The following is a 144,179-nucleotide window of genomic DNA, read 5'->3' as shown; positions in this document are numbered from 1 at the left end:
ATGATTAATAATTGTGATGGTATGCATAATGTACAAACTTGGGTTACTCCATCATGTAATTATACACGAAATTATGGTTAGTTTAGGGTTAGGATTAGGGTTAGAGTTATGGTTAGGATTAGCTTACACGAAATAATTACATGAAGGATCGACCCAAACTTGACATAAAGTATGGAATATTTTTTCGCAAATTTCCACAACTGGTCTGGACGGAGTCTGCATAAATCGCACGGGCGAAATATTAATTGCGGTGTGTCGGGAGATGGTGTAAAATAATTGTTTGTGCTTTCCAAAAGTTTACATTATGGTGCTTATGTTGCCTAAAATGGCGCATTTAGGGAGGCTGAATTTGAGCTTTGTGGGACAACATTGTTCTGTTATTACCAAATTTATGGGGGTCTAAGGTGATATTTCCTAAGCTTCGTCAGGAATTGGCATTCATCACAGCTGAAATACACTTGCAATCCCAGCAAACACAAAAACGTTTTAAAAACGTTTTATATAGGTTATATTTTGGCTTTTGGTTTAGGTAAAATGTTTTAATAACATTAAAATGACAGATTATATAAAGGTCATGAAAACGTTTTAAAACGTTTTGTATGAAAACACACTACAACAATATTTTCAAATTTTTTAAAATGCCATTGTAAACTATTTTTGCAAACATATTTTGCCTAATATTTTGTCAACACTTAAATAACATAATGTTAAAATATTTGCACCCAGCAAACACAGAAATGTCGGGTTATATAAAGGTCATGGAAACATTTTTAAAACGTTGTTGCAAATATTTTGGTAAAACATTTTTCGCAAAACATTTTTTCAACCCCAAATAACATTCTGTTTAGAATGTTTTGTATCAAGTTTTCAAAAATGTTTTTGGAATGTTATCAAAACGTTTTTATACCCTTTATATAACCCGACATTTAAACGTTTTCTGTAAAACATTTTGTGTTTGATGGGCAGTAGATTATCATAAAATGTTTTTAATGTTATGAAAACGTTTCATACCCTTAATATACCCTTTATATAACCCGACATTTAAACATTTTCTGACAACCTTTTATAACCTTTTGCGAATGATGTCGAAAACGTTTTGTGTTTGCTGGGATGTACCAATTTTTTGTGATATGGGAGGAGCTTAAAACATGGCTCTTAAAAGTGGTACGTACTCACAAGGTTTGAATGGCCCCTGATGTTATACTTACGGTACAGACACAACTGAGCAGATAACTGGTTGTCCCATGAACTCACGCTGTTTCTTGTTTACAGTAAGTTAATAACATTCGTGTTTCTTATATTTGCAGACGCCGTTTGTTTAAATTTGTATTATTATAAAGTAAATTTATGAAGAAAGTATAGGAGTAGATATTCAATAAGCAAGAAAGCGTTGAAAAAAATTACCCTTAACTTGCCGACGACGTTAATACATCATTCCATCAGGAACAACATGTGAAGCCAGTATCGAAGCAAGCTATTGAAGCGTACAGTGGACGATAAGTGTGTGTTTAAGGGAATAAGTAAGTCAAGTTTACAAGAGGACATTAATATCCTTGTGAATTTGACTTTACCTAATCCTTTGGCACAACATATCAGCTCATCAAGATGAATCAACACACCATGCTGCAGAAACACTGAAAAACTCCGGGACATCGATATGCAGATTCTTTTTTTGTTAAATGTTAAAGGTTCTTAGCCATTGCGTCAAAGTTCACTTAAGCCAATGAGGACTATTGATGATAATATAATTATTATCTCAACTTAAAGGGCAGTGGGTGTTGCGAGGTTGCTAATGGATATGCAAAAGTAACTACACTCATAGAAATTGTTCGTTGGCATTACTCAGTAAGTTGATGTAAGTCGTTGCGTCAACTTTCCGAGTAATGCCAACGCGTACAATTTTGAGTAACGCTGACTCGATATCATTATGTTGGTCGCACTCATTTGCACTTACTTTATTGAGTTGTTACAACTCAGAAAATAAAACTAGGTTAGCATAATTTTCTAGAGGTGTGCTATAGTATACAAAATTTTGCACTGATTACAAAAATAAATATTTGAATACTGCTAATTGTGCAGAAAATTATCCAATTGCGTGAATTAAGTAACAAAGTACTAAATTGGAATAACTCAAAACAGTAAGTACCAGTAACTTAATATGAACGAGTTACATCAACTTACATGTTGAGTAACAATAACTCAACTTATTGGTTCTTTGAACCTTGTTTATTTTTCTAAGTTCCCTGAACTTGAATTCAGAAGTTGGCATTACTTACAAAGTTGACGCAACGACTTACATCAACTTTTTAAGTAATGCCAACAAAGTTCATTAGCTGACGGAACTTTTTGAGCTTTTCAGCATTTTTTAAGTTCGGATAACTAAAATGAATTTTGTTTTGGCAACTTTTACACTATTTTTGAGTTGTCCAAACTTACTCCTTTTGAATTGCGCCAACAAGGCGAACAAGTCATTTCTATGAGTGTACATGTATATAGTATATATTATATATATAAACAAGCAGGAAAGCACTGGACAAATCCCGGGGACAAATTCACCTTACCGACGTCGTTAATACTTCATTTCCATCAGGAACAACATGTGAACACAGTGTCGTCACACACATGGACCTTATATGTTTCCTTTACCATGAAAATGTTTTCTTGAAACCAGCTATTTTAGCGTATAGTGGACGATAAGTGTTTGTTTAAGGGAATAAGTAAGTCAAGTTTACAAGACGACATATCCTTGTGAATTTGTCTTTACTTAATCCTTTGGCACAACAAAACATCTCATCAAGATGAATCAACAAACCATGCTGCAAAAACACTGAAAAACTGCACAACATCGATCTGCAGATTCTTTTTTGTTTAATGTTAATAAAGATTTTTAGCCATTGCGTTAAAGTTCACTACAGTCAATAAGAACTTTTAAGTCAATAAGCACTTTTAAAGGGCAGAGGGTGTGTGGGTGTTGTGAGGTCTTGGTAATGGATATGCTACAATATCTGCGAATGATGTACATCTACATTAGTCGTTTTGAAGCATGGCATACACAATAGGAGGGCAGTATTCAATATGGGTAAAGCCCTCCAAATTCAAAAGCCTTTACCCATTTCGTGCAGCGCCATCATATTGCGTCCGCCATACCTCTATAAAAGGCTATTAAACAGTAGACTTCGGTTGTATATATAATTGCGCATTTATAAATGCGCACGTGACCTGATGGCCAGCGCCATATTTGCATTACATCACTGTCAATCACTGAAATGGCACTGAAGGCGTGGCTACAGTTGTGACCTTGTTTCGTGGCTAGCACTGGCAAGGAACATTGGCTGGAGGTTCGATGCTATAAATTTGCAAGGATAAATCATGGATATCGAAGGATCATGATTATTGCACAGCACCCCCCCCCCCCATGTACAAACATAACTAATGTTTATTTACTTTTTACAGATTTTTGTGATTTTTTGGGTTATTTAAAAAAATTGAAAAAAATACCAACCGACCGACCGACCCTACTTGAAAGGTCCGTCCGCCCGTACAACAAGGTTTCTTTTTTTCTCGCCTTACTTATAATTTTATAAATATTATTTCCCCCCCCCCTTTCCCCCAAACCCCCCCCCTTTTACTCTCATAAATTAATTGTTTTTTGCTAACTTTCCCCTTCCGTGTAAAGTAAAACTTTATAAACCGGTTGAATCAAACTGAACAAAATTGACGTACACAATTACAATATAATACCATGACAATAATGTGTATGACGAGATCTAACTTACTAGCTGAATAAACCTCAAACCATGCATCACATACGTGATTGTACGTCAAATTGTCATATAACGTATGAGCGTGATGTATAGTATGTACGAGTCTTCCTCAACATCTTCCAGTCATCTACGTGTTTATACTCTAAATTGTATGTCAACATGATCAAAGGGTGTACAGATCACCGATTTAGCATGGGGGACACAAAAAGGTGCTTAAAAACACATTTTGAATTAGTTTTTTGTCAATTTTTGATGTGAGCATCTGTGATGTGAGCGAGCGAATGAGTAAATTAGGGTTGAGGAGGTCGTGCGGGGACATCTAGCCTATTAGTTCGAGAGGGTCATTATTCCGAAAAGGGCAAAAGTTTAGTTTCGTTAATTGACGTTAAAATTTGAGTTAAAATTAGGATCAGGGTTATTGTTCAGTGGCGGCACTACGGGGGGATTTATCGTGACTCCCAAATAAATAAATCCATGACCCATTCCTTCCGAAAGTTCCCTATCATCAGGTGCAAAAATTATCAAATAGCATCATCGGCAGCTACTCAGTTCTGACCTCAATGCCAGTAAGAATCACATTTCGTCATCAATATGGCCAATTGCCACGCCCATTTAGCACGGAAATAATGAAATATAAGTTTTTAAATCAGCTATATCTATCTTTTCCGTCATTAATTTTTTTTTTTCCGTGATGGAAAATCCAAATAAAGAGTTTATGTTTCGGGTCAAATTATTTTCCACTTTGCAATCAATGCCACTGTTTTGCAAAAACAATTTTCCTTGTAACATGTCATTTTCGTCTATACTTTTGCGTGTGGAATTTGTGCACATCCGGGAACCTTACATCGTTGAACACGGTATGGCGACTTGTAGATGTCACGTGCGCATTTATAAAAGCGCATTTATATGGTCGAATCCAACCAAAAGTGTCCACGGGCCAAAAATAAAAGTCCGAAATAAAAATGTCTCCACAATTTTTTCCTTTTGCCCATTGATTGATGACATATTGGCCTTATAGGAACCAAAAGTGCCATTACTAATCTTGAAAAATAAATCCAGGACGTGTGATAGTAAATGTGATATCAAAACCCAATGTTACCTACGAATACCACTAGGATGCTTTCACTATCGCAATACTAATCAACCTAAAACAAATGGAATATTCCCATTAACGCTTTTTTCGTGTAATGTAGACCACAGGGTGTCAGGAAAATGCTAGCTCAACCAGAAAATATTTGTTTTATTTTTATAACGCGATCAATATGATCTTAGTCAATTTATGCTAGTTTATTTTTGAAAATGAAGTTTAGGTCAGTTTCTGTATTTTATTTATCAAATGAGTATGAATCAATTTACACATTGTATAAGAACGAGTAGGATATATGTTTTCAAGAATATTAGGAATTATAAGCATACACCTAACGCTTTATACAATGAAAAGGTGAACAAACCCGGGTATTCGTAGGTAACATGAGCGATTTAACAATATCTATATTGAGTTTAGAGGTTTAAAGTTTGCTATTATGGAAATGAATTAATAAAATGGTAGTTTTTAGATCTCTTTCAGATGGTACGTCCAAATGAATAAATGCTATTACCTTAGATCAAAAATTGTTTGATGCTTTTAGCAAGATTTTGACCACTTCATTTTGATATACAAGTAGTTAATCAGCAATTTTACATAATAAATAATTGTTGAATGAATCCGTATATGGGTAATAATAGTGTCCTGGGGTACCGCTTAAAGTTTTTGACAATTAATTTCCATTGGTAGCGACACTTCATTACACATGTCATGTATTATGCTGTATTCGTAAGTAACATTTCAGTATTTGTAGGTAAGAATTAGACTTTTGGTGGATATCTCAATCAAAACTTCATTTTATAAAGCACTTTGAATGTATCATTTTCTTTATGTGCATTTATTGATACTTTAGACCCTATCATGTATTAATAATGTCGGTTCACAGCGGTTGAAAGAGTATTGAAGTAAGAAACAAAGGCACTAAAGTGACTTTAATTTGCTTAATTGCACACAACTCGCTTAAAACCGTTATTGCAGACTTGTGAAGTCCATCTTGGAGTCAATTACGTCTTGTGGCCTTTCGTTTGAGGGCAACTACAATTAGCTTTATACCAGGGTCCATCATTATGTTGTCTAGATCATGAGACAATGAGAACAGTCGTTTTTCCATGGTATTCGTAGGTAACCTTGGCGAAAACGTCAAAAGTTACCTTCGAATAAATCAATTTGGACACAAATTACTCAGACACCAGAAGGTCGGTAAACATTTAAAATGAAGCACATATGACAGTTGACAAATCCAAGTATTTATCCCCTTCTAATCTTCTTTGAATCTGATTTTTCTTTCAAATGAGCAGACCGTCGTCTATTTCAGTACATATTTTTCAACAATTAAGCCGTATTCAGTTTTGCATGGTGGGCATGTATGTGAATTCGCAACTTTCATTGACATATGATTTGATAGCAAACATACAGGCCTTCGTTATGTACCAATATGGGCATTGGCATGAATGGCGGTGTTTCACAATACTGTCATGATGTCAAATTGTATTCGTAGGTAACATTCGGTTACCGAAATTTACCTACGAATACTTGCTTTTATTGTTGACATCTCAGAAATATTTAAACGCAGGCTATTGAAACTTGGTAGAAATAAAGAGTGTAATACCCTGCACCTATTGCTTAACTATTGTTTACTATTCTCTCACTTTGTGGAAATGACACAGCTTTTAACATGTATTCGGAGGTAATGCATATTTTTTACCAAACCTACCTTTATGCCATTTAGAATTTCTGGCAGCCAAACACAATAATAAAGATGCCCGAATGCAATGCATTTCAGTATTGGACATATCAAAGCTTGTATCAATTGCGCATTTATTAGTGATTTCCATTTTTAAAGATATATCTAGTGCTATGAAAAATTGTATTCGTAGGTAATGTAAAAAATACCACTCAAAAAATGATCACAAAAAATTCATAATTATGTACAAATATGTGAAAAATTGAACAGGCAATCTTTGAATACACGCCTTTCAGGAAATCAATTTAGATTCAATCCAATGACTTCTTTTCATAACTGATTTAGACGTTTTTAAAAATACTTTAAGAAATATTTTGAAAAAATGGGTAAAAATAGCATGTTTTGGGGTCTCTGTGTCTAAGTTTTTTTTTTTTTTTTTTCTTATTATATATGGCGCGAAGCGTATGATCAAGGCGAATAAACACAATACAAAAATGAATGCCAATTGATTAATACTTTTAAGTTATGGCCCTGAACATGCCGTGTACACTTTTCGTTGGATTCGACCATATATATACCCGAAGTCCACTGTTAAATGGTACTGCTTTCGAAAATCGATGGATAATCCCTTTCCAACAAGGGCGATTTCTCGAACCACAAAGCAAAGCAGCGCCTTTGGTACTTGAACCGTTTGTTATGCTCAAATTTGTGAATATCATAAAGTGAATACATGAAGCTTCTTTAACTCCAAACAAACAGAAGCAGGAAACCGCTGGACCAGTGTTCTTAGTCGGTTAATTAACCTCAATCTTACCCGTTAATTAACCTGTTAATTAACCTCAGCATATTTAACCGGTGGTAAAATAGGTTAATTATTATTGTGACACTTTTTAAATAATTTTAAGTTTTAACATTTGAATATCACTTCAATATCGTGCCATGTTAGAAGTATAGGTATTTGCCTAGTTAACGTCAATGTGTGAAAAATAACCGGCCAATATTAAAAGTACTCTCAAAAAATTCCCGTGTTAATTGAATGGAGATTTGACCGAAAATTTTTGGTAAACGGACCCCCGGGAACGGACCGCTCACTTCTGAAGACGAAAAACGGTACAAGCTACATTTAAGTACTCTCTGTTCGATCATCATGATTGGGATAATTGGGTACTGTAGGTGATTGACAAAGGGTCGTACTTCGCTGATGAGTAAATGACAGTGAACATGAAAGTCAGCGCCCATAACCCAAGTTAGTAGCTAGTTAGTGGAGGCCGTCGCGGGACTGATTATTGATTATTGAAGTGCTTTATTTGGTCATGAGAGCGCGATTTAGGGCAAGAAAAAAACCGGGACACTTTTGGAGACATCATCATCATCATCATCATCATCATCATCATCATCACTTTCTACATTTTTTCTAAACAATATATTGTTTTAATAAGAATTTTTTCTTAAAATGCATGTAACAACTATAATAATTATTGTTTAGAGCGTGATGAAATAAAACATCACGATTTTCATCACGAAACAAAGTAATACATTAAGAAATCGTTTGTTTTAGAGCGTGATGAAATAAAACATCATGATTTTCATCACAAAACAAAGTAATAGGCCTACAAAAGAAATAAATTTGTCGAGAGTGATTTAATAAAACATCACGATTTTCATCACGGAACAAAGTAATACATAATACATCGTTTGTTTGATTGCAATCAACCGCGACAGTTCGTCTCACACACATAACAATGCACTGCGATCAAATAGGTTGATGACAACATTTGATTGAATGGACTGCACTGCGCCATGATTACGGTGAAGGACACCGGTTCAAATCCTTTGTTTGGAGTATGGAGCCAATCAATAATTTCACGCACAGCCTCTATGCAAATTAGAGTTTACACACGCTGCAGCTGGGGTGATCGATCGAAGCTGGTTGCCGTTAGGCTGAGTTCACATAGAAGTATACGGTATACGGTATTCGCTATACGAAATACGCTCATTCGATCAGGCTGAGTTCATATAGGAGTATACTATGTGAACTCAGCCTGGTCGAATGAGCGTATTTCGTATAGCGAATAGCGAGTATACATTTGTAGGTCAGTTTACCAATTTTATTCGTCTAATCAAATACTTGTAACTTTACTTCTTGAGGTCACATTGCATTCAGTGAGGTGTCATAATGTGCAGAATTAGACAGTGCATCTATTACCAGGATATAATACCAAAAAATTAATTTACCCACATATGGTTAAGTTAAAAAATTAGGACGGTATACGCTGCACTAAAATCGAGCACGCACGATTCCCACTATACTATACTATACGCAGGTATACGGCCTTTTCGAATAGTGCCTTATGTGACCCGGTACTATGAAATTACTTTGCTCGATTTAAGCTATACGCGTGCACCTGCAAAACGTGTACCGTATACCCGAATAGTATACTTCTATGTGATCGTAGCCTTAAGTGACCCGGTACTATGGAATTGCCTTGCTCGATTTAAACTATACGCGTGCACCTGCAAAACGTGCACCGTATACCCGAATAGTATACTTCTATGTGATCGAAGCCTTAGTGATCGAATGCATGAGCTTATTTGCTTTACTGAATCGATTTACTGGATTAATTTCCTGTTAAGGGGGTACTACACCCCTCGATACATTTTTGTCTATTTTTGCATTTTTCTCAAAAACTAATAACACAGTGGTAACAAAAATTATGTATATTATTGGGGCAAGGAATCCAATTACTAAACTGCAATTTCAGTGACCCAAGACAAGCGGTTCGTTATTTATGATAAAAAATAAGGTACCGCTAGGGTGTACCTCATTTCCTATCATATATACTGAACCGCTTGTCTTGAGTCACTGAAATTTCAGTGTAGTAATTGGATTTCTTGCCCCAATAATATACATAACTTTTGTTACCAGTGTTTTATTATTTTTGAGAAAATGCAAAAATAGTCACAAATTGACCACAGGGGTGTAATACCCCCTTAACTGGGTTTAATGCCACAAAGGTCGAATCGGGTTTGCCGTGGACCATAAGTGCATCATGAACCGTGGTACATCCGTGACATCCCCGTATACCTTCAAAAAGGCAGACCCCCCTACAAGTACCCAAAAAGCCACAGCACAGCAGAGTGAGCAGATTGTACCATTTTTGCTCAGAATTGTTTCAACCAATTTTAGACTATTAATAGAAAGCTTATCAATTGAAAATGTATGGAGATACGTAACAGCTTTTAGGTCATTGTGCATCTGTGTCAATGAGTATACATTTTTAAAACAGAGTGAATTGACATTATAGTTTATATATGAAAAGAATTTTTTTGAATTTTTTGCTCAATGTTAAATACTTGCACAATGTTCTTCAGTATGATGGCATATTGAATTTCGATGCCACGATTGTCCCCTTTTAATTTCGAGCCAAACAAATGAAGTAAAACGAAGAAAATTGCGATTTTATACTAGCGTCTACAATGCGTGTATAGACGAATCCAAATCCAAGCATTCCTACACCTGACTAGCAGCCTTTAGTTGGGTAGCCGTCGGTTACAATGCACTCAAAATGTGAAATGATTCGGCCTTGGCGGAAATTTTAAACTGCATTCCATCACCCATTTTACACCTTCCGCGAAAACACAGGTAGACAAAAGAATAACACAATACAGTTCCCTTCGACAAAACACACAGCATGGTCTATTCGTTGTTGAAGTGACATAATAATCGGATTAACTACACGCGGTATCTATGCATTAATGTACTTGCGAACAAAAGGACTATGTATGAATAGATGCGACGGGAGTACCTGCGGAATTATCTCCATTATATATTATTAGCTATTATTCTATTAATCCTCCTCGTCCTTGCATCTTCTCTAGGTTTTAGGCAGTGGCGTAACCAGTGGGGTGGCCGGGGGCAAGCTGCCCCCCCGGACACAAAAAAACTGGGAAGAAGAGCAAAAAATTGGGAAGGGAAAAGGGGGAAGGAGAGAAAAAGAGGGAAGAAAAAAAGGGAAGGAGAAGAGAAAAAGGGGAAAAGAGGGAAGAGAGAAAGGGAAAGAAAAAAGAAAAAGAGGGAAAAAGGGAAGGAGAAGAGAAAAGGAAGGAGAAGAGAAAGGGAAAGAAAGAGGGAATTTGAAATTTGTACTCTGAAACACTGATTTTTTAGCTTTTAATATGCCAAAAACCAGGAGCTTCAGGGGGCTCCGCCCCCTTGACCCCCGCCGGGGCTTTGCACCTGGACCCCACCAGGGCCCCTAAGGCGGGCCCCTGGACCCCACCCGTTTAACGCTTCGCGGCAAGCCGCTCGCGACTTTTGGTCAAGAATTGGGAAATTTTTCAATCTTGCCCCCCCGGATGGTCAGGTCTGGTTACGCCCCTGGTTTTAGGCGGCTTTTATTTGCACAATTGGACGCTAAAACACCAAGTTGGTGCTAGCGGCTACCCAAAGATGTCCGACCAAATCCTGACCATGACTTGGCTCCTTGGATTCGTCTATTAGCCCGACGATCGTATTGTATGTATTACTGCACGGAGCATCTCCATCAAAGGCGCATCCTATGAAGTTTTGAGACGCTTTTCCATTAAAAAGACACGTCTTTACGCAAGACATCTCCAATCAAAGGCGCGTCCTGTGAATTTCTGAGACGCTTTCCCATTACAAAGACACGTCTTTACACAAGACATCTCCAACAAAGACGCGTCCTGTGAATTTTTGAGACACTTTCTCATTAAAAAGACACGTCTTTACGCAAGACATCTCGAACAAAGACGCGTCCTGTGAATTTTTGAGACACTTTCTCATTAAAGAGACACATCTTTACACAAGACATCTCCAATCAAAGGCGCGTCCTGTGAATTTCTGAGACGCTTTCCCATTACAACGAGACACGTCTTTACGCAAGAAATCTCCAACAAAGACGCGTCCTGTGAATTTTTGAGACACTTTCTCATTAAAGAGACACATCCTTACACAAGACATCTCCAATCAAAGGCGCGTCCTGTGAATTTCTGAGACGCTTTCCCATTACAACGAGACACGTCTTTACACAAGACATCTCCAACAAAGACGCGTCCTGTGAATTTTTGAGACACTTTCTCATTAAAAAGACACGTCTTTACGCAAGACATCTCGAACAAAGACGCGTCCTGTGAATTTTGAGACACTTTCTCATTAAAGAGACACGTCTTTACGCAAGACATCTCCAATCAAAGGCGCGTCCTGTGAATTTCTGAGACGCTTTCCCATTACAACGAGACACGTCTTTACGCAAGAAATCTCCAACAAAGACGCGTCCTGTGAATTTTGAGACACTTTCTCATTAAAGAGACACATCCTTACACAAGACATCTCCAATCAAAGGCGCGTCCTGTGAATTTCTGAGACGCTTTCCCATTACAACGAGACACGTCTTTACACAAGACATCTCCAACAAAGACGCGTCCTGTGAATTTTTGAGACACTTTCTCATTAAAAAGACACGTCTTTACACAAGACATCTCCAACAAAGACGCGTCCTGTGAATTTTTTAGACACTTTCTCATTAAAAAGACACGTCTTTACGCAAGAAATCTCCAACAAAGACGCGTCCTGTGAATTTCTGAGACGCTTTCCCATTACAACGAGACACGTCTTTACGCAAGACATCTCCAATCAACGACGCGTCCTGTGAATTTTTGAGACACTTTCTCATTAAAAAGACACGTCTTTACGCAAGACATCCCCAACAAAGACGCGTCCTGTGAATTTTTGAGACACTTTCTCATTAAAAAGACACGTCTTTACGCAAGACATCTCCAGTGTCAAAATGCGCAGGACAATCCCGCGCATGCGATTATTTAGCAAACGTACAAAATTAGTTGCTAGATTTTAATAGTGGGTAAATTTCCTAACCATAAAGAAACTTTTCATGTAATAATGGACATGAACCTGCTCTTGTTATCATATCACTTCAATAAAATAGAAAGGACGTCTAAGAGAACCGAGACGTTTTGCAGGCGTGCAGTTTTCATTTTTTGTTAAGAACAAATAACAGTTTTGAAGTTATGATTCATTCTCAGGGGGCATGGGAATTTGGATTTTTTGGCCGACAAAAGCGGGACTTTTTCAATTTTAATGTATACCTTTATACAGATACAGAGTTGGGTGGGTTTTTTTCTTTTCACTCATCAGTGAGGCGATTTTTTTTGTCTCACAAGTAGACGACCTTTTTTTCTTCAAAAACCCCCACCCGAAAATCAAATGGTACGTCCCTAACCGACCCGCAAATATTATATTTGCAAGTTCGAAAAGTATCCTTCAAGATGCATCACGACGAAACAAAATTATATTGATGAGAGGCAGGATTTGAGTCATGTAGACGAATGCCATGTTGGTCCTGAATGGTTTTCTTTCATTCACTCATTTGTTAGGCAGGCTCATAGCCAGTGGTGCAGGGCCGAGAGACGTATCATCTCCGCATTGACAAAAGAGTCTAGTTAAATGATTTAGAGAAAGAAAGAAGAATGTAACCAAGAAAATCCTAATTAGTTATAAACCATTATTTTGTTCTTCCCACGTGTCGGTATGGATCAGACCAGACCCGTTCGCAGGGGGGTACAGGAGGGCCTTGTTACCAACTGCTGACAGCAGTATAGGCCTATATAACATTGCCTTGCAAAGTCATTCTAATTTCTACAAATTACTTTTCCCTTATTTTTCTTTCTCATTTACTTGGTTTCTACGTTTGTTTTTCTTTGATTATTTCACTTTTTGTCTCTCTTTTATGAATCTGGCAGACAACTGATAATGCTTCTTTGGTTCACTTTTTTACATCTATTTTATTGTGTCACCTTAAAGCCATAATGTATGATTTCGGTCAAATTTTGATTTTCTTATTGCCAAAAATTATGCAATAATATTAGTAACAAAATTCTGTCAAGAAGGTTTTCTGCTCATTTTTAGCCGAAATGAGGTAAAATTGCAGAAAGAGCACTGTACTTACAAATATCGTTGCTGAAAATTATTATACTTAGTTCTCTGGGTTAATAGGATAACAAACTGTAATATTTTAACAGGGTAACCAGTGCACACAAACGTTGAAAAAAAAACAAGAAAAACAAAACACGTGGAAAAAATCCAGAACCTAAAACCCATGGATTTATATCTTCCGCTCTTCTCCAACGTGTCTCTTTAGCTCAGTTGGTTAGAGCGTCGTGCTAGTATTACGAATGTCGCCGGTCGGGTGCACTGTTTTGTTTTCAGTGTTTTTCAACGTTTATGTGCAGCGGCTACTCTATGGGGAAAGATCTTTGTTCAAATATCTTTGCTGCTTAAGGTCTCCAAAAGACCCCCTTTTACCGGTACGCCGTTAGCTCCCAAAGACCACCACAAACATACCCACCAAAAAGTTTTGATGTGCCCCCCCCCCCAACTACTGTTCGTCCCATTTTCAGAATAGCGCCACTTGTGATTTTACCTAGAAAGTGACGGCTTGAGAAATACATTAAAAAATCTGAAGCAAAACACAGAATCTTTCTCAATCTTGACTAGATGCTTAGATTCAAGCCTACATTTTTTTAATAGTTTTTTTATAGTTTTTTTATTCCCTGTTCTTGGAACTGGTGGAGGGAGAAAAAACATACACAATGGGCCACCAGTTCCCAACGGTCATGAATTAAAACATAATATTATAGTCAAAATTTTTAAGAACAGGTACAAAGGACAATTACGAAAGAGACAAAGACGATGGACAAAGAGAACGTTCACTCTTACAAACAAAACACAAGCACCAGTCTTGTGTCAAACAAGTGCACATATTACTTGGTTACACCCATCTTGATCCTGCCATAAACAGTTTGAAAATAATTGAAGAAAAGGACAACAATCTAAGATGCTTCAAGATCAATGGTCCATTTTTTGAAATGGAGCTTTTATACTCAATTTTCTGCTTCAATTTGACCATATTCAGAAAAGCTAAGGTTAGTCTGTTTAAATCTGCACAGAAAAAGGAAATTAATACACAGGTCATGTTCTGAGGTATCCCTGATACCAAACATTTTATCAAATTTGGAAAATGTAAAAGAATCCCCAGTGACACTGTTGATATAAAAACATAGTTCATCCCACATGGGAGACACATTCTTGCATTCACAAAATAAATGCAAAATTGTTTCGGGCAATTCATTACAAAAGTAACAATTGGGTGAATCCACCCTACCAATTCTGTGAAGAAAATTATTTGTACAAATTGCCCTATGAAAAACTTTAAAATAAAAAGATCGTAACTGGGTTTCAATAGTACATTTAAAATTGCTACTATGCACACAGTTCCATTCAATTTCATCAAACACATCGAGACAATCAACCCATTTTTCAGCTTCAACAGTGGCTTGGTTCCTAAGAGTTGAGTAGGCATGTTTTGAAACCTTCTCTGCATCTAAAAGCGAAGCAGAAATAGTATCAAAAATGTTTTCTTGAATGTTCTTAGGGTTCTGGAACCAATCCAAATAAATCCCATTCATTAAATAATTGTATTTTCTCCTGTCTTTAATGGAAATATCAAATTCTAAAACCAAATCTTCAAAGGTTTTAACTAAATTGTGACCCATATAAAGATCTGAAATGCAATGGATCCCTTTTTCATCCCAAGTAGGGTAAAAGAAAAACTTTTTTGTTTTTAACCGAAGATCTTTATTCCACCAAATTGGGTCCTGGAGATGGAAATCAGACCAGTTTAATTTTTCCTTCATCTTGCATTTGTATATATACCATAATTTGATAGTCTCAATTAGCTGACAATTTGACAGGGTATTAAAAACACAATCTGGGGCATCTGTCTTCAACAAGACAGTATAATCTGGATAAAAAGAAGATAAAACAGAAAGTTCAAGGGATTTCCAAAAACTAGAATAATTAGGATCAAGCAGCTGCTTAACCCACACAAATTTTTGAGCCTGTGAGAACACAAGAAAGTCAATCATCCGAAGACCACCATTATCATAATCATTACACATGACATCCCTCTTAACTCTGTCATTCCCTCCATTCCAAATGAATTTATAAAACATACTATTCAGTTTCTTGAAAAAACTTTTTGGAATGTTTATACAAAGAACAGAAAAGAGATACAAGAGCTGGGGTAACAACAGGTATTTTACAACTGAAACTTTGCCCAAGAGAGATAAATATCTACTCCTCCAGCAATTGAGTGTTTGCTCAATTTGATTCAAGCCTACATTTAATACCTGGAACAAATTATTCACAAAATCTGCCCAATTTCTTTGATTTTTAATATTGATTTTTCCGAAATGTAAAAACACTGCAGATCGAGGACGGAAGGCCTTTAGAGACATTATTTGGTGATGAAATCTTAAGGGCTCGTTTGCACAGTACTTTTTATGGGAAATGAGAGCACACTAGACATATCAAATTGCTAATAATAAGAGACGTACAAATCCTTTATTAATTAAAGTGAACTTTGATACAATTGTTACAATAATCTTTATTAACATTAATGCGATCAAGCAAAATGAGTCTGATGTCGATCTTAATCAAAATTAAGTTTTCAATCCCATTAGATGGGTCATTTTTAGAGTTATATTTTGCTGAAAACCCCATCATAATTAAACTAAGTCTTATGTTTCCAGAGATCTAGTCATTTTAGTGCTGCTCAGAATAAAAAGATATAAAGGAAATTGAATACTATTATTGGTTATATCTCAAAATCAATATTCCTAACATTCAATTCATTTTGCTTGATCGCATCACAATTGTTTTTATTTAGAAAATGAATCTGCCTATCGATGTCGTGTACGTAGCTTTTCAGTGTTTCTGCAGCATGGTTTGTTGATTCATCTTGATGAGCTGGTATGTTGTGCCAAAGGATTAAGTATAGACAAATTTACAAGGATATTGATGTCATCTTGTAAACTTGACTTACTTATTCCCTTAAACACACATTTTTCTTCCACTGTACGCTTCAATAGCTTGCTTCGATACTGGCTTCACATGTTGTTCCTAATGGAATGATGTATTAACGACGTCGGCAAGTTATTTACGGGTAATTTTTTTTCATTAATATCTTACAAATTTAAACAAACGTCATCTACAAATATGAGAATCTCGAATGTGATGCATCCGCGACTAGCATGCACATGCGAAGCGACGGACGGTTCATCGTGTTTGATGAACCCAGAGGTCCAGTCTATAATGACGACTGTTTAGTGCCAGAAGTGGTGGTATAAAGTGCAAATAGCTGTACTGTGGACATTTGGCAATTCACACATCTAATACGTAATAGCTACACATGGCAGCTATTTCACTTACCCACTTTTGGCACTAAGCAGTCGATGAGCGAATGCCACTTATTTACTCCCCACATCAGAAAAATATGGCACTAATTTTATTTTTTTAGATTAAAAAATAACAACTTCTGCCCAATGAAACGCAGCTCAATCCCAATTATTCCTTTAGTATCTAAACTGGTAATATTAAGTTAAATTTTACTATTTGGTCAAATTTATGAATTTCTTAACTCTAGGCTTTTAAGAATCGCCAAAGCCAGTTCAAGACCAGGGCCCTGCTTTGCTTTGTGGTTCGAGGAACCGCTCTTGTTGAAAAGTGGTTGTCCTTCGATTTTCGAAAGCGGTACATCATTCGCACGCAGCAGAGGAAGTTCAACCCATATCCATTGCCAACACCCACACATCCGCTGCTGCGCGCTGCCCCGGCGCGCTGCTTGCATGTGCTCCTTAAGTTGAGATAATTATATATGATATAACACTTCTTATCAAATTAAGTGAACTTTGACACAATAGTTAACTATTCTTAAAAGAATCTTTGTTAATATTTGTTAGTACATGTATTAAAAAAGTAAAGTATCTGCATATCGATGTCCTGGAGTTTTCAGTGCTTCTGCAGCATGATTTTTCATGTTTGTTGATTCATCTTGAAGAGCTGTTTTGTTGTGCCAAAGGATCAAGTAAAGTCAAATTCACAAGGATTTTTAATGTCATCTTGTAAACTTGACTTACTTATCCATTAAACACACACCTATCGTCCATACAGAGATTCAATAGCTGGAAGGAAAACATATCAAGGCCCATTTGTATGATTATCCCAGTAAAACACAAAACATCATTCGCAAAAGTTTATAAAAGGTTGTCAAAAAACGTTTAAATGTCGGGTAAAAAAGGGTATAAAACGTTTTCATAATATTCAAAAACAGTTTTTGAAAACGTACTGCAAATATTACATAATTTTATTTCAATGTTGACAAAATATATGGCAAAAAATGTTTGCAAAAAAAGTTAACAATAACATTTTGAAAATATTGTTGTAGTGTGTTTTCATACCAAACGTTTTAAAACGTTTTCATGACCTTTATATAACCCGACATTTAATGTTATTCAAATGTTTTTACCTAATCCAAAATACTGGGATACTGGTTTCACATGTTGCTCCTGATTGGAAATTATGTATTAACCGGGGTATTAACGATGTCGGCAAGTTTAGATTTGCCTAGCGATTTCATTCTTGTTTGAAAGCAAAGAAGCTTCATAAATTCACTTTATAATAGTTCACAAATTTGAGCATAACAAAGGGTTCAATTCCCATTACCCTGCTTTGCTTTGTGGTTCGACAAACCACCCTTGTTTAAGTTGTTGAGAAGTGGTTGTCCGTCGATTTTCGAAAGCAGTCCATCGTTCGCAGATATTTTTGCATACCATACCAACGCCTCGAAACGCCCACCGCTGCGTGCTCACATGCCCTTTAAGTTGAGATAATTTATGATGTAAAAGTCCTTTGACACAATGGCTAAGAATCTTTGTTAACATTTTGTCAACATTGAAAAAGTAAAGTATCTGCATATCGATGTCCTGGAGTTTCTCAGTGTTTCTGCCCGGGGGGGGGGCACTTCCATGACAGATATGCATCATGTGCCTCGGGATAGACCCCCATTTTCAAACCGGCTTGTACCCAATGACCCCCTTTTTTTGTGTTATATGGTCCTACCTATTACCCAATGACCCATTTTTTCTATTTCCTGCTATACCCAATGACCCCCCTTTTAATTACCAAATTTAGGTGGTATTTGTGTTCTCCTCCAGAAATAATGAGATTTTCACATTTCCAAGGTGGCCAAGTTGTTTTTACGCAGTTTGGCACTTATTTATGTGTACTTAATGATACTCTTTTGGCAATCCTGTACTCAATGACTCCCATTTTACTTTTTGTTACCCCAATGACCATCCTTTTTTCAAAGTTTCATACCGAATGACCCCATATTTTTGTAATTGTACATTTGACCTGAATGCCCCTTACTTTTAACATGGCCGAGGCACATCCCTGCCAATTCAGATAGGGAGTGCCTCCCCGGGTGTTTCTGCAGCATGGTTTGTTGATTCATCTTGATGAGCTGTTATATTGTGCCAAAGGATTAAGTATAGACAAATTTACAAGGATAGTGATGTCCGCTTGTAAACTTGACTTACTTATTCCCTTAAACACACACATCTCGTCCACTTTACAGGCGTGTACGCTTCAAGAGCTTGTTTCGTGAAAACATGTTCATAGTGAAGGAGTACATATCAAGGTCCATGTGTATGATACTGGCTTCACATGTTACACCCTGATGGAAATGATGTAATACGTCGGCAAGGGCAAATTGTCCATTGTTTTCTTGCTTGTACAAAAAATTACGTCTGCAAAATGTAACAACCTCCAAAGTGATAATTTTTTTTGGGATCATCCTTGATTAGCTTGCACAGGTGAGGCAACAGGCGACACATCTTTTTGCTGGACCCCACAAGAACAAATGTCACTTACTTAGTTCCTTTTCCCTAGTTACTGACTCAACATTTGGTCTTAAGGGACCGTTCACAAACACTTGTAAGGGGGGGACCTGATGCAAAAAAATTTTATCGCGAAAATTTTTCGCCCCCCCTTTACAGACCTCTAAAATTTCAGGCCCCCCCCCTTTTTGACATGAAAATAATGGGTCAACCCCATAGAAAAGCATATAAACTCGATATTTCCAGGAAAATTTGTGATTTTTTTCAGCCCCCCCCTTAGGAAGGTCAAACATTTTCAGGCCCCCCTTTTTGCGTCAGGCCCCCCTTACAAGTGTTTGTGAACGGTCCCTAATATGCATAAAGCCTACTTCACCGTACAGGGGTATTAAAAAATAATAATTATCTTTATTTGTTTTTTGTTTTTTAATATTAAAGGGTCATTCCACGTTGTGGTCTTAAAGAGACACTTCAAGCCCCAGAGTTGGGGTTTGAAGAACCGCCCTTGTCAAGTGATTGTGCATCGATTGTCGAAAGCGGTACATCGTTCGCACGCAGATATTTTTTTTATACATCCATTACCCACACATCACAGCACCCACATACCTACTCGCATACCCGTTATCTTATCTTCCGTGAACTTTGACACAATGGTTAAGAACATTTATTTTAAACTATTTAAGAAAAAAAACATGCATGTCGATGTCTGGCAGGTTTTCATGGTTTCTGCAACATTGTGATTTGCTGATTCGTCTTGAAGAGTTGTGATGTTGTGCCAAAGGATTAAGTAAAGTCAAATTCACAAGGATATTAATGCTCTCTTGTAAACTTGACTTACTTATTCCCTTAAACACACACTTTTCGTCCACTCTATGCTTCAATAACTAGAAACATTGGGAAAACATCAAACGTTCCTTGCTTTTTATGAGACTGGTTACCCATGGTGTTTCTGGTGAAGATGATGTGTTAAGACCCTAAGTGAGGTAGGTTCCAGTTGGCCCAGAGTCCAGCTTTCTTGTTGGGTTGTGATGTGTGTTCCTCGAGGTGTGTTCCAGCCTCCAATGTATACTACAGTGGCATACTCCGAGCCTGAACATTTCTGGACCTAGTCGTCCCGGTTTAAGTTAAGAAATAGTTTTGTGGTTAGTTTTGAATCGGACTGTCGGGAAAAAACATATATCTATACCTACTACTCATAAAGTTCACCCCCCGGAGTTTACCAATCCTCCATTTTAAGGTATCAGTAAGCGATTTTTCCAGCAAGTGTTAAGTTATTACGAATTGATTACTGATGATGTAAGGGCAATGCTAATTAAAGTATTTTTCTTGATTGATATTTCGTTTAACTGATTGATATTTCATTTTTCATTAAGAGGGCATCGGCAGTTATCAGTTTCCGTAATCATGCTGAGGCCTAGTAATGAACCTGCGTCATTTAATTATTTAACAAACACATACTATAGACGAATCCAACGAGCCAAGTCATGGTCGGGATTTGGTCGGCCATATTTGGGTACCCGCATGCACCAAACAGGTGTTGTGAGTACCCAATTGGGTGGATAACAAATTCGATGTTAGATTCTTTTGTGTTGTAAACTGTCATCATTCTTTTTTCTAATACACGGGTGATAGAATGCAGTTTATAATACATTTCAAGGCCGCATCGTCCCACATTTTAGGGGGATAGTTGGGTACCCGTCGCGGCTAATGGCTGCCATTGAGGAGCAGGAATGCGTGAAATTGGATTTGTCTATAAAAGTTAAGTGTTTTATGTTGATTCGAGCCACTAAAATAAGAAACACCGATGCAAAACACGAAGAATGTCCCATTATACCCTTGCTTATATTTTTAGCGATCATACCAAAATGTACATTGCAAACATAAAGTTAAAAATTAAGAATAAGTTGATATTATAATTATTATTTATTGTCAAGATTTTGACAACGTGACAAGTCATTAGTGTTGTACACCAACATAGCAGGGTTGCATAAATCATCATTGTTCTCGAACTTTTGCTTCGTTTAATCTGGAGGAACAAATTAGCATGATTAGTTCAATTATGACATTAAACTTGCAATGACTGATATCACCTTTGCCAAACCTAGACGATGTTACGTAATAGTTTTATTACACTACCGGATACCTATTGCAGCCGCTTAATAGAGGTACACTACTGCCCAGCTACGTCATTGGTTGTCTAGAGTCGGCACTTGAATCACACGTACAGTACACACACTGGTACTGGATTGGTACTGCACTGGTACTCTATAGTAGCCACAAGGTAGCTGCATGGTCATGATGGGCAGCAGTGTACATCTAGGGTAGGCAGCAATGGGAATCTGTGAGAGTACTATTGAGTACGAAAGAAAGCGTCAAGTGTTTCTGAAAACAGACGTGGCTTGTGGACGAAAACAGTTCAAATCATCACGCTTTGGAGGTGACAACACTGAGTGCACAAAAATTACTAACTCAAACTGGCGATGTGTCACCATACTAAAATTATTTCCTGTACACTTTTGACGAGAGCGTATTTTAAGCGCACATCGCGTATTTACTGGGTTGAAACGCACTTGTCTCTGATTGGCTGCTGAGACAATCTGCTGTTGCCGAGTGTAAATTTTTGAATAAACTTTGCGCCTTCCGCGTTGTTAGCTCCGACTTTGCACCATCACGGTAGTACGCTCTCGTCAAAGATTTACATCAAAATATACTATACTACTACTATTACTACACTTTACTTAGAAATTGTGATTATAAAAAATAATTGGATTCAGATTGTACACAATTGGCAATGTGTTATTAATGTGTGTGGTGAGGAGCATCGTTACTAATATTTGCAAAAATCTCTGGGGATACAGAGCGGTTTCGAAAATAAAGTAGTCTATAGTGTGTCTCGTCTCAAGTTCAGAGTAACGGCACGTTGGATATCGCAGTGGCAGGTTCGAATCAGTGCGTTTGTGCTGTTGCGTCGCCAACGTACGGACAAATCGCACTTCTACGCGTGTGTACGCGCCCCGCGGAATTAGGTTAGCGAGTGCGATTCGAATCTGCCACTGCGAAATCCAACAACATGACGTTACTTTCAACCTGAGACGAGACAAACTATAGTAAATCCAGTCGCAATCTTGCACGAAGCGCATGCAATATCTCATCTGTCAATCAATTATTACGAGCATTCAATCCGCGCAGGCGTATTACGCTACTTATGGTCGGGCCAATTTCTGAGAATAGGTTTCGGCAAACTTAAACTGGTTGTGTAGTTTAGGCTATACAAGGTGACTTTTTAACATTAAAAACTGATACTAATTTATACCTTTACTCCCAATAGCAAATACATTATAATTATGTATACCATCATCATAATTATTAATCATTAATAACTAAACAACTTAGTAATTATTAAGTAAAACTTTTAAGTAATATTATGCTATTTGTATTTTGCATACACTCTATAAAATTACTCCGCATGGGATTGAGTAAAAAGGTAGCAGCTGAACAAATTAAGTCCATTTTAAATCAACGTTGAACAAATTGTACTCCCAAAAGCAATTAGTATATACATTATAAAATATATATATATATATATATACATTATAACGTAGAATCAAAATACTGTCCGGTTTAAAGTGCTCAACATTATACATATACAGAACTTGGTCATCATAATTATCAATCATTAATAATTAAACAAGTCTTGGTAATAATTATTAAGTAAAACTTTTAAGTAATATTATGCTATTTGTATTTTGCATACTCTATAAAAACTACTCAACAATGACATGAATGAGTTGATTATAAGGTAACAGCTCAACAAATTGAGTCAATTTTAATCAACGTTGATATATATATATATATATATCATTATAATTATTAATCATTAATAATCAAACGATTCATGGTAATAATTATTAAGTAAAACTTTTAAGTAATAGTATGCTATATGTATTTTGCATACACTCTATAAAAATTACTCAACAATGAGTTCCGTAAAAAGGTAACAGCTCAACAAAATTCAACTTTATTGAAAATTCGGCAATATTAAGTAAAATGTTCACTCAATATTGAGTGAAATGTTTACTCAATATGTGTGCTGTTATTTTTTTTTACTCAAATGATTGAGTATTCTTTGTAAGAATGTACAGCTGTAGAAAAATAGAATTATATACTTTAATAGTATGTACAGGTTATGCCATTTATACTTATACATGTCTTATAGGTTACAATCAGCAGAAAAAGAGGTTATATTTGCGTTTAAAACAAAATCGACAAATTATTTGATACAGAACGTACGTTTTCTCCTTTTTTATTATGAGATACTGATAGTAAAAATACCTCTGATGCATCATACATTGTATTAAAGGCCCGCGTAAAAAGGCGGGCCTTTTTAATGACAGCCAGAGCATGTTTTACATTTCATAGTGGTAAGACAGAGTGTGTTTCGCACTTATGTAAAATCAAATCCAAAACACAAAAATCTTTATTTTGATGGAGAAAAGCGGGAATGAGGTCGAAGTCGAAAGGTATTGAAAACATGGCATCAGTTGATTAATTCAAAATTATTATTTCAAAATTAGTTTTTAATTTTTTTAATTTGTAACATTATTATTTCTTTTGGTTATAAGTTTGGTATCAAAATAATTGTTCGATTTTGTATCTGAAAGCTGAAAAATTAGAATTATACAAATGCTATGAATATATGTTCCACATATTAAAGGGACATTTCGTGATTCTAACATCCTCTGTTTAGGCGATGGGTTAATAGATATCTACGAATAAATCTTATTTCAAAAATATAAGTTGATTCAGATATTGAATTTGTGACTTAGGCATAGTTTCATGTATTATAAGACATGTGTTGAAATTCTGAATTGGTCGATATTGTGTTCAAATCTGCATATAAACAAACGTATGTTTGGTATAAAGATCTGAACTTTTTTGTTGTATTAAAGTGCGGGTGAGGATGTTGATCACTTAGTGCCCCTTTATGGTAACTATCCTTTCGGGAACTTTCATCTAAATACTGTTAGTTTTACCACCACCATGGCCACATATTGTTATAATATGTTGGGCTTTTCTTTCTATTATAATTATGTTAAGAATATAAATTTGATTCCACACTTTTCAAATTGAAAAGCGATCAAAATTTAGATTAGATTTTGTATATATTTTACTTTTTCGTCTCAAATCGTCTGCGCTGTGTGCCCAATCTGAAGAAGAGAAACAACAAATGATGAACAACAAAGAAACAGCAAGAAATATTAAACCAAAATCGATTATATTTTAACAAAAAGACAAAAAACAAGAACTTGTTTTACAAGGTCTAAAGGAAATAGGATTTTTAGTACTTTGAATAACATGTGTATATTGACCCCGTTATACTGATCCAATATATAAATTTGAATCGAGAATTTTCAGACCTACAAGTACATCGCAAGTAGGTCCATTATTGTACTTTTGCAGAATCCTTAGGATGAGAGGCATACTTTGACATAGTTTGTCACCAAAAGTGTTACCTTTTTGATTCGTGTCAAATTTGAGGAGTTTTGGCAACTTTTATGAAAGTACAGATAAAGGGTTTGGAATTAGCACCCACCCCTTTGACCCTGAACCAGGATCCCAAACCTTTTGAGCTCTTTTGTTAGCGGCATATTTGCAACTAATTTGAATGGAGCATATTCATACCTGCACAGTGGCGGCGCCACGGGGGGTGGGTCCCCCAGTCAGAACTTTTGCCACCCCCTGCTTCCCCAGTAAAAACCAAAAATTACGAAAATGTCCATTTGTTGCGCAAAATTTAATTTGCCCCCCCCCCATTCACTTTGCCCCCAATCACACCCCCCCCCCCTTGCAGGCGCAAAGGAGGGACACAAACATATGAAAATATTAATAGAATGCATTTACTACCTTTTTGTCGATGACACTGCATCTTTTGTATCTATCTATAGTAGTTTTGTCCCTGTAAAATAAACGATAAAATATAACGTATGTGTGTCAGTGGTATTAACTATATCTATGCACACTACAGAGAAACATTATTAGTACATGTTTATTAACTCAAACAAAGTGTTACTCTTCATTTTGCTGTGACCATGTTTTTGAGATTTTTGCCTGAGGAAACGAAACGTATTAGATTGGATATATCCGCAACTGCACTACCGATCCCTCTTGCTCTTAGGCACCACATCGAATTTGATCCTATAGCGCTTTCGGTGCCCGGTTAGATACCGATGACTCTTTCGATCATACTCTGCTGATCTAGGCCTTAATTATATCAAGCATAATAATTAACATTTGCAAAGTATTATTGTTTTTCATTTAAATAATCAAAAACGAAAGCACTTTATAAATGTTCAGGGTGCGATAGGAAGGGTCATCGGTATATAGGTCCAAACCAAACGTTGTGCCTTAGCCACTTCAAATAATCAGTCCAAGAGAACGCCAAATATGGATCAGGAGTATTACATAATAATACCCTGCTATGACAATAGCTGCACTAGGTTAATGGTATAATCTCCTTATGTGGTTAGCATGACTGGGCCAGGAAATCCACAAGGTCAGCCAATGTATGTACATGTATTCGGTACATGTACCATATCTTTACAATGGGTGATAAATTTCTGGTTTGTTTTATTTCAAAACGCAACATTCGATATTCTAAAGCTTGGTCCAAATCCAAGAGAAGAACCAACTCTAGTAATTTATGTGGTTTCAAATTATATCAGACGTTGCCTTTTTGATAGAAATGGTGTTTGTTGATGTGCACAGTTTCCCATTAGATCATAACATGCTGTTGTACATCCAAGGTCAAAGGTCTTTTAATCCATATTTGGCGTTGTTCTGGGACTGATAATTATTGTCAGTGTCATCCAAGTACACTTTGAGCTTCCGTCTTTGCAATTAAATGATTGTTTGTACCAAAATGTTGTTGTCTGAGCTTGCATTTTGGCATTTAAATGTTTCTTTGAAGGGGTTATTGTGTGATGAATGTAAAGGGCACAGGTGGGTCATTTCGACATATTTGTCTTTTTTTAGGATAATACATGCAGGGGTAAACATAACTGGCACTTTAATTCTTTTGCCGTCTGTATTAAAAAAATCATCTTACCTGAACAGTGCGACCATCTTCTACGCGATACGGTGTGTAGTACGGTGGTGGTTGGCCACGAGGTGGACCTAATTGACCAGTACCAAACTGGCGCAGACTCGGGCGCGGAACTGGACGAGAAGCGGTTACACGTGATTGTAAAGGCGTTGCCCGAGATTGGTTCCAACGAGAAAATGCAACACATCCAATCAAACCCAAGACACCGATCAGCAAAAGCAAGCCTACGCCGCCTCCAATTCCTACGATGACGGAGCGGGACACTGTTGTACCTAGAAAATGAAAACAAATATCTCTTTTTTTCTGTTTTTGAAAGTGGAAAGAATATATGCAAGGAAAACATATTTACCGGGATATTATAGACATGATAGATCTATGCAGATTTACAATGCAACGAATGTAGCAAAACACACAGCACGTTACTTAAAGATACACAAAGGCGCACTTCCTGGCCTTGTACTATGCGTGTTTGAGTATTAACGGGCGTTCATTACATGCTGTTTACCTATGCACTGGCACGGTCCTGGAACCTAGGATTGATTACAGATATCACAACAGGGGATATCCTATTCTGCTCTGACATTTAATGTACAAAGGGATCACTCTTGTACACGGGACCAACAGCTTAATAATTGACTTTCGAGCCACGAGACGTCTCACATTCACCACCTATCATTAGCGCCAATCCGGCTTGAAATGGTGTGGGGTGAGGGTAACAATCGGCCTGAATTGGCTGAAAACAAAACGGTTCATTTTGCCCAAAGGTGGGACACCCCCCGGATTGACGCCCATGTTACCTATACCTGCACGTGCTGTGGGGTTTTGAAGAAATTCTCAAATTGCATTCTGCAGGATTACCAACCTTTTAATATAGGAATATTTTGGGAGAGGCAGAGACACCTAGAGGCAGAGACACCTAACACAAGCCCAAAGCTCGAACTAACGCAGATCGTATTCTATCGGCCGACGGCGCAACGCCTTAACTGGTCGGCCATCTCACCCTCACTTATACAAGCATATAATCAGATGCTATAGCAATGTTTTGCCTAATCTATTTTGTATAAAAATGTTAAAATGTAGCTTTAAACAAATGAAGAGCTTATTTCCAAACCGTGTTAAGTCCACTATCCCATGTTTCTGATTTCCCTGTGCGATATTGCAATGTGTTGTGATGCTAGGTATTATAATTTCAGTTGGATGCACCATTACCAAGCAAACAGTGGATGGACGCACAGTAACAATACTGGGTGAGGCCTTTGTTTCCCAAATGACAACAATAGTCTGCATATTGTTATGCAGCATTATTATGGAAAATAATAGCTTGTTGATGGTAGGGGCCTACAACTCATTGTTGCTAATGTCAAAGTAATTGTGATTGTATCTCACAAGTAAATGAGACCATGGAAATAGTAGATCTTATGTACTATTTCCATGATGAGACACATGGGGTTGTGGACTTAACATGGTTTGGAATTAAGCTCTTCAAATACATTAATTAGATGCCCTCGCAATGCCTTACCTCCTCCGCCATCTCCACCATCATCAGCTGGCTCGTCATCTATCGGTTCTCCATCATCATCATTAATACACACCGTTATCACATTTGGATATAAAAGAAAGTTGTTGGCACTAGGATTTACGGCACTCAATGTGACTTCAAATGCTTCCTGCCTTTCTCCAATCTCATCATCAATTATTTGAAACTCAACATCCGCTCTTGTCTGACCTACTCTAAACATCACTTCCGTGTCAATGTCTCCGTAATCACCTCCATTGCCGTCCGCAGGGTTAGCTGCACCGGCTGCCCCAGGGTTAATCTCCCGGCTTCGGACTCCTGTAAAATGACAAGAATTCTTATTAATGTTAACCTGGCAATGAGCAATATAAAAAAGTATACTTATGATACAGGGGAAAGAAGAATTACGCATCGCACAGTAGCACAATTAAACATGAAATTACAAATGGAAATAAACGTGACATGCATAGCAGAGTAAAAACTCCCGACATACCTGCCTGTGCGGGGACTTGAACCCCAGACCTCTCGCTTACGGGGAGAGTGCACTGAGCTACGTACACAGACTGTCCCTGATAAACATGACTCAAGTCTGGTACTATGGATATGAGCAGTCAGGGTAAACAGTACAAACAGTACCTCCCACAATCCCACAATCAAGAGGTCTGGGGTTCAAGTCCCCGCACATGCAGGTATATCCGGAATTTATATCTGCATATAAATCTGTCCTGGTTCCATTAGTAATTTCATATTTATTTGTGCTGGTGTGCGATGTGGAATTTCTTCTTTCCCCTGTATATTGATATACTAGTATTAAGAATAACGATTAAAGGTGGGTAACCTGATTGACAGGCTCATCCCCAACTTTACCCCATCAAAATATAGATTTTAGTATCAGGTGAAAGCTCATATTTTTCTCATTAACATAATTGAAATTAGGCTTTCCAAATCGGTCCGAAGAAATCATAAAACTATTGAATTAGTCTCGACTGTGGTACACCACGTTTAAGACTAATCATGCTAATGAGACAGTTTTTTGATGATATCTTCGGAAATATCTTGGAAATCCTGATTTCAATATGTTAACAATGGTTAATGAGAAAAATAGGATCTCTCATTTGATACATAGATGATATCAATTTATTACATAAATGTCATTAATATAAACACTGTAGACTATAATTATCATGATTATCACGCTGTATAAATGTCAGTAATTCCATAAGGAATTAGTCCCATTTACAGGAAACATTTATATGTTATTTTTGCATTAATGCTTGGAAGGGACGACACTTTTGCATGAGGTTATACATCAATTTCAAAGAATTCCATTTTCCAATTATATCAGGCCACCTTCCTTTAAGCATCATTAATTTGATCCCGTGCGCTAGATTGTAATGTTTCTATTTTCCAGTGTATGATGCGTAAGCCTCTTCCCTTGTTTGTATACTTATGATGTTATCTACCATAATTCAAATGGAATTGCCAACAAGAAATGATAAAATGACGGCTGCATAAACAAAAAGAACAGAATAACAGACATATCTGGCCGGCCATATGTGCTTGTCCTTTGCCATGACTAACCTGTATCTCCCCTTTGTTCCGCAAAACAACATACTTCATAACTATAATTGAAGATCTGAGAGCATGAAGACCGTAAGGCCATATTTAGCATTTTGAGATATGATCGTTTAAACTTGTTAAAATAAGATAATTTGGAAACCAAAAAAGCCATAATATTGATACTTCTCAGGAATATGAGTATAGGCAAGAAGAATCATTTTGCATATCAACCAAGTAAATAACTGCAATATTGATCGATTTATCATTTTTGGACTATAACGGTTTTCTTGCGCTCGGATTGAAACAAAAGCTTATAACTCCAAAATGAATGCAGATGTTGGAAATATTTAACCATGTTGGTAATCTATGTGCAAAGACGAGCAATTTGACACATTGTTTGTTGAATTTGAAGGTTGTTTTACAATTTGACTTCAATTGACCTTTAACCGGAAGTGAGCCCCTTACTTATTAACCGAGCTCTAAATGTATGATAATTTATATATTTTTGTAATCGTTGTGATGAGACGAGTAATTTGACATGTCTCTTGACGACGGATATTTTTTTATTTTTTTACCCCTCTTGACCCCTCACGTGACCCCTATTGGGAGGGGGCCAAATGTCAGTCTTCATCCAATAACTTCAAAACCACCTGTAACTCAATTTCGTCAAAAGTGGACTTACAGTCTTCTTGCGCTCAGGTCTTCAATTACAAACGGGACGCTGTTATTTGTCAGATGTAATAATATAATACTTAATAAATGGAACAGGTAGTTAACTTACTGACTGTTGTTGTTCCAGATGGAACATTAAATCCATAAGCTTCCCTTTGGATTGTCAATCGTCCCGTTCCTACTGATTCGGACACTATTATTTTATTTTCGGTGCTCTGTTGGTCTGTCCCAGGTGTTGACACAAATTTCACAGTATCTAAAAAGTATTAAAGGTATATACAATTCAATACAGCACGGTTTAAAATATGTAAACCTAAGTGGTATTCCACATGTTGATAATGGACATGTTGATAAACGTACTTAAAGCACCACCTTCCAGGTTTTACGTCTATTTGAAGAGCTTCTAGACATGAGTTTGTCTATGAAAACATGAGGAGCTTGGGCTTGTTTTCACGGAAACCTTATTTTTCATTCTGAAGCAGATCACAAAATGCTTCTGCAATAAATTCTAGACGATGCAATCTATACATTTCAACAATCCGAAGGGCGTTTGAGGATAACTTTAAACCTTCAATTGAATACATGAATTCAAAACCCACCCAAGTCCATGGGAATTGATTTTGAGAAAAAAGCCTGTGTATCATTTTAATTCCTTCAGTTAGATTTACCTGGTCAATATGGAAAGTTTTACTTGCAAATGAGTGGGTTTAACTGTATTAGGTATGACGATAAGCATATCAGGGACTTCGTGGGGTTCATTTTAAATGCTGGAATTGGGTGGTTTTTTAATCATATACAAAGACAATGTTGTAATGAGATTACCACTAGTAAGATAATACAAAATAAAGCACACAAGTATGTATAATGTTGATAAGCATTCTGCCATGTAATATAAACCTTTCACTTTCCTTTATTAAACCTTTTTTTTTCAAAAGTCACTCTCCAGCAATGAATATGTTACAAGTGGACTTTTATACATACTGGATTTCAATCAATGTGTTACAAGACTCAAATCATGGACTTGGGTGGTTATTTCATACATGCTATTTTTCACATGCTCAATAGACACAGATAGGATGAATTTGAGTTATTCTTTCATATATATGACAGGCCTATGTACATTGTATAGCAACAATTTCTCATGCTTAACTCAATTTGGCCAAAGTATGGACTTGGGTGGGTTTTGTATTCATATATTCAATTGCATTACTATTAAGCAGTTATTAGCTGCTGCTTTAATGTACAGAAGGAAATGTAACACATGCAATCTAATCATTTATCAAAGGAAGTATATTTGAAACAAATAAACTCCCCCTGTGGAAGATTTTGGAAATATATATCTTCCATTGGGAGAGTATGTTTTTCAAATGTAATTGTCAGGGGTAATCATTTTGAAACCCATACTCCCCCTGTATTATGGCTTTACCTATATCTCCCACAACTGGAGTGAGTATTACAAATGAAAGTCCACCATTGTCTATTCTATTCAAAATTGATACCCCCTCTGTGGCAGACTTTAGCTTAATCTTCCACAGGGGTAGTGTGGATTTTAAATGGAATAGCCCAAAAGAATTCTGTATGAATATCTTACTGTCGTCGTCAATAATTGTCAACGATGTAGCCACCTGGCCAGAATCTGTTCCTCTATTATCAGCTGCCAGGAATACAAAGAAATCCTCCGATCCTTCCAACTCTTGGTCGTCATAGATTTTGATGGTGAAAGGCACGGAATTAACATTTGGTCCAAACAAAAGAGATTTGCCCGCGAGTGGCTCATAGTCTGACAAGGAGGCTGCGCCACCATTGCTGGTTGAAATATCTGTTAAAGATAAATAAAGACTTAAGGTTAGCAACTAGTTTTGGTAGTTCACAGCATCTTGCGAATGGTAGTGTGCTTTGGCAAAAATTGCATTGCTCAATTTATAGCGAGCGTGTAGAAGAAGGTCCTGTGATTCTTGAGTTATGTTGTGAAAAGGGGGCTGAAGCAACATAACTTTTGTAAAACTTACATAACTCCTTAACAACAATAAATCAAGCAAGTTTTCAAAGTATATGATTTGTAGAATGATCTTTTGCAAAACATCAAAGTGTTATTTTTCAATAATATATTGATTTAGATAATGAAAATCGATGTTTTGGGTTGCTTCGACCAGCGATAGGCCTATCTCGTATACCCTTGCCATACAACTAATCTATCGCCTTTTCTTTATTATGGTCAGTAATGTATCCAATGGCATCTAATGACGTATGATTGACATCAGTAAATACATATCAGCCTGCTACGCTAATTTCACTCTGCCTTTGATAAAGATCCTGCTATCGAAAGCTCAGGCCATTAATCCAATTTGAATTCAACATTTTAAAATGTTTGTGTAGTGTTTTTTCATAAAAAGCGTTTTAAAAATGTTTTAATGGCCTTTATAACCCTAGATTTAAATATTATTGTAACGTTTGATCCAAACCAAAACGAGTTTTTAACGTTTAAAAACATTCGACTTACATGCGGTCTGAGACTGCATTGTAGATCCTGATCGTTCTACTGTACACGTCACAGTTCCGATAGATTCGGCAAAACGTTTGTCGGGGCAGCTCAGCTGGAATGCACCTAGACATAATCAAGCATTACGTAAGTAGTGGCATCTGCGAGGGGGGGGGGGGGGTGTGGCGGTTGTACATGGGAGCCAAAATGCCTAACATTTTTCAATACATCACATATTGCATTATAATAATTTTGCTCAAAGAAGTTAAACTTTCTGTCTGACGGTAACTTGGGGGGGGGGGTGTAAATCTTAAGTTTAGATGCACCCGGCGCCCCCAATGCATGTAATGCATGATTGATAGATAATATTGATTAATCAGTTATACATCATATTGATTACACAGTTATATTCCGTGCATACAAGTGCTTTTTTGACAAAAGAGACGATAGGCAGACACTCTCCACAAGACATTACGGATTGGTCGTTCGGATTCGATTGATACATGTTTGTGCAGCCCCTTGTATCAGTAATAATAGTTGCTCAAACTCCAAATAATGATTTATAATATTCGCATCGATTAAATGAGGATCACGCTACGATTAACAGCACCTGTTCCAGGGACTTTGGTGACTTCGTGGAAGATGTACTAATTATGATTCTGGAGCAAAGGCCTTAAACTATCAATTAACATTATATTCGACCAACAATATTACATTCGACCAACGCGATTACAAGAACGATTTCCGTCAAATTTTTATGTTGTTTATCTTTACCCAAAATGGTGAAATAATATCGTGAAGTAGGCCTAATGGACGAAAGCTCACATGCTATCTTCATATGATCTTGGCCGTTTAACTTGGAGCTCTATGAGGCATTTGCTCTGGTGTACATGCTGTATGGCGTAGTACAAAAACAAATTTGCCTGAATCCAATTAGGTGTTTAATTGGGACATTTGTAGGCTAAACATTACAAATATGCCAAAAAAATCAGGTCTGAAAATAATAACAATTTCATTTTAAAAGATCGTATACATTCTGGCTTTAAGTTAGTGGCATTTTTTTAGCTTGTGGCATCGCTTACCATCATCGTCTCGGATGTATACAATGGTTTCCCGGTTTTCATTATCGATTGTTGCTAGCAGACCTGACGGGGTTTGACCAGTACGACTTATGCTTACGGAAAAGCTCTGTAAGCCTTCTTCAATCGTGTCATTGTAAATAGGTACACATGCTGTTTTTTCCACTTCGTTTTGCGCAAAAGTTACGAAAAAGTCAGAGGCATCAAAGTCACTGTTTGGCGTTGCTGCTGTAGACGTGCCTGGATCTGCTCTTGGTGTTATGCTCAAATCTAAATGTAACAGAAATATAAACAGTATCAGTAAAAAAAACCAATTTGGAATTTTACCATTTTTTCTGTCCAAGAAGGACGGCACTTGTTCACATTTTGAAAGCGTGCACAGCGTAAACACGGAAGTGGTGTTCTGATTGGCTGATTCAATCGTCTGACAATCATAAAGACGGCTAATCTGATTGTCTGATTACTCGTCAAAATGTTGGTCGACGCAAGCAAAGTAGTCCGCGTATTGCAAGCCATTGAGGTCATAACGTGCATGTAGATACGCGCAGCTTATGTAAAGCTACGTGCAGCCGTTTAAGCAATCATAATCCCGGGTCATAATCGTTAATTTAATCACGTGGTTGGGTCGTTAAGGAGGCCAATCACAGCATATGCCAAGAGAATATGTTGCTATTGCCTGACCAAAATGATACACAAAGCATATCTATTATCATGAGTCAGGAGTGTTAACATCGTGTTTAATTGCATACTATGTACACGTGGCTGTATAAAGCAGTGCAGGGGATCTGAAGGTCGAACAACCTACTACTGATGCAAATAAATGTCTAAAGACATTGCAGGGAAAGTGAAGGTCACACTGCCACTGTAGCCCGTAGCTTAATTTATACGCTGGCGAAGTTACGTAATTAATCGGATTAATTACCATAGCAATAGGTGAAAACAATTTTGAACATACCGCGCTGCACTACAAGCAGGATACACTCATCACCTGTGTATGTCTGCAAACATAGATTGAATACAATACTGGTCTTTTCAAAGATACTAATCTTACAGGTGCAAGTAATCAGCATGATATGGTTCAATGAAGAGGTACCGCGTGAACGTATCAGTGCAGCGCGGTATATTCAAAAATTGTTTTCACCTATTGCTATGGTAGTTAATCAGATTATTACGTAACTTCGCCAGCGTATAGTATAGTATTATAATAGCATAGCATGGTAACTGCAGATACATTCATTATCATACAAGGATTATCATATTATGAGTCTCTCACGTTCACTCTCTCTCTCACCCCCCCCCCTCTCTCTCTTCCCTCTCTCTCGTTCTCTTTCCCTCTCTCTATTTATACTAGTATTTCATATAAATGCTGTACATTACTTACACACGTCATCAGTTCTTTCAAGAGCCCCACTTCGCAATAACACAGGGCAAGCATATACCACATCTTCGTTTACAGTAATTTCAGCATCACGCATGCGTATCACCGTTCCTAAAACATAACGCATAATTTGAATATGTTGAACAAAAATCAATTTCAACTGACTACTATATAAATTATAAAATCTTTGTGTCATTGTCATTTTAAAAATAACACACGTACAAACCCACCCCGCGATTCGCACACCCACCCAACACACCCACAAATAAATCAAATCCATGGCTCTACGAGAATGCAGAAGAATGGAAACAATAAAGTAATACAGCAGTTACAAATACGTCTATACAGTTTGTCCACTCTGAAGTACAAAGTGACAACGCGCGCGTATACAGCGCGTTAACAGTGCGTAGATTTCCGTCTCTGCTGCAGGTATGCGTGCCCTCAAAGTCGGCATGTGTGCGTCCGCGTCAGCACTTTGTACTTCAGAGTAGACTGACTTGTAGTTTCAGACCTATTAATTGTATTCACAATATTTTAACATAAAAAAGAAGGCGGTTTATATGTGCTCGCATTTTAATACCCCATTTTGCCCAATTTTGCTCTGTATATTAACAACACAGCAGTATTTTCAAAGAAAATACCCAGGTGTGGTAAATAATGATTTGAATTCAGCGCAAAGATAATGGCGTGTTTTACATGTCACAGTGCGTGCATTTATACAATTTATCGCTGTATATTAAAGTGCAACTTTAAAATTCAGGGGTTTTTCTTTTAAAATAATGCTGTGTTATTAAAATTGACTGTTTGGCGAATGGGGTCTCAATATCCGCTTACATCCACCTTTCGGCTACGGTGTCATGCACAGATTTGCTTGAAATTAATACAAGATGTGTAGATGGGAGCCGGGTGAGAAAAACTCACCTGGCAAGTTTTAATTTTTTTCCAAAAGAGTGTTTTTGACTTGCGTAATTTTTTGAGATTGGAAAACTCCATAGACTTTGCACATGGAGTGTTTTTGGCATGTTGCCAAGTTCATCAAATTAGCTCAAGTTAATTTATGAAAACAGATCATTTGTTTAAATGTCATTTTTTCTCTTTTATACCCAATGTATGTATAAATCAGGTTTTTGATTTATGTTATTGCAAAATTGCTACTTATAAATAAGGACAGTGGTTTCCCCAAGATGTTAATCAAAACAAAGTAGATATTTAATGATAATGTGTTTTTTTTTTCAATTTTCGTAACTTTTATCTATAAACACTAAATTACTTAAATTCTAGAATTGTTTTGGAGCTAACTATAGGTCCAGTTTCATCAAGGTGTCTTATGAAAGGTTATCAAATTTAGTTAAACTTATACACCATCCCTGAAACTTTGGAAACTAGCACACTCCATGTATAGGTTCAAAAAATTTAAAATGTGTAAATATTTAGGTATGTAATTTCAAAAAATAAAGAAATACATAAATGTTAGAATTTGTATGAAACTCTAAAATAGATGGAGTGAAGACGTATCTTTTAGTATGTTTTAAGTTTTAAATTAATACGCAATTCTAATTTGCTGTTGTAGCTATTTTGCTGCAAACCTGATTAGGCGTTCATAACTCGTGAATAAGATTAAGGTTATCATGGTTATACGATATATGTGACCCGTTACAGCAAAGGTACCTTAAGTCGGGAGCTACATATGCCTTATTTTGCTAGTAACAAATGCATTCTAAACCAATCATTAATCCTATTGTTGTAGAGGATAATAAGCTTGCACCTGTCTATAGAACTGTTTGTTATACAGCTCTAGTCTTTATTTGCTAAGGCTAATCCCTGTTCAAGTGGCATGAGTGGTGGGTTACAAAAGCATTGCATTGTATTTGTATAGGTATGTATTAGCCACCCACTAACAATGAGAGAACATTCCTATACCTCGTTGACTTGTAGATGATTTGAAATGACCGCCACTTCAGATTGTCATTATTGTTTGATATTTTCTGCCAACATTGGGGAAAAAGAGACACTTGTAGCAGCCGACATAAGGTACCTTTCGCTGTAACGGGTCACATATTGTTGGTCGAAGCAGCAGAAAAAAAGTAGGACACAGCATCTTGCGAATGGTAGTGAGCTTTAGCAAAAATTGCATTGCTCAATTCATAGCGAGCGAGAAGAATTCAAATATTACAGATAGGCCTACTAGTAATACTTTTATAGGTCCTGTGGTTCTTGAGTTATGTTGTAAAGAGGGCTGAAACAACAACATTTTTGTAAAACGTACATTACTCATGAAGAACAATAAATTAAGCAAGTTTTCAAAGTATATAATTTGTAGAATGAACTTTTGCAAAACACTAAGGTGTTATTTTTCAATAATATATTGATTCGGATAATGAAAATCGATTTTTTTTTGGCTACTTCGACCAACAATACCTCGTATATTCTTAGTGCTGAAGCTATAAGCGTATTTGAGACGGCCGAGTTACTTTTTGTGGAGTCTAGTTTTTACTGAGGAAAATAGAAATGAAAAAAAAATGCACAGTCCTCACCATCATCGTCTTGAATACAAATAAATAGATCAGAACCACGATCAATACTGCAGTCGCCTGACAAAGATAATGAGACTTGGAAACATTCCTCTAATTCGGGGATTTTATCATCATTGATTGGTATGATCACGGTCCGAGTGGGCTGGAGTGGCTCAAATGAAATCTGTCTCACTGGTATATAATCGTCATAAGCAGTAGCGGCTCGAGAGACACCACCATTTACATCAGATGTCAGCAAGTCTGCAACAGAATTCATTTAAAAATTGAAATTCACCATGCAATCAATCTGCCAATTAAATAATCAATCGATCGACAGGTTTTCCCTAATATATTCGATCACACAGTCAATCAATTAACAGTATCAATTAAAATCAATCGAGTGCGGTAATGCATGATCGTTACAGCCGCAGAATAAAGCTGCCATAGGAAAAAAAAAAAGGTAAAGGTGAGTGAGGGTCGAAGCCATGTGAACCGGCGCGGTATTCGACATTTGTGTACGGTGGGGTGTAAGCTTAGCCCTCTAAATTTCCCTAATATATATACCTTGTTTCAAATTAATGTCTTTAAGGCAATAAAAACTTTCAAAGCTTTGTATATTTTTTCAAAGTCCAGAATCAAGGCAAGTACATCTTTTATAAATCACTCTTCGTTTTATTTGTAAACTACAACCCCCTAAAGAATTTTATGACCAGAGCCTGTAATGCAACTATTCTATTGCATAAGTCATTATCCTGAAATGCAGGCACAATTATACAGCAACAACTTGGGGGGTAATTGGCAACTTGCGAAAAGGTACTTTTTAATTTCCGCCCAATATTGATAGCGCTCAGGTTTTGATTAACTTCGTCATGCATAAAAGGACAATCTGGCAACAGGCCGCCCGTTAGCGAGTGTTTTTAAGTGTCAATTCGAATACATACTGCCCTTTCAGCAGAAAATGGATTTACTATAATAATTGTAAATGGCTGTTTTAGTTTGCATTTGCGTGTAACATCATTTATTGAGTCAGTCCATACCAAAACAGACTGAGTGTACACCCACCCTCTTGGATTTTGCTCTCATTTAGCTCAAAGGTACCTTTTATGGATCCCTAGGTGAGGTCACAAGAAAAAAATTAAAATTCCATTTCGTTTGCGAATGACAGGCTGTCAAAGTTTGGCGACCTTGACCAAAATTGGGAATTTCAGGGGTACAAATGACAAAGTGCTCTCTTTGAGGGACATTTTCTTCTTAATTGAATCAGTTGTGACCCTCTTGGTGAACGTTGTCACTCACTGGTTGTGTCTGAAATGCCTAATGCCAAAAGATAGATTTCTGAATTTCGTTAGGATTTCAGGGGGTCAAAATCAGCACTTTGTACTGTTCAATCAAATTATTTTTGATTTTGAAGGACCCATGATAATGTCACAGTGCACTTATAGGTACTAATTATGTTCAGAATGGATTAACCATGTGTCAATGTCTATGAGCAATACAAAAGAAGATAAATTTCTTGACCCCCTACAAAATTTTAGGCCCCCCTAAAGTGGTTCAGCCACAAATGACGCTTAAAATCAGCAAGTTTTGACCCCTAATAACTTAAGGTGTACACCAGATATGAATTTCTAGTCTTTTGCATCTGAAAGAATGCAGTCTAATGTTACTAGGAACATACGATTTGTTTTGTATTTTTTGAGTTTTGATACTAAGTTGACGCTTTCAAAAATGCCAATGTTTGACTAACGTACAGGTTATGGGGACAAAATGCCAATTTTAATATGCCCTTTTTCTATTTTTGATCACTAATTATATTCAGAATGGATTAACCATGTGCCAATGTCTATGAGCAATACAAAAGAAGTGAAATTTCTAGACCCCCTACAGAATTTTAGGCCCCCCTAAAGTGGTTCAGCCACAAATGGCGCTTAAAATCGGCAAATTTTGACCCCTAATAACTTTAGGTGTACACCAGATATGAATTTCTAGTCTTTTGCATCTGAAAGAATGCAGTCTAACGTTACTAGGAACATAAGATTTGTTTTGTATTTTTTGTGTTTTGACATTAAGTTAATGCTTTCAAAAATAGTTATTTTTGCCTAACGTACAGGATACGGGTACAAAATTCCAATTTTACTGTGACTTTTTAAAATATTTTTGATCATTATATAGCAAATTGTCTTTATCCTGATATTTCAAGTTGCTCTTGAGTCAAATAATAAGAAATATCTACTTTTAATCCTCTGTATGGATTTTTAAGGGGGTCAAAAAGGCACCTCTTGGAAACGATGCACATGCAAGGTACAGAGTACCCATATCCATGATATCAGTGTGCTCTTTTTTCTCTGTTTTACAGTTTTATTGCAATTTTCTTATTTATTCTGACAAGCTGCTCTTGAGTCAAATAATGAGAAAAAACTAATTTGGAATCATGTGTATGGATTTTCAATGATCACGATGATGTACATTAACTTTGCTAAATTACTGGTAATAATGACACTTCATACCCATCTCAGGATGCCTTTTTTCTGTGTTTGGTAAGTGTTTCTATTTAATTTGACATTCCATGTTACTGTCAAGTTAAAATATAACAATAATCAAGCTATAGCACCGCGGTATGGCTTTTCAAGGGGGTCAAAATGACACATCCAGCAACAATGATTTTGCATGCAAACCATGGATCATACAGGCCATTTTGACCCCTTGGAAAACAATGCACAGGGTTGCAATCTTCATTTCTCTTGTTAATTAATTTAAGGGTAACTTGGAAAGTCAGCAGTGGTGTAGCCAGGATTTTGGAACCGGACATGCCGGAGGGGCACAACTTGTAAATGTACCGACGGAAATATTTTTTGCCGACGGAAGTTGTGATTTGTTGTGATTTGTTGACCAAAATTTTTTTTGCATGGTTTGAAAAAGTGAAGAAAAAAAAAAAAAAAGGGGGGGCCTTGCATGAACCGACGGCCATGACGAGGTGGGGGGGGGCACCGGCCCCGGTCCCCACTGCAATAAAACTAAAACCTAGAAACAATAGCAATAGCACAGTGAAATGGGTACTGTGTAATGTACCATTACCTGTAATTTGCAAGTGCATCGTTGCCAGGAAGCACCATTTTAACCCCCTTGAAAATCCATTTAGAGAATTAGACATTAGTTTTTTCTTATTATTTGACTCAAGAGTAACTTGAAATAACATTGCAAATAAAACAATTTGCTATAGAATGATCAAAATGGGGAAAAAGGCATTTAAAAATTGGCATTTTTGAAAGCGTCAACTTAGTATCAAAACACAAAAAATACAAAACAAATCTTATGTTCTTTGTAACATTAGACTACATTATTTCAGATGCAAAAGACTACAAATTCATATCTGGTGTACACCTAAAGTTACTAGCGGTCAAAATTTGCCGATTTTAAGCACCATTTGTGGCTGAACCACTTTAGGGGGGCCTAAAATTCTGTAGGGGGTCTAGAAATTTCTCTTTTTTTGTACTGATCATAGACATTGGCACATGGTTAATCCATTCTGAATATAATTAGTCATCAAAAATAGAAAAAATGACATATTAAAATTGGCATTTTGTCCCCGTAACCTGTATGTTAGTAAAAAAAAATGGCATTTTGAAAGCGTCAACTTAGTATCAAAACACAAAAAATACAAAACAAATCTTATGTTCCCAGTAACGTTAGACTGCATTCTTTCAGATGCAAAAGACTAGAAATTCATATCTGGTGTACACCTTAAGTTATTAAGGGTCAAAATTGTCCGATTTTAAGCACCATTTGTGGCTGAACCACTCTAGGGGCCTACAACTCTGTAGGGGGTCTAGAAATTTCTCTTTTTTTGAATTTCTCATAGACATTGGCACATGATTAATCCATTCTGAACATAATTAGGACCTATAAGTGCACTGTGACATTATCATGGGTCCTTCAAAATCAAATATAATTTGATTGAACAGCATGAAGTGCCGTTTTTGACCCCCTGAAATCCCAACGAAATTCAAAAATCAATCTTTTCTGGCATTAGGCATTTCAGACACAGCCAGTGAGTGACCACATTCAACAAGAAGAAGAAAATGCCCATCAAAGAGAGCACTTTGTCATTTAGACCACTTAAATTCCCAATTTTGGTCAAAATCGCCAAACTTTGACGGCCTGCCATTCGCAAACGAAATGGAATATGGATTTTTTTCTTGTGACCTCACCTAGGGATCCATGAAAGGTACCTTTGAGCTAAATGAGAGCAAAATCCAAGAGGGTGGGTGTACACTCAGTCTCTTTTGGCATGGACTGACCCTATTGACGTTTAAACACACAATGACTGTATGACAAATGTTCCAGTGTTGTATTAGTGTTGCGCGGCCAGGATTTTGACTTTTTCCCATGATGCACGTTTTTGACCTCTCCCCTACTTGCACTTGGCGGCGCATTGTATTGTGAAAATCGAAATATGTTTATTTCTGTTCGCTATTATAGGCCAGCACGGAACGACCGATTCAACGATATGTCAACAAACCAAGAGTTTAAAAAAAATAAAAATAAAAAACACACATTTAACAACTTACCAACTTTAACAGCTCTGTCAAAATTTTCTGTTCTGGTGACAGTTATTTCTACCTCTCCATCTCCTTCCGATACAGATATTAGACTGTTACCACCAGGAACAGATAGGTCAAATTTACCTGTTAAATCAAGTGAACATTAAGATCAAAATGTCATCTTTAATCATGGTGTTAGTCTTTACAGTCAAGCATCTTCAATTATTTTGACTTTGTAATATCAAAATTATTTTACATAGAGTGTAATCTATAAAATAATAATATTCCTGTATTAGCCTTTTCAAATATAGTTTAAACTTCCTACCAAGTACTTACTAGTATCAATTGTGATTCGAAATTAAAAGGCCAGAGTAAGGGGAGAGAACATGGTCCTTTTCGAGCATCATTATTTCTGAATTGTATGTCCAAAGTTTATACAAAATATACATTTTTGGAAAGATAATGAGTCAAGGAATCCCATGATGATGTCAGATTTTTTTTGAACAAATCACAAAAATTCACTTTTTTACCCCATTTTGTTGGTGACAAGATATAAAAGAATCGGTTGTGAGTAAAAAAATAAATAGTTAGCTTTTCATGAAGAAGAGACATGAACTTAGGGAAGGTTTTTTTTTTTTATTATTATTATTTTTAATTTGTCTCTTTTTTCGAAATATTGAAGAAAATATGTGAAAAAAAAGCAATTTTGTCACTCTATTAAGTTAAAAATTGCACATAATGGTGCATGTTTTTGTTTAAAACAAAAAAAAATAAAAAAAACCTTCCCTAGACTTTGATGTGCTCTAAACGATAGGGCAAAAAGTTTACCTTTTGTGTGCATATTTCCCGAGCTATCTTGTCACAAAAAATGGGGTAAAAAGTGAATTTTTGTGAATTGTTCAAAAACTCGAGATTTTTGAAACAAATCCGTCGTTATCTTGAAATTCTTTATTCTTTGTCCAGCTAACTCAGTTTTCCCGCAAGGAAATGCTAGGCATCGCCAGGGTTCGAACCCGCAACCTCTCGCATCAGAGTCGAACGCCTTAACGACTGAGCTAACCTGACTGCTCAAATGAACACTTTCATTTAATTAAAAGATAACTTACAGTCGTCGTCAATTATTGTGACTCTGCAAAAATCCAGCGTAGAATCGACATTTGTCTGCGTGTTGTGTCTTTCAATTTGGACAATGAATTCTTCATCACTTTCAGGAAATATGTCATCATTGATCGTTATGTTTACAAAAATTGTACTCTGCATAGCGGTGAATGTTTCTTCTGTATTGATATGAACGTAGTCACCACTTCCCGTACCAAGATCTGGCTGTGCTGTATCTGGTTTTGTTAAGATTCCTACATGTAGAAAAATAAATGTAATGAGCTAGTGTATGGGCTATTCCAGAAAATAAATGTACATCTATAGAAGAGTAACTTTTTAAGATAGGCCTATATATATATTCAAATTTTGTGTCTTTTTATATTTTTTATGTTTTCAATGAGATAAAATGATGATATGTTTATGTAGGCCCAATGTGTATCTGGATTTCCATGTTTGCTTTTTAAAAACGACTGGAATGCCACTTGCCAATGGTGTTAACAACGAATGCAATTAAATGAATGCAAAATCACGGAATTGTCAAAATGAGTTATTTTGTGCTGGAATTTTTCGCCTTTGGATAATATAAATTTTTGAATTTCCAACAAATCAAGACTGGACAAAAAGCCCGGAAATCCGACCTCCTCTATAGGGGGTGTGTATCTATTTTCTGGAATAGCCCAAATCTTTGACAATAACAACGCCAGTATGACTACCCCTAGCAAAGCCTCATTTTACAACTGGGTGGGTAGGACAATCGAGATCAAGTGTCTTGCCTAATAGCACAGCACATTGGCTCTGATGGGATTCGAACCCATAAGTGCGAGTCAAACGCCCCAAGTGTTAGGCTATCGTACTCCCGGGATCGTACTCCTATACGATTTTACGGGAAACAAATGCACGTATTTCAAAGGTAGCACCGATGTGGAAGGAATATAAGACCCAACATTTTTGCGCGATATTTTGCTGGTGCGATCAAATATCTGAATATATAAGAATGGCCGAAGTCCATTTGGAAATTTGTCTTCGTCGTCTGAAATGAAAATGAGGATGACATGTTTTTTAAAGTAAATTTCTAGTATATCGTAATCAGATATTTGGTTATGATAAAATAGTAGTTTACTTTAAAAAATATTATCATAATTATTTGGTTTCGTTTAAAATGATAAAGACAAAATTCCAAAGTGGACTTGGGCCATTATTCCATTTAAGTATTCAATTAATTATATATCTTTTGATCGCTTCCGTTCAACTAGACCCTCCTGTAGGTCCGTAGATAAAGACAGCCTTTTAAAAAAGGTGATGTTTCAAATTTCTTAGGGAACCAGCTTATTTGATGCGATTTGATCTCCTGAGCAATTTGACACATTTTTCATCCAAATCGGCCAAAAAAATGAGAAGGTGCCAAAACAAGTATTCGGACAGGGGGGTCTGTTGGGGGGGTTGAAAATCAATATTTTCATCAGTAATCATTATTTTATGCCTAATTCTGTTAAAGTTGGTGTTGGTTTACAGGTAATTGATTACTAGAATTCCATTTTTGAAAGTTGCATAAAAATTGGAGTTGTCGTTTTCTTAAAATGGCTGTTTTACGTCCAAATGAGGATGTGAGGGTGCTTTGCATAAAACATGCACACGTTCTTTTCACATGAAATTTTAATGATATCAGTATGAAGATAATCACATGTAGCACATCCTCAAGAAATTTGGGCATTATATTTCTTTTCGTTTGAACGTGGCATCATTTTTTGTATTCTCAGGAAGCCTTCCATTGAAACGTACACATTTTAAAGTGCATTGACCCCTGTACAGTTGAATGGCAGCGTTCTATGAAATATTCAAATGGCTGCCAAAATCAAACCGTACAATGTAAATCACTCAAATTTCACTCAAAACTCCAATTTTTATGCAACATTCAAAAATGGAATTCTAAACATCAATTACATACAAATCAATACCAACTTTAACAGAATCAGGCATATAATAATGATTGTTGATGAAAATATTGATTTTCAGAGCGCCCAACAGACCCCCCTGTCCAAATACTTGTTTTGGCCGGCACCTTCTCATTTTTGGCCGATTTGGATGAAAAAAGGTGTCAAAATGCTCAGGAGAAGCATCATCATTCTTTAACCCACCACTAGTTAAAGTAGACTATACCATTATCAATACTAAATTTTCGCGTTCAATAAAACGAGTATAAAAAATTAAACGAGTCATCATCAACACACATTTCTCCAGTTATGTTGAGAAGAAGCTGGTTTTAGCTCTGAGAAGTTAGAAGTGGGGTTTGGAGATAAACTGAGGGGTCGCAGGTCTGCGATATGCCTATGTAGTACTCCGTTACCCAACGATGGAATCGAGGCTGTGGACAGACTAGCTTTCCCTGGGGGGGGGGGGGCACATGAAAAATTTTTGGTTGGTATGCTCCCCCGGACTTTTGAGGTGGTGGGTCTTTGGGAGCTGCGAACCGGGCTGTGAACAAGTAAAATGGGGTCTTTTGGAGCTGCGAAAAGTCAAAATCAAGGGTCTTTCTTGGCTTTTTGGTTGAAAATCGCCTGAAAAAACAAGAAATATGAGGAATGGGCAATTTTGGATTCTTTTAGAGCTGAAATTATCAAAATCAAGGGTCTTTCGGAGCTGTATTTTGGTCAAATATAGGGGGTCTTTCGGAGCTGCGAAACCCAAAAAGGGGGGTCTTTCCGGGGGAGCATATCCGTATGGTCATTTGTGTTGAGTGCCCCTCGGGTAGCTTTCATCAAGTCACAGTTGATATTTAGAACATTCTGAAAGAATCAATCAGTCACCGTCTTTCAATATATATAGACACAAAAATAATGTTTATACTCATAGAGATCAAGTTGATAGCATATGATAATTTTAAAGATATGAATGATTTTCAAAGGCCTTTTGTTATATAATTTAACATTGTCATCTGATATGGTTGTTAACGATGAAGCCTTTCCGTGACGTTTGTTTTACTTACTAACAGAATCCGAACTGGTGAGGTCCCCGGTTCGTTCCAACGTCACTGTAATATGTTTACCATTCTCGCGTATTATGCCATTCTCACCACAGGATTTGATTTGTACGGTAACTGCAACATTTAAAGCAAAGTTTAAATATAAAGAGATTTTCAATCAAAATGTGTGCTTTTATATACACCTGTAATGTGTAATTTAGCTTACACACTGCAAAAACAAAGTGTTTATATTTAAACACCATATTGTGTTTATCAGAGCAACACTTAATAAACACATAATTCATGTTAATGGTCTAACACTAATGTTAATGGTTCTAACACTAATGTTTGTAATATAACACCAAGTGTTAATTTATGAACATTAGTGTTAGACCATTAACATGAATTATGTGTTTATTAAGTGTTGCTCTGATAAACACAATATGGTGTTTAAATATAAACACTTGTTTTTGCAGTGCAGCTACAATATTTGTAGACTGCCCTGCCATGGTGGAAAACCAATCAAGCAGGTTGAAAGGTTCAAATACCTTGGCTCAATGGTAGGGTGTGATGGAGACTCTACACCGGAGATCAATGCTTGACTAGCAATTGCCAGAGATGCCACCAGCCAATTAATAGGATTATGGAAGGCTAAAGCGATCAGCCTGAAGCTGAAGAAACAGCTGGTGAGATCCCTTGTCTGGAGTATAGCCCTGTATGGTGCACAAAGTTGGACCCTAAAACAAAGCGATATCAAGAAGATGGAGTCGTTTGAGCTGTGGGTATGGCGCAGAATGCTTCAGGTCAGCTGGAAAGATAGGAAAACCAATGCATGGATCCGTCAGAAAGTGGACATGACAGAGAAACAAGGTCTGCTCAGTCAGCTGAAGAAAAGAAAGATATCCCGGTATGGTCATTGGAAGCGGCGTCCAGATAGCATTGTTCAGATAACGATAGAAGGAGAAGTAGAAGGAAAAGCCAGGCCAGGTCGAAGGAAAACAGGATGGGTTGATAACATCAGAATGTGGACTAATGGTGGATTGGTCGTGGCAAGAGAGAAAGCACGCAAGAGAATGCCGACGGTTCTATGAGGATGGCAACGCAGCAGCAGCAGTAATATGTAATTTAGCTTACAGCTACAATATTTGTAGACTGCCCTGCCATGTCATAATGGTATAATTGCCATTTTGATAATTAGGCATACTATGACTAAAGTACTAGATAATACACACAACACTATGGTGAATATTAAATTTTGGTTAAACTAACAAATCAGTAACTGTTATCAGTTTACACCAGGCACAAAAAGAAACTCGTCAGTTATATTCATCCTTGCTGTTCAATAACTTGATAATTTTGGATTATTCTGAAATATACGTTCTGTTAATTGGCCTTTTCTTTCTCATTGTACACCCTGTTCGTGAACATTGAGCAAGAATTGAACAAGATATGCGCCTCCAAACTCTCAAACCCCAAAATGGAAAGTTGCAATTTTAACGATTCAATTGTGCCGGTGCAATGTGTGCTTTATTGATTGACCCGTGGTGCTTGTGTGCAATACAACGATACGTTCCCATTGAAAATCGTTGAAAATGCAACTTTTGATTTTGGGGTTTGAGGCTTTGGAGGCTCATATCGTGGTCAATTCTTGTTCGTTTTTCACGCACAGGTTGTCAAATGAGAAAGAAAAGTCCAATTAACAAAATGTTTACTCCAGAATAATCCAAAAGTATCAAGTTATTGAACAGCAAGGGTGAATATAACTGACGAGTTTCTTTTTGTGCCTGGTGTAATCCTGAATGTCTCAAAGTGAGCTGCAGTATATTAGAATTAGGGAATTCGTGCCATCCTTGTCGATAGAACCATCTTCATTTTCCAGATTCAAGGAATACATGTATACACTATGCACTGCAAAAGCAGCAGAGCAACCCTTAATAAACACTTCTTTGTACAGTGAAGGTACAGGGTTGTTAATTTATAAACACTAAAATAACACTAAAACATGTAAAAATATGAAAATGTCCATGCAAGTTTTTAACACAAGATAGTGTTTAAACGAACACTTATAACACTATCTTGTGTTAAGAACCTTAGTGGGTTTTTTTTTTTATATAAATTAACACCCCCATTCACCTTCTCTGTATAAACAAGTGTTTATTAATTGTTCAAGTGTTTTTAAAGTCCCATTCAGTGATCCCAGCGAAAGTGTAAAAATATTTAAATTGTTTAAAAATTGCGTTAAAGTGAAGGATAAGTCATTCAAATTATCATTTGTTATTTTTGAAATAAAAAAATTGGCAAAAACAAAGAAATCAGCAGTATTGACAAAGTTGAAACCCCATTCAAATACATGTAGCTGATTTAATTACAGATTCATGTAAAATGCCTTATTTGGTCTTAAATACGCAGCTTTTGGCTGAACCACTAGCAGGCTAGGTTAGCGCATATATGACAATAACAAAGGTACCAAATTCTGAATTTTGATGATATTTAACTTTTGTCCGGATGAGCAAATCACTGAATGGGCCTTTTTAAAGTGTTGCTCTGCTGTTTTTGCAGTGCGCTCAAGACAAATATTATATGTTGAGGAGTGAGGACACTGTAGCACAGTGTGACAAACTGACAATCTATACATCCACATAGGTCTAAGATAAAGGGAGGTGAACGGGAGCTGATTACAAGGCGACATGATACACAATAACTGGAAATGGATAATAGGCTAGATGCTTTTATTTCATGATAGGAATGCATTCAGATGACATTATCAATAGTTTAAATTCTTATTTTATGCTTTATAGTGTCTACAAGACACAGGATATATGAGAGTTATTTTGATATCTTTTATTCACAAGATTTCTTGTGAAAATAATCTATGGTAGTTGTTTGTTTGTGTACCAATCTGTCCTGATGAGTTAGATCGACATTTATGAACTTTCACATTGGATATTATTTCAAGATGTTTCTCAGGGATCAAGGTTTAATTACAGGATATTTGACTTGTATTGACCAATGGTGTTTGGGATGATTGTTACAACGCTTATGTATAACCATGGAAGAAAGAGATATGGTATAACGTTGCTACACTCTGTCTTGTGAATAAAATCGATCAAAATAACTGAGGGATTACTTGTTAATATGCTTTTAATATAATTTATCCCAGATACAGTAAATTGTGCGGCTGATGAGCCTGGCTTTATCGCGCAGGCGAAAACCGGTTCCCGTTGAAGGTAACCTTACATTCTCATTTAACCTGTGTCTTTTAGACACTATAAAGCATAAAATAAGAATTCAAACTTGATTCAAAATTGATAATGACATCTGAATGAATTCATAGTATGGAATAAAAGCATATACGATAAACCATTTCCAGTTATTATACCTGAGATAGCTTGAGATATCAAGTCGCCTTGTAATCAGCTCCCGTTCACTCCCCTTTTACTTTACAGCACACACACACCCATCTCCTACAAATACACACCCCACACAAATCTCCATGAATATACATATAATCTCAGTATATAAAAGCTTGCAAACAAATTATCTTTTTGCGACGTCACATACAGCGATTCTGTTATACTCACCATCATCATCCAGAATTTCAATTACCGTTGTTTTAGGAGCAACCACTTGACCATCAGCAACAGAATCCAAGGATACCTCAAAGTATTCCGGTGGCTCTTCCAAGATGTCATCTATGATTCTGAATGGATTAATGACTGTTGACGGACCGGTGATAGCTACCTGAGTTCTAATGACATTGAAGTCATCCCCACTTGAAGCTTTAGGGTCTCCTACGATGCCAGTCGTGCCAATTGTCAAATCTAGATAATGAAAGTGATCACAATTATCGTGTTTATACGCCGTAGAAGTGACGTCATAATCGGATTAATTACCATAGCAATAGATGAATACAATTTTTGAATAGACCGCCCTGCACTACAAGCAGATTGCACTAATCACCTGTGTATGTCAGCAAACATAGATACTGAATACAATACCGCTCTTTTCGAAGATACTTATCTTACGATCAGCATTTCTTTGACATCTATGATTCAATGCATCGGTACCGCGTGATTCGTGAACGTATCAGTGCAGCGCGGTATATTCAAAAATTGTTTTCACCTATTGCTATGGTAGTTAATCCGATTATTACGTAACTTCGCCAGCGTATAGTGAACCAGATTAACCGTTATACTTAGCGCGTACTGCGAAATCAATTGTTATTGCAGTATAATCTTTCCGTGTATAGAGCCACTTTATATATATAAACACACGTATCTCAATCGTATAATGCCCGGTTCATAGTCCACTTGGTGCATGCGATTGTTTTCGCAGCGATAAACCTTGAGGCGGAATTTTACAATCTGTTTAAATGTTGGTATTTATACAGCGCCTTTCACATGTGAACATGTACCAAAGCGCTTTACATTTATTCCACCGTCGTTTGAATATACATGTCAGCTGCCATACAATGCCCAAGGCATGCTCATACCATTGGGCGGCGCTCAATGGACAGTATTCATAACAGCTCCCCATTTCACACCTGGGTGGAGAGGAGTAATCGAGATAAAGTGCCTTACTAAAGGGCACAACACGATGGCGTCGCCGGGGCTCGAACCCGCAACCTTCCGATTATGAGTCGTAGCCCGTTCCGCTCGGCCACCGTGCTCCCATGTTTACGATCTGCTCGAGTTGGATTTTGTTCAACAAGCGAATTTTCGCGGGCGATAAAAGTTTCTGATTGGCTGCTTGGCAGGCAAGGTTGAAGCAATGACCCTTTCACAGAAAGCTGTAACCTACTAAAGAAAATCGCTAAACCATCATCTATAATTAAAGACCGAATTAAAAAGACTAGATTGCGTCTGACATCAGAGGAAAGGCGCAACGTGATTGATTGCTGACCTGCGCATTGCAGCATTTTTGGTCTACTTAACAGGACGTCATACGCGAACTAGTCTTTTTAATTCGGTCTTCAATTATATGAGCTGTAATCATTGACATGCCATTGACCACCATGGCGACTGACGAGTCATACTGCAGTTACTGTCCGTTTTCCTATACACAATACACAGAGCACTGTGTATTGTGTATAGAGCACTCACCATTGACGCGTGACCCCTACAAATGATGTATGTTGGGAGAATGGACACTTGCCTAGTTAACATCACTGTGTGAAAAATAACCAGCCAATATTTTATTTATTCTCCAAAACTTCTAGCAAATATATTTCTCTAACATGACCTAAAATTACAGCTAGGTTAGATGTTCAGAAATGGTCGTACTTTTGTAAAATATGAGTGAGGGCAAGGCATAGCTAGCCAACTCCCCGTGTTATTTGAATGGAGATTTGACCGAAAATATTGGTATCGGACCGCTCACTTCTGAAGGATGCCACAAAAAACCGGTAAAAGCTACATTTAAATTATTCTAAATAGGTTCTAGAAAATAAAGTTTTGTAACATGTCCTAAATTTTTAGCTAATTTAAGTGTTTGGAGAGGGTCGTACTTTTGTGTTTTAGGAAGGACATGTAAACGACAGATAACACCAAAAATATGAAGAAATTATTTCTAAACCGTGTTAAGTCAAAAATCATTATGTTGCTCATTTTCAAGAATGCTGGTTTACAAAAAGCACGACATTGTCTGATTTCGTGAACAAAGCCACACATAACATTGTTTCCTTTCGTTTCCTTTATAATCGGTTACCCAACTGAAGCTATGAATACCAGCTTTATTGCGATATCGCACATGAAAACAGTCACTTGTGCACAACCAGAGAAGATCCGATTTAATCAGTTGAGCTGTTTCAATGAGTGTTATCTTGGTTTAATAGCTTTTAATGGGGTTAAGTCCTGCAAAGGTCGAGATGAATTCTACTGTAGACATGACTGCATCATGTATAAAGAAAATTTGATAGTTGCCGATGCCGTATAAAAAACTTCCTAACTTGCACAATACCACAATGAAAGTTTACAATATAATAGGCCTACGTGGATACGCAGACATTTTACACTTATGGTAAGTTACCGGTGTAAGTTCACCCCGCTCAGTGTTTTAATGTAACCTTCATTTTCGCATGTATGTGCAATGTAATTTGCATAAAACTATAATCCAGCTTTTTATATATTTTGGCCACAACTCTATCACCCGTGTAACATGTAGACAAAAGAATGATGACAGTTTACAACAAAAAAGAATCTATATAACATCGAAATTTAAGCGGGTTTAATCCACCCAATTCGGTACTCACAACACCTGTTTGGTGCATGCGGGTACCCAAATATGGCCGACCAAATCCTGACCATGACTTGGCTCGATGGATTCGTCTATAGCTACAGCGCTTTTAATCCTCTTGAAAAATGACACTGGTCCCAGTGTAGGCTATGTGGGGGTGAGTGGTAGGGTCACAAGGGAAAACGCGCTATACAAATCACTATATAAAACCCAAAATTTATATTATTTTTATTTTATCATTTTTAGACGATGACATGCTTATCTTGAGGTTATCGAAACCGCAAGAAAAGACGCATTTTCGATTTTTCTACAAATGTGACACACGCATTCCCATGTCACCCCCCCCCCCCCACACATGGGGCCAGTATGTAAAAATCAACGTATTTAATTTCGTACTTGCGGTCATAGGAAATGCAACTGTTGCAGTTGATCCAGCCTCTCTCTCGCATTTGATGGTAATATCGCCAGTTGTATCTACTCCTTCACGAAGTGTCAGCTGCGGTGGGTCCAAGCTTACGTTACCTGTTTCATCATGTTATAATAGAAATAAGAAATAGCAAATTCGAGTTTAGCGAGGGGAAGGAAAGATGAAAGAAGGCGAAGAGAAAACGTTTTTTCTCGGGTGCGGTTTTGAGCCTGCATGACCCCTCGGATGTCAGGCACGTACACGCGCACGGCCATACCTTGCCATGGAGGACTATAATAGGCCGAGCCGGGGGCCGAGCAAGCGTTCCGTGTCCATATGATTGTTCGCATGATGACGTAATCGCATCACGTGGGGTGAATTGAGGTTTTTGATTTTTTGTAACGGTTAATACTAACAAGATTTGACCTGTAAAATTACCGATACTATTATCTTTCTTTATATGCTATTAGATTTAAGTGATGATTATTCGAATGTAATACCAGAATAAACACACGACGTTTTTAAGATTATTTTACGCAAAAGTTAGAACAGGTTGCCATATGGCGGGTTTTATAAAGGGTGTAAAACGTTTTCATAACATTAAAAACATTTTGTTTCATACCAAACGATTTTAAACGTTTCCATGCATGCCCTTTATATAACTCTGTGTATATATAATATGGTTCCGCCCGGTTAGATCCAATTTTTTTTTGTTCTAAACAATGGAACGCGTTTAAAACAAGTTTAGAAGTCATCCCTAATACAAAAATTGGTAAACCTCAACTGTATTTCCAATTCCATGCGATAATCCTTGTGAGCGATATCATCACACTGCTGCGATAATTGCCTAAATCATTTTTTTGTTGCAATTTTGAGAATAAGTACAACATATGCATATCAGTTACGTAATCATCATATTCATTTCTGATTATTCCTTTTTGTCTCATTGTCCTTTGTTCTTGTGCAAAGATTGGTGACTTAGGCAATTATCGTAGCAAGGTGTTGTGATGGTAGAGTGAGTTTTGGGTTACCCTGTATATATCCGTTCATTCTATTTTAATTTCGTATCACTTACAGTCGTCGTCCAGGATTTTGACTTGAGCAATGCCACCATCAACCACACACTCCGGTAAGGAAGTCGGATTCCGCACAAGTATTAGCTGAAAAATCTCCTCGTCTTCCTCCACTTTCATGTCGTCAATAACTGGAAGGGTAATAGATGCTGTGGTAGTACCGCTAGCGAACTGCAATGTGGTATCTATGGCAGACGACATGTAATCGACTTCTGGATCTGCGCTAGCCGTTGGATTGAGTGGTTGTGACTCAACATCTGGTGAAGACATTACATTATTCACAAGAAAGTGAAAATTTTGTGTTAATCTTTTTGTCAATCGTATGTTTTGTTTAATTTTATATAGCAAAGTATAGGCGTACTTCCTACACTGTAAATTGGCCAGAACACATGGAACACGTTCATTAATGTAACGGTTTTTTAACACATGACACGTGTTCAACTTATTTAGAGAACACTAGTGTTAATGTAGAGAACACAGGTGTTATTACCTCAGAACACTAGTGTAACATGTTCTAATCCTTTAAACTCTGGTGTTCAAAATTACTATCTATGAACACCTCGGACACATGAAAGAAATGTAACGGTTTTTTAACACATGACACGTGTTCAAACATTGATTTTCAGAATGCTGGTGTTCAACCTTTATTTATACATTTTCATAATCGCATTACTCGACAATAAACAAATGCATGGAAGTATAAACAAGATAATGGCGGTGTTCCGAAGAATTCCGGTGAAATCAGAGAGTTTTCTCCCGGCCGACAGCGCAACGCATTAATCGCTCGGCCATCTCACCCTCTTGTGTCTCTCCGATGCTTGTTTACCGCTGTCAACAGATATACGGACTCCGAGTCGCTCCCAAAGTTGCCCTGAATTTCATTCTTCCCTAAATCCTTCGAATTTACTCTCACTATCATCCCATTTGTCTTGAAAAAGACAGTTTGGAATAGCGTTTCCCGGTTTCCACGTTGCATCGCCATTGTTGTTGTTGTTGTTACTTATATCCCTCCTTCAAAGGAGCACCGTGTATTTCTCGCTGACACGTCGCAGCTCTCCAACGCCTCTATCTACTCATGCGTTCCATTTTTGAACACCAGTATTCAATATAATCATTCAGAACACTTGTGACACGTCTGATCAATACTGTGTGTTCTACATTATACTAAAAGAACACTACTGTGCAAGGCTTATCATATTTTCAAATACACTAGTGTTCTAAAGAGACAATTATGAACACCTCGGACGCGTCTGAGAAGCGTCATGTGTTCGAGAACATTTGCAGTGTAGATACTTACCAACACTGACATCACGGTCAACGGGGCCATCCGGTAACCATACAGTTACTTCAACAGTTTTATCTGTTTCACTGACTTCGTAGATGGCTTGTTGAAAGGCGAATTTAACTATGGGGTGGATAAACAAACAAAAAATGAACAAATTGCAAAAAAAAACATAAACAAAACAAAGAAATGACTTGGCACATCCAGTTTATATGTCTGATTCAAGAATAATATTAATACACAATCATAATGGGCCATACCAGAAAAAAAGTGCACATCCCGTATAGAGGAGTAACTTTTCAATCACAGAATTGTCCAGATTTCCAAGTCTGCTTCCTGAAAACGACTGGAATTCCAGTTACCAATGTCACTTGAAAAAAACTTGGAAATCCAATTAAATTAAAGGAAAATTACGGAAATGTCCAACATGAGCTCTCAAATTGAGGATTTCTGATTTGGAACTAATTTTCTGCTGGATTTTATTGCCTTTGGACACTTTAAAAGTCTGGATTTCCAACAATCATGACTCGACAAAAACTCCAGAAACCTGAACTCCTCTATAGGGGATGTGCATCTATTTTCTTAAATAGCCCAATGTACGCGATTTCTGTTAGGCCTTTTGTTAACTCCAGAGCTCTTTCTGATTTTTGGCGAAGGGAAAAGAAGGAAGAAAGAAAGTAGGTGAAGAGAGAAGTCGATTCGTTTGTCCGGTTTTGAACCAGGGACACCTCTGGTGTGGGATACAGGACAGTGGATTGCAAGCCATGAGCATGTGATAAGTGTTACGCTAGCTGCCCAGCCAGCGTTTTCTTGACGTACCGGTATGGGTGCTCGGGTGATTGCGCAACAGAAGGGGGACTGGAGAAAGTGTGTGGGAATTGTTAATCAGGAGGACGCATCGGGCAGTCAAACACAGATACCCAGTGGGCACACCTGACGTTGAAATCACGTTGAAATTTCGACATCGAAATCAATTTCGACGTTGAAATCACGTTGTATTTACAAATGAACATCAACATGATGAACTTCAACCCTATTTCAACCTATAGAAGTTAGTTGAAATCGGGTTGAAATTTCAACGTTGTATCAACGTTGAAATCTCAATTCTCACAGTTGAGAAAATGTTAAATTCTCATAGTTTTGTCCAATTCTCATTGATTTGAAAGAATTCTCATTATAAATAAGGGAGGAAAGAGGGTCAGGGAATGAGCAAAGAGGCTAGTTCACCACATAAACTTGTATGGCTCGAAATTCGGACCGATGGACAGATAGTATCAGTTTGTGAATAAGGACATCGTATAAGTTCCTTGTACTACAAAGAGGCCGCATCGGATGGGCAGGCATGGACACTCGGAGTAAGTGCAAGAGGGATGGAATGAGCAAAGAGGCATGCATCAGATGGGCAGGCATGGAGAGAGTATTTAAGTGCAGAAGGGAAGAAATGAGTAAATAGCGACGCATTCCTAATAAACTTACCATCGTCATGAACAATGGTGACTGTAACATCAGTTATATCCGCATCAGTATTAGCATCCTTGCAGATTTTCCCTTCTGACGTGGCTAGTAGTTGTAATAAAAACATTTCATCCATAGCTGCTGTGGTTTCACAGTCATTGTCCTCCAGAATTGTCAATTCTATAGGTTTTTCTTCATCACCCGGACCAAATTGAATTACACCAGGTGACAACGGATCTACGCCCGGATCTACGATAGTCGTAAAATCAACATTCCCAACAGCAGTAAGGCCAGCGGCATCACCCATACCAAGTGTTTTAACATCTGTTGAAAAAAATAAACCCAGATATACTTAAAAGTAGAACATACTCTAATGGTGTATCATCTGATCATTAGGCATAGCACAACCAATCTGCCACACACATCCTAGCATTAATATTCACGATTCGTGCCCATACCAGTCCTACGCGCTCGCTGAGCCCATGAGCATGAGTGCCACAAACAGCGGCTATAAACACACCCCTGCACAAATTATGTATTTACCTGATTTTTTTAATCAAACGAAAGAAAAAAAAAACATTGTGCTGTAACGAAATCAGATTTAAAAAAAAGTACTTCCACCTGTTATTAGTAGTTTGTTTTGTCCTTTGATAATATAATTTATTAATCATGGTTCTGTTATAATCTGTCTTTTCATCTGCTCTCAGGATAATTCTCGAGTGATGCACTCCATATATGGGCATAAAGGAATATTTTATAATACCCCTGACCAAGAGAAATCTTAGTTTGCTTAGACCGGCATACCAAAATATCCCCCCCTCACCCCTACTAAAAAGTGCCAAAGTTTGCGCTCTTTGCGCGAATTTGTTCCATAAACTTATTCTGTCACCAAAAGGTGCTGGATTCACTATTTTTCCAACCTCATTAACAAAATGGAACAGGGGTAGAATGCTACAGAAATTCATGGGTAAATAACCCCTCTTAGTAAAACTCGCTTGTAACCACAAAACACTTCAGTAAGAGGTTAAACTAACGTTTGTGTAGAAGCGCACTGCGTAAGACATCGCTATGAAACATCGGCACCGTACGTCCTGTAGGCCTACACAAGAGTAGACCCTCCCTCGGGTCCGTGGAGAACGACTGGTAATGTAGATTACATAGCATTAAAAGGGAGCGGTCACTGAAATTTAGCGTTCAATATAGGAGGTGTGATTAGTGTAGTGGCATCAATTTGTGTAGAAAGAGGAATTGGTTTTGGGCGCTGTGAATTGGTTTTGGGCGCTGTGTATTTAGAATCGGGGGGGTGAAGGACTATGGCATATTTTGATAGGCTATTATGTTATTATGTAGGCCTATCGTTCCATTATCCAGGCCGGACCGAACCGAGACTGTGGGACAGTCTAACACAAGAGGGAATTGTTTAAAGTGGATAACAACCCGGAAAAAATCAAAAGTGCATACCGACTTCGTGCAGCAAAATCCAATTTTGTGCTGTGGTGCTTCATAATTATGATCGTTTTCGTACATACAGGTTGGAATATTTAAAATTGATGTTAAATTCGTACAGATATATCCAATCGGTATCTAGACTGTCCCACAGTCTCGGTTCAGTCTGGCATGGATAATGGAACGATAGGCCTACATAATAACATAATAGCCTATCAAAATATGCCATAGTCCTTCAACCCCCCCCATTCTAAATACACAGCGCCGAAAACCAATTCCCAGCGCCCAAAACCAATTCCTCTTTCTACACAAATTGATGCCACTACACAAATCACACCTCCTATATTGAACGCTAAATTTCAGTGAGGGGTTGATTTTTAATGCTATGTAATCTACATTACCAGTCGTTCTCCATGGACCCGAGGAGGATCTAATCGGTATCATGACTCACATGCTGTTGTAGTTCCACCCGTGTACCCAGATCTAGTCAGCACTGCTGTGATAATGCCGGGGTTAATGCCTTCATTCTCTTTATCTGATAATGTGATATCTTTCCAACAATATGTTACTGAAAAATGTTAAAAATAGTATCAACAGCAATAAATCAATAAAAGTACAAAATAGAGAGTATTTTGTTAGGGGAAACTCGAAAGCTTTGTATCAATGGTAATAAGAATTGTCTCGCAGAATAACTAAATATATGGTGATACAATCTTAGATGACCTTGTTTTAAAGCCATATCGTAACATTTCCATAAAAATAGATTAGTATTTCATTTCCAAAATTTTTTATCGTTACCTGTCAGATATCTCCCCTTTTAATTTTGAGCCGAGTTACTGAGGTAAAGCAAAGAAAATGGGAATTTACTGATATCGCCAATGCGTGTCACTCTGTCGATTGTGCTACAGTACGATCCTTTGACGTGTGTATGACCGTCCCGCACGCCATGTACGCACTGCGTTATGAACATCGCATACGCGTTCGACTAATATTTCCATCGTAATAATAAAACGATGGTTCCTGAGTTTTATTGAAAATCGTGGATTTTGACACAAAATACAGCACCTAGAGTCTTCATTTTACAGTGTATATGTTAGTTTGATAAAGTACATTATAATCGAGTAAAAACATAATTTTGAAAAATATTAAGGACGTCCTTCCCAGCAAATGTTACAAGATGGCTTTGTTTTTCACATTCCCCTCATATCAAGCATTCCACCCATCAAGTTTAAGCCCAATCGGATAAGTCTAAAATTTAAACACTTAATGGCTTTTGACGTCCGATTTCAAACAAATGTATAGGCCTAGTCTATGTAGTACCGTAGTAGTAGTTATAGTAATAGTAGTAGTAGTAGTAGTAGTAGTAGTAGTAGTAGTAGTAGTAGTAGTAGTAGTAGTAGTAGTAGTAGTAGTAGTAGTAGTAGTAGTACAGTAGTAGTAGTAGTAGTAGTAGTAGTAGTAGTAGTAGTAGTAGTAGTAGTAGTAGTAGTAGTAGTAGTAGTTTTTTTAAATTATTATCAACGAGTTTCAGATACTCAATAGACAAAATATGATTTTGCTCTATTCTTTGGAAAAAGAAAATACAACTTGGACTCAAACTTACCATCATCATTTTGAATAGTAAATGTGATATCGGAATATGTGATCGCATCAGGATCACCAGCAAGTAAACATATGCCATCAGTAGTAATCTCAAAACCGAATTGCTCATCCGGAGCTGGACAATCATCGTCATAAACAACTACCTCAAAGTCAAATTCGTTTGTCGTGGTTGGGGAAGAAGTTGGAAGGAACGAAAACGTCATTGTGTTTGTGTTGATGTCAGAAGCAAAGTCCTCAGTTTCATCAAACGCAGCTTGAGGTTCGACAAATGCAGCAGCATTAGCAAATGAAGTAGTTCGTGAGACCACTTGAAAATACAAAATTACAAAATGGTAGTGATAATCTCTAGTTACTTCAAAATAGATATTAAAAAAAAGAGAGAGCAACAACTGTGGAATTGCGGATGTAAGTTTCCAACCATCTATGTATGGTAGGCTTGGGTTTTAGGAGATTGCATTATTTACATCCCATCCACTATGGACCACAATGGCCTCATCCCAATGGCACAGTTCAATAACCGCAATTAAACAATCATAGTACACAATTGGACCTCAAGTTGCAGAGTATGAGGTTTTGTACCCCAATTTTCAAATGTCATTCAATGAATGTATATTTAGAAATATTGTGATGTGATTGTAAAATCCGGGGGTGGAAGTTTCTTCGAAAACTTTTGTACGGGGGTGCTTTGCAGAGTTTGCATAATGATTGCAACTGAAAAATAATTATATTTAACACCTGCACGGATGCGATCGAAATGGCTATAATTGAAGACCGATTAAAAAGACTATATGCGTAATATGACGTCCTGTCAACCAGACCAAAAATGCCGTACTGCGCAGGTCAGCAACCAATCACGCCGCGCTTTTGCCCTAACGTCAGACGCAAACTAGTCTTTTAATTCGGTCTTCAATTAAATAAATCACTGATTAGGGATCTGTATATTGGATTTATCTATATATATGAAGGGGTGGGTGTAATAAAGTCCTAACCCACCTAAAACACATGTTACTGGTTTCGCGATAAGTTGTTTTTTGACCAAGTACATGAGAATTTCCATAAGTAAAGTATACAAGCATAAAGTATAGGATTTCTTCAACAGAATCATTCGTACAATTTTTACACACAAACCAGTCACTTGTAAATTAGTGGGTTAGGACCTTTTTGCCCCAAGAATTCCACACTAGTTTCTAGAACTACTTATGAGATGGACATTTCTTTGAAAAAAATATCGAATCTAGTCGTTGTTGATGTAAGAAATACATTCTCAATGATTCCAGATCAAAATTGTTGTTCATAGAAAATCTAGGACCCCAGGTTTAAAGTCGGTAGCAATATAGTGCTAACCCACATTTCTTTTTGAAGAAAAACAGGGAACATAACATAGCTGTAATCATGCCAATAAGTTCATATTGGTGCAAAAATTACATATTATTTTAATAAGTACAATATATAAGGATTACTTTTTTTTATAAAAATGGATTAAGTAGTTGTCCAATCTATATGTTTTAACTGCAACTGATTTGAAACCAGTAACAAGTGCACCGAAAAAAGGGGGAGTGTTAGGACTATATATTACACCCACCCCTTCACACAATAAATTACGGAGTTGGAAAACTTTTCGTGATAAAAACTCGGAACGGTGGTGATGCAATTTTTGCAGAACTTTGCATTAAGTCAAACTATTCATGGCCTAATGGATGATTTGGAATTTGTCATGTCTTTTTTATTTTAGATATTCAAAGTATATCGATCAAATTTGATTGGTACGAAGTTTAAGAAAAAATCCAGGACAGGATCTTAAGGTATAGCCTACTCTTTCAGTTTTTTTCACAAAACGGACTACACTCTAAATTTCAAGGATTTAAAATAAATCCTAAATGATTGTGATTAGGGACCAATCAAGTATTAGATTTAAAATTAAATCTTACAGATTTGAACTTAAATCTTTAAAATTCAAAATTCAAATCTATATTGATTGGTCCCTATTTACAATCCTTAAGGATTTAATTTAGAGTGTAGGCTAAAATTATAGGCTAGTTTTATCCCATGACACCCTGCATGACTCCCTTCATCTCGCCTGAACTTACTAATATCGCAACAGGATTGGAGACCCGGATTTCCGTCTGTCCTTTTTAATGTTACTGTCAGAGGGCTGGCATTAGCAAGGTTCTCTTCAAGGTCTGACCTAGTCTGAAGAGTAAACCCTACTTTTGGTCTATCCGCATAGGGAACTGTAACAGAGAAATTAAATACGTATAACATACATGAAGAAATTAATGAAAACCGAGTAAACTACAAGCAAATAACTTACAACGTTTAAGATTTGCCAATTAAAAGCCGGGGCTGGGGCACATTATAAATTTTTGGTGGGTATGTTCCCTAAAAATTTAGAGGTGTTTGGTCTTTTGGAGCTGATGGCAAACCGGAAAGGGACCGTTCACAAACACTTGTTAGGGGGCTGATGCAAAAAGTGTGGGGGCTGAAATTTTGACCCTCCTAAGGGGGGGCTGAGAAAATGACAACAAATTTTCATGTCAAAAAGGTGGGGCTGAAATTTTTGAGGTCCGTAAAGGGGGGCCCGAAAATTGTTCACGCTGAAATTTTTTTTTTTTCAGGCCCCCCTAAAAAGTGTTTGTGATCGACGGTCCCTAAAGGGGGTCTTTTAGGGCTACGAACAATAACAAAAAGACCTTTTTTAGCTTTCTGGTTGAAAATCGCTTGAAAAAAACGCAGAAATGCGAGGAATGAGCAATTTAGGGGTCTTTTGGAGCTAAAATGATCAAAATCAAGGGTCTTTCGGAGCTCTAATAAAATGTTCAAATTTAAGGGGTCTCCAGTGGAACTTAACCGTATGGTCATTTGTGTTAAGTGCCCCCCCCCCCCCACACACACACACACCCCAGCCGGGTTAAAGGACTTGAATTCAGTTGAAGCTAACTGTAGGCCCCTAGGCCTACTTGCAAATGTTTTTCTTATTATGATGATCAATGGTTTTGCAAATGCACGTCCCGGTACGGTACTGATAGGGCCTACATTGTATAGAGAGATTGCGATTTCCAAACGTAGCATCGAACGTATAGGCCTACGTGAATCTATTCAAAATCCCGGGTGGTTTTGAAAAGATTCCACGTAGCCTACGTAATATACAAATATTGACTGCTATGAGGGGCACAGTTAAAATTATAGGCCCGAGGTAATGTCAAAACCATGACTATGCCCGATGCGAAGCTGAGGGCATAGTCATGGGCTATGGCATGGTTTTGACATCACCGAAGGCCTATCATTTTAAACTGTGCCCCGAATATTAAGCAGTCAATATTTGTTTTATATACCGAATAATATTGATTCTTCTCATTTGATTGGTTAAAACATTTCCTGAGCTGACAAGGCCTACAAGCTTTTAACTGCATAGTGCATAGGCCTTATGAGCAGCCAAGGGTGCAGAATTTGGACCGATAATCTACCGATTTCATATCTAAAACCCCACCGTTTCTGTGCTAACATAACACACTGCCGAGTCTTCAGGTGGTAGGCCTAGTAATTTGTCTAAAAAGTGACATTTGGTAGGTATAAATCCTCGACATGTAACAAATTGTAAACAAATCAGTGCACTCACTACGGCGGTGAAAGGCCAGACGTCGTCTGCAAGGAGAGGTCAAATTCATCACGAACTCTGACCGCTATAGTCTCTTTTACAACACTGTAATCAAAGCCGACCGTATAGTGGGTGCATAATGTATACGAGCGATCTGTGTATTCGGGGTTGCGACTATTCAATTATTTATCGGGCACAGTTGATTCTATGCCCCGGGCACAGTTTGCTTATGACGTCATCTTGATAGATAAAAGGGGGGACAGCTATTTTGATGACTCCACTTTTAACCAATCAGATGAGAGGAATCTATATGAGGTATATAATAATAGTTATTTAATCAGTGTTTTGATATGACATAGACCAGCTAGGCCCGTATGAAGAGCGGCCGCACCCCCCCCCCATAATTGTAAAGTAGGCCCTATTATAAAACGTCACAAAAATCTCAATTTGACAACGTAGAGAGGGAAAAGGGGTGTTACGATTTGTTGGTTTTGGGAAGAATGTCCACTTTTCACAAAATCGCCACCCCTGGAGAAGCGGACTACCGTAAAATGGGGTAACTTCGGTCAGCGGGGTAACTTTGGTCGGTCAAATATATTTTTTTAAATGGTCATATTTTTGTACAGCGATATTGTTTTTAGTCATATTTGGTGTCAATTTGTTCAGAAATATATTTGGAAGAAATATTAGTCGCTCATGTCCAATTTCCTCTAAATTTATGAAAAAATCGGGATTTTTGACCAAAAATGAGCATTTTTTACATTTTTTTCAGAAAAAATAAAAATCGATATTTGTGAGCAAGGATGTGTGCTGAATTAATTTTGCAAGGGGTCAAATGTAATAAAAAACAACAACTTGCCCTTATACAGCGAAGATCAATTTATTTTTGATTTTTTTTTCTTCATGGAATGTATGCTCTGACCAAAGTTTCCCCAAATGCGAGGTAACTTTGGTCAGGCTATTTTGAACCCCTAGGGCACCCTTACAAAATTATTAGCAAATCTTTTTCAACTTCAAGGTGTAGAAGGGAACCCTATTGTCATAAAAAAAAAGAGATAATTAGCAATATAATTGGTTTTGTTTGGAAGCAGTGGTTTTAAAACTCTGAAAAGTGCCCAAAGTTATCCCATTTTACGGTACTTTTTCCAAATCCGCCCCCCCGAAAAAAAAAAAAAAGAAGAAAAAAGCATTCTGCGTACGGGCCCACCATAGACATTTCTTAAAACAATTTTTTCTTTAAAAAATTTAAAGTGCGATATTTTTCTTGCCGCAGACCTAACATGTCAAATACGTAGAATATTACCGCTATAGGCTACTATAGGCCTATACCTCATCTTAAGATTCCCGCCATCTGATTGGTTAAACGCGCGGTCATAGTTTTGACTATAATTAAAGACAGAGATAAAAAGAATTTATCGCGTCTGACGTCATCTGTCAATCAAATTCGAGCACGGTATGTTTACAAGTGTCGTGATGATGACTTGCTTAAACGCGGCGGTAGGCCTATAACCGGTCGCCTTTAATTTTTGCACTTTTAAACATGCAAACCATCTCAAAAGTTAGGTCTTGATAGTAGGAAACTTTCTTTGGTGAAGGCACCATGTCAACAATGCCTAGAAAAGCTGTTTTTTTTTTTGCCTTGTAAAAGTACGTAATTTTTCGCCATTTGCTGCTATTCCTTTTCTCCGATCAGCACCAGATAGATATCGGTCTTTCTTTTACGCGCTATTAACCTGTGTAAACCAATCAAAGATCGTAATTGACAGTGACATCAGACGCGATAAATTCATTTATCCCCGTCTTTAATTATACTAGCGGGACACCCGCGCTACGCGCGGGTCCCCGCTAGGTGAGTAAATGGGAGCGTTCACTAAAACAGGAGGAATTACTGAACAGGTAGAATCATTGAAAAGGCACATTTTATTTATCTGAACCTGACCCTCCTTAAGCCTACGTTTCCATTTTAACTTCATTCTTTCTTTTTAGTTTCTTCTACATGGGCCAATTTTGTTCCATTTAAAAAAAATTCTGCTGCTAAGCTTGCGATTTTCCGTTACCATGTTTTTTTATTTATTCAATACCGTTCCCGTTATTTTCTAAATCTGTCCTTTCGTACATTTCCCTTTTACCTCTTTTTTTTATTTGCTGCATAGCTTGTGATTTCCCGTTTTCATGTTATTTATTCAATTCTGTCCTCAGTTTTTATTTAAATTTCCTGATCGTATTATAGCTTTTTTTCCTTACATTTCCAGAAGAGTTTCGTTCTTTCCTTCTTTAGCCTATTTTATTCCCGTTTTTATTTTGTGACTTATTATAAGCCACATACTCGTACAGCCTGTTTGTCCTCATTTTGTTTTCTTTTTTTTAATTTATAGTAGGCCTACCTCTTCATGTTGTTTGTACTTTTTAACACACATCTTTTTCCCGTATTTATTACGCTACGGTCGTTCACCCGTAATAGAGTCATTCATTACGTGACTCTGCGTCGTTTACGCGTGCCATGGCGTAGTGCTGCGTTACCCGCGCGGTATCGCTGCGCTACGCGAGCGGCTTGGCATTAGATACGCCCGTGCGACGCGCAGGGCTAGCTTAGTAACTGACTCCCTTTTTTGTTTACCTTGGATAGCAACGGACCACATTTTCATTGATTTTGAGGCCAATTCTTGACCGTTTTCAACCAAATTTTCGCATAATCGTCTCGGGAAGTTCCTCGAACTCCCGTATGAATTTGGCGACATTTGGATCGAAACTGACGGAGCCTTTATACATGATACATAGATACATAGATACATAGATACATAGATACATACATACAACATTTCCCTATTTATAGTAAGACTAGCGGGACACCCGCGCTTTGCGCGGGTCCCCGCTAGATGAGTAAATGGGAGCGTTCACTAAAACAGGAGGAATTACTGAACAGGTAGAATCTGTCATTGAAAAGGTAAATTTTATTTATCTGAGTCTGGCCCTCCTTAGGCCTACGTTTCTATTTAGCTTCTTTCTTTCTTCTACATGGGCCAATTTTGTTCCATTAAAAATTTTTTTATTTATTCAATCCCTTTCCCGTTACTTTCTAAATCTGTCCTTTCTTATATTTCCCTTTTAGCTTCTTTTTTTATTTGCTACTTAGCTTGTCATTTCCCGTTTTCATGTTATTTATTTAATTCTGTCCTCAGTTGAATAGCTTTTTTTATTTAAATTTCCTGATCTTATTTTAGGTTTTTTTTGTACATTTCCTGATTAGTTTCTTTTTTTCCTTCTTTAGCCTATTTTATTCCCGTTTTCATTTTCTTACTGTGACTAACTATAACCCAATACTCGTACCTTTTTGTCCTCATTTTATTTAATTTTTTATTTATAGTAGGCCTACCTCTTCATGTTGTTTGTACTTTTTAACACACATCTTTTTCCCGTATTTATTACCCCCTATAGCGTGCACGGTCGTTTCACCTGTAATATCATTCATTACGTGACTCTGCGTCGTTTACGCGAGCGGTGGCGTAGTGCTGCGTTACCCGCGCGGTATCGCTGCGCTACGCGAGCGACTTGGCGTTAGATACGCCCGTGCGACGCGCATGGCTATCTTAGCAACTGAAACTTTTCTTTGTTTACCTAGCATAGCAACGGACCACATTTTCACTGATTTTGAGGCCAATTCTTGACCATTTTCCACCAAATTAATAACAGGACATTCCCGTATATTCCCCGATCTCCCGTATGAATTTGGCGACATTTGGATCGAAACTGACGGAGCCTTTTCACTTTCATACATAGATAGATAGATAGTCACAACATTAGCCTATAGTAAGATGCCCGGGCATATACACTGCAAAATTCCTGGCGACATAGTGACTATATCGCACTGGAACTCTAAAGTCACTACTGCCGTCACTCCAGAATAACCTACCCTATGGTGGCCGACAGAGTCACTACAGGAGAGTGACTACATCGGAAACAAGGCACTAGGGTACTGTGCAGCAGTGTCATCACGCAGTGACTACAACTGCTAGCCTCCGATGTGTTACCTGCTCGATGCCGCATCGGCGACTCATGATGTACACCATTGAGTAGATTCCGACAGTGGTCCACATCTTGTAGTCACATCAAAGTGACTTCCGTAGCCAGTGCACCCATGGGTCGCCTGCTCGGTGCCCAGTCGGCGAACTTCAAGGTGACTACACTGCCAAAAGGTCGTTGACCGAGCCCTGTTATGGGAGCGCACCACCATTAAACGCGCCCATTGAAATACACGGTAAAAGGCCTACATTTGGATCTCGTTTTGTCACTTGAATTACGTATTTCAACTATAAAGCTTGGTATCAAATTAAAGCTGATCATATGTAGAATATTATTCTGTTAACGGAATATATTGCTAACCACCGACTTTTTTTGTTATTTTGCCGCAAAGAAAAATTGTGCAAATTCAACCCTAAAAATCACTCAATTTTGGAAACCGGACGTTGTTCAAATTCGCGCCAGAACTTCAACTCTGAAATAAAATTTTGGGAATTTTTCTCAAATTTGGTCATGTATACACTTGTCGGAAGCAAATGAGCTGAAAATGGGCAAGATTTGACTATACGTTTAGAAAATAAAGCCGCAACAAGCTCAAATAAGCGGTGGACTATTTTAACCGAATTTCACTGGTACATAAATCGTGGAGTGATTTGGTGGTGCGCCCTCTTATAAACGTCACTTGTTATCAAAATCCAATTTTGTACTTTTTAAAGTAAACTAGAGAAGGTTTCTAGTCATTTCGCAAAATTTCACCTCTCTGCGACATTCCGTTTGGAAGAAATGACGATCTAAATCTCAGCTCGTAATCACCAAAAGACCCAAATTTCAACACGTTCATCAACATGCTGAGTTTTGCAGAGGTTGGACAGAAAATTGAATGTTTTATGCAAAAAGATACTTTCTAATTTTAATTTTTTAGTTGTGAAAAGTACAAAATGTGTGTATTCATGTTTTGAATATCTTCAATATAGGCCTATTTACATAATTATGTCAAAAGACCCCCCCCCCCTTCTCTTTTTCTGTCTTCAAAACAAGGCCTAGGGGAGAGCGGGGAGTGTTCGCCCTAGGGGTAGGTTCGCCCACCCCTTGTTTCTCAGCACTACGGCTATCGGGGAATTTGGTGATGGCAAAAGTAGGTGACATAGGTCATTATAAACTTCTCATATTAGCTACGCGACATATAGGGATGTGTTCATCGAACTGCAGCCAAAACAAAAAAATTACACCAAAACGTAATTTTTTCTTGCATTAATAATGTTGTATTATCATTGATGCATAAATACAGATGGTTTTAATGGATATCTGTATTGGGAACATATGGGATTTGTCAAAGATTTAATGCAGTTATAAATTCCTTATTCGATTTGTATTTTGCATACCCTGAAGAAAATATAAAAATGTGCACAAGGGGCTAGTTCGCCCTTTTGAAGATGGGGCATGTTCGCCCTGTATCTTACCCGGGCGGGCTTACACCAAACTGGAGGGCGGACCTGCCCCATCAGCGTATTATGCAAAATATTTATAATTATACCATTAAACAAGGTAAAACTAATGAAAAGCATGTTTTTAAAGTTATGTGGTATCAGTATTACTCATACCACCGTTTATGTCCTAATCCATAATCTCCCCGAAGTTGTCAACATGATACGTTTACACTCACTTTGGACCCCTACATTTTACCCTGACCCGATACCTGCAACAAATTTAGTGATTCCCCAGAAGAGAATGAAATTCCTGTATACTCTTGCTAAATGTTTGCACTTAATATGTTATTGTTATGCAATGTTTAAACCTTTTTTTGTGATTAGGGTGAACTTACCCCACCTTATGGGCGAACCTGCCCCAATATGGGGCAAGTTCGCCACTTTGCAAAACTTTTTGTTTGCTCTATCCTGTTGCTATTGTAAGGACTATAGTTCTGGGATTGTGGCTGTATATAGCTAAGACATAGGGCTTTCACATGGGCTAATCAGGTCATCCCTAACCTTAAAATTGACATCGCTAGGCTGGTCAGAAAAATATAGGGCGAACACTCCCCGCTCTCCCCTACTGATATTGGCAATTTAGGCAAAAATACAAGTTTTATACGTTATTCTGATCTGGTATAAATTTATAGCAAAAACGCTCACGGAAGTTGATTTTTCATGCCTTTCTTAACGTTAAAGACTTGTATTTTTGGATAAATTTTTAAACAAATGTTCCTAAAATTAATCACAAAAGTTATTTAAAGCATTTGCGAATGAAATAAAATGATTTATTAAGACTTTCGCCCTTATTTTATGTCTTTTTTGTACTGAAGCGCGTAAATAGTAACACACCTTGAAAGCCTCTTATAAACGTCACTTGTTATCAAAATCCAATTTTGTACTTTTTAAAGTAAACTAGAGAAGGTTTCTAGTCATTTCGCAAAATTTCACCTCTCTGCGACATTCCGTTTGGAAGAAATGACGATCTAAATCTCAGCTCGTAATCACCAAAAGACCCAAATTTCAACACGTTCATCAACATGCTGAGTTTTGCAGAGGTTGGACAGAAAATTGAATGTTTTATGCAAAAAGATACTTTCTAATTTTAATTTTTTTTTTGTTTTAAGTACAAAATGTGTGTATTCATGTTTTGAATATCTTCAATATAGGCCTATTTACATAATTATGTCAAAAGACCCACCCCCTTCTCTTTTTCTGTCTTCAAAACAAGGCCTACTGATATTGGCAATTTAGGCAAAAATACAAGTTTTATACGTTATTCTGATCTGGTATAAATTTATAGCAAAAACGCTCACGGAAGTTGATTTTTCATGCCTTTCTTAACGTTAAAGACTTGTATTTTTGGATAAATTTTTAAACAAATGTTCCTAAAATTAATCACAAAAGTTATTTAAAGCATTTGCGAATGAAATAAAATGATTTATTAAGACTTTCGCCCTTATTCGATGTCTTTTTTGTACTGAAGCGCGTAAATAGTAACACACCTTGAAAGCCTCTTATAAGGGAGCGCACCACCATTAAACGCGCCCATTGAAATACACGGTAAAAGGCCTACATTTGGATCTCGTTTTGTCACTTGAATTACGTATTTCAACTATAAAGCTTGGTATCAAATTAAAGCTGATCATATGTAGAATATTATTCTGTTAACGGAATATATTGCTAACCACCGACTTTTTTGTTATTTTGCCGCAAAGAAAAATTGTGCAAATTCAACCCTAAAAAATCACTCAATTTTGGAAACCGGACGTTGTTCAAATTCGCGCCAGAACTTCAACTCTGAAATAAAATTTTGGGAATTTTTCTCAAATTTGGTCATGTATACACTTGTCGGAAGCAAATGAGCTGAAAATGGGCAAGATTTGACTATACGTTTAGAAAATAAAGCCGCAACAAGCTCAAATAAGCGGTGGACTATTTTAACCGAATTTCACTGGTACATAAATCGTGGAGTGATTTGGTGGTGCGCCCTCTTATAAACGTCACTTGTTATCAAAATCCAATTTTGTACTTTTTAAAGTAAACTAGAGAAGGTTTCTAGTCATTTCGCAAAATTTCACCTCTCTGCGACATTCCGTTTGGAAGAAATGACGATCTAAATCTCAGCTCGTAATCACCAAAAGACCCAAATTTCAACACGTTCATCAACATGCTGAGTTTTGCAGAGGTTGGACAGAAAATTGAATGTTTTATGAAAAAAGATACTTTCTAATTTTAATTTTTTAGTTGTGAAAAGTACAAAATGTGTGTATTCATGTTTTGAATATCTTCAATATAGGCCTATTTACATAATTATGTCAAAAGACCCCCCCTTCTCTTTTTCTGTCTTCAAAACAAGGCCTACTGATATTGGCAATTTAGGCAAAAATACAAGTTTTATACGTTATTCTGATCTGGTATAAATTTATAGCAAAAACGCTCACGGAAGTTGATTTTCATGCCTTTCTTAACGTTAAAGACTTGTATTTTTGGATAAATTTTTAAACAAATGTTCCTAAAATTAATCACAAAAGTTATTTAAAGCATTTGCGAATGAAATAAAATGATTTATTAAGACTTTCGCCCTTATTTTATGTCTTTTTTGTACTGAAGCGCGTAAATAGTAACACACCTTGAAAGCCTCTTATAAACGTCACTTGTTATCAAAATCCAATTTTGTACTTTTTAAAGTAAACTAGAGAAGGTTTCTAGTCATTTCGCAAAATTTCACCTCTCTGCGACATTCCGTTTGGAAGAAATGACGATCTAAATCTCAGCTCGTAATCACCAAAAGACCCAAATTTCAACACGTTCATCAACATGCTGAGTTTTGCAGAGGTTGGACAGAAAATTGAATGTTTTATGCAAAAAGATACTTTCTAATTTTAATTTTTTAGTTGTGAAAAGTACAAAATGTGTGTATTCATGTTTTGAATATCTTCAATATAGGCCTATTTACATAATTATGTCAAAAGACCCCCTTCTCTTTTCTGTCTTCAAAACAAGGCCTACTGATATTGGCAATTTAGGCAAAAATACAAGTTTTATACGTTATTCTGATCTGGTATAAATTTATAGCAAAAACGCTCACGGAAGTTGATTTTTCATGCCTTTCTTAACGTTAAAGACTTGTATTTTTGGATAAATTTTTAAACAAATGTTCCTAAAATTAATCACAAAAGTTATTTAAAGCATTTGCGAATGAAATAAAATGATTTATTAAGACTTTCGCCCTTATTTTATGTCTTTTTTGTACTGAAGCGCGTAAATAGTAACACACCTTGAAAGCCTCTTATAATGGATCGCACTACCATTAAACGCGCCCATTGAAATACACGGTAAAAGGCCTACATTTGGATCTCGTTTTGTCACTTGAATTACGTATTTCAACTATAAAGCTTGGTATCAAATTAAAGCTGATCATATGTAGAATATTATTCTGTTAACGGAATATATTGCTAACCACCGACTTTTTTGTTATTTTGCCGCAAAGAAAAATTGTGCAAATTCAACCCTAAAAATCACTCAATTTTGGAAACCGGACGTTGTTCAAATTCGCGCCAGAACTTCAACTCTGAAATAAAATTTTGGGAATTTTTCTCAAATTTGGTCATGTATACACTTGTCGGAAGCAAATGAGCTGAAAATGGGCAAGATTTGACTATACGTTTAGAAAATAAAGCCGCAACAAGCTCAAATAAGTGGTGGACTATTTTAACCGAATTTCACTGGTACATAAATCGTGGAGTGATTTGGTGGTGCGCCCTCTTATGAGTTCGAACACTCTGGGGACGCGCGTATATCTACAAAATACGCGTTGATGATGACAAAATACGCGTATCATGCTTGTTTACTGCTTGCATACGCTCATGAATGGAATGAGTTGGTTTTATAATTAATTGATTGATGCATGCTGTACACTGGGTCCGTGGCTAGCTGTACTGCCGTCTTTGTGTTTTTTATCGTGCTTTTGCATTCTTTACCATTTATATTTCAACTGTGAGACTTCCGATTAATTTTGTTTCGTTTATTTATTGTTCTCTTTTATATATTTTAATTCTTTTCGTGCTGCATGTTTAATAATCTCATCAACTGTGTGTGTTTTATTTGCAGTTCTTGTTCTTGGTTTATTTGTTTGTTTCATTTCAAACGTTTTTATTTTCTTTATTTGTTTGTTTGTTTGTTTTCCCACAAAACTTATATCATTGCTTTGTTTACTTCAGTGGTTAGATGGCATGTTTTGCAATCAAATTAGGCCTATTTTTCATATTTTTGCATGATAACGTTATAGGCCTATTGACACTTTTTTTATTTAAAATAAATTGTGTTAAAAGCGATATTAATTTTATTTTCAGCCGAAGTTCGCAAAGTAGGCCTTATGCCTATAGGCCTAGCATTTTCAATTTATACATTTTGATTTGCCAAAGCTTCACTTATAAATGTTGAAGCAAGAATTTTTCTGTTAATTGATTTGTAGGCCTAGCATGCATTTTGTTTTACTTCTTGTCACTTTCCTGAATATAGGCCTACTACAATTTATACTTTTACTGCCGTAAGTTTATGCAAAACTTTGGCTTGTGCTATTTTCTTTTTCTGTTTTTCAAAATGGTGTTTTTTATAGGCCTATTAGTTTGATTTCTTTTTCATGTTGATTTTTTTTACGTTATCAAATTATGCCTATAAATCGGGGAATTTTTTATTTGTATTTTGTTGCTATTGTCGTCGACTTTTGTTTGCTTTGTATTTTTGTAAACTTGATGCGTGCACTTTTTAAAAATAGCGAACTTGTTTTTGTTGCTTGAGTTTGATATTCACTCAAATATATTTCACTAAATTTTGTTTTTATTTATTCACATCAATATATGCCTATTGCAGTGTTTGTTTGAAACTGTGTCTTATTTTTTATCACGCAAATATTAATGCTTGTTATAAATTATTATTGTTATAATTATTATTATTAATTTATTTTACACATTTAATATTTTAATTCATCAATAGGCCTACATGCTTCTTATAATATTCCTACTTTTAACTTCTTTAATTTCAATTTTCCTCAAGTTGTTTTCTTTCGAAGTGTTTCTTTGTTTCTTCCATTCTTTGCATGTTTATTGATTTCTTCATGTTTATTTATTTCTTATTTTTTTAGTTATTTAGTTATTCAAATAACTTGACTACCAATTAATAAAAATGTATCTTATTCATCATGTTAGTTTATTGAATTATACTTTGTTTACTTATCATGTTTATTTCTTTTACTAACAAATTTATTTTATTCATCTAATATTTCCCTTATTTTTAAAGTGCAGTTTGTAATTTCCCCTCCCTAATCCCCTAAAAAAAGCAAAAAATTAAGAATATTATTTGAATAAATCAAGAGAATATAAAAAATATGGCAATAAAAGCAAAACCGGCAACCCAAAACGCCGATACTGAGCACCCAGGCCAATTCGCGTAGTCACACCGGTGTGACTCTCCTGCGAAGTCACCGCGCCGCGAAGTCACTCTGTAGAAACCTAGGAGGCTGGCTACCCGGCTATTTCGGACCGGCGATATGGAAAACCGAGGTGTAGTTTCCGATGGAGTGACATTCTGGTGACATCGGCGTCACACAGATGAGAATCTTGCAGTGTAGTTCTGTGTGTGCTTTGTTCTCAGCGTAAAATGATATTACGCAGATTGTAATCTGTGCCGTTCGCATTGAAACTATTAATTTCTCTTGCCAAAGTCGATGCTTTTACCAAACCGATGACAAGAATCTTAAGATTTGGTATATAAAACAAATATTGACTGATTTTTATTCGAGGCATGGTTAAAATTATAGGCCCGCGGTGATCTCAAAACCATGACTATGACCCTCGGCTACGCCTCGGGGCATAGTCATGGTTTTGAGATCACCTTGAGCCTATAATTTTAACCATGCCCCTCATAGCAGTCAATATTTGTATACTATACTCTAAAGACAAACTTACTTTCACGTCCCCATACTTCCACTTCACAAAGTGATAACCAGGCGTCACTTGCCTCCTTTACGACATAGACATAGCGACCGTAATGATTGGGGCCGCATTCTCTACCAACCCATGTTGGGTATCCAGGCAGATCATTACTGTTAGCAGAGCCGACGTGACATCCATGGTTTTGTTTGATATCTGCGAGGCTTGTAGTACTACCACATGATCCAACATAAACTTCTGCACCTATCACACTGCGTTCACTTGCATCAGGTGGTGCTGGTTGAAAATAAAATAATGATAAAATAAATAAATATACATCCATATCAAAGGGATGTACTTGTCGGCTGCTACATGTGTCTCTTTTATACAGTGGCGGCGCCAGAATTTTTTTTCGGGGGTGTGGGGCATTTTGGGGGGGGGGGGCAAAGGTACGTTATTAGTACGTTATTAGTAGGCGTGAGTTAAAAGCTATCTGGGCTAGAACTATTGCGACTGTAGGGGTGAGCTTGCCTACAGGTAAAAAAATACTCGTGGCGGTTATATAACACGTCTAGTTTAGGGCAACGGGGTGGAAAGGAGGGTAGGCCTACTACGGGGATGTGCGACAGATTCGGGGTGCATTTTGGTTTATTGATGGCCCTCAATTTCATGAAAATTTGGTTTAAGAAAGATTGTTTTTATTTATTTTTTTTAAAATTAATTTGTTTCCCAAATTTTATATCGGAAAGTACGTGTGTCAATTTCTTTATTGTTACCATGGCGTGCGATAATAAATAGGCCTATTAATATAATTTTTAAATGCTAGGGGCGTGTTGTCTTTTATTATTTTGTTAGTTATTAAATTGAAAATTTAAATAGTATAAAATCGTATATATGCCTTAAATTAAAGCTTAAAACGTTCTTCAAATTAATAACTATTATTAAATAATTCCTAACATCTCGGAAATTAATAGGCCCTATTTAATATCACACGCCATGGTAACCCCTAACCAACAACCACATTCCGAGTCTTGGCGAAGTCTACCTTGCACATTGCACGCGTGCGTGCACCATCCAACGTGTTCTAAAATACACTACCCTATTACGAGCAATGGAATAGGGCAAACGTCAATCATGCACAGTGGTTGCTCCTGGAAGAAGATTATACCCGATGTGACGCCCATTGCTCATGGAAGACAAGAAGGTTATAACCGCCACGAGTATTTTTTTACCTGTGTAGGCAAGCTCACCCCTACAGTCGCAATAGTTCTAGCCCCGATAGCTTTTAACTCACGCCTACTAATAACGTACTTTCATCAAGTGATGGCGCTATAAGGTTTACCACGGAAGCTGTTTGGTTTACCGTGGAAGAAGATTATACCCTATATGGGGCAAAGTGAATTTCAGGGGGGAAACAACTAATTTTGCGCAAAATTACCACAAAAGTGGAAATGTTCGTGATTTTGGATTTTTTCGGGGGGACGGGGGGGGCAAGAGTTCTGACTGGGGGCATTTTCCCCCATGCCCCCCGTGGCGCCGCCACTGCTTTTGTACAATAAAGTGAAAAGGATACTGAACGATACTCAATAGATTTTACCTGTGGAGGAAATGACCACAAGGCAAAAATACACTTACTAATGGACCAGAATGGCCTCATCCCAATGACATACCGTAATCATTCGATAGTTAACATATTTGCCTTCTATCGAGGGCTTTTGAAAACATGCAAAAATGGGAAAAAAAAGTGAACAGCGCCATCCACTAAAGTGTAAAGGGTTTTGAGCAAATCATCGATACACGTAGTTATATACGAACAAGTAAATCTGTCAATTTGTGTCTCAACCTCATTAGCTCAGTTGGTAAAACGCCGGACTTTGGTACAAATTCATAAGAGCTATAAGAGAGCGCGAGTTCGAGACTCGTTTTATGAACGTTTCCATTACTCTTTATTTGTTTAAGTTGTTTTGTTTTGTTTTTGTTCCAATTTTTACTAAAAAGGGCTAGCAATAATGAATCGTAGCTTTAGTGCAGATCGAAATCTGTCAATCAAATACAACCGTAGCAGTAATAATATAACATAATTAATTACCAATGGTTACACTGTTTTTGAATAATTATTATGCAACTATAAAAAAAATAGGGCGATTTCACGAAAGGTCATTAATTCAAATCTGCCTCCAGAAGACATGAAGCAGTAGTAGCCTAGTAGTAGAGGTCATTCAATAAATGTACAAATGTATTGGGGTTAAAGAACTGTGCCCCTGGTAGATGAGCATGTTGTGGATCCTAGTGAGACACTTGTCCGATCAAAAGGCAACGTCCCTGATGGCACCTTTAAGCCTAAGGGGCATTTCGTGATCCACAGCTAGCCTCATCCCACACTTTTGTGAAAAAAGGTTGAGATTTTTATACCACTGGAGACCTCTGGCTACATAACGTTATGTACAAAAAATGTCTTGCAGATCAATTCGTTTAGCAAACATATCGTCAAATTTTAATTACGGTATAGGCCGGGGGTATAGGCCCTAGTACACCAGAACGAATTTACAACCCAGTGGCCTATGGAGCAGTGTAATACACATAAATCATGTATAACTCGCAAACGGAAAATCGGAATCAACTGAAATTTTGGGTGGGAATGCTTCCGCCGCCACTGCAGGCTTGTCATCGTTTCCTATTCTCACTGTGTCAAGAACCATTGTCCTGGAACATGAATGATACAATTCAATTATTCTGTATCAAAAATCCTTGGGCTAGTACTTAACTATGGGCCATGTCGTCACTCTTTGGTCACTCACAAAAACACAGATTGATCATTACCGTGGCCGGAAATATTTTTTTTTATATATGCCGCTACAGACTTCATATACTTGATGTCGAATACTTTTCGTGACGTTAAAATATTTATGCGGTGGTAACGACATTACGTATATACATTTCGATTGGAGGTAAATATCCATATGCGAGTTAGATCACGGGGGCTCATAACTATTGCACAGCCCCTTGTATATGCGAAATAGTTTGGGTGCCGGGGTGTTATATTTTTCTCTTTTCCATTGAGCACACGCTTCGGTGCCAATGCTTTTATTTTGTTTTGTTGTTATATTTTGGGGTACCCTGCCTAAGATGGTGCATGTAAGATTGTAGAATTGGTGGAAAGTGATTATTATTATTATTATTATTATTATTATTATTATTATTACATATATTATTTGTAAATTGCAACTTAAATCCTGATTTAAAAAAATATTATAAAAGGATTTTAAATGTTATTCTCTAAGAATATAAATAACACACTGGATACTTTCAACGCATTTAAAAGGTATTAGGAACTGAGAAACATTTGTAAGGGTCGAAATGATTTTACACCTTCTCTTATCCAATCATAACAAGTTTTATATCTACGAAAACCTGAAAGTATGAATATTCATGCCCCGTCCGTGGAGAAAATGAGCGATAGGCTAATTGGTTGTGTACGTTAAACGGACGAGCCCCTCTGAATCATGCGACAATTTGGCTACTTTCCTATTGAAAACCAGACAGTTTGAGAATCGTTAATGAAAAACGCGGGTTTTTTGTAGTCACAGAAATTTTTGAAGTAAGGTTTTTGTTTTCAAATAGGCTTTTAACTTTCATATCCCGAGCGTGGAGCATAAGTTTTTTGCACCGTAAACACACACTGACCAAAAACAACAGCCGGTTGGAAATCAACAGCTGAATTACCGTGTATAAGAAGGGTGTAAACTAGTAATTAGACAGATGCGCGGAAGTTTTTCATAATAACAAGTTAGGAAAAAAAGTTGAATGCTCTCACCTATTTGACAGATGTAATCGTGCGTGGCAGTGCATGATCGATCAAGCCAGCCATTTTGCGCTCCCGAAGAATCATATATTACACAATCATTAGCACCGTTACCATCGTTCGGTTCGGTGCCCTCCCAATTCCTGCAAACAAAAGATTATTTTAAACAACTGAACGATTATATAAACAAGTAAAGATTCATTAAGATATAATTAATCATAATTAGGGGTTCAATCATAGGATTGAGGGCATGATCGCTGTTTATCCAAGCCTCGGGCATAAACAGCGATCATGCCCGAACATTCTTAGCAATTCAATACAGATGAAAATAATAAGGGTTTACAAGTTTAAATTAAATTTCCATACCGTTTTCCTGATTAATGCGCAGTAACGATGTTCGATAAACGATGTGCGCATCGGCGCGACGCAGTATGACGAGTTCTCAGGTGTACTCGCAAAGGGTTATGGGATTTACCGAAAAGGTGAATTGGAAGAAAATGAGTAGGCCTACTTGCAGGAAGCAGCTCGGCTCATGAGGTCAACGGCCGGGAGTCAACGCGTCATCTTTTGCGCTCCGCGTGAGATGGGCGCAGCGATATGCGCAACACTAGCAAATCGTGGATCGTATTGTGCGTCCAACGAACTGCGCGCGCGCTGGCTGCCGTATTTGGATTGCGCGCTACCATATTTGCACTGATTCTGATACGCACTTTTGTTATTGGTCGTTTTGTTTTAGCCTGATCGATTTTGGGAAAGGTAAGATGTAAAATTGTTTATTTTACAAACTTTTGAGGAAAATTTTGTGTTATTTTGTAAAGTTAAAAAGATCAAAGTGACGGTTATGAATGAGGTTAATAACTTTGCATCGGTTATATGTACGTCGGGCATTGTGAAAAATCTAAACATTTTGCTTTGGACCTCGGAATATCACTCGGGGCTGCGCCCCTTGGGATATTCCTCGGTTCCAAAGGCAAAATGTTTAGATTTTTCTCAATGCCCTCCAAATAACCGATGCGCAGTTATTAACCTCTAATTAGTAGGTATAAGATACCCTCATTGTATCCCCGGGGTGGGGAAAGTCATTAATGTAACCGAACAAAAGATGATCTCCCGGCCCCTCCTCACATATCTGAAGGTATGGGTCATAATTGAGCTCCCTTAAGGTTATTAATTATTTTAAACTGTTGTGATTTTGTAGTTCACAGCATCTTACGAATGGTAGTGAGCTTTGGCAAAATCGGCATTGCTCAATTCATAGCGAGCGTGTAGAAGAATTAAAATATCTCAGATATACTTTTATAGGTGCTGCGGTTCCTAATCGATTTTTAGGTTGCTTCGACCAACAATACCTCGTCTACCCTTAATAGTGCATAAATCAATACTCTATATGTTCTGGCGTTCTGTGCCATTTAATGATCACGATTAAAACCCCTACCCTCAAAGAAACGAGGAGGGGCCGGGTGGTCATCTTTTGTACGGTTATATTAATAACTTTCCCCACCCCCGGGATACATTGAGGGCATCTTATACCCACAAATGTGACGTATTGACCCACACAACCGTCACATACACAAACCCATCCCAATATGTGACTTGACCTTGACCGTGGTGGTGACGTTTGAAAAATGGCGTCAAAATCGAAATTTAGGCCTCCTTTTCCCCCTCCCCTCACGATGTGGGTGATGGCGGATATTTGTAATGGATGAATTTTGTCTGCAGCTTAGGGAACAAGTGATGTAATGAAAGATCAAGCACAATTATCAATAATATTATCATCATATCCAATGTTTTCAAAAATGCTGATTATATTCATCTGATCCTTTAATTCTTTTGAGGAGTGTATGTGGCTATATTTCAAAAACAGAGCGAAAAACAGAGCAGAATATGAAATCTGTGGCTATATTTCAAAAACAGAGTGAAAAACAGTGCGGAATGTGAAACATGAAATCTGTGGCTATATTTCAAAAACAGAGCAGATATGTGGCTATATTTCAAAAACAGAGCGAAAAACAGAGCGGCATTGCAAAATATGAAATCTGTGGCTATATTTCAAACAGAGCGAAAAACAGAGCGGAATGTGAAATATGAAATCTGTGGCTATATTTCACAAAAACAGAGCGAAAAACAGAGTGGAATACGAAATCTGGTGCTATATTTCAAAAACAGAGCGAAAAACAGAGCAGAATGTGAAATATGTGGCTATATTTCAAAAAACAGAGCGAAAAATAGAGCAGAATTAAAAAATATGTGGCTATATTTTAAAAACAGAGCAGAATGTGAAATATGTGGCTATAGGGAACAAGTGATGTAATGAAAGATCAAGCACAATTATCAATAATATTATCATCATATCCAATGTTTTCAAAAATGCTGATTATATTCATCTGATCCTTTAATTCTTTTGAGGAGTGTATGTGGCTATATTTCAAAAACAGAGCGAAAAACAGAGCAGAATATGAAATCTGTGGCTATATTTCAAAAACAGAGTGAAAAACAGAGCGGAATGTGAAACATGAAATCTGTGGCTATATTTCAAAAACAGACCGAAAAAAAACCAGAATATGAAATATGTGGCTATATTTCAAAAAACAGAGCGAAAATCTGTGTGGAATTGCAGAATGTGAAATATGTGGCTAAATTTCAAAAAGAGAGCGAAAAACAGAGCAGAATGTGAAATATGTAGCTCCACCGATAGAGGGCAGCACCCTCTCTATTTACCGCTCCTCTTTAAAAACAGAGCAGATTTCTCTGTGGTTATATTTCAAAAACAGAGCGGAATGTGAAATATGAAGTCTGTGGCTATGATTCAAAAACAGAGCGAAAAACAGAGTGGAATATGAAATCTGGTGCTATATTTCAAAAACAGAGCGAGAAACAGAGCAGAGAGTGAAATATGTGGCTCTATTTCAAAAACAGAACGAAAATCCGAGTGGAATTGCAAAATGTGAAATATGTGGCTATATTTCAAAAATAGAGTGAAAAACAGAGCAGAAGGTGAAATATGTAGCTCCACCGATAGAGGGCAGCACCCTCTCTATTTACCGCTCCTCTTTAAAAACAGAGCAGATTTCTCTGTGGTTATATTTCAAAAACAGAGCGGAATGTGAAATATGAAGTCTGTGGCTATGATTCAAAAACAGAGCGAAAAACAGAGTGGAATATGAAATCTGGTGCTATATTTCAAAAATAGAGCGAAAAACAGAGCAGAAAGTGAAATATGTGGCTCTATTTCAAAAACAGAACGAAAATCCGAGTGGAATTGCAAAATGTGAAATATGTGGCTATATTTCAAAAATAGAGCGAAAAACAGAGCAGAATGTGAAATATTTAGCTCCACCGTTAGAGGGCAGCATCCTCTCTGTTTACCGCTCTGTTTTAAAACAGAGCAGATTTCTCTGTGGTTATATTTCAAAAATAGAGCGAAAAACAGAGCAGAATGTGAAATATGTAGCTCCACCGGTAGAGGGCAGCATCCTCTCTGTTTATCGCTATGTTTAAAAACAGAGCAGATTTTTCTTATCCTAAATCGTGCCATAGATGAAAATTTGCACGTTATACGTGATAAACTTTTGCCCGAAGCCGCTTCACATACTGATTTAGTGATATGAACCTTAAATGCGTTAAACATATGACGTCACACAAATGGCGGATAATACATGTAGTGTCACGAATTTGTACCCTTATAGGCTGCGATCACATAGAAGTATACGGTATACGGTATTCGCTATACAAAATACGCTCATTCGATCAGGCTGAGTTCATATAGGAGTATACTATGTGAACTCAGCCTGATCTAATGAGCGTATTTCGTATAGCAAATAGCCAGTATAGGTCAGTTTACCAATTTTCTTCGTCTAATTAAATGCTTGTAACTTTACTTCTTGAGGTCACATTGCATTCAATGAGGTGTCATAATGTGCAGAATTAGATAGTGCATCTATAATTTACCCACATATGGTTTAGTTTTAAAATTAGGACGGTATACGCTGCACTAAAATCGAACACGCACGATTACCACTATACTATACTATACTATACGCAGGCATACGGCCTTTTCGAATAGTGCCCTCTTATGTGACCCGGTACTACGAAATTGCTTTGCTCGATTTAAGCTATACGCGTGCACCTGCAAAACGTGCACCGTATACCCGAATAGTGTACTTCTATGTGATCGCAGCCTTATAGGCAAAACTTAAAATTTCGTCCTAGTATTTTGAACTAACACTTCAGCTATTTGGTACGGTATAATAGCAGGAGGGTGAAAGTGCATAGGAACAATGCCGGAAACTACGTCACGCTATTGTTCGACCTAGGCTACATCATTTTTAACGCATGCGTGTTCGTCAATACAGATTTAGACTCATCCACCTTCGCAACACGGTACGTGGAGTGACTGGAATCACACTGACGGCGGAGGAGAATACTAGCTGGTCAGACAGTTTAATTTTATCAAGCATATAATATCTGAACAACCCGAACAATCACCGTCATTTGATCGTTTTACTACAGAATATATTGTATATTCAAAATATAATTTTAATATTGTAAACCTGTTAACTTATATGTGACCCGTTACAGCGAAAGGTACCTTATGTCGGCTGCTACAAGTGTCTCTTTTTCCCCAATGTTGGCAGAAAATATCAAACAATAATGACAATCTGAAGTGGCGGTCATTTCAAATCATCTACAAGTCAACGAGGTATAGGAATGTTCTCTCATTGTTAGTGGGTGGCTAATACATACCTATACAAATACAATGTAATGCTTTTGTAACCCACCACTCATGCCACTTGAACAGGTATTAGCCTTAGCAAATAAAGACTAGAGCTGTATAACAAACAGTTCTATAGACAGGTGCAAGCTTATTATCCTCTACAACAATAGGATTAATGATTGGTTTAGAATGCATTTGTTACTAGCAAAATAAGGCATATGTAGCTCCCGACTTAAGGTACCTTTTGCTGTAACGGGTCACATATATTTGTGTACTAAAGTATAAGGACACGTGAATAAAATCATGTCGAAGACAAAATGGCCGCTAATCCGCCTATTGTCTAGACCTAGGATACATATTCCAAATGAGGGCAGCAGACTAGGATGCTTATCCCTTCGTATCGATCCCTGATAATGGTAGGCAAAGAAAAGTGCAAATGCATATCATTTTTCGGCAAACAGATTTTGACCAATTTTTGGTTCATGTCACTGAAATCCACCTGTGAGGCGGTTTCCAGCAAAAGTTTATCAAGCCTATTAGGCCTATAGTGACAATATTAGCAATTTTAGTGTTGAAAATCATGTTTTGCTATACATGCTATAGAACTTGTGAATGTGATCACTACCAATTTGAAAAGAAAACGCGCAAAGTTCAGTAATGTGCACGATTAGCAGTCGGATATAAACACGCTAAATCTGGCCTTGATTGGTATTGTACTCACTGACCTTCTACCATACCGGTATTTGTGAGGGCAAAAAGCCATAGACACTAGACAGTGGTTTCAATCGGCGACTATCCTTACGTGCGTGCCCGCTATCCATGTATAGAGATCAATGGTATGAACCCTTGACAAGGTACGGCACCAATCTCTTACACAATATATACTACACGCTTGTTTGCGCACTGAACGCCAGAAACCGCGGGTGTAAAGGAGACTGAGTGTGTGTGACGTGTTTAGTAGTTAAAATCAAGATGTGATCGATGTGCAAATGGTGAGATGGCAATGAAAATGCCGTACACAGTATTTATTCTACCTTCAAAACATAACTTTATCAATCTGCATGTTGGTTCAATCAAACACAGCAAGCAAAATACATACTAGTAGGCAAAACAACAAAGATTGTGAACAAATGCCCAGGACATGTATCTGGGTCAGCAAAGCTGCACCGGATACGGTGCAGGGCTTCACGGAGACAACGAATCAAAACACAAAACAAAGGCCTCACTGAAAGCCAAACTAGAGTCAGAGTGACTCTAGAAGCAGAGTCCAGCCACCACTCTGCGACTCTATGTCTAAAATGACTCCATATTGGGAGTCATCTGACTCCCTTGAAGAGTCATAAATTTCTTGACTCCGTGTAAGAGTCACCGTTGATGACTCTATACAGGGGTCAATTGACTCCCAATATGGAGTCATTTTAGACATAGAGTCGCGCAGTGGCTGGACTCTGCTTCTAGAGTAACCATGACTCCATTTTAGCGTCGCCCTGACTCCATTACAGGGTCACTCGGACAGTTCGGAAATAGCACAAAATAATGATACACATAGATGTACATCAAGATAAAAATTCAAAGTATAAACCTACCGGAATAGGAGACTTTACTCTGATTTTCACGCCATATATATTATAGGCGATCGTCAGACGACAGGTTTAAGAAATTTAGGCTGAACCACCCACCATCCCTTAGGCCTTAGGAATGGGAGAATGTACATTCCAGGGTGTGAAAAGCCAAACTATTCCAGAGTCTGACTCTCTTGAAGAGTCATAAATTTCTTGACTCCGTCGACGACTCTGAATGTAGAGTCAATTGACTCCACAGGTAGAGTCAACTGACTCTCTTATAACAGTCAGGTGATTCCTTTGGAGAGTCAGTGCTAGTTTACTCCACTTGTAGAGTCACTTGACTCCATTCTAGCTATTAGTGCTACTCAAAACAAGGCAATAAATACAATAATGCAAGAGGCAAATGAACGGCAAAACACTTTTAAACTTTGAAAAGTTTGAGATGGGGTTGATCAGATGAACCCCATGTCGGTTCATGACGGGCATTCCCGATAGTATAACTGGAGAGGATAGTAAGTTTTGTTAGGTCCTTTTTGATTGACCTGGGTGGTTTGGCTTTGACAAAGGAGAAGATATTGGAAATCCTTTTGATGGTATCTGGTGTAACCAAACCACGTGACCCGATTTCAATGCAGGTGAGATTGCAATTTCATATCAGACGGAAATGTCTGATATGAGGTCGGTATATTTTTGAGTTTTGCGTTCATGACCCTTACTACAATTTTGTTCAAACGGAACTGTCAACTCAACCTGGTGGACATACTTCTTTTCTGTGTTGATTAAAACAATATCGGGACGCAGTTTTGAGACTATAAAATTGACAGGAAGAGTGCCACCGGTGGTGGTAAAACCGGGCATGTCGGAAAAGATCCGGATAGTTGTTGTAGTGGCATCTTTTAGATGTAAAGAAATTTAAAAAGATCATTTCAATTTTATGTCATCAGGTTGTGGTCGCATTCTAGCTGGGACTTGAACTTAATGGGAAGAGTGAACATCTGAAATTGACTAAACACCCTCCCTAGTAATATATATTCTAGATTGGAGTTCACACATGGAAAGTTTGAAAGAATAGATTCCACACTTGAATGTAGAACCATGTGCTATATTAATATTGCAAATTGCATTCTTGCATTATAGCTTACTCTGAATAGTAACCTCATTTTATATTTTGAAATCTTGGTAAATAAAGTCAAAAAAAGAAGAGATACGTCCTAAAATCGAGATCCATGGTCATTGGCTTCCTTATTTGTTTCTTTCTCTGCTGATGACCAAATATTGGGCTCTCTTTTGAATGCAACTCTGTAAATTTCTGCAGAGATAGTATACAATTCATAACCTCATTAATAAACGCGATGCGTGCGATCCAATCATATTTTATTATTTGTGAAAACGCGAACGCAAATCGAGGTCATTAATATCTCACAATTGACCGCAAAATGCGTAATTGTTCCAATGTCGCACACAATTGACTTCTGCGTGCGCCGTATTGTGCGTCCAACGAACTGCGCGCGCGCTGGCTGCCGTATTTGGATTGCGCGCTACCATATTTGCACAGATTCTGATACGCACTTTTGTTATTGGTCGTTTTGTTTTAGCCTGATCGATTTTGGGAAAGGGAAGATGTAAAATTGTTTATTTTACAAACTTTTGAGGAAAATTTTGTGTTATTTTGTAAAGTTAAAGATCAAAGTGACGGTTATGAATGAGGTTAATAACTTTGCATCGGTTTTATGTCAGGCATTGTGAAAAATCTAAACATTTTGCTTTGGACCTCGGAATATCCCTCGGGGCTGCGCCCCTCGGGATATTCCTCGGTTCCAAAGGCAAAATGTTTAGATTTTTCACAATGCCCTCCAAATAACCGATGCGCAGTTATTAACCTCTAATTCATAACCTCATGAATATGCATGATGCGTGTGATCCAATCATATTTTATTATTTGTGAAAACGCGAACGCAATTCGAGGTCATTAATATCTCACAATTGACTCCGGACGCGCAACAATGACTTCCGCGTCTGACGTAGCAATCAAAACATGGGGTGATCGGGGCCCCGAACATGGATAAAGAATTGGCATTGCGAATTGCAGCGTCCAATTCAAATGGCGACTACCTTAAAAAAAATTTTAAAAAGCAGCTCCGATCACAGCAGGTAAACCAATAAATATGCACACACATTCTAAACAAAACAGGGTCCTGTTTTGAATGAATATTGAATAAATATAAACAATTTTTCCTAATATGTTTGTCCCTGTGTTTACGTTGATCGAGTGAGCTCCCGGAGTGAGCTTTACGACCTGCGTCTAGGTCTCAGCTGCTCCCGGCATCTGTTGCTCTCAATATTAAAGGCCCTTTCAGTGATTTCACAGGAACATTTAAAAAATGGAAATTTGTCAGAGTTGCTTAGAAATAAAGAATAAGTCTACAGAATTTCATTAAACCACTTTTCCCTGAATACATCGACAAATTAGTCAAAAACAGAAGTTTTAGAAAGGTTTTCTACTTCAACTCAGATCGACTCGAGAAAATCGAGATTTTCGTACAGTGCGCCACCAATCGACTTCCTAGTCCAGTGTTTCTAACACGGGGAAGTAGAGTCTAAATTGATTTAAAACAGACACTTAATTTTTGTAGTAGAAAACAAAATAAGCAATTAAAGGTCACCGAGGCAAACTACCGGTCAATTCAAATATGAAAAACAGTTAAAATTGTGTATTTTGTTTAAAATAGTAGCTACTGATGTAATAAGTAGTAGAAACAATACGCAACGCGTATTGGTACGGTGGAGAGTGAGCTTCTTTCGATCTCGAGTCGGACTTTTGTACTGTCAGTATCAAAAGTCCAGATTCATGTAAATGCTTTATTTTGTCTAAAATACACGGCTTTCGACCGAACCACTAGCAGGCTATGTTAGCACATCTATGCCAATTACAAAGGTACCAAAATCTGAATTTTGATGATTTTTACGATCGTCCGGATGAGCAAATCACTGAATGGGCCTTTAATATGATTGCATCGTATGCATGACGTGACTCAAAACAAATACAATTGGGGAATCCCAAACAGGAAAAAAACAAAAGAATAGACGAGTCACAACCAGGGAGTCACAACAACAAGAAATAGCAACAACAACAGGAACCAAACAATATTACAATTAAATTATTTTAAGGCCCTAGCCTCCGTGACATCCCAGTGAAGGTGTAAAAATACAAATTTGTTATTGCCTAAGTGTACTTTGTGCAGTGCAAATGTGGACGAGCAGGAACACGGCTTGCCCCCCCAAAAAAAAAAAACCCAAGAAAACAGCTAGCAGTATGGTGGACGATTGACAAAACTGGAAAATAAATCTTATATTTTGTTTGTAAAATAAATTACACGTCCGGCTTTCGGCCTTAAAACCACTAACAAAATCTGAATCTTGATTTTTATTTATCATCCAGATGAGAAAATTACTGAATGAAAAGGCCTATTTATTATTTTGTATGTTAATTTGAAGCTCAAAATATCATGGCCCTATATTAAATAGTTATGCTGGCCGGGCATGCTGGTTGTTCTTTCCCATGTTCCTCACAATATAAACAATTAATTTCTTCAGGTATTTATTCACAATCATTTTGTAAATGGTAGGCCTAACAAATATCATGTAACACAGGGGGCCTAGCATGCTAGCTAGGCCTAGCATTTGTTGTTCCTCACCATGCATAGGAGGTGTGACGATGTGAGTAGGCTACCTCAGGATAGGTAATTTTAAACCTGGAACTGTTTTTTAAATTCATTTTTAGAGCATCATTCCATTCTATTTTTCTCGGATCATTCTGCAAGTTGTAATATTAAACAGTCCTCGCATGCTCGGTAAACGGTCGCGCCGTGCAGAGACACTTGCATGCTCGCGCTCATGATGCCGGGCAGGCATGCTGCCCGGCATGCTGCTTGGTTGGGTCCTGATATTGATGCTCAAGCCAGGCTTAAAAGCGTAGTAATCATGACGATATAAATTATAAGCATGCTGGCCAATATGGTAAAATAGGGCCTACATATTTGAAGATACAGTGCAAGGAAAACTTGAGCTCTATTTTTTACTGTCAGCCACCGGTACGTACGGTATAATTGTCAGTCTTTGGTGGGTCAAGAGAAAATTCTGATTTGAAGCCAATAAAATCGTAATCACATTTGTAAAACATATAAAACCTACTTACCGGGTGTAAACCCTAATGGTAGAACTATTCATCCATTTAAATCCAAGTATACAATATATCCAGGTCCACTTGTAAACATGAGAATATATAAAACTCGGCGTGCAATAATCATGATGCAACTCATTCACGCATTCAGAAAATCTGCATCTTGGGCCACAAGAGTGAGCGTCCAATTTCACACACGTTCACGTCTCATGCATGCATAATTACAATAGCCAAATACACTGTATTCAACATGAATATATATGCTATTGTTCTCCAGATATTAAATGTCACGATATAAAAATAAAGTTCCATGTAAAAATACCTTTCTGTGTATAGCAAAAATCAACAGTACCGCAGTCAACGGTCAAATTAATCAATTAATCAAGGGGCCCCGGAATATGGATAGCAAAAATGGCCTGTATCCACGCCAATGACGTCATGTAGTCAGGATTCGCCCATTATTAATGAGGGATGACGACTAAATAAATTGAAATATTCGAAAAATTTCCAGCAAATAATACGAAGGAAAGATAGGATTTTGTACAAAAAACGGTAATGAATGACAATAATAACTTTGCACCATCTATTTTGAGGTCATTGTGTGAAATTGTCGGGTTTTGTTTTGGGCCTCGGTATTTTCCTCGGGCGCTGAAGCGCCCTCGGAAAATACCTCGGCCCAAAACAAAACCCTCCAATTTCACACAATGACCTCAAAATAGATGGTGCGCAGTTATTATTGTCTAAATATATACTGCCATGAGAGGTTCTGGTTAAAACTATGGGCCCGAGGTGAGATCAATAGTAGGCCTACTATTTTCCTGAGGGGCGCAGCCCCGAAGGAAAATAGTACTATTGATCTCAGCGAGGGACCATAGTTTTAACCAGAACCTCGAATGAAGGCAGTATATATTTGTTTTATATCCTTCATTCATAACCTCATTAATAAACGCGATGCGTGCGATCCAATCATATCTTATTATTTGCGAAAACGCGAAAGCAAATCGAGGTCATTAATATCTCACAATTGACCGCAAAATGCGTAATTGTTCCAATGTCGCACACAATTGACTTCTGCGTGCGCCGTATTGTGCGTCCAACGAACTGTGCGCGCGCTGGCTGCCGTATTTGGATTGCGCGCTACCATATTTGCACAGATTCTGACACGCACTTTTGTTATTGGTCGTTTTGTTTTAGCCTGATCGATTTTGGGAAAGGGAAGATGTAAAAATTGTTTATTTTTACAAACTTTTGAGGAAAATTTTGTGTTATTTTGTAAAGTTAAAAGATCAAAGTGACGGTTATGAATGAGGTTAATAACCTTGCATCGGTTATATGTCGGGCATTGTGCGCCCCGAGGGATATTCCTCGGTTCCAAAGGCAAAATGTTTAGATTTTTCACAATGCCCTCCAAATAACCGATGCGCAGTTATTAACCTCTAATTCATAGATTTTTTTTTTATTGATTGGTTAAAAGAATATATGAAAACTCCGCCATGCTTCAAGATAGGCCTAGGTAGGGCCTATGCACGGCGGTTCAAAAACTCGCCCTGTCATGTTCATGTGTTAGCGGTTTTTAAGCTTACTCACTGTCAGTGTTTATTTGTTCAAGTTGTTACATGTAAAAAGATTTACATGTGTAAACTCGAAGGCCATCGTGCAATCGGGATAGGCCTCCATACGCACGGTACTAGGCCAGCTACCTTCATGCATGCACGGCCTAGGCGGTCCGAGACTGGTCTCGCACTGTCAGTGTTTGTTTTTAAGCTTACCGTGTCAGTGTCGCTCTGAATCTGACTGTGTTGGTCTGTGGTATGAATTCAGTAAATATTCCTGCGCTAGAACTGGTAACAATTCAAATTAAACAGCTGAAATTGTGATCTTCTTCAGCAGTAGCAGCCCACTCCAGCTTGATTTATATTTCGCCATTTTTGTGTTGTCGTTTCTCGACAGTGACAAAATACTCTTATAGTCAATGTCGACGTTCAATGTTATTGTTATGCTTTATGGACTGCGACGTGGGTATGCTGCTATCCGTAAATAGTAAATATCCAAAAGTACTATTTCGCTCATTCTACAAAATCCGGTGCCAATAGGCTTTTTTCCATTCTTTGGTCCACAAACACTTTGTCGAGCATTTAGGGCATCAAATATGTTGTTTTTCTGGTAGAACTCAACGAGATCTACATGGACAGTTTTTCCATACTTTAAATGCTTTCTTCAGCGTGATTAACCCTTGCAAAGGCTCAAAAATGGCTAAAAATGCGTTTCCACTGCTAGTGTCACATCTAACCCTGAATATTTTCTTTGAATAAATGCGATTTCTTTACATATTTGTTGTTTTTTAATTAGATAACGCACCGTCAAATTGTTTATCAACATTATTTTTTAGTGATTAAAACGTCTTTGTGTAATTCTAAAATAAATTGCACTTTCCACCAAAACGCTGTGAGCTACCGGTACGTTACCCCTTTTTAACACACCTTATTGGAAAGAAGTAAAACAGAGGTATCAATGTAACACTCATAGGTTTTTAAAAATCACAGTAAAAATCGTGATGTTGTAGCATTTTTGGCATAGAAATGTTGTAAACATTGAAATTTCGACCGACCATGTTAAGATTGGTGAGCTACGTTACCAGGATTCTATAGTATGCACTTGTATTACAAGTACTTCCGAATAATATGTAAAAGCTACCAGTGTTCGAACCCCATTTATATTAGAATTAACCGACATAACGTTCTAATGTTCGCAAATCACATTAAAAACATTAAAAACCAGTGAACTACGTTACTGTGAGCTACGTTACACACTCATTTAGGCATCTTCAAAACTTATATGAAATGGTGAAATCTGTTTTACATTTCACTCAAGTGATCTTTAGTTTGCATTTTATGACCTTGGATTGAGTAAAACCAGCCCATTTTGTAGTGGGTAACGTAGCTCACATTACATTGAGTTTTAGTGTGGAATATGTATCCTAGGTCTAGACAATAGGCGGATTAGCGGCCATTTTGTCTTCGACATGACTTCCTCAAAGAAAAATATGCAAGTTGGCAATTTTTTACATCTGAAACTAGTGATACATTTACTCTTAAAAAACACAAAAAAGCAGTTCTTTTTGAACAACTTTTATTTTTTTCAATTTTTATAGTGGATTGGCACCGGATTTTGTAGAATGAGCGATTTACGGCTTGAAGGTACTATTTACGGACGTAAATAGTACTTTTTTGCACTTCCTCACAGAATAGTGTGTTTATTTTTGATCACGTGACACACTTTTAACCAATCAATGAACAAGAATCTATAAATGAAGGATATAAAGACAACAGTAAGTGGCGGGCTAAAACAGAAGCAGTTGCTGACAGGGCCCTATTATTATCTTCGCCTAACTACTTGACTACGTAGGCTTACGGACCCCTGAATAGGCCTACTTCTAAACGACCAATATCATCATCTTTATCGATGTCAAATACAGTATCCGATGGAAACATATTAGTTTGTCCCTAGGAAACAAAATTAGTGATAAATGAAAGTTGCTGTTCAAATTGAAAAATAAGAGTCTTTGGGTGAGAGATCAAATGGAAAAATAGGGGGTCTTCGGGTGACAGGACATGTGTTCGTAAAAAATATGGGGTCTTTGGGTGACAGCGACGCTGAAAAAGAGGGTCTTAACAGCTCTACATACGCGTCACCTCCAAAGTGAGAGTGCCCCCCGGGACTCCACTCATTTAAATTCAGGCAACGTTTCGTACTTTAGGTATTTTACTTTTTTAGCAAATAGAGTGATGGAGTCCGCCATTGGACGTTAGCAGTCAAGTACCGAAGTGCGTAACCAATAATTATAATTTGATTTCTCACTTCATGATCAGTTAGAGGTTAATACTTTAGTGATGGGGAGGTTCAGTGTTTTCAGAGCCAAAGTAGGCTACTACAAAACAAGCAACAAGATATTGATCTTACGTATATGCACTATCAACTGGCGCTCCCACGTCGGTTGGAGGTGGTCGTCCACCAGCCCAAATTGTAGTGCCAGTGTCTTCCACCCAAACAAAGTTTCCTTCTGAATTTCCGTCGTTAAGGCCTATCCATACGTCCGGTGAGTTTACGCCCGCCATCCAGTCTTCGATAGCAGCCTGAAAAAAACAATAAAACAATTTTACTAATAGTCGAAGAAATGGCCTAACGGCCGTGAAGTTAATGGGTACTGATGTATTATTTGTTACTAGCTTCAGATTCCGCCGGGTATCAAGAAATCACCCTTAAAAGAAGTCTACGACAATCACAACATTATGCCTTATAAAGAAAAATAATTATCAAGCACGAATCACGTGGTTTCTATTTAAAACAAACTCACAGTGACCATAAAAACGAATAAAACAGTCGGCTCTCAACACGCGATATTCAAAATTCCCGGGCGCCGAAATTGTCGAGTGCAATGACGTCCCAGTAATACAATGAAGGCTGACGACAATGAGCACAAACAACCAATACGTCATTGCACTTAGACAATTTCGGCGCGGAAATTTTGAATATCGCGTGTTGAGAGCCGACTGTTTTTATTCGTGTTTCATGATGCAGTCATGTCTACAGTAGAATTCACCACGACCTTTGCAGGACTTAAACCCCATTAATAGCTATTAAACCAAGATAACACTCATTGAAAACAGCTCAACTGATTAAATCAGATCTTCTCTGGTTAAATCCACACAAGACATGTTTCTGTTTTACCTGTGCAATGAGCAATGATTTGGTATTATAGTTTCAGTTGAGTGAACGATTATAAAGCGAACGCTAGATAACAATTCTGTGTGGGCTTTTGTTTACGAAATGAGACAATACTCTGCTTATTGTTAACCAGCGTTCTTGAAAATGAGAAGCATAGTGGTTTGCAGACTTAACACGGTTTGGAAATAATTTCTTCATATTTGTTATCCGTCGTTTACATATCCTTCCTAAAACACAAAAGTGCGAATATTTCCAAACACCTAAATTAGCTAAAATTTAGGACATGTTACAAAACTATATTTTCTAGAATTTCAGAGAATACTTTAAATATTGGCCGGTTATTTTTCACACAGTGACGTTAACTAGGCAATGCCCTATTACCTATAACATACACTAAAACACCAAAGTACAATGAAATTTGTGGTTCATGCTACTTGTACTTTTCTAAATACAGCATTTCAAAGCTGCTTCCTTTTTTGCTTTTTGTGTGTAATTCCTATGGTGTGCGACGTCCTCCCATGCGACGTCCTCCGATCCCCCGCAACCCACTCAGACATTTTGACCCCCAACTCGCTTGAGCTATAAATGGTCTTAAATGAAGGGGGAGATCAATAGCAACAAAATGACACCAAATTTACTTCTTTAGGGGATATAATTCTGAAATTAATTGAGACTGAACAATAAAAAACCTATTCACATGTAACAAATCCCCCATATTTGATAGCCCAGTTCACGACATGCGACCATATCCTTCCTAAAACACAAAAGTGCGACCCTCTCCAAACACCTAAATTAGCTAAAAATTTAGGACATGTTACAAAACTATATTTTCTAAAATTTCAGAGAATACTTTAAATATTGGCCGGTTATGTTTCACACAGTGACGTTAACTAGGCAATTGCCTATACTTCTAACACTACTTGTGGAGGTCACGCGTCAATTGTGAGAGCTCTGTGTATTGTGTATAGGAAAACGGACAGCAACTGCAGTATGTATGGTCAATATGAGTTTGTTTTAAATAATGATTCGTACTTTATAATTATTTTTCTAACATATAAGGCACTGTTATGATTGGCGGCGACTCCCTTTAAGCACATTGAGTTCATGAAGTTCAAACAAGGGGATTAAATTTGAAACTAGACTTAGCTGTGGTCTAAGACCACGAACACAGCCGTGTTGTGACCCCTTAATCACCTTTGACCCCAAAATATATGAAAACCCCATAGACATTGGCTAATGTCAATGCACGTGTCCACGTGGCATCATTTTGCTATGCTTTTTGTGGCAGAAGGGGCATTTTGAAGGTATATCGTTTTATACCGGAAGTGACCCCTTACTGACCTTTGACCCCAAATGTGTGTACACCATATAGACACTGTGTTATAACAATGCATGTGTGCAAGTGGCGTCACTGTCCTACGTAATTTGTGGAAGAAGAAGCATTTTAAAGGTATTTCTTTTTATACCGGAAGCGACCCCTTAATGACCTTTGACCCAAAATAAAATAATACCACATATAAACTGGGTAACCACAATTCATGTGTGAACATACCGTTACTGTCCTATGTTTTTCTTAGCAAATAAAAAAGTTTGAAGGTTTTTCGTTTTATACCGGAAGTGACCCCAAATCTGTGTACACCCCATAGACACTGGGTAATAACAATGCATGTGTGCAAGTGGCGTCACTGTCCTACAGAATCTGTGGAAGAAGATGCATTTTGAAGGTATTTCGTTTTATACCGGAAGTGATCCCTTAATGAGATTTGACCCCAAATAAAAAAATACCACATATACATTGAGTGACTGCAGATCATGTGTGAACATACCGTTACTGTCCAATATTTTACTTAGCTAATAAAATTTTTTGAAGGTATTTCGTTTTAAACCGGAAGTGACCCCTTAATGACCTTTGACCCCAAATCTGTGTACACCCCATAGACACTGGGTAATAACAATGCATGTGTGCAAGTGGCGTCTCTGTCCCACATAATTTGTGGAAGATGCATTTTAAAGGTATTTCTTTTTATACCGGAAGTGACCCCTTGATGAGCTTTGACCCCAAATAAAAAAAATATCACATATACATTGGGTGACTGCAGATCATATGTGAACATACTGTTACTGTGCTATGTTTTACTTAGCTAATAAAATTTTTTGAAGGTTTTTCGTTTTATACCGGAAGTGACCCCTTAATGACCTTTGACCACAAATCTGTGTACCACATAGACACTGGGTAACAACAATGCATGTGTGCAAGTGGGGTTGCTGTCCTATGTAAGTTGGAAGAGAAGATGCATTTTTAGTTGAAATCACGTTTTTGCCCCCTGTGACCCCTGCGTGACCTTTGACCCCGTGAGTTTCATGTGACATGTAGGGGCATGGTCAATGATCATTGCGACTAACTTAGGTCAAAATCGATGTAAGCATGTGAGTGATAGAGCAAATGTAATGGTTGACAGGAGAAGAAACTAGACTTAGCTGTGGTCTAAGACCACGAACACAGCCGTGTTGTGACCCCTTAATGACCTTTGACCCCAAAATATATGAAAACCTCATAGACTTTGGCTAATGTCAATATATGTGTGCACGTGTCATCACTTTGCCATGTTATTTGTGGCAGAAGGGACATTTTGAAGGTTTTTTGTCTCAGACCGGAAGTGACCCCTTAATGACCTTTTACCCCCAAATAAAAAATACCACGTATATACTGAGTAACATCAATTCTTGTGTGAATGTACCGTCTCTGTGCTATATTTTTCTTTGCTGATAAAGTTTTTTGAAGTTATTTCGTTTTATACCGGAAGTGACCCCTTAATGACCTTTGACCCCAAATCTGTGTACACCCCATAGACACTGGGTAATAACAATGCATGTGTGTAAGTGGCATCACTGTCCTACGTAATTTGTGGGAGAAGATGCATTTTAAAGGTATTTCGTTTTATACCGGAAATGACCCTTTAATGACCTTTGACCCCAAATAAAAAATACCATATATACATTGGGTAAACATAATTCATGTGTAAACATACCATCACTCTCCTATGTTTTTCTTAGCTAATAAAAATTTTTGAAGATATTTCGATTGAAACCGGAAGTGACCCCTTAATGACCTTTGACCCCAAATCTGTGTACACCCCATAGACACTAGTTAATAACAATGCATGTGTGAAAGTGGCGTTACTGTCCTACATAATCTGTGGAAGAAGATGCATTTTAAAGGTATTTCGTTTTATACCGGAAGTGACCCCTTAATGAGATTTGACCCCAAATAAAAAAATACCACATCTACATTGAGTGACTGCAGATTATATGTGAACATACCGTTACTGTCCCAAGTTTTACTTAGCTAATAGAAATTTTTGAAGGTATTTCGTTTTATACCGGAAGTGACCCCTTATTGACCTTTGACCCCAAATCTGTGTACACCCCATAGACACTCGGTAATAACAATGCATGTGTGCAAGTGGCGTCTCTGTCCTACTTAATTTGTGGAAGAAGATGCATTTTAAAGGTATTTCTTTTTATACCGGAAGTGACCCTTAATGAGCTTTGACCCCAAATAAAAAAATATCACTAACGTCATGGCTGTGTAACTAGATATATTGCATCCTCAGAAGGCTGCGAAGTCCAGCCGTGACCTTGAAGTGACCTCTTATGACCTTGAAAAGATTTGGAACACAATTGCCTTTTCGCAAAAAAATGTTGGCATTACGTTTGATAACAATCTACCTAATTAAATAATTTGACCTTTTTTGACCTCTGATGACCTTGAAATGACCTCCATTTTGTTTTAAATCCTATCAATATTACATATTCTAATTTAGATTTAAATTGGACGAATTTTGGAATTTGACCCATTTTGACCTTTGGTTGACCTCTGGTGACCTTGAAATGACCTCCATCATATTTTGAATCCTACCGTGATTACCTATACTAATTTTCATTTGAATTGGGCATTTTACCCCTTTTGACCCCAAAACAGACCCCTCCCCATGTTCAAGCCAAATATGATTATAACCCTATATGCACCCAATGCTATAGTCAGTTTGGCATTATTCTGATGATCACAGCACTTAATATGCAGGAAAAAGTGAACTTTAAGGTGATTTTCAGTAATCAACCCTATTTTACCCCTTCATGACCTTGAACTCAAAATCCGTGTTTACCGTATAGACACCCGCATATGTCAGTGCATATGTGTCAATCTCATCTCTGTACTATGTAATCTGTAGGAAAGGAAGCATTGTGAAAGTATTTGGTTATGTGCAGAAAAAATCCCCTTAATGACCTTTGACCCCAACTCTCTGTTTACCCCATAGACCCCAACTATAGTCCATACCGACGACCAAGTCTCATTGCGCTACCATGTAATCGGTAAAAGAAGAAGCATTTTTGGTAAAAATCGCATTTTTAGCCAAAATTACTCATGCGTGACATTTGACCCCGAATGGGTCATGTCAAATGTAAAGACTGGGGTAGTGGAGCCTATGCCCAAGTTTGGTTTAAATCAGTCAAATAATTAGGGAGCTAGAGCCAATTATGTCAAGGTTGACAGAAGAAAGAAAGAAAGAACTAGATATATTGCATCCTCAGAAGGCTGCGAAGTCCAGCCGTGACCTTGAAGTGCCCTCTTATGACCTTGAAAAGATTTGTAACACAATTGCCTTTTCGTGAAAAATGTTGGCATTACGTTTGATAACAATCTATCTAATAAACTAATTTGACCTTTGTTGACCTCTGATGACCTTGAATTGACCTCCATTTTGTTTGAAATCATATCAATATTACATATTCTAATTTAGACTTAAATTGGACGAATTTTGGAATTTGACTCATTTTGACCTTTGGTTGACCTCTGGTGACCTTGAAATGACCTCCATCATATTTTGAATCCTACCGTGATTACATATACTAATTTTCACTTGAATTGGGCAAATTTCAAAATTTTACCCCTTTTGACCCCAAAACAGACCCCTCCCCTTGTTCAAGCCAAATCTGATTATATCCCTATATACATCCAATGCTATAGTCATTTTGGCATTATTCTGATGATCATAGCACTTAATATGCAGGAAAAAGTGAACTTTAAGGAGGCACACAGGATCACTAATTATCCATTATTATTCACCGCATAACTCGAAAACTATTTATGTAAAGTATATAAAAGTATACATTTTTTGAACGGAAATGAGCTCATAAATCCATTTAAAATGTCAGTTTTGGGTCAAAAAGTACAATTTTCGAAAAAATCCCAAAAACGGCTTTTTTTGACCAAAAATTTTGGTCCGCCACAAAAAAATTATTTGAAAATCAAAAACTGTAAAACATGAATTTTATTAATGTAGACAAATAAATCTAGAAAGTGTTTTTTTATTTTTTCGAAATTTTGCTTAGTTTTTAAAATATATGCAAAAAATCAGTAAAAACGTGTGACCCGTGTTCAAAATTTTGAATCATGGGTGATAAAAAAAGTTCTAGGCCCTAATTTTAAAAAATGAAAAAACACTATCTAGATTTTGGCCATATCTAAACGTTTGACTTAAAAACTTACCTCAGTGATGCTTCATTTAGACGCTATGGCGGACCAAAAATGGTTAAAAGTGGTCAAAAGTGAACTTGCCGAAAATCGCGATTTAGAAAAATACAGCCGATTTTAGGTCCATTTTTGAAGATTATTCCATAAATATATAATCCGGTGACTTGTGACGTTTGGTCAAGTTAGAAAATGGGAAGGGGCGTCCAACTGCAGCAGATTGGCATTTTTTTGGTGATTTAGAAGGTAAAATATACAATATGACAAAATTATCCGTGCACATTCGGCAGATGTTTATCCACATGGTGCAGCCATTTTATTTACTGCAGTCTTGTTTCCATGGTGCAGCAGAGCTTCCGGCAAGGCCGCGGCGTCGCGTCGGCGTTTGAGGAGCGACAGGGCGCGCGGACAGACAGACAGGTTACGCGAATAAGTTGCACAGTGCATGGTCGTGTTGCCGCGAACGAAACCATGATTATTTTTGCACAATTTTGTCCTGTTCCGTATAAAAAAAGATCATGCTCTGTATTAAAATTTGCGGACATCAGAACATTAAAATTAGCATAGAATAACTGACAAGCAAAATATTTTAGCAGATAATCAGGAAGTTTTATGAAATGAAGAATAAATTGAGACATAATCATGATAATTGCGATTTCTGTTTTGTACTAATTTTCATAATTTTGTTTTAAAAATGCAATGTTTTTGGTGATTTTCTTTCTTTTTTTTTGGTGTTGACAAATATTGCATTTTTATGTTCATTGCCCTTTTCTGAACCGCAAACATGATGTTGTTACTACTCGTTGCTTTTTCTTTTTAGTTGGTGCTTGAGAGGCACCACAGCGGCCCGTCCGCGCCATAAGATAGGCATTTTAACGCCCGTTAAAGCTAGGCCTACACCACAGGAATCCCAAGTAAAATTTTAAAAGATTCTGATGTGTCGCATTACTCAATATTCCGTTTTTGTTATTGTAATTGTTTGTTACGGAATATCAAAGTTGTAAAATATTTTGTATCGCATAAAAAGTGAATAAAATACAACAAAAAAAAAAAAAAGTGTGTCTGTTGTTGTTTTCAATCAAATAAACGTGTAAAAAGTGGGGTAAAAGTCGTAATATGTCTTGAATAAACTTCTTGTAAAACGGACAAAAAGTAGGCCTATATATTATGTTAAACGGGCAAAACACGGAGAGGTCACAAGAAAACTGAAAAACACGGAAATTTACATAGCCTAACAAAACCGAATTTCAAAAGTAGAAAACGGAACACTTATGGCTTTAAATTAGATTGTGGTTTATGCAGTAGGCCTACTGTAGGCCTATATATATATAGGCATCATGCTATAAAGAGCGTTTTAAAACACTGCATGAAAACATTCACGGAAAATGCTTTAAAGCTGTAGGCCTAATTACCTTTTAAAGCATGCAGAAAACGTGAAAGTTGAAAGCCAGACAAACATTGCAAATAAAAAGGCATTCGGCCAAAACATTCGCAAAAAGTGTTGTAAAACCAAAAGGTCAGTTATCGCAATCATGGCATGGTAGACCTAATAGGCATAGGCTACTAATGGAAATGTAGTTAAAATGGGTTATGAAAAAAGCACGAATTTGCGTTTTCGATTATCTTTCTCGTTTGAAATTATTATTGAGCATTAAAAAACATTCATGTAAATGCTTTCATAAACGCGTGCTCGCTATGCCGATTTCAAATATCGACATTTTTGACATAGAGTTAGGCCTATAGCCCTATGCCTAGATGGTCAACATGATGTAGGCCTATTGAAATGTCAACGTTTTTGACATTGCGTTAATGGTCAATCAGGAGTAGAGAACGTTTGAAAACGAATCTTAAATCCGTGTTTTAATAACACTTTGAAACATTATTCGGGTCCTTTAGGTATCTAATATAGGCCTACCGGTAGTAACTGCTTGCCTATTTTTATGGTCTTCAAAATGAAGACGAGACTGAACGACCGCAGAGGCTCCCGAACCAAGGCTGGGACTGCATAAAATATAAGCTAATATAATAGGCCTATTATTGTCCAACTACACCAACTTGGTAAATCAAATACTAACAATGAAATGAATGAATGAATGAATGAATGAATGAATGAATGAGTGAAATAAAACAAATTTTTAAACATAAAATAATAAGCCTAATGATGTACTATACGGGCTAAGTCTAGCCTACTAGCAAAATATTTAGGGCCTACGTTTTCTATTGTATCTACCAGATTGCGTCATCATTACAGGGCTTCTTACGGGTAACTACTTCTTACAGATAAATTTTATCTTTTCAAGTTCAGAATGAAACTTGAAAAACAAAACAAAAACAAACAAAAAATTCACTATATGTTCATATAAAAAAAAACCTATAATTTATACCACTATATCAGCACTTTTTTGGCGAAATTTATCGAGTAGGCCTACTGATTCTGGGACGCGTGACGGTGGTGGTCTGTCGGCCCGCAGTTTCGCAATGCAATGGTGCAATCTTTACCTACCTTTGAAGAGATCAATACGATAAAATACGGTAGTGATCGCGATTGGCCACTCCAGCGCCTCAATCAGTAATCACCTCGCCCATCCAGTTTACCACGTGTGCGTGTCTTTGCTAGCTGTACGCCGCAGTACGCGTTACGAGAACGCGATCTATTGCGGGAAAACAATGATTTATTTGATTTTGCATTTTGACGAATTTTTAATAAAAAAGGGTCTTTAAAATAGCTTTTCTTATGGTTCAAATTTTAAGATTTCTTTAAAATCTATTAATGACAAGATAAAATACGGTTTGAAGATGACATTAGTGATGAAAACTCAATTTTGGCCATGTAACACTTCAGTGATCCTGTGTGCATCCTTAAGGTGATTTTCAGTAATCAACCCTATTTTACCCCTTCATGACCTTGAACTCAAAATCCGTGTTTACCCTATAGACACCAGCTAATGTCAGTGCATATGTGTCAATCTCATCTCTGTACTATGTAATCTGTAGGAAAAGAAGCATTTTGAAAGTATTTGGTTATGTGCAGAAAAAAACCCTTAATGACCTTTGACCCCAAATCTGTGTTTACCCCATAGACCCCAACTATAGTCGATGCCGATGACCAAGTCTCATTGCGCTACCATGTAATCTGTAAAAGAAGAAGCATTTTTGGTAAAAATTACTCATGCGTGACATTTGACCCCAAATGGGTCATGTCAAATGTAAAGGCTGGGGTAGTGGAGCCTTTGCCCAAGTTTGGTTAAAATCGGTCAAATAATTAGGGAGCTAGAGCCAATTATGTCAAATGTTGACAGAAAGAAGAAGCAGAAACCGCTGAAAAACAGAAGTCCAGCCGCCGCTCGGCTGGACTAAAGAAAGAAAGAAAGAAAGAAAGAAAGAAAGAAAGAAAGAAAGAAAGAAAGAAAGAAAGAAAGAAAAGAAAGAAAGAAAGAAAGAAAGAAGAAGAAGAAACCGCTGAAAAACAGGAGTCCAGCCGCCGCTCGGCTGGACAAAGAAGAACCTGTAAGAAAAAAGACACAGCCGTGACTAACGTCACGGCTGTGTAAATATCAGAATTCTTTAAAAAAAATATAACAAATTGCTCGTCTGGTCATATCACAGGTATTAAAAGCGACTGCTATATGTGCAGTACGCTAACGTTCACTATGCGGAACTACACCGCTTACAGTCCCGCATGCGGAACTGCACCTTCAGTCACGCACTTCCATGCGGTAGTACACATCCCGACGTGCATTTCCGCATGCGGTAGTGCAACATTTTGGTGCATTTCCGCATGGGAAATGTAATATTTTGGTGTAGTTCCGCATCATGGGGTACTGCAATATTTTTAGTGCATTTCATGTTCACCCCGCATGCAGGGCTGCACAAAATATATTGCAATTCTGCACGCGGACATTCGAACAAAAAACGTTTACTATGCGGAACTACACCAAAATGTTGCAATACCCCATGCGGAAATGCACCAAAAATTTTGCAGTTCCCCATGCGGAAAAAACACCAAAAATATTGCACATCCCCTAGCGGAAATGCACCAAAAATATTGCACATCCCCATGCGGAAAAACACCAAAAATATTGCACATCCCCTAGCGGAAATGCACCAAAAATATTGCAGTTCCCCATGCGGAAATACACCAAAAATATTGCACATCCCCATGCGGAAAAACACCAAAAATATTGCACATCACCATGCGGTAGTGCACATCACGACCTGCATCACCGCATGCGGATATGTACGTCGGGATGTGCACTACCGCATGCGGAAGTGCGTGACGGAAGGTGCAGTTCCGCATGCGGGACTGTAAGCGGAAGTGTGAAGTACCGCATGCAGTACTGCACATAAACGGGTCCCAAAAATAGTTCCATATCATAAGGAATCCAAAAGTGTATAGTTTGCCCTATCTGCGACCTATAAGCGAATTGAGTTCATGAAGTCAAAGTTCAAACAAGGAGATTAAAATAGTTCCATATCATAAGGAATCCAAAAGTGTATAGTTTGCCCTATCTGCGACCTATAAGCGAATTGAGTTCATGAAGTCAAAGTTCAAACAAGGAGATTAAATTCTAAAATATACTAATTCTTTTTTTCTTCTTTTTTTGCGACCTTTAGTAATGACGCTATTGGCAACAATGTGACTTTACAAGAATTGTTTTCTGTAAAATAGTTAAATCATTGTTTTAAATAATATTTTCTTGTACAAACGTTCTTTTCTTTCCAAATATCCTTCTGTAGTCTGTGGCATCACCATTAAACGCACACAGGGAAAGACACACTTTTGGATCACGTTTTGGCATTTGAAAAAAGTATTGCAGCTATAAAGCTCATATGGAAAAGTTTGGTCCACTTTCAATCATAAACTAGACTTAGCTGTGGTCTAAGACCACAAACACAGCCGTGTTGTGACCCCTTAATCACATTTGACCTCAAAATATATGAAAACCCCATAGACATTGGCTAATGTCAATGCACGTGTCCACGTGGCATCACTTTGCTATGCTTTTTATGGCAGAAGGGGCATTTGAAGGTATATCGTTTTATACCGGAAGTGACCCCTTACTGACTTTTGACCCCAAATGTGTACACACCATAGGTTTCATTATCATTGAGGTATAGGACTTTTTATTTTTTCGGAGAAGAGCAGGTAGGGCAACTACTTGATTATATTTCTACATGTTCATACTACATACTCTGAAAATTTTAGAAAATTTGCACGAGTCCGTTTTTTTTAAATCACATTTTTGTTCCTAAAATGGGGGCTATAGCGCCCTCAACGGGCACTCTCTCCATAGGGCTACATGTAAAGACCAGTTATAGACAAATGGCCCTAAAATAAAACGGACTCGTGCGAATTTCCTCAAATTTTGCATATGATGTAGATTTAACATCTGGAATGTAATGCAAGTGATGTCGTTGCTGCTCTTCTAAATTCATTTTTAAAATGTCTGCCCCACACCAAGGTGACTGTGTTATAACAATGTATGTGTGCAAGTGGCGTCACTGTCCTACGTAATTTGTGGAAGAAGAAGCATTTGAAAGGTATTTCGTTTTATACCGGAAGTGACCCCTTAATGACCTTTGACCCCAAATAAAATAATACCACATACAAATTGGGTAGCCACAATTTATGTGTGAACATACCGTTACTTTCCTAGGTTTTTCTTAGCAAATAAAAATTTTTGAAGGTTTTTCGTTTTATACCGGAAGTGACCCCTTAATGACCTTTGACCTCAAATCTGTGTACACCCCATAGACACTGGGTAATAACAATGCATGTGTGCAAGTGGCGTCACTGTCCTACAGAATCTGTGGATGAAGATGCATTTTAAAGGTATTTCGTTTTATACCGGAAGTGACCCCTTAATGAGATTTGACCCCAAATAAAAAATACCACATATACATTGGGTGACTGCAGATCATGTGTGAACATAACGTTACTGTCCAATGTTTTTCTTAGCTAATAAAAAATTTTGAAGGTATTTCGTTTTATACCGGAAGTGACCCCTTAATGACCTTTGACCCCAAATCTGTGTACACCCCATAGACACTGGGTGATAACAATGCATGTGTGCAAGTGGCGTCTCTGTCCCACATAATTTGTGGAAGAAGATGCATTTTAAAGGTATTTCTTTTTATACCGGAAGTGACCCCTTAATGAGCTTTGACCCCAAATAAAAAAAATACCACATAAGATGACTGCAGATCATATGTGAACATACCGTTACTGTGCTATGTTTTAATTAGCTAATAAATATTTTTATAGGTTTTTCGTTTTATACCGGAAGTGACCTTTTAATGACCTTTGACCACAAATCTGTGTACACCACATAAACACTGGGTAATAACAATGCCTGGGTGCAAGTGGGGTCACTGTCCTACGTAAGTGTTAGGAGAAGATGCATTTTTAGTTGAAATCACGTTTTTGACCCCTGTGACCCCTGCGTGACATTTGACCCCGCGAGTTTCATGTGACATGTAGGGGCATGGTTAATGATCATTGTGACCAAGTTAGGTCAAAATCGATGTAAGCATGTGAGTGCTAGAGCAAATATAATTGTTGACAGAAGAAGAAGAAAGAACTAGACTTAGCTGTGGTCTAAGACCACAAACACAGCCGTGTTGTGACCCCTTAATGACCTTTGACCCCAAAATATATGAAAACCCCATAGACATTGGCTAATGTCAATATATGTGTGCACGTGGCATCACTTTGCCATGTTATTTGTGGCAGAAGGGCATTTTGAAGGTTTTTGTCTCAGACCGGAAGTGACCCCTTAATGACCTTTTACCCCCCCCCCCCAAATACCACGTATACACTGAGTAACATCAATTCATGTGTGAATGTACCGTCTCTGTGGCTGATAAAGTTTTTGAAGTTATTTCGTTTTATACCGGAAGTGACCCCTTAATGACCTTTGACCCCAAATCTGTGTACACCCCATACATACTGGGTAATAACAATGCATGTGTGTAAGTGGCATCACTGTCCTACGTAATTTGTGGGAGAAGATGCATTTTAAAGGTATTTTGTTTTATACCGGAAATGACCCCTCAATGACCTTTGACCCCAAATAAAAAAAATACCATATATACATTGGGTAAACACAATTCATGTGTGAACATACCATCACTCTCCTAAGTTTTTCTTAGCTAATAAAATTTTTGAAGATATTTCGATTTATACCGGAAGTGACCCCTTAATGACCTTTGACCCCAAATATGTGTACACCCCATAGACACTAGGTAATAACAATGCATGTGTGCAAGTGGCGTCACTGTCCTACATAATCTGTGGAAGAAGATGCATTTTAAAGGTATTTCGTTTTATACCGGAAGTGACCCCTTAATGAGATTTGACCTCAAATAAAAAAAATACCACATATACATTGGGTGACTGAAGATTCATATGTGAACATACCGTTACTGTCCCATGTTTTACTTAGCTAATAAAATTTTTTGAAGGTTTTTCGTTTTATACCGGAGATGACCCCTTAATGACCTTTGACCCCAAATCTGTGTACACCACATAGACACTGGGTAATAACAATTCATGTGTGCAAGTGGCGTCGCTGTCATACGTAAGTTGTGGGAAAAGATGCGTTTTTAGTTGAAATCACGTTTTTGACCCCTATGACCTCTGCGTGACCTTTGACACCACAAGTTTCATGTGACATGTAGGGACACGGTCAATGATCATTGTGACCAAGTTAGGTCAAAATCAAGGTCAAAAGCGTGTGAGTGCTAGAGCAAATGTAATGGTTGACAGAATAAAGAAAGAAAGAACCTGTAACGAGATCTGATTGCGTTCGCCTGCGACCGCGAGGATGCACAGCCAGCTGTGACAAATGAGTTATGAACCCGAATCTGTGAATACCGGAAGTGATCCCTTAATTACCTTTGACCCCGCAAAAATATTACATAGTGCTTAGGATGTCATAAGGAATATTCCTGGTGAATTTCAGCTTAATCGGAACTTATACATGGATTTTGATTTTTTTTAAATTTATGATTGACCTTTTGACCCCCTTATTGACCTTTGACCTCAATGAAAAAAAAAACCACATGTACACCGACAAAAATTTAACAATTTTACTTTGTTTAGTTGTCGAGATAAAAATTCTTAAAGTTATTTAGCTAAAAACAGGAAGTGACCCCTTAATGACCTTTGACCCCCAAAATAAAAATACCCTGCATACATCAGGTAACACTGATTCATGTATGATGATTATATTACTCTGGTCTGTTTACATTTTGAGATAAAATTTTTTTAAACTTTTTTGATAATTTTGGTTTTTGACCGGAAGTAACCCCTTAATGACCTTTGACCCCAAAACTGTTGGCATCCTAAAGACCCTAGCTAGTAGCGATGCATGTGTGCTAATGGCGATTCTCTGCTATGTAATTTGTAAAGACAGTGATTTTTCAATTGATCGCCGGCTTTTAATCCCAGCTACATACACTTTAAGTACATAACATTAGATTTATAAAGTTTACTACGAGGACTGTTAAATATCAAAAATATCATTTTTTAATCATTTGCCATAAAATGCGTATTATATCGCGAATTTTAAAAATGAAAATTGTTTGATATCAGGACATTCTTCGTATTCAGAATGCAATTCGATATGTCTGATGTGCTCTCATGTCCCACAAAATACTGTCCAAACGTCCATACCCCATCCCTTAAGAGTATAAGAAAGCAGCGTGACTTTCGGAGTGTCATAGAACAAGAAGATCCTGATATAATATGTGGTGATGAAAATCACCTGGACAGTGAATACCACACAAGTGAAGTGTTTCCAGATGGCTATAACATCTTTAGAAAAGATAGAAACAGACACGAAGGAGGTGTATTTGTTGGACTAAAGAAGGACCTGCTTGGAATGGAAGACGAAAGTTTGAGAACTGATAGTGAATCAATCTGGGTGAAAATTCTATTTGCAGGAATACAGCCCATGTATATATGCTTCTTCTACAAACCCACAGACGAAGAACTGCAACCACTTATAGAACTTGATACGGCCTTGAAGAAGCTTACGGGAAGAGGTAACCTGCCAAATATAATTCTTGGAGGAGATTTCAATGCACCCGACATTAACTGGACTACGCATACATATATCACAGCTAGGTCAAAACAAACCTCAATATGGGAAGAAGCTGAATCAGACTGTGCTGGACATGGCTAGTGATAACATGTTGCCCCAGATGCAGCATAAGCCCACCTGAGGAGATAATGTACTTGATCTCTGTTTCACAACCATCCCAGACCAGTTTAAGCATGTGGATGTTGTACCAGGAATCTCCGATCATGACGCAGTCACTGTCAACTTAGACACGGCAGTTAAATATGCCCGTAAGAAGCCAAGGATTGACTATCAGTTCAGAAAAGGTGACATGAAGGGAGTACAGAAATTGGAAGACTTCAAAGACTCATTCCTTTCAGCTCAGCCAACAAAGAACAGTGTTGAAGACATCTGGTGAGCTCTTAAGGAGGCTTTCTTTAATGCTATGGACAAGCACATACCCAAGAATAAGTTGTCTTCATGGCAAGACGTGCCTTGGATGAGTACTTCTATCAAGCGGATGATAGAAGTGAATATGGGATAAGGCAAAAACAAACAGAGATGAAGAAGTCTTTTGATGGCTACATTAGTAAAATCTTGGAAAGCTCGCTAAAAGACAGTCCAAAGAAATTCTGGTCGTTTATTAACAGCAGAAAGAAAGACATTAACGGTATACCAACTTTGAAAACTGACAGTGGACCAGCAACTGATAGTAAGATGAAGGCAACCGCTCTTAATGCCCACTAATATTCCAGATAAATGTGACAGCTCCTATCAATCAATACGTGACATTACATTTACTACCTGTGGAATTGAGAAGCTCTTGGTAGGATTGAATCCAAACAAGGCTTCAGGCCCTGATCTCGTACCAATTCGCATCTTAATAGAGTGCGCACAGCAGATAGCTCCGGTATTGCAGGTGATATTCACCCAGTCGTACGAGAGTGGAGTTCTACATATGGATTGGCTGTCTGCAAATATAGTGGCCATATTTAAGAAGGGGAACAAGAACACTGCAGCCAACTATCGGCTAGTTTCACTCACTTGTGTAACAACAAAGATAATGGTGCATATAATATTTCATTCCATCCTGAACCACATGTTCTATGGAATACGTGGAAGCACAAAGGATTGGATCAAAACGTGATAGAACACAGCGGGTTGTAGGCGTCAGACTCCGTTCATGTTGATTCTGGTGTGGCCCAAGGGACAGTTTTGGGTCCCTTAATGTTTCTACTTTACATCAATGACATCGGCTCCAACATCGATTACACCATCAAGTTGTTTACAGACGATTGTCTGCTTTATCGCACCATTAAGTCGCCTGAAGATGCAGTTTAAACCAGCTAAATGAATGGGCTGATATATGGCAGATGAGTTTCAACTCGAAAAAGTGCTACACCATGCGGATTCATAGAAAGAAGAAGCCTATCATCCATAGCTACAACATAAAGGGAGATAGGCTGTCAGCAGTATCAAGTCAGGCGTACTTGGGTGTTGAGATTCATGAGAAGCTGAGTTGGAATTTGCGACAATTTGGCTACTTTCCCATTAAAATCCCCAACGTTTTAGCCAAGATTTAGCCAAGGTTTTTTGTAGTCACAGAAATTTTTGAAGTAAAGTAAATTTTTTTTTGTTCTTAAAGTAGGCTTTTAAGACTGGTCTGCTGTATAAATCAAATAAGTGTTGGCAGACTTCAAAAAATGATTTTTCTTTAAACTTTGTGCATGGATGCACCTTGGGTCAAAGTCAACAGGAATGACATTCATGTCGCCTCTGCACCTTTGGTTGCCATGGCAACCGCCAAAATGTAAATTTGCCCAATTTTCAGCATTTTCAGCATTTTCACATGTAACAAAATGTAGAAATATCAGGTCAGATTTCAGGATGAAGGAAATCATGTTCAGTACCCTTCTTTTATACAGTGAATAAGATATCCTTCTTCTCTATAAAAATCATGTAAACACAAACAAATCACTTTCAGAAGTGGGTGAAACCATTATGTAAAATAGGGTGTTTTTCATTATTTTCGGCCATGCCAAAACTTGTGTTGGGAAAATTGATGTAACCCCCAAAGTAACACTTTTCTCACAATTATCTGCTCAGGGTAAGTAGATAAGATGTTGGTCTAGTAATATCATGAAAAAAAAGTTTTGGTAATTTTCATACGTGGGAGCAGTGTTGCCAGGAAAATTGCACAATTTTCAGTTTTTTAATTTAATATATTATGAAAAATAAGGGCTTTTATCCACCTAGGGAATGATGATGCATTTTTATGATATTAGTATGAAGACATTACCAACTGTAGTGCATGAGTATCAAGTATTTCTGCCTAAGTGTTGCCAGAAACCTCACTTTTGTGACGTTTGAGATTTTATTTACAATGGAAAATGCTGATTTTAACAGACAACTCTCTTGTTAATTTTATGCAACACTTTAGTATTGTTATTTGGAATAAGTGCATGGTGTGACATGCTTTGCATTGGTTTCTACACCAGTGTTGCCAGTAGTGTTGCCTTTTCAGGTGCTGTTATAAAGTAATTTTCATACGTGGGAGCAGTGTTGCCAGGAAAATTGCACAATTTTCAGGTTTTTAATTTAATATATTATGAAAAATAAGGCTTTTATCCACCTAGGGGATGATGACGCATTTTTATGATATTAGTATGAAGACATTACCAACTGTAGTGCATGACAGCATGAGTATCAAGTATTTCTGCCTAAGTGTTGCCAGAAACCTCACTTTTTTGATGTTTGAGATTTTATTTACAATGGAAAATGCTGATTTTAACAGACAACTCTCTTGTATTTTATGCAACACTCTAGTATTGTGATTTGGATTAAGTGTATGGTGTGACATGATTTGCATTGATTTCAACACCAGTGTTGCCAGTAGCTTTGTCTTTTCAGGTGCTGTTATAAAGTAATTTTCATACGTGGGAGCAGTGTTGCCAGGAAAATTGCATAATTTTCAGTTTTTTAATTTAAAATATTATGAAAAAAAGGGCTTTTATCCACCTAGGGGATGATGATGCATTTGTATGATATTAGTATGAAGACATTACCAACTGTAATGCATGAGTATCAAGTATTTCTGCCTAAATGTTGCCAGAAACCTCACTTTTTTGACGTTTGAGATTTGATTTAAAATGGAAAATTCTGATTTAACAGACAACTAACTATCTTGTTAATTTTATGCAACACTCTAGTATTGTGATTTGGATTAAGTGCATGGTGTGACATGATTTGCATTGGTTTCAACACCAGTGTTGCCAGTAGCTTTGCCTTTTCGGGTGCTGTTATAAAGAAACAGCGAAACCAGTTTTGCTAGTAATATTGTCTATTCAATGAAGTATAGCGTGAAGTATAGCGGGTCCTGGTCTGCTATTATTCACATGTCAATAACTGTATTGCTAGAAAACTCACTTTTGTATTATTGAGGTTAAATTTACTGTATAATTTAGTGGAGTATACTTTACTTTGCTCACTGTGATTTCAACACCAGTGTTGCTAGTAACCTTTTCAGTTTATTTGCGACGGCGAACCTGATGAGTTCGAATTTCAACCAGCCTAATCATGAAGCTCCCGTGGCCAAGCGGTTAAGGCGTAGGTCTCGTAACCCTGAGGTCCTGGGTTCAATTTCTAGGCGGGATCATTTTTTCTTCTTGTCTCCTTTATTATTTGCGAAGGCGAACCTGATGAATAACAATGTTTATTTATATAATTCCCGTCGATCCTGCCACTGTTTTTCCGTGTAATATTTGTGTACTTGTAAAAACAAAGAGTCTGATCAAGCAAACTGTTTCAAAACTTAAGGACATATGCATATACCTCAACATCGACACCTAAACGTCCGTATATCAAGAAAATTGAAAGCTTTGTGGAAGGTTGTTCCTGTTTAGTTACAAACAATGTTTTGAACAATTTCAAAACATGTGATGTTTTTAAGCACTATGTCTGTAAATGTCGGTTGGCAATCTTGTATCTTCCGTAATGTGAGTCATCAAATGAGATGAAAAAGGGTACTCTGCTGCATCATATCTAATGTATGAACTGCAACAGACATAGCTAACCATGTCACCTCTTTAGATTCTTCTGTAGCTTTCTCAATTGTTTCAAAATAACTGAAAATGTTACTAGCAACACAGGTCTTGAAATCACAGTGAGCAAAGTAAGGTATACTACACTTAATTTAAACAGTAAATTTAATACTGTTGTTGACATGTTAATAATAGCAGACCAGGACCCGCTATACTTCACGATTTGAAAAAATTGTGTATACTATGTATACCAGTGCTGTTAACCTCCTTTTCTGTAAGTTTGTCAGTAAGAGTGTCATTATCCTGTAAACTGACTTGAATAGACAATGTTACTAGTAACACTGGTTTCGCTGTTTCTTTATAACAGCACCTGAAAAGGCAAAGCTACTGGCAACACTGGTGTTGAAACCAATGCAAATCATGTCACACTATGCACTTAATCCAAATCACAATACTGGAGTGTTGCATAAAATTAACAAGAGAGTTGTCTGTTAAAATCAGTATTTTCCATCATCAATATAATCTCAAACGTCAAAAAGTGAGGTTTCTGGCAACACTTAGTCAGAAATACTTGATACTCATGCACTACAGTTTTTAATGTCTTCATACTAATATCAGAAAAATGCATCATCATCCCCTAAGTGGATAAAAGCCTTATTTTTCATAATATATTAAATTAAAAACCTGAAAATTGTGCAATTTTCCTGGCAACACTGCTCCCACGTATGAAAATTACTTTATAACAGCACCTGAAAAGGCAACGCTACTGGCAACACTGGTGTTGAAACCAATGCAAATCATGTCACACCATGCACTTGATCCAAATAACAATACTAGAGTGTTGCATAAAATTAACAAGAGAGTTGTCTGTTAAAATCAGCATTTTCCATTGTAAATAAAATCTCAAACGTCAAAAAAGTGAGTTTTCTGGCAACACTTAGGCAGAAATACTTGATACTCATGCACTACAGTTGGTAATGTCTTCATACTAATATCATAAAATGCATCATCATCCCTAGGTGGATAAAAGCCCTTATTTTTCATAATATATTAATTTTAAAAAACTGAAAATTGTGCAATTTTCCTGGCAACACTGCTCCCACGTATGAAATTTACCAAAACTTTTTTTTCATGATATTACTAGACCAACATCTTATCTACCTACCCTGAACAGATAATTGTGAGAAAAGTGTTACTTTGAGGGTTACATCAATTTTCCCAAAACAAGTTTTGGCATTGCCGAAAATAATGAAAAACACCCCTATTTTACATAATAGTTTCACCCATTTCTGAAAATGATTTGTTTGTGTTTACATGATTTTTATAGAGAGGAAGGATATCTTATTCACTGTATAAAAGAAGGGTACTGAACATTATTTCCTTCATCCTGAAATCTGACCTGATATTTCTACATTTTGCTACATGGGAAAATGCTGAAAATGCTGAAAATTGGGCAAATTGACATTTTCGCTGTTGCCATGGCAACCAAGGGTTTAGAGGCGATATGACTGTCACTCCTGTAGACTCTGACCCAAGGTGCATCCACACACAAAGTATTAAGAAAAATCATTTTTTGAAGTCTGCCAACATTTTTTGAAAATATCTGATTTTTACTGCATAGTGTTCTTAACTTCCATATCCCGAGCACTGTAAACACACTGAACAAAGACAGAACAGCCGGTGGGAAATCAGCAGCTAAATTCAATTGCCGTGCAAAAGAAGGGTGTAAACTAGTAATTAGGCAGATATACGAATTCATATGGGTATCAAGTTGAAGCTGATCATTGTATAGAATGTTATTCTCTCACAGAAAAATTTTGCTAACCACCTACTTTTTTTGCAATTTTGCCGCAAAGAAAAATTGTGCAAATTGAATCCAAAAATCACTAAATTTTCGAAACCGGACATTGTTCAAATTCGCACCAAAACTTCATATCTGAAATAAAACATTGGGACTTTTTCTCAGATTCTCAGATTTCTTCATGTAGACACTTGTCGGAAGTAAATGAGCTGAAAAAGGGCAAATTTTGACAATACATTTAGAAAATAGAGCCACAACAAGCTCAAATAAGCGGTGGACTATTTTAACCACATTTCACTGGTACATAAATCGTGGAGTGATTTCCTGGTGTGCTCTCTCAGGTATGGATCTCAGGGTGACTATGGGTTCATCATCGATTAAAGTTTGTTCGGCTTAAAGGAGGATTTCTTGATCCTAGCATCCTCTTTTTATGACATTTTTCAGTACATATCCACGAAAAAGCCCATTCCCCAAATTTCAGTTGATTCCGATTTTGCCTTTGCGAGTTATGCATGATTATGTGTATTACACTGCTCCATAGACAATGCGTTGATATTTCGTTCTGGTGCACCAGAACGAAATTCAAATTTCACGATATCTTTGCAAAACGAATTAATCTGCAAGAAATATTTTGTACATAAACATTATGTAGCCAGAGGTTTCCAATGATATAAAAATCTCAACTTTTTTGAGAAAAGTGGGGGGATGAGGCTGTGGATCACGAAATTCCCCTTTAATAAGGCAAATAAAATATGACTCATGACAGTGTCCCGTATACAGTGTGTATTGATATAGAATGGCGTACACGCAGGGGCGTAGCAAGAGCACCAGGGGCCCATGGATAAGGAGTACACTGCAAAAATTGTGTCTTACCCGAGGACACTAAGACGCGACTTTGAAGCCACTTTTTAGCCATGTCCTTATGCAAGTCATGTCTTGCATGGAGACAGGGCTTATGGAAAGATAGGACTTTGAGCTATGTCCTTATCCAAGACATTACTATAGCTACAAGACATCAACAAATTATGTAACTAAAGTTATGCCTTAAGGATGCACACAGGATCACTGAAGTGTTACATGGCCAAAATCGAGTTTTCATCACTAATGTCATCTTCAAACCGTATTTTATCTTGTCATTAATAGATTTTAAAGAAATCTTAAAATTTGAACCATAAGAAAAGCTATTTTAAAGACCCTTTTTCATTAAAAATTCGTCAAAATGCAAAAGCAAATAAATCATTGTTTTCCCGCAATAGATCGCGTTCTCGTAACGCGTACTGCGGCGTACAGCTAGCAAAGACACGCACACATGGACATGGTAAACTGGATGGGCGAGGTGATTACTGATTGAGGCGCTGGAGTCGCCAATCGCGATCACTACCGTATTTTATCGTATTGATCTCTTCCAAGGCAGGTAAAGCTTGCACCATTGCATTGTGAAACTGCGGGCCGACAGACCACCACCGTCCCCGTCCCAGAATCAGTAGGCCTACTCGATAAATTTCGCCAAAAAAGTGCTGATATAGTGGTATAAATTTTAGTTTTTTTTAAAATATGAACATAATAGTGAATTTTTTGTTTGTTTTTGTTTTGAAAAGTGAAAAGATGAAATTTATCTGTAAGAAGTAGTTACCCGTAAGAAGCCCTGTAATGATTACGCAATCTGGTAGATACGATAGAAAACGTAGGCCCTAAATATTTTGCTAGTAGGCTAGACTTAGCCCGTATAGTACATCATTAGGCTTATTATTTTATGTTTAAAAATTTGTTTTGTTATTTCATTCATTCATTCATTCATTCATTCATTCATTCATTCATTCATTCATTTCATTGTTATTATTTGATTTACCAATTAGTTGGTGTAGTTGGACAAGAATATAGGCCTATTATATTAGCTTATATTTAATGCAGTCCCAGTCTTGGTTCGGGAGCCTCTGCGGTCGTTCAGTCTCGTCTTCATTTTGAAGTCCATAAAAAATAGGCAAGCAGTTACTATACTGGTAGGCCTATAATTAAAAAAAAAAAAATATTAGATACCTAAGGCCCTGAATAATGTTTCAAAGTGTTATTAAAACACGGATTTAAGATTCGTTTTCAAACGTTCTCTACTCCCGATTGACCGTTGACAATTCAATACATCATATCGACCATCTAGGCATAGGCCTACAACAGTCTAAGTCAAAAATGTCGATATTTGAAATCGGCATAGCGAGCACGCGTTTATGAAAGCATTTTCATGAATGTTTTAATGCTAAATAATAATTTCAAACGAGAAATATAATGGAAAACGCAAATTCGTGCTTTTTTCATAACCCATTTTAACTACATTTCCATTAGTAGGCCTATTAGGTCTACCATAATACCATGATTGCGATAAAAGCCTTTGGTTTTACAACACTTTTTGCGAATGTTTTGGCCGAATGCCATTTTATTTGCAATGTTTGTCTGGCTTTCAACTTTCAGGTTTATAATGTTTTCTGCATACTTTAAAAGGTAAACTGCTTTAAAGCATTTTTCGTGAATGTTTTCATGCACTGTTTTAAAACGCTCTTTATAGCATGATGCCTATATACGGTATATAGGCCTACTGCATAAACCACAATCTATAATTGAAAGCCATAAGTGTTCCGTTTTCTACTTTTGAAATTCGGTTTTGTTAGGCTATGTAAATGTCCGTGTTTTTTTTTCAGTTTTCTTGTGACCTCTCCGTGTTTTGCCCGTTTAACATATATAAAGGCCTACTTTTTGTCCGTTTTACAAGAAGTTTATTCAAGACATATTACAACTTTTACCCCACTTTTTACACGTTTATTTGATTGAAAACAACAACAGGTTTTTTTTATTTTTTGTTGTTGTAGTTTTATTCACTTTTTATGCGGTACAAAATATTTTACAACCTATAATAGGCCTATGACTTTTGTACGTGTTTGATATTCCGTAAAAAGTTAAAAATAAAATATGATAACAACAAACAATTACAATAACAAAAACCGAATATTGAGTATAAATGCGACACATCAGAATCCTATAAAATTTTACTTGGGATTCCTGTGGTGTAGGCCTAGCTATATTCAAACGGGTGTTAAAATGCCTATCTTTGGCGCGGACGGGCCGCTGTGGTGCCTCTCAAGCACCAACTAAAAAGAAAAAAGCAACGAGTAGTAACAACATCATGTTTGCGGTTCAGAAAAGGACAATGAACATAAAAATGCAATATTTGTCAACACCAAAAAACAAAAACAAAAAAGAAAATCACCAAAAACGATAAATTAAAAACATTGCATTTTTAAAGCAATATTATGAAAATTAGTACAAAACAGAAATCGCAATTATCATGATTATGTCTCAATTTATTCATAAAACTTCCTGATTATCTGCTAAAATAATTGCTTGTCAGTTATTCTATGCTAATTTTAATGTTCTGGTGTCCGCAAATTTTGATACAGAGCATGATCTTTTTTTTATACGGAACCGGACAAAATTGTGCTTAAATAATCATGGTTTCGTTCGCGGCAACACGACCATGCACTGTGTAACTTATTCGCGTAACCTGTCTGTCTGTCCGCGCGCCCTGTCGCTCCTCAAACGCCGACGCGACGCCGCAACCTTGCCGGAAGCTCTGCTGCACCATGGAAACAAGACTGCAGTAAATAAAATGGCTGCACCATGTGGATAAACATCTGCCGAATGTGCACGGATAATTTTGTCATATTGTTTTTTTTACCTTCTAAATCACCAAAAAAATGCCAATCTGCTGCAGTTGGACGCCCCTTCTCATTTTCTAACTTGACCAAACGTCACAAGTCACCGGATTATATCTTTATGGAATAATCTTCAAAAGGGACCTAAAATCCGCTGTATTTTTCTAAATCGCGATTTTCGGCAAGTTCACTTTTGACCACTTTTAACCATTTTTGGTCCGCCATAGCGTCTAAATGAAGCATCACTGAGGTAAGTTTTTAAGTCAAACGTTTAGATATGGCCAAAATCTAGATAGTGTTTTTTAATTTTTTTAAATTAGGGCCTAGAACTTTTTTTATCACCCATGATTCAAAAATTTGAACACGGGTCACACGTTTTTACTGATTTTTTGCCTATATTTTAAAAACTAAGCAAAATTTCGAAAAAAGAAAAAACGCTTTCTAGATTTATTAGTCTAAATTAATAAAATTCATGTTTTACAGTTTTTGATTTTCAAATAATTTTTTTATGGCGGACCAAAAATTTTTGGTCAAAAAATCCGTTTTTGGGATTTTTTCGAAAATTGTAGTTTTTGACCCAAAACTGACATTTTAAATGGATTTATGAGCTCATTTCCATTCAAAAAATGTATACTTTTATATACTTTACATAAATAGTTTTCGAGTTATGAGGTGAATAATAATGGATAATTAGTGACCCTGTGTGCCTCCTTAAGTCGTGTCTTAATTATAGGAGCAGAATGGGACATGTCTTACGTCATGTCCTAATTAAAGGCATATTATTGAATAAGTGACTTTTAACAAGTCACCAATTCTTCGAGTCGTGTCTTATCACAATTTCATATGTCTCTAAACTAGACATGACTCATATGCATAAAGTCATGACTAACCACAAGACATGTGGTTATGATATGTGACTTGCACAAAGACACTAAATTAAGACATGTCTACTGAAGACATCTCTCCATGCTAGACACAATTTTGCAGTGTTGTATGGGTCTTTTTAACCAGGGCGAGATTTACCCCGGGGTTTTACCTTATGGGGGCCCTGCGCCACGCCAAAATTTGAAGGCCCCGTACTCACGTGGCGAGGAAGGCATATGCACTCAAGTCAGTGCCCAAGTTTTGGTTCCCGATGTTACTATGACATTTGCGTGAAAAACACGATAAAAATTCAATTTCAGACTATTTTAGCCCCAGATCAACATGAATGTCGCGCGCTATTCGAATGCGCGAGAAGCGCGAAAGTTTTTTCAATTTTACCCTATTTTGGCCACTAAAAACATGCTGTTATTGGGATTAAAAGGAAGATATGCATCGGGCACTCAAGTCAGTGCCCAAGTTTTGGTTTACGTAGAGGCCCTGTTCTCCATTATCAGCCCTTATTTAATTTTCGCTTTTGTGTCCGGTCCCTGAACCCTCGGAGCCCATTGAATTCGTCCACCCACCCTGCTACGCCCTTGCGTACACGCAGTTGGGCGCATTGCTAACGCTGGTTATTTAAATATGTTGCACAATGCGTGGCTGGCGCACGCGTATGTGAATTTACTCGAGCAAGATGTGGGACTTTATTGACGCATGGAGTATAAACAAAAGCCGAATAATTAAGCCGAGCAAACATTAACAACGGAGCGCTCCAGTGCAAAGAACAGGAGAGTTGTCGAAATTCTTTTGTAGTACCAAACAGCTTTATTTACCTGCATGTACGCGGAGTCTACAGTCACAAGATTGCCATAGTCTACATTGTCACATACATCTTGAGCGTCAGACCATTCATCAGCCACTGATTCATAGAATAAGCACCTATCGCCAAAAAGCCGGTAATTGGTCGGACAAAGATCTGGAATTTGAACAGAACAGTTGTAATATTACTAACTAGATATTATCATTAAGATATATAAAAACACATAGGCATTCGGGTAGGCATTACAGATACGGAAAACAAGTTAGCGCAGAAAGGAGAATTGAGGAGGTACGGTACGAAGTACACATCCACACCCCGGGGCATCCACATTCTTGTTATGCGGCCCATACACGTTTAATTATATTGGGCAATATCAAAGACCCAAGATATACAATCTACCAATGTAGGGGAAACTGGGGTAATTGTGGCCCCCTTTTGCATTTTTACCATGTAATTCTTTAAGTATGAACTGGAGAAGTAAAATTTCTGCATGAGTGGATAGAGGCAATGGGTACCTATAATATGTGATAAATATAATTTGAAAATATATTACTATTTGCATAATAATTAACATAATGTTAATTAGTTTTAAGGGCCACAATTACCCCCAAGGGTTGGGGTAATTGTGGCCCCTGAATAAAATAAAGAATTTAAAGAGTATTGTAAATCCAGTTCTTCCTGATAACTATTAATAGCATGTTTTATAGTCATTGCAATAATTCTATTTGAACTGGTTTATTTTCCAGAAAAAGGCATTTTAAGGCATTTTGTAAAATACTTGTTATTATGCTAATTTTTGCATGCCGAAACTGCGGCCGGATCTGACTGTTCATTACACTTCCTTGTTTTTTTTGTTTCATTAATGACCCCAAATGGCTAATTTGATTACCATATAACAGATTAATTACCAAAATAGCTTTTTAGGGGGGTCAGATGCAAGTAATTTGCATAAGACATGAACAGGGGCCACATTTACCCCAAACCGGGTATTACATAATATGCAAATTTAGCTCATTAAGATAATAAACAATTTTTTTATAAAATTGTTATATCAATGGGAACTTGGTTAACTTTTATGATTGCCAAATCCATAAAAAATACTCACTAGTTTTAGACTTTCGCCATCTCGGCTGATGGCGTCTTCAGAAATGACCATTGGGATCCACTTTTCCCGCGTTTTTGGCCGCTGCTTCCGGTGATTTTCTCATCTCTCGGAGGCTTGGTTCTTATAAGTGGATCGTATACATGGTCTAGAGAGTAGCTGCCGATGTCCCTGTTGCCTGTTTTGTCCCCCCGCCGTCTAATCCAAATCGCTTCTCTGATGAGTCTTGTTTGTTGGTTCCCGTCTTTGTCAAGTAGCTTAGGCTCCTCCCAATTGATGACATGGTTCTCGATTGCAATGTGGTCGGTTATGGCAGATTTGTTTAATTCCGAAGTTGATACTGTTCTATTTTTTCTGGTGTATTTTCTGTTTGCGACTTTTCCCGCATCTTTTTGGTGCTCTTTTAGTCTAACTCCGAAACGAGCCTATCTCGTAGACCACCCCACTAGTCTTGATGGTATCCACTTTGTCCTTTGGGTGTACTAAAAGTCTTTTGAGTGTGTTGTGTGGTTTCATGGCCACTGATATTTTTATTCTGTCTCCTGTATGGTGTTCTTCTGTTGTTTTGCCTTGTCGAACGCCCACTTTGGATAACCACAATTGGTGACTGCCTTTTTGATTCTACTTTCTTCTTCCTTCTTATCTTCGTCATCCGTCACGATGGAATGCATTCTGTCAAGCAATGTTCTGATGACGCCTATTTTTTTGATGAAGTGGGTGTTGTGATTCGAAATTCAAATACTGGTCTGTATGTGTTTTCTTTCTGTATACCAGAAGCTTAAATGTTCCATGTTCTTTTCTCACAATCAGTGTGTCCAGAAACGGGATCTTGCCATCGCACTCTTCCCCATAGGTAAACTTGATGTTTCCTGTCGTGTCTACCGTGTTTAGGTGCTCAGTTAGTTGTTCTGTAGTGTCTTTCTTTATAATTTCCAGGACATCATCGACGTAACGACGCCATAGCCGGGGTTTACATTCTAACGGAGCAGTGGCGATGGCCTTTTAGTCTAGTCAAAAATGTCTCCATATGAGTGGTTGCTTAATTTTTTTGCTATAGTCAGTAATTTTTGGATATGTTGTTCAATATACACCAGAGAAGCAAAAAAGTATTTGTCACATTTTTTTATTTCATACGGGCGGGGCCTAACCAGCCAATTTCAAAATGGCCGCCATTTTCCAGATTTTTTTACTATATCAGAAAGGGGAGCTGTCATTTACACCCCTAGACTTACTCAAATCAACTTTTTTTAGGTTCCTTATATGACCCCAAAAGATATCCAATATGTTCTCTGAAATAAAAAGTAGCCCTGATGCAGATATTCAAGATGGCCGCCAAAATGATCGCCAAAACACGTTGTTTTGACTAAAAATACACTAAATTAGCCTTTAAAACACATCTTATCCTAGAGTAATTCATAAGCAAGGGCTACTGGGTCATTAGTTAAAACAACTGTCCTAATATTATGATGACTCCATGCTTTAATTCAAAATGGTGTCCAAAATGGCATTCAAAATGGCCGCCAAAAGGTTTTTTCTTGACTAGAATGCACTAAATTAGACTTTAAAACGCATATTTTTATCCTAAATTCATGAGTAAGAGCTTCTGGGCCATTGGTTATTTGTTAATGATGAGTCCATGCTTTTAAATCAAAATGGCATCCCAAAATGGCTTTCAAAATGGCCGCCAAAAGAGTTTTTGACTAAAGTAATTCACGAGTAAGGGTTTCTGGACCATTAGTTAAAACAACTGTCCTTAAATTATGCTAATCTCATGCTTTAAATTCTCAAAGTATAAATTGCAGTAGAGTTCAATTTATGGTAAATCAATTCAAGTCAGCATTTTGGTAGCTAAAACTTGAACGAAAATTTTTTTTTTTCAATTATCTATTATAACTCTGTTGTTGTAGTTTGTGTTCTTTTGTAATTTTTTTTTCACTTTGGTATTGAGAACCTACTAGTACTTGAAGTAGCTTATTGCAGTTACATGTACCATTGAGCTGTATGTCTATGCATATTATCTCTGACGTATGACATTATCAACATAAATTTACTTCTATTTCATTTTGTTCTCATAATCTACACGGGGGTTACTCTAGTAAGGTGAAAGGCTAGAATCAAATGAGTAAACTTAATGACATAGAAAGTAACCCATCATAAAAATAAATTCATTTTCTTCAATGGGGTAACATCTCATATGACCCATTTAAAGTCTATGCAAACTCACAATAATAAAGATCCGGAAATGTCACCTACCAGTGCATGCATAACCAGCTCACAGGATAGATAGATGATGTCCACAAATAGCCTTAAAAATGTTGGATATGTATTAATATATACAAAAAGAAGCTACAACACTACTTTGAATTCCATCACCATGATCACAGGTGCAATCAGATGTTCGATGAAATCTTACGAGTCTACAATCTTAGAATTACTGTGTTGGGACACGTGGTCAATTTTACTCCTTGTTTCCATCACCAGTCACGTAAATTTTAATGGACGTTTTTCAAATAATGTTCTACGTGTAGCTTCAACCCTCCTGTAGCTATATCCCTGCCCTTCCCCCACCAATCAATGTTGCAGAGTTCAAGACGGAGCCTGATGATAAGATCCGATATCAACATTGTTACGGGGGAAGGGGGCCTGGGGGGGCACATCAAAAATTGTTGGTGGGTATGCTCCCCGGAATTTTGAGGTGGTGGGTCTTTGGGAGCTGATGGCGTACCGGTAAAAGGGGTCTTTCGGAGCTGCGAACCGGGCTGTGAACAAGTAAAATGGGGTCTTTTGGAGCTGCGAAAAGTCAAAATCAAGGGTCTTTCTTGGCTTTTTGGCTGAAAATTGCCTGAAAAAACAAGAAATATGAGGAATGAGCAATTTTGGGTCTTTTAGAGCTGAAATTATCAAAATCAAGGGTCTTTCGGAGCTGTATTTTGGTCAAATATAGGGGGTCTTTCGGAGCTGCGAAACCCAAAAGGGGGTCTTTCCGGGGAGCATATCCGTATGGTCATTTGTGTTGAGGGCCCCCCCCCCCCGGGAAGGGGGGATCAATTTTAGTGCATGGTCCTAAACTGTCCCAAGACTAAATTCTATCATTATCTCAGGTCCAAACGATATTACACTTCTTGCTTTGCATTTTTGTTAATCATGCCATTTCTGAACGGGTGCATGGATTTCAATAAAATTTTACCCCGAATCAGAGGAAATCCAAATATTCTCTGAACAATAAATTTTTTCAAATACAGTGCGTAGTGTAAGGGCACGGTCACTTTTAATCAACACCATTGTCATTTTCTCGGTGATTTGTTCAAATCTTTGACTAATTGAATTTTAAGAAGACGCAATTTTTGTATAATAAAGTTGATGATGAAATATGTTAATTTCTTCATATCAATAATATATTATTTAAATATATCTGTCAACCCTCTTTTACACAAATTGTGGTCAAGAATGTTAGGAATGTTCAGAATTAACTCACATAAAGGTCAACATATATGGACATTTACGATAATTTCATGTAAAGTTGTCACAGTTTCAATGAAATGACAAGAAATCATGCAAAACCCTGTATACTCCAATAATAACGCACCCACTACCACTCATCCGCCCACCCACACTCCTATAAGCACCCGTAACAAATGCATTCAACAAAAGCATGATTGCATCTACCGTGACAGTTCGTCTCGCACACATAACTAATGCAGTACGACAGCAACTTAGCTCACTTCCGGTAATTTTTACCGGCGCGGACATCTATATCTGCTGTTACGTAACGCAATTATGAAAATCAGGTGGCAAATACGGTTTTTCAGAAAACATTTAAAAAATGGAATACACGAGTCGTTTCTCCCTTCATTTCCATATTGAGCCCATAGATAAGATATGAAACATGAGTATAAGGCAAAGAATAATGTGTAAAAGTTGAATTATTGTGGAAAAAAATAATGCTTTTCATGTTTTGGTGCGCGAAGTAGTCAAAAAAATGAGAGAAAATGCATGCCACGATCACTGAAATGGTTATATATACAGCTTTGAGGAAACGCCGGTCGTCCCGTCGTATGCTTTTCTGTTATGATAAACATTAATTACCCAGAGCTTGTATTAAATTTTCAGCGAAAATGACCGGTGGACCAACCTAGTCGTAGGTTGAAAAGTTGCGTTCTTTGAGGCCTCGACACGCGTGTCTTACGCGCACGTTGCAAGTATCACGATGCTTCACGAAATGGATCCCAGCCGGCGCTCTCTATACATGTTATATTGATTAATATAGCAATTAAAAACGTCTATTCTTATATATTTTATTAATGCAAAGTATTCTATTGTGTAAGAAAATATTGTAGTCATCAAAGAAGGTAGTATCATCTCATTTAACTGAAGTACAAGCAGTTTTGAAAAGATTGTTGTTTGGTGGGATACTTGAACATGTTGAACGAGAAATAACATAGCAAAAGAATACCCTTGAGCCAGAACAAGATGCGATGGCTTAGAGGACAGAGCGTAGGTCTGCAGTGCGAAAGTTAAGTTAGCTCAATCGATAAGGCGTTCGACAAGTTAGCTCAATCGATAAGGCGTTTGACTATGGTGCGAGTGGTTGCGGGTTCGAACCCGGGTGGTGCCTAGTATGCTCTCGTGGAAAAATTAAGTTAGCTTGAAATTCCCCTGGACAAGGAACTCACTGCTAATTTGTCTCGTTGTAACCAGTACGAAACTCGGGGAGCTGATCCTGGTTGCGATGGTTATTTGTGGTATGTCTTAGGGTGTACGTGTGCGCTCTTGAAGCAGCAAAGGCCCTGAATTGTTGTTTAATGGTTTATGGAATGATGTGGGGCCATAGTGGTTAGCGACAACCTGTAAAGTGTGCTGAGGCTTGTGGATCAACGTCTCGGCGTTGTGTCTGTGCGTAGCGCACTATAAATCACTGCGCTTTTTTTGAAAGCTTGAAAGTTCGATTACCATGTTATCCTTATTGATGATTTGGACTTTTTCAGTTCGTTTTTCTTTCTTTTTTCCCTCTCCCTTTTGTCTTTAATAATACACAATGATATAGGCCTAATGAATGTCAGCTTGAAGGCCCGCTTTTTTCATGATTTATTTCTTGTTGCTAAGTATCTCATATTTAGGCCTAATCCTACATTCGATTTAATATATTTTTTAAAAATTGCATTCAAGTTCAGTAGCTTTCAATATGAAATAAAGCATTATCAAACTTAAGTAATTTTTAAAAGTTCAAGAATATATATCAAATAAAGGAACGTCAACACAGATTTTCACGATTTTTTTAATTGGACTAGACCCATAACCTATCGACAACATATTTTATGAGCTTTTATGCATACATATATCAAATCATGAGATGCACGAATTTCAAACCTAATATTTCGGCATATTTGTCATTTTTACACAATGTCCAACTTACACCTCGGATTACACCTAATTGGAATCAGCCAAGTTCGTTGTCTAGATAGAGCAACTAACTTTGATGTCTTATTAAGACATTAACCCCCCTAGAACACAGTTAAGCGGTCAAGATATTAAGTGTTTTCTTTCATTTTAGCTCGCTTTACTTCTGATTCAAATGTAACAGAAACCCTTCCTGACAGTTATTTATTAATATTATAAATATTGTTATAATATTTGGAATAACAAAACTTCAAATTTGCCCGAAATCGTATATTATGGCTTTAATAAAAATATGAAAACTAGGATTTAAAAAAATGAGTTAAAATAAAATCAAAAATCAAAGAGAGGTGCTAGCGGGGTTCGAACCAATATCAAACTTCCAAATATTTACCACTAAGCCATACCAGTGATTTGATAGATTCAGTAATAATAGCAATGTTATTCCCACTCAGTGGCTCACTCGTGTAATCTATTTCTGGAATGAATTAACACTGTCCAATAATGTAACACAAACCTTCATGCTGACTTTAAAATTGTTTGAACGTTGGGGGTATTATTTTCAAAGGTAAATAACCAACAATGGACAATTGACAATGAAAGTTTCTTTGCAGGAAAAACATCGGCCGTACAATATATCGCGTGACAGTAGTCACGCACAAAGATAAACATTTCAACATGTTAAATATACGACTAGGAATATACCCCAACCAAAATTCATGAAATTTTCAGGCAAGCTAACTTTAATTCTTATATAACATGACACCCATTTTGGATTTAGGCGCTTTTTCTTGCTTGATGATATGAACATTTTTGTGTTCGTGACATGCAATTTTTCTCATTTTCCGAGCTACTTTGGACATGTTCAAGCTTCTTTATTTTCCATTTAATTCAACTTTTACACATTATTTGTTGCTTTACACAAATGTTTGATATCTTATCTGTGGTCAGGGTACATAAATGGAGCAATATACGACGCGTGTCTTCCATTTCTGGAGCTATTTTGATAAAACGCGTTTGCCGGCTAAAATTTCAACATTGTGTTACGTAACCCGTGTTCACCAACCCGTATAAATTTTCTGTCGAACAAAAGAGGTCACGAAGTTGCCGTCGTACTAAATGCACTCCGATCAAATAGGTTGATGACAACATATGATTGAATGGACGGCACTTCCCCATGATTACGGTGCAGGACACCGGTTCAAATCCTTTGTTTGGAGCCAATCGATAAAAACGTTCAGGGCCTCTATTGTGGTTCTGTTTTAAAGCACGTGGGTTATGCGATGGTAAACCATTATGGTTAACCCTCATTGAATCAGACAACACTAGCAGCGATTAACCCCTGTATTATATAAAAAGATATATAATACTTTTGTTTGTCAGGGTTAATCGGTTCTGCTGCATGCTTTTGAATACGGGTTAACCGAGTTAGTTAACCATAATTTATGCCAACAGTATTATACGCATAGCATTACTTTCCCCGTGCTCATAGTCCAGTGGGTCATGAATTCTCGCTTGCGACCCGAGAGGTCCCGAGTTCAAGACTCGCTGCTGCCCTGCATTTTTTATATTTCCAACTATGTGCTTTTAAATCATATGAAACTTTAAGAAATAAGATTACATCATAAATATTGTTTTTAATGTGATTTTCTTATCAATGTGTTCAAGCGTGCGCATAAGTAGGCTTAACTGTACTCTCCTATAAGGTGGATTTTTACCCTTTTTAAAATTCAAATTGACATGTTTCTGTTATTAAATACACATATCCTAAGATAAATGGTACATAATTAAAATGTCATATATTAAATCTGGGGTATTTTATTATATGTATATCTGTTGTTTTATTATATATTTTAATTTGCTATGCCGCTTCAATACCAGAAAAAAATCCGCAATATGAATGTTTCTTATGACCGATCCCTAAATATCGCTTGAATTGTAATTGTAATTGTAATCCCGTTACCTTACTCCACTCAAAACAATTTGCTGGCCAAATAATTCATTATTTTGAATAAAATGTTGATTTCTAACAAACTTTAACATACAAATAAATAATTGTGGTTTTAAATATATCATAAATCTCTTTCTGTTGATTTTCAGGGGTTTTCTTTGCAGAAGGAGCATGGTATGTGGTTAATAATGAATTATTAATGAATACCTACTCAATTGTCTGTCCCGCACTTTTTGATCTGCTCTGATCTCATCCCGTAAAAAATATTGTGAAACTTTTGATAATAGTTGTACAATCACCTTCATGTTGTTGTAAACTACATCTGTAAACTACAAACTGTGATTTATCACATGTATATACATGGGTAAGTTATTGGTTTACACCTGTAACAGATGCAATAATGAAATGGTATAAAATAATGAATAATGAAAAATGAAATGGTCACCTACACAGTCATGAAAAATAATGTAACGGGAAACTGGGAATTGACTTTCATTAGCCTAAGTTGACAGTGGTGCTATAACATCAACATTATTTGGTGAAAATGTGGGTTCAATAGGGCTAATAATAAAAAATGAAATGTATACGATTTTTTTCCGACTTCGCACAGACAATCTTAGAATTATTGTGTTGGGACACGTGGTCAATTTTACTCCTTGTTTCCATCACCAGTCACGTAAATTTTGATGGACGTTTTTCAAATAATGTTCTACGTGTAGCTTCAACCCTCCTGTAAGCTATATCCCTCCCCTTCCCCACCAATCAATGTTGCAGAGTCTAACACGGATCCTGTTAATCAACATTATTACGGGGGGAGGGGGCTCAATTTTAGTGCATGGTCCTAAACTGTCCCAAGACTAAATTCTATGATTGTAGCATCAATTGGGAGAAATTCCATCAACATTAACGTCAAACAGCAATTACGTCATAATCATTGAAAGTGCCAAAAAACCCAAATGCGTTCCTTATTACAGTGGTTGCTTAAGTTACTGTTTGTAACTTAACATATCTGACTCACTGGTTCCTGCAGTGCTGTCGTGAATAGGTGAAACTTTTTAGGTAAAACACAATAAAAATAACACTGGATATTGAATCTCTGCAGAATTGACGGATTTCTGGGCTATAATATGGAGGAGGGTTTTGGTCTTCACCAAAATTGGGGGACACCAGAGTGAACATCAATGCTAGCAGCGTCATTTGTATAATATAAAAGCCATCATTACTTCTATCAGCTTCTATCATATCAAGAGAGTATTCATGTGTCCCACGATTATTTACAATGGCCAACACGAGATCAGCCGCAGCCTTCTGATTACGCTGGACAGGTACTAATATCTTCCATTGGACAAATTGAATATGATCTACTTTGGAATTTCTGCATGTAAATACCTGACCCACTCTCGTTCATGCCTTAGTGGTGACTGAAATTGGATGAAAAGTCCTTTCATGCAACCCAAAAGCTAGAGGAATCATTGTACCGATCAGAAAGGATTTGCCAAGATTTCAGTCCTAATGTGGCATTTTCTGAACGATTTTAAAGTTTGTTGAGATTAACATGATCAGTAGTCTTTGACCAGCTTGACGTTTTGACCCAGGCCCCCGGCCCAGACCAAGGTAAAACTGAACCTTGCCTACAGGGGGTTGTTTTCAAGCTCCATAATGGACAATCTTTCCAGATAGACAGACAGACCAGACTGATGTCACCTTAAGGTTGAACTTTCTTGAAATGCCCATGAACTTCTTGGGGTTGGTGAATTTGCTGTGTTTAATCAAGTTGCAAAGAAGAGAGATTAACTACTTTGAGGTCGTTTACTGTCATGTCATCCACATATTTGCTGTGATTCTCCAAATAGTAGTATGGTACTGTACTTCACCTCCTGCCTGGATTATACCTTTAATTCGGTAATTAAGGCTTCAGACTCCGGTGTTAATATTTGTCGTTTTATACCCATGAAGTTCCGCCTATTCACGACAGCATGAGGAACCAGTGAGTCAAATAATGTGGAACATAATTTTGGCAACTCCTTTGCGTTGTTCTATCAATGGTAGTATATAGTAATGATCTTGTTGATCTAATGGGATTTCTTTCAATTGATGATGCCTCTCTTGGTACATTGACACATATGCCAATCTTATAAGGGCGATCTGAGGTCAACCTCTATCTATCCTAAGACTTTGTTTTGCACTGGAAAGAGACGTTTCCTGAACTTCATTGAAGTCTTGTGAGTGTGCATATAGACTGTAAATCAAACATATAGGATGCTGGCCAATTGAATAAAATGCATTTATTCTGCTGATGGGTTAGTTTCTGTTTGTTTTACTCATTTTAATGCTAGCATTTATGGAACCCACATGCAGATTTAGAGGAATAAATTGTGAAACAGAAGTATATTATTTTATGTTGCTATGCTCCGGTGCCTTACAAATTTCTGTAACGCACTTTAATGAACAACAAATCCTACTTTGGCAGTCATTGTGGATGGCATGTTGAATTTCCAACATTCCAATGATACAATTGAATATATGAATACAAAAGCCACCTAAGTCCAAACTTTGGCCAAATTGAGTTAAGCATGGGAAATTGTTGCTATACATAGGCCTATCATATGCATGAAAGAACAACTCAAATTCATTCTCTGTGTCTATTGGGCATGTGAAAAATAGCATGTATGAAAGAATCACCCAATTCCATGATTTGAGTCTTGTAACACATTGATTGAAATCCAGTAAAATCTAACTGAAGGAATTAAAATGATACACGGGTTTTTCTCTCAAAATAACTTCGCATGGACTTAGGTGGCTTTTGTATTCATGTATTCAATTTGATAGGATATGTTTGGTTGAGCCCGAAAAAAAGCTAAAAAAAGATGTTTTGGTGGCCAATTTGACGCCATTTTGAATTCAAAGTACAAGCCATGTATGGGATCATTATTATTTAATAACAACAGTTCATTTAATGTATATCAGCACAGAAGCCGTAACTCATTAGTTACAAAAAATGTCCTTTTGGATAAAATATGTTTTAAAGGCTTCTTACTTTCTTTAGTAAGAAAATATTTTTCGCAGCCATTTTGGACGCCATTTTGAATTTAAAGCATAGTATCATCATAATTTAAGGACAGTTGTTTTACATTATGCCCAGAAGCCCTTACTCATGTATTAATTTAGCATAATAATTGGGCGCTGACTGAGCTGCTGCCACTCTCTTTTTTGTGCTCCTGAGCACTTGTGTTTTTAGTGGTTTATAGGCCACTTATTGTCTTCAACTTTTTACTGTCATCTAACCTAGATGTATGGACAATTCTGATCATGTTTTTTCTCTGGATGTTTCAATATACTGAAATTTCATGATGATTTTTCTACATATCTGGATTTTCATATACATATGTCACTGTATATATACTCCATTGCAATTGGAGTTTGACCAGTCAATAACTCAAGAGCCAATTAGGATTTTGGCATACCTATGTCACTGTTCATATACTCCACTGCATTTGGAGTCTGACCAGTCAATAACTCAAGAGCCTATTAGCATGATTAGTGCTACTCAAGAGTTATCATATACCACTCAAGAACTCACCATGAATGGACTTGTTCCACTTGGACAACAACCTTCAAGCCAACCAGCATCTCCTACTGTTTTGCAAGTGAACTGCTAGCACTTGCCCACAAATCTAGTAAATGGATATCCACAGAGACTTGCAACACTGCTAAGGAACTGGGTATCCTGCATCACAGAAGCAGACGTGGTGGATCTCATATACGACGTGTACCATCTAACTGTAACACACTTCCTAAACATTCAGCTCGTAATGACTCACCTCAACCCATAACAGTTCATATAACCCCTGTGCTGGACCGAAAACTCGCCAAACTCAGGTTGATCCAGATAATCTTAAACCCATAGCTCGTGAAACTTACAGTAAACTTAACATATATATCTGGAATGCAACCTCTATGAGAAATAAGACTGATACCCTTTGTGACTATATCCTTGATAAGGACATTGACAAAATGTGTATTTGTGAATCGGGGGCAAGAAGGGATGATTCTGTGGTTATCAGTGAATGTACCCCTCCTGGCTATGAATGTTTTAATATTGCCCGTGGTAGTCAGAATTATGGAGGTGGCATTGCTGTTATCTATAAGAGCCCTCTCAAATTATCTTTGACCAAAATCGAATTCAAACCCACGACTTTTGAGCTCGCTTGCATTTCTGATTCCTCAAACCAATTTCGCCTATTTGTTGTGTATAGGCCTTATCCATCCAAAAAGAATGGGTTGAAGACGTCAAGTTTTCTTCTTGAATTTGATGAATTCTTGGATGAAATAACCCTGTTTTCTGGCAAACTCTTAGTTGTTGGTGATTTCAATTTACACTTGGATACACCAAATAAACCCGAAGTTGCCAAGTTTTTGGAATCTCTAACGGATGCTGGCCTTACCCAGCATGTTGATCAGCCTACACATGGTGATCACATTATTGATCTGGTAATTTCCGCCCTGATGATTCTCTTCTTTTAGATTGTGAAGTGCTTGACATCTTGTACACAAGAAAACCGTCTAAACACCATGTCATTAAATGTTCCATTAATCGTGCCAAACCATATCGTAAAAAAGTTACTTCTTGTACTCGTAATTATAAAGAAATGGATAGTGCTGCCTTTCAAGGCTGATTTGTGTGAAGCTTTTCAATCATTTCTTTTCGATAGTGGTAGTGATACCCAAGTTGATTTCTATGATCAGGCTGTCAAGAATGTTCTTGATAATCATTGCCCCATGAACACTCGTTCGCATGTGTTTAAGAGTAACCCTCAGTGGTATACCAAAGATGTTCTCCTTGCAAGACGCAACCGTCGCAAACTTGAAAGGAAATGGCAGAAAAGTGGTAGCTTTGAAGACCATCAAAATTATCTTGATCAAATCCATCAGTTATCAAAACTGATTCGTCATGAAAAATCAAAGTATTACGTTGCCAAACTGAAATCGGCAGACACTAAGACTGTTTTTAAGACACTTAATACATTGCTGAATCGTTCTGTCTCATCTTTACCTTCATGTGACTCTATGGAACTGCTAAGCAATCGCTTCAATAACTTCTTCAAAGAGAATGTTGTCACTATCAGACAGAATATCAGATCTTCTGTCTCCACAAATGATGGCACTGAGGAAACTAACCATAGCACCAATGGTGCCAATGTCAAACCTCCTGTTCTGATTCAATTCTCACTTCTCAGTGAGGATGAGGTTGCAAAACTTGTTGGGAAATCGCCCAATAAAACATGTGGGTTAGACCCAATGCCTACTTGGCTTGTCAAAGAGAATATTGACATCATGTTGCCTGTGTTGGTTTCCATTGTGAATACATCTTTGTCTAGTGGGTCTTTTCCTTCTTCTTTGAAAGAAGCTATTGTCACCCCTGTCCTTAAGAAACAAGGCATGGATTGTAACAATCTTAAGAACTTTAGGCCTGTCTCAAATACAGCCTTTCTATCTAAACTTATTGAAAAATCTGCTTTGTGTAGTGTTAATAATCATGTTTGTAACAATAACCTTGCCCAAATGTATCAGTCCGCCTACAGGCCGGGCCATAGCACTGAGACAGCCTTGCTGAGAGTCAAGAGCGACATCATGAGTTATATTGACAATCAACAGGCTGTCTTCCTGGTGTTGCTCGACCTGTCGGCGGCTTTTTTTGACACCATTGATCATGATGTTCTGTTAAACAGGTTGACTAGTGTTTTTGGTATTTGTGGTAATGTTTGTGACTGGTTTAAGTCATACCTGAGTAATCGCACAAACAGAGTGAAGGTTGCCGGTGTACTATCTGATTCGCAAACTTTGAACTTCGGCCTGCCACAAGGCTCTGTAATTGGCCCACAGTCATTCTCGTTTTACACTCATCCCATTGCAAACATCATCAGCGTTCATAACGATGTAAAATACCACTTCTATGCCGACGACATACAACTGTACATTCCATTCAGTCCACGCAATAAATCTGAACTGGACAATGCACTGAGCACTCTCACTAATTGCATCATGGATATCAAACTTTGGATGGACCACAACATGCTTCAATTAAATGAAACAAAAACTGAGTTCTTTGTCATATCCAGCCCACGATTCAAGCACTCTATATCAGAGGTGAGGCTGAATATTGGATCTGATGTTATTGTTCCATCTACTACCATAAAGAACCTTGGTGTTGTGTTTGACAAAACGTTATCAATGTCAAACCAGGTCTCTTCGATATGGAGTTCAATAAGCTTCCACCTCCGCAACTTAGCGCGTATCCGAATGTTTCTAGACCAAGCTGCCTGTCAAGATGCAGTTCGAGCCATTATAACATCCAGGCTTGATTATGCCAACTCCTTGCTTTATGGTATTACATCAAAAGACTCAAAGAGACTCCAACGTCTACAGAACCGTGCTGCCAAGCTCATCTTCAAGGCAAAAAAGTATGATCATGCCACACCTCTCCTTCGTGAACTCCACTGGTTACCAATACCTAGTCGCATCCATTTCAAGCTGTTAACCATTGTCTACAAATATTTCATGGACTCAACAACATCTCCATCATACATCACTGAACTCATTCAGCCTTACATTCCCAGTAGAAGTGGATTACGCTCTGCCCAGGACACCAGGCTTCTCATTGTTCCGCATACACGCACTCTAACTGGTGATAAAGCCTTCTCTGTAGCAGGACCTTTTCTTTGGAACAAACTCCCTCGCCATATCCGCCACTCTCCAACGCTGGCAAGCTTCCGGTCTAATCTAAAGACTCATTTATTTGATATTTGATTTGTTGTTTGTTCTTGTATGTTTTTTTCTTCTTTATTTTCTTTTGTAAAGCGCTGTGACACATGGTTTTCTTTGTAAGAGCGCTATAAAAGTGCCTGCATAGTATAGTATAGTATAGTAGTATAGCATAAAAAAATGTTTTAAAGGCTAATTTATTGCATTTTTAGTCAAAAACCTGTTTTGGCCGCCATTTTGAACGCCATTTTGGACGCCATTTTTAATTCAAGTATGGGATCATCATAATATAAGGACAGCTGGTTTAACTAATGGCCCAGAAGCCTTAACTCATGAATTACTTTAGGATAAATGTGTTTTAAAGACTAATTTAGTGCATTTTTAGTCCAAAAACCCCGTTTTGGTGGCCATTTTGGCGGTCATCTTGAATAGGCTACTTTTTGGTTTGGGAAACATAGTGGATATTTTTTGCGTCATACAAGAAACCTAAAAAAGTTAATTTGATTAAGTCCTGTGGGTGCACATGACAGCTTTCCTGTCTGATATAGTAAATAAATTTTTAAAATTTGACGTTTCTAGAAGAAGTTAGAGAGGCAACCTATTTTGAAAATCTGTAAAGTTACCAACCGTTCAGCACAAAGTTTTTCGAAAATGTTTTGCAGTATATTTGCTGTGTCCTGATCTTACTTCTACTAAATATTCGATATCCTATCGTTTATTTATGATGTTACGAAGCAATCTTTGTATGGAATAAAGGATTTGCCACGCTTGAGCGACCTTAAACTATTCTTTCTTTGGCGGCAGTTTTGAAGCCAATTATTGCGGTGTGTGAGTTTCATCATTTGAAATGCCGGCAGAGATGGATTTCTCATAAAAGTATAGAGAAAGTTCGTCCTTAGTGTCACATCATGCATTTATGTCCACAGTATATCGTCTAACCCACAGCTACGTGACGAAGAAGATTAAAATTGACTGCGGAGGACCCTTAAGGGATCTAAAATGAGCGTTTATTGCTTTTCGACAGTATTTTTTGTGGGACATGAGAGCACCTCAGACCTATCGAATTGCATTCTGAATACGAAGCATGTCTTTCTGATATCAAATACTTTTCATTTTTTGAAAATCATAATATAATACAAATTTTATGACAAATTATAAAAACTTGATATTTTTCAAATTTTTGATATATAACAGTACTCGAAGTAAGTTTTATAAATCTAATGATATATTCTTAAAGTGTATGTAGGAGGAAAAGCCGACGGTCAATTGAAAATTTTACCTTTCATATTGAAGATATGGATTTTTTCCCAAAAGACCTAATTTTTTTGGTGTTTTGGGAAAAAATCCATATCTTCTATACGAAAGTTCAAAATTTTCAATTGATCGTCGGCTTTTCATCCCACCTACATACACTTTAAGTATAAATCATCAGATTTATAAAGTTTACTTCAAGTACTGTTAAATATCAAAAATATCAATTTTAATGATTTGCCATAAAATGTGTATTAAATTGCGAATTTCAAAAATCAAAATTATTTGATATCAGAATGACATTCTTCGTATTCAGAATGCAATTCGATATGTCTGATGTGCTCTAATGTCCCAAAATAAATACTGTCCAAACGTTCATACCCCAGCCCTTAAGGAAGTTATATCCTCTGTAATAATGACATTTTTAGGTAAAAATTGGGGTAAAAATTACATAATAAGTACGTTTTTCAACCTAAATATCTGATGTCATATTGAAATCATTCACTTAATCCCATATCAAGAACTATTTAGCATTGTAAGCTCTACATCTGTACCAAATTTGGTGTATATCCTATAAAAGAATGAAGGATTTCTCCAATATATTGCTCAGTGCGGCTGACGATGGTGATAAAGGATCCATGTGTTATGATGCCTTTGCACTGTAAATTACACACATGCAGTTTTCGTCCATTTTCAGTAATATCAATGCCACGCCAAAACGAATCAAGCTATTTCCATGAAAGTCACAGAATAAGTAGGAGACATGTGTGTCATTGTATTGCACTTATTAAGATGAGATACACTGTTGACTATATATTTTTCATATTTTGTTCAAAGACGGTATAAATCATTCTGGGACACCTTGTACATACCTATTTGACAGATGTAGTCATGCGTGGTTGTGCATGCTTGATCGTTCCATGTTCCAGCGGTCAAACTCCAGGAAACACATTCTTCACCTCCGTTTGGCTGATTATTTGCAAAAGGCCTATGTATTAAAAGTAAGAGTAGACATTCATTAAAATAGGTTTAGAATTTCAAATAATATACTTTTCAACTTTATATAATTTTTGAAGTTCAAAATTGACGCGCCATTAACTTCAAACAGACTTGAAATCGAATCAATATAAAATTAATAGGCCTAATCTACACCGTGTCCCAAAAAGGTTTGATACAGAAAATGACTAGCAATATTTTGTTAATGGTACATCAAAACGATGTTATTTTTCCAGATGATATATATTCATCGTAAGTGTCTGTTAAAAGTCCCATTCAGTGATCTCAGCGCAAGTGTAAAATTTTTTTAATCGTTTATAAATTGTTTAAACATGTTAAATGTCAAGGATAAGTCATTCAAATTCTCGTTATTCGCAATAAGGGCGCCACCAGCGGTTTGCGATGTAATCGTGATGTATCATGGGAAAATCGTGATGTATCGTGGGAAAAGGTCGACATCCAAGTCCGCGCAATACGAATATTACCATGCTATTACATAGGAACACGTGACAATATTTTTTAGTTTGTCAATATAACGGTATTACACGCAAATCGATAGAGAAAAAATTAATTGTGCACATTTCAAATCACATTACGAGGGTTGGTCAATAATATCCCGCAACCATTATTTATCTCCGCTCATGCATGACTTAGATGACTGTTACTTACGATCAATCAAGTTTGTACCTTTGTCTTTCAAAACGCACAACAATTAGTATCAGAGTACCTTTAATTACGTAATCTCATTTGCATAAAGTCATTGCTATATGTACACTGACAATAATTGTCAACATTGGCGAGAAATTTGAATTGGCTTTGAGGAACGTGTAATAAAAAGAAGCAGAAGTAAGGACCAAAGCAGTTTACAAGTCTTATTTTTGGTATGAGGTAATCTGAGTATATTCAATTGATAATTATGAAAGAAGAAATGTATCCGTCAACAGATGAGGAAAGGGACCGTCTTTGAACTTCACCAAAAATAGGCCTATAACAACAAGCAAAAATGGTGTGAAAATCTCGAAAAAGAGCCCACACGGCAGAAGAAAGAATCCAAATTATCTCAAAATTAAAACAAAATCAAATATGGTTATTGGTATGGTATTAGAGATCATAGTCAGGACAATAGAATTTGTTGCAACAAAAATAGAAATATGCGCATGCGTTGATGGTATACATTATTGAAAGTACCAAAAATGTATAAAAAAAGTAAAAATTCATCAAAAACGCGCTAAAAAGGTTTGCGGAACAGTAGCTGTGTGAGTGAATTGCTATACCAAGTCTTATGCTAAAATTAGACACACCTTTCGAAATTCAAATTTCTTATTCAATCCAGAGACTCTCTATGGTGTGCTATTTTAATTACAAAAACAAGACCTTTTGAAATTAAGGGTTAATTAAGAAAGAAATGTTTATGGTTTCACCACTGGGACCTCCCTTTTTTATAATCAGTAGATACCCAATCAAACCAGGTACCATTGGTTAAATTTTGTCATCGATTAATCTTTTTATCTCTTATTATGTAAAGAAGAATGGGTGATAAAGCCTACTCATAATTTGAGATATTCAACATGATTTCTTTTCTTTAATAAAAATGGTATATGTCTAAAAAGAGTCCAGCATCATGCCTATGTTATCGGTTTATAAAGCTGCAAAAACCGTGCCAGATTCTATACTTATATTCTCGAGATATTTGGCATTATGTAACAATACCTCAGTTTGGCGCGAGATTTTCTTGACTACTTTTCACCATAAATCAGGCAGTGCCCATACGCTATTGTGTTTATGCTAATGTCATTACGTAATCAAGCATTCAGCATCGCTAATACATATTCGTTTTGAAAGACAAAAGTACAAACTTGAATTTAGCGTAAGTAACAGAGTGCCAAGTCATGCATGAGCGGAGATACACCATAGTTGCGGGAACTTATTGACCAGCCCTCGTATTAAGTATTATTGAGTATCGATTCGCGTGTAACACCTTTATTTTGACAAACTAAAAAATATTGTCACGTGTTCCTATGTAATAGCATGGTAATATTCGTATTGCGCGGACTTGGATGTCGACCTTTTCCCATGATACATCACGATTACATCGCAAACCGCTGGCGGCGCCCTTATTGCGAATAGCGAGAATTGTCATTTGGTATTTTTGAAATTAAAAATTTGGGGAAAAAACAAAGAAAACAGCATTGACGATGTTGAAGCCCCATTCAAATACGTGTAGCTAATTGTTATACCTGACAGTATATAAATTACAGATTACATGTAAATGCCTTATTCTGTCTTAAAGGAGAATTTCGTGATCCTAGCATCCTCTTTTTATGACATTTTCAGTAGATATCCACGAAAAAGCTTATTTCCAAAATTTCAGTTGATTCCGATTTTGCGTTTGCGAGTTATGCATGATTATGTGTATTACACTGCTCCATAGACAATGTGTTGTAATTTCGTTCTGGTGCACCAGAACGAAATTCAAATTTGGCGATATTTTTGCTAAACGAATTAATCTGCAAGAAATATTTGGTACATAAACATTATGTAGCCAGAGGTATCCAGTGGTGTAAAAATCTCAACTTTTTTTTTGGGAAAAGTGGGGGGATGAGGCTGTGGATCACGAAATGCCCCTTTAAATACATGGTTTTCGGCTTAATCACTTGCAGGCTATGTTAGCACATCTATAACAATGACAAAGGTGCCAAAATCTGAATTTTGATGATTTTTACGATCGAATCACTGAATGGGCATTTAAGTTTCAACTTCGTATCAACTCTTAAAACGGCATTTCGTGATCCACAGCATCATCCCCCCACTTTTCTCAAATTTTTTTTACATCAATGGAAATCTCTGGCTACATAATGTTTATGTACAAAATATTTCTTGCAGATTAATTCGTTTGGCAAAGACATCATGAAATTTGAATTTCGTTCTGGTATACCAGAACGAAATTACAACACATTGTCTATGGAGCAGTGTAATACACATAATCATGCATAACTCGCAAACGCAAAATCGGAATCGAAATTTTGGGAATAAGCTTTTTTCGTGGATATCTACTGAAAAATGCCATAAAAAGAGGATGCTAGGATCACGAAAATCCTTTAAAAGACGTGTTTCAAAGGTGACCTACCATCCCAATATCACACAACGAAAGTTGAACACACACGCCTGTGATTTCACATTTTTGTCCTTTTAATTTTTTTTTCATGGTTGAGCTTATTGAACAAAGGAGACACACTAACTAAATATTGCATATCTGAAATTGAATCAGAGTTAGAGCTTCTTGATTACTGACGCTAAACAAAGTAGGACAATTAGAGAGTAGCACATTCTGGTGAAGGCGTTTCTGCACGCTGTTTATTTCCCTAGATTAGTCCTCAACAAAAATGTTGAATTACATGTCACGCGTAAACAGCTTGCTTGAAAAACCTTTTAGGGGTCCAGGGTCAGGCCAAAACTTGGAGACCCCCAAACTCTCCGTTAGGAAGGCATGTGTTCTCCAAGTTCGACAGTGGCGGCGGATATATTAAAATTTAGAGGGGCTGGTACATTTTCAATTTCAGACTATTAGCTCCAAATGAAGGTGAAATTTGCTATTTGAAGAGCCAGCGCTCGAGAAGCGTGCAAAATTGTGTAAATTTATCCCATTTTACCCTACCTTAAATTTGGTGGTTCTATTTCAGGCTAAAAAGGAAGATGCATAGGGAAAGTTTTGGGAGCTCCCACATTTTGGGGGCCCTGGGTCCGGGTCCATCTGGCCCCAAGGTAAATCCGGCCCTGTCGGGAACGCGTGGAATCACAGACCTAAACAGATGTCTTTGACTTTGACGCGGGCTTTGACGTTAATACGAGGGTCGGTCAGTATGTAATAAGAGTTGACTTGTGACGCCATATATGGATTGTTCTCTGGCATTTCTCAATGATCACATTAATACTGTTACACTGTAGGCCTACCTTTGTCTTTCAAACAACGCATGTAAAAATTATATCACACACATGATTACGTAACAGCATTAGCATACAATCAATGGTCTAGAGTCACTAGCTGAAAATGAGTCGCTTTTGTTAAGGAGGCACACAGGATCACTAATTATCCATTTTTAATCACCTCATAACTCGAAAACTATTTATGTAAAGTATACATTTTTTGAAAGGAAATGAGCTCATAAGTCCATTTAAAATGTCAGTTTTGGGTCAAAAAGTACAATTTTCGAGAAAATCCCAAAAACGGCTTTTTTAACCAAACATTTTTGGTCCGCCATAAAAAAATTATTTGAAAATCAAAAACTGTAAAACATGAATTTTATTAATTTAGGCAAATAAATCTAGAAAGTTTTTTGTTATTTTTCCGAAATTTTGCTTAGTTTTTAAAATATAGGCAAAAAATCAGTAAAAACGTGTGACCCGTGTTCAAATTTTTGAATCATGGGTGATAAAAAAGTTCTAGGCCCTAATTTAAAAAATGAAAAACACTATCTAGATTTTGGCCATATCTAAACGTTTGACTTAAAGACTTACCTCAGTGATGCTTCATTTAGACGCTATGGCGGACCAAAAATGGTTAAAAGTGGTCAAAAGTGAACTTGCCGAAAATCGCGATTTAGAAAAATACAGCGGATTTTAGGTCCATTTTTGAAGATTATTCCATAAATATATAATCCGGTGACTTGTGATCTTTGGTCAAGTTAGAAAATGAGAAGGGGCGTCCAACTGCAGCAGATTGGCATTTTTTTGGTGATTTAGAAGGTAAAATATACAATATGACAAAATTATCCATGCACATTCGGTAGATGTTTATCCACACTAGCGGGATACCCGCTAGTGAGTAAATGGGAGCGTTCACTATGACAGGAATAATTACTGAACAGGTAGAATAATTGAAAAGGTACATTTTATTTATATAAATCTGTCTCTTCTTACATTTCCCTTTTTTTTTGCCCTTTTTTTTTTGCTGCTTAGCTTGTGATTTTCCGTTTCAGTGCTATTTATTTAGGCCCTATTTAACCACATTCCCATTATTTTATAAATGTGTTATTTCTAACATTTTCCTTTTGGCTTCTCTTTTTTTATTTGCTGCTTGCGAATTCCCGTTTCCATGTTTTTTATTTAATTCTGTTCTCATTATTTTAGCTTCTTTTTTTCCCGTTTCATTTAGTTACTTTAACCCGTTGGCCTATTAGTCGTACCTCTTTTGTCATTTTAAAATTTCCATTTTCTTTTAGTACCCCTTCATGTTGTTTATACAACACACATTTGTTCCCGTATTTATTACGTCCTCTCATAGCGTGTATGCGGACATGTTTATCCGTTATCATAATCCCGTGACCCGTCCATGTACCTTTTTGTCTTTTATTTTCTATTTATTTTTCCTTCTTTCTATATTATCATGTCCACAGGTCTCTGGCTCGCAAGTCGCGTGGCTCTGCGCCGTTTACGCGCGCATTGGCGAAGTGCGCATTACGCACGCGGCGCTGACGCGCTGCCTGCCAGCTGCAGTTTTTCATAACAAAAACCCCGTTTTTACCCATATTTTCACTGTTTTTGCAGCCAATTCTTGACCGATTTCAACCAAATAAAGTCGAGGCAATTTCCCGTATATTCCTCGATCTCCCGTATGAATTTGGCGACATTTGGATCGAAACTGACGGAGCCTTTTACATAAACCACATACATACACACAACATTAGCCTATTTATATACTTAGGTTCACTTCAAGTTCGGTAGTGACGCCAAAGCCTTTTCGCGATTGCGCCGCAAGCGTGCCGTTAAATCGCTCTTGTGCGTGTGAGTGTACACTTTGCGTGATTAACTTGACGCGCGCGATTCACTGCTTAGGCCAACGAAATACGCACATACGTCACTACCAAACTTGCGGTGAACCAAATTATAGTAAGATGGAGTCGCCACTTTATTTACTGACAGTCTTGTTTCCATGGTGCAGCAGAGCGTCCGGCAAGCCCGCGGCGTCGCGTCGGCGTTTGAGGAGCGACAGGGCGCGCGGACAGACAGACAGGTTACGCGAATAAGTTGCACAGTGCATGGCCGTGTTGCCGCGAATGAAACCATGATTATTTAAGGCAGCTGTGTACTCTCAGACATGCATGTAGTAAAAGTGCCATAACTTTGTAATTATTCACGCAAGACATATAAAAGTATACATTTTTATAAAGGCAAGACATCAATAAATCTTAATATAAATACAGATTTGGTGTAAAAACAACAATTACGAAGAAAATCACAAAAAAGTGAGTTTTTGGCAATTTTTGTTCGGTACATCATAACAAAAAACACTCTTTCCAAACATTGTTGTTTTGTTTTTTTCTTAATCTTGAGACACCATTCCAAAAACGGTTTTTTTAGTTTTTTGATATTGGCCTTATTTTTGAGATATTGACCATATAAGGCATCAAAATGAACTTTTTAAATTCACAAACGCCTATTTGCACAAAATGATGCCTAAAATCGGAAATAGACCAAAATATAAAAAAATGAGAAAACCGTTTCTTAAGTCGATCATGCTTTTTATGATGAGCATAATTGCTTACCTATAGATGCTGTATTTATTGAGTTATCGTGTACCTAAATCGTCATTTTACCGAGAAAATGAACATTGAAATAAAGGCCGTTGAAGTTTTTAAAGTGGTCACATTTTGCACTTTGATCGAAGCTCAGAGGAGAATGCGCGCGGCAGTTCTCGTTTTTCTACCTTACATTACGTGAACATCGGGTAAATCCACAGCCCCTTGAGAAGTTTGGGCGAAATCTATTCATATCTTGATGTTTAAATCGGGGAAAAGAACTTGAAAAAATTCACATTTTATCAGCTAAAACGGAGCCATTTGACCGCTAGGTTTTTGTGAAATCAGTGCTTCCGTGGTACTTCCATAAGATGCGCCGCGCATGCAGATAAGCGTTGCGTATGCGTAGCGTATCTGTGCGTTAACATATTGCGCGACTACAAAACGCGATGCGTTGTTGCCCGCGTGTACCCCGATGGTACAACAAAGATTTTCTTTCCTTTTAAATTGCGGAAACGAGTGAAATAGTAAAATAAAATCCATAAAATAGAGCAGTTGGAGTTAACAAATCTGGATTTTCTTTTCTTGTATTAATAGAAAACATAACAAAGTAAATACATTTCAAAAAAGCTCAATTTCGCGAAAGAAAGAATGTCAAGAGTACACAGCCACGTTTAACACCAGAATTT

At 37.2% G+C, this 144,179-nt stretch overlaps 2 protein-coding genes across 2 annotated transcripts; both read right to left on the bottom strand.

Moving 5' to 3' along the window:
- Positions 1-24,289: 24,289 nt before the first annotated feature.
- Positions 24,290-34,443, bottom strand: LOC140143827 (extracellular matrix organizing protein FRAS1-like). Its single transcript, XM_072165636.1, has 9 exons — positions 34,404-34,443; positions 33,715-33,981; positions 32,654-32,758; positions 31,745-31,972; positions 30,263-30,409; positions 27,925-28,239; positions 26,409-26,677; positions 25,208-25,259; positions 24,290-24,510 (listed from the first exon to the last, which is right to left on the bottom strand). The coding sequence occupies exons 1-8, from the start codon at positions 34,441-34,443 to the stop codon at positions 25,239-25,241; spliced, it is 1,392 nt and encodes a 463-aa protein (XP_072021737.1). The 3' UTR covers positions 24,290-24,510; positions 25,208-25,238.
- Positions 34,444-38,349: 3,906 nt separating this feature from the next.
- On the bottom strand, positions 38,350-98,728 carry LOC140143824 (uncharacterized). The gene is made up of 16 exons (XM_072165635.1): positions 98,711-98,728; positions 92,931-93,103; positions 78,524-78,654; positions 74,746-75,006; positions 61,783-61,926; positions 59,697-60,002; positions 58,545-58,661; positions 56,669-56,971; positions 55,208-55,315; positions 53,913-54,167; positions 52,828-52,953; positions 49,779-50,018; positions 46,222-46,332; positions 43,247-43,492; positions 42,168-42,284; positions 38,350-38,354 (listed from the first exon to the last, which is right to left on the bottom strand). Exons 1-16 carry the CDS (start codon positions 98,726-98,728, stop codon positions 38,350-38,352), a joined length of 2,661 nt encoding a protein of 886 aa, XP_072021736.1.
- Between the last annotated feature and the right edge of the window lie 45,451 nt (positions 98,729-144,179).

The sequence above is a fragment of the Amphiura filiformis genome, unplaced genomic scaffold (genome assembly GCF_039555335.1).
Source record: "Amphiura filiformis unplaced genomic scaffold, Afil_fr2py scaffold_29, whole genome shotgun sequence".
NCBI lineage: Eukaryota > Metazoa > Echinodermata > Ophiuroidea > Amphilepidida > Amphiuridae > Amphiura > Amphiura filiformis.
Note: the sequence above shows the minus strand (reverse complement) of the source record. Positions and strands in the feature narration are given on the sequence as shown.

What these genes read in the sequence shown, in the direction of transcription:
- LOC140143827 (XM_072165636.1), bottom strand. Translation starts at nt 34,443, where the DNA reads ATGTTAACACTCCTGACTCATGATAATAGATATGCTTTGT. An exon ending in ATCTGGAACAACAACAGTCA is followed by an intron (nt 28,240 to 30,262) that starts GTAAGTTAACTA and finishes GTCATTTTACAG; the next exon opens with GAGTCCGAAGCCGGGAGATT. An exon ending in AAGATGGTCGCACTGTTCAG is followed by an intron (nt 25,260 to 26,408) that starts GTAAGATGATTT and finishes TTTATTTTACAG; the next exon opens with GGACAAAACTACTATAGATA.
- LOC140143824 (XM_072165635.1), bottom strand. An exon ending in TACTATTCAAAATGATGATG is followed by an intron (nt 58,662 to 59,696) that starts GTAAGTTTGAGT and finishes AACATTTTTCAG; the next exon opens with TAACATATTGTTGGAAAGAT. An exon ending in CACCAGTTCGGATTCTGTTA is followed by an intron (nt 43,493 to 46,221) that starts GTAAGTAAAACA and finishes TTCTACATGTAG; the next exon opens with GAATCTTAACAAAACCAGAT.